General features: G+C 37.7%; 9 protein-coding genes across 26 annotated transcripts in view; 2 read left to right on the top strand and 7 right to left on the bottom strand.

Annotated features, from left to right (window-relative positions):
• LOC139973865 (uncharacterized) overlaps nucleotides 1-5,267 on the bottom strand; it is an 8,406-nt gene extending 3,139 nt beyond the window's left edge. The window contains exons 1-5 of the mRNA XM_071980747.1: nucleotides 5,098-5,267; nucleotides 2,294-2,569; nucleotides 1,712-2,017; nucleotides 1,453-1,509; nucleotides 1,045-1,138 (exon numbers count right to left, since the gene is read on the bottom strand). Of these exons, the coding sequence (XP_071836848.1) occupies nucleotides 1,045-1,138; nucleotides 1,453-1,509; nucleotides 1,712-2,017; nucleotides 2,294-2,569; nucleotides 5,098-5,161 (797 nt within the window). The 5' untranslated portion in view covers nucleotides 5,162-5,267. The remainder of the gene's footprint in view (nucleotides 1-1,044; nucleotides 1,139-1,452; nucleotides 1,510-1,711; nucleotides 2,018-2,293; nucleotides 2,570-5,097) is intronic.
• Nucleotides 5,268-6,373: 1,106 nt separating this feature from the next.
• Nucleotides 6,374-19,150, bottom strand: LOC139973105 (uncharacterized). Its single transcript, XM_071979525.1, has 6 exons — nucleotides 16,908-19,150; nucleotides 15,654-15,923; nucleotides 13,761-14,054; nucleotides 13,287-13,340; nucleotides 12,978-13,071; nucleotides 6,374-12,278 (listed from the first exon to the last, which is right to left on the bottom strand). The coding sequence occupies exons 1-6, from the start codon at nucleotides 16,966-16,968 to the stop codon at nucleotides 11,303-11,305; spliced, it is 1,749 nt and encodes a 582-aa protein (XP_071835626.1). The 5' UTR covers nucleotides 16,969-19,150; the 3' UTR covers nucleotides 6,374-11,302.
• A 132-nt stretch (nucleotides 19,151-19,282) lies between these two features.
• Nucleotides 19,283-24,267, bottom strand: LOC139973104 (uncharacterized). The gene is made up of 2 exons (XM_071979524.1): nucleotides 24,129-24,267; nucleotides 19,283-23,072 (listed from the first exon to the last, which is right to left on the bottom strand). The coding sequence occupies exons 1-2, from the start codon at nucleotides 24,171-24,173 to the stop codon at nucleotides 20,595-20,597; spliced, it is 2,523 nt and encodes an 840-aa protein (XP_071835625.1). The 5' UTR covers nucleotides 24,174-24,267; the 3' UTR covers nucleotides 19,283-20,594.
• Nucleotides 24,268-29,497: 5,230 nt separating this feature from the next.
• LOC139973107 (sialate:O-sulfotransferase 2-like) lies at nucleotides 29,498-40,404 on the bottom strand. Of its 6 annotated transcripts, none has more exons than XM_071979531.1 (9): nucleotides 40,282-40,404; nucleotides 38,562-38,831; nucleotides 37,630-37,923; nucleotides 37,148-37,201; nucleotides 36,618-36,621; nucleotides 36,447-36,500; nucleotides 34,551-35,712; nucleotides 33,078-33,252; nucleotides 29,498-32,404 (listed from the first exon to the last, which is right to left on the bottom strand). In XM_071979531.1, exons 1-6 carry the CDS (start codon nucleotides 40,340-40,342, stop codon nucleotides 36,449-36,451), a joined length of 735 nt encoding a protein of 244 aa, XP_071835632.1. In that variant the 5' UTR covers nucleotides 40,343-40,404; the 3' UTR covers nucleotides 29,498-32,404; nucleotides 33,078-33,252; nucleotides 34,551-35,712; nucleotides 36,447-36,448. The 6 variants fall into 6 exon arrangements, with proteins under 6 accessions (XP_071835632.1, XP_071835631.1, XP_071835633.1 ...); XM_071979530.1 differs by lacking the exon at nucleotides 36,618-36,621 and having other exon boundaries at nucleotides 34,551-34,688; nucleotides 35,073-35,712; XM_071979532.1 differs by having other exon boundaries at nucleotides 36,447-36,626; nucleotides 36,929-37,201.
• A 1,537-nt stretch (nucleotides 40,405-41,941) lies between these two features.
• On the bottom strand, nucleotides 41,942-55,676 carry LOC139973102 (uncharacterized). 9 transcript variants are annotated; one of them, XM_071979518.1, is made up of 7 exons: nucleotides 55,400-55,675; nucleotides 54,240-54,402; nucleotides 51,701-51,792; nucleotides 48,378-48,414; nucleotides 47,467-47,528; nucleotides 47,085-47,150; nucleotides 41,942-46,067 (listed from the first exon to the last, which is right to left on the bottom strand). In XM_071979518.1, exons 2-7 carry the CDS (start codon nucleotides 54,292-54,294, stop codon nucleotides 43,590-43,592), a joined length of 2,790 nt encoding a protein of 929 aa, XP_071835619.1. In that variant the 5' UTR covers nucleotides 54,295-54,402; nucleotides 55,400-55,675; the 3' UTR covers nucleotides 41,942-43,589. The 9 variants fall into 9 exon arrangements, with proteins under 9 accessions (XP_071835619.1, XP_071835620.1, XP_071835617.1 ...); XM_071979516.1 differs by having other exon boundaries at nucleotides 41,943-46,067; nucleotides 55,384-55,675; XM_071979519.1 differs by lacking the exon at nucleotides 54,240-54,402 and having other exon boundaries at nucleotides 48,378-48,478; nucleotides 55,384-55,675.
• A 2,516-nt stretch (nucleotides 55,677-58,192) lies between these two features.
• On the bottom strand, nucleotides 58,193-76,182 carry LOC139973106 (uncharacterized). 2 transcript variants are annotated; one of them, XM_071979526.1, is made up of 4 exons: nucleotides 75,103-76,182; nucleotides 67,224-71,938; nucleotides 60,060-65,711; nucleotides 58,193-58,778 (listed from the first exon to the last, which is right to left on the bottom strand). In XM_071979526.1, exons 1-2 carry the CDS (start codon nucleotides 75,824-75,826, stop codon nucleotides 71,622-71,624), a joined length of 1,041 nt encoding a protein of 346 aa, XP_071835627.1. In that variant the 5' UTR covers nucleotides 75,827-76,182; the 3' UTR covers nucleotides 58,193-58,778; nucleotides 60,060-65,711; nucleotides 67,224-71,621. The 2 variants fall into 2 exon arrangements, with proteins under 2 accessions (XP_071835627.1, XP_071835629.1); XM_071979528.1 differs by having other exon boundaries at nucleotides 71,364-71,938.
• Nucleotides 76,183-82,351: 6,169 nt separating this feature from the next.
• LOC139973466 (syntenin-1-like) lies at nucleotides 82,352-92,623 on the top strand. Its single transcript, XM_071980163.1, has 8 exons — nucleotides 82,352-82,510; nucleotides 84,691-84,761; nucleotides 86,404-86,571; nucleotides 87,349-87,513; nucleotides 88,489-88,664; nucleotides 88,974-89,145; nucleotides 89,500-89,591; nucleotides 90,737-92,623. The coding sequence occupies exons 2-8, from the start codon at nucleotides 84,711-84,713 to the stop codon at nucleotides 90,789-90,791; spliced, it is 879 nt and encodes a 292-aa protein (XP_071836264.1). The 5' UTR covers nucleotides 82,352-82,510; nucleotides 84,691-84,710; the 3' UTR covers nucleotides 90,792-92,623.
• LOC139973461 (uncharacterized) lies at nucleotides 91,355-122,119 on the bottom strand. 4 transcript variants are annotated; one of them, XM_071980158.1, is made up of 14 exons: nucleotides 122,007-122,119; nucleotides 111,145-111,217; nucleotides 109,021-109,134; nucleotides 107,302-107,447; nucleotides 106,718-106,826; nucleotides 104,199-104,579; nucleotides 103,526-103,642; nucleotides 102,615-102,824; nucleotides 100,449-100,739; nucleotides 100,158-100,265; nucleotides 98,984-99,202; nucleotides 95,990-96,112; nucleotides 94,266-94,809; nucleotides 91,355-93,276 (listed from the first exon to the last, which is right to left on the bottom strand). In XM_071980158.1, the coding sequence occupies exons 2-13, from the start codon at nucleotides 111,215-111,217 to the stop codon at nucleotides 94,613-94,615; spliced, it is 2,088 nt and encodes a 695-aa protein (XP_071836259.1). In that variant the 5' UTR covers nucleotides 122,007-122,119; the 3' UTR covers nucleotides 91,355-93,276; nucleotides 94,266-94,612. The 4 variants fall into 4 exon arrangements, with proteins under 4 accessions (XP_071836259.1, XP_071836255.1, XP_071836258.1 ...); XM_071980154.1 differs by lacking the exon at nucleotides 122,007-122,119 and adding an exon at nucleotides 115,802-115,930; XM_071980157.1 differs by lacking the exon at nucleotides 122,007-122,119 and adding an exon at nucleotides 115,606-115,924.
• A 5,343-nt stretch (nucleotides 122,120-127,462) lies between these two features.
• On the top strand, nucleotides 127,463-133,473 carry LOC139973464 (uncharacterized). The gene is made up of 3 exons (XM_071980161.1): nucleotides 127,463-127,619; nucleotides 127,910-128,111; nucleotides 130,143-133,473. Exons 2-3 carry the CDS (start codon nucleotides 127,911-127,913, stop codon nucleotides 131,718-131,720), a joined length of 1,779 nt encoding a protein of 592 aa, XP_071836262.1. The 5' UTR covers nucleotides 127,463-127,619; nucleotide 127,910; the 3' UTR covers nucleotides 131,721-133,473.
• The last annotated feature ends 4,172 nt before the right edge of the window (nucleotides 133,474-137,645 follow it).

Raw genomic sequence — 137,645 nt, 5'->3', positions numbered from 1 at the left:
ATTTGTCACATTTTGTTGGTGTAATTTGGCGATGACACCTTATTCTTCGTTTATCTGCAAATTAGCCAGGCCCTGAAAGGGTCATTTCCTGCGATCTAGGGAGTATCTTTACTCAAAAATTTTCTGTACGCTACGCGCCAACCAGTGGTGGCGCTCCGCTTAGATAGTGTCGAAAGCGCCCCTTCAGACCATTCTCGCCACTCCTGACCAATACCCCCAGCTCCGCCACTGCCGTCGCGCCTCCTACGCCTATGTTTGTAGTGTTCGGTTTCGGAAATATCTTCTATTTTTTCATTTCTTTCAATCAAGTTTTATAATAGCCGTTATAACAGGTTTTAATATTTGTACACCAATAAATTAACTATGTCTGAATTTTCGAAAATTTCTGACCAACATTCTACATCACACTCCCCTCTACTCGTGCAATTTTGACCGGTCTGTTAGGGGTTGAAGGAAGTTTTTTCTATATTGGTTGTCCATATATGAAATTTTGTACAAGATTATGGGTATGTTTTGAAGTGAGTTTATTCACGAGAAATGTGAATTTTCAAATTCTGAACAAATATGGGGCTTAAAACCTTGAAAAGTGGGGCTGACGGGTATAGTGGGCCGCGACGTAGAATCACCTACAAAAGCAAAGACCCACAGGAGGAGCGATCAGGTCGAACATGATGTTGCCGGGTTGACAATCTTCAAAAAGGTTATGGATGGAAAAAAAAAACTATTAGGAAATACTTGGTTCTCAGGCAAAAAGTGTACATCTGGTTGGTCATTTCACGCCCGAGAAGTGCCGTTTCCGGTGATCTGGGGGGTTTCAAAACAAGAAATTTTCTTGTACGTTGCGCGCCAACCGATGGTGGCGCTCCGCTTAGATAGTAATTCGCGCCCCCCGGGTTTGAAAATCCTGGATACGCGCCTGTATATATATATATATATATATATATATATATATATATATATATATATATATATATATATATATATATATATATTTATATATATATATATATATATATATATATATATATAGTATCTTATACTCACCTGTGAGCGAAGCAAATGGCGGCACAGACCGAAAGAATCCCACAAATAAATGTGATACACATTCTAAGAATGTTTGTTCCGATACTGTTAGGTTCTGCAGAAATCGAAAACACCACACACTATTACTTAGGCTTCTAATGTTAGTTACTAATGTTTTTTTTAAACATTTTTACACATTATCGACAAGAAAAGAACGCTTACATGTTTACACAGTATCGACAACAAAAGAACGCTTGTCATAATGGCTACGACTGGAAAAGACGATGGAAAAGAATGTTACACTAATGACTATGTCACGAACACTGCAGGCTGCAATATTTTATGTCGGCTGGACATTATAATTGTTTGTTCGTTAAGATTAGTAGTATCATCATAAAACATTGACCTTGGAAACAAAATATACCGCACCTTCACATTGGGTGACATCATCTGGCAGCTCATCATTATTTGGTATCAAATGCTCTTCTGAAAGATTATCGACAGAAAGCAACAATTTAGTCTTAAAGATTAGGTAAAGTAATTCTGAAATTTTGTAGTATGATTTAGTTATTCACAGTAATAATAACCGTCACGCAATACTTCTTAACGATGACCTGCATGCAGATGTATGAACATAAGGAAAAGATCCATCATGTTTCTGTGCTTCTTTAAATCTGGTTTTATTTACCCTGCTCCTCTACTGTTTCATCTGTTACTACTGTCTCTGTTTTGTAGTCCCAAATAGCAATGTACCCAGAGCCTCCGCATTTTTCTGCTCCTTCACATGGTATTCCGTTACCATAGCAATCAACATCTTCCCTCGATGTGTTTACTATATGAGAAATGCAGTAACATATACTGCCTTGTGTCAGACCATAAAACCGATAGGCACGACATTTATCCAAACAAATCTTTGGAATTAAGTTAAGAATTTTTCCGCCAAAGTAAGTTGTATCATCTGGAAAATAGTTGAAACATCCGACGTAAGTTGAAGCTGGAAAATAAAATTTGACGGTAAGCTCGAAAACAGTTGCAAGTAAGTACGCTGGTGTTTTCAGTATATGTATTACCAAACACCTTAATTAGTTCAGCATTGCCTCAAATAGGCATATGAAACCAAAACATCAAATATTTTCATTGTGCAATTGAACGTGCATCAGTGGCTCTATGTATAGATAATTTGGAGAGTTTAAACAATCTTCCAGAATGTCCTTTAAACCCCTTTAGTTTTTACCTGCTTAGCACGCACGACCTGTTACATACAACTTACCATTATATATGGTTATCACTTGATTTCCTCCGCACATCGGTTCTCCCTTACATGCGGTGTTACATTCTCCCCGTACGACTGATCGCTGTGCAAGCTGTTCTGTCTGGTTGCCACAGTAGCATCGGTCTCCATATTGCAGACCGTAAATGCCATGTCCATCTTTACCACAGATGTCAGAACACATAGTAACTGTCATGTTATTCTTGTGCGCCTTCTCGATCATCTTAGAAAGTACTACATTATCTGTAGGAAAACAACCGATGTAGTGACCTAATGCTGAAAGAGTAGAATAGAACAAATTATGTTTAAAGCGAGACTGAAAAGTAATTTAACGACAAACATCATTTCAATAAACGGTTACAAAATATTAACACATATAATTTCAACCTTTTTTGGCATAAAACACGGAACCAAACGAGCCATGCATCGCTCCGAGTAAGTGATAACCACGTAAGTATATATATGAGTCATAACTCTGCATCCCTTGAATACATAGAACCAGCGGAATTGTTCCCGGGACAAATCATCAGAACTGATTTCTAATGATTATGGAGGCATGCATAAGTTACATAAGGATAGTGCTTTTGACTCGAGTCAATGAATGACTTGTCTCCTTTTAGAATTGGACAATTGGAGCTACCTAATCCACGAGTTATACTGGCTCTACCATTCCCTCTTTTTGCAATAGTGCCAACTAAAGTGTTGCCAAATAGTGCTGCACAACGGGGTCTACATATTTTAGGATTTCACGTTTCGGCAGCTGGTGACCACAAATGATCTTTGACTGACATAACAAGCTTAACAGTTCATCTTAAATATACCATCTATAATACTGATACAAGCTTACCTTTTTAAGATATAGCCTTTACAAGGTTTTAACAATTTGATTTCCTGGTGACATCCAATAACCTTTCGCTTCCAAAAAATAATAGGCTTTTCTCCCTTAATATAATACATCAACATGTAAGAATGATATCGGTCAAAAATTACCTTCTTGAGATATTTCGTTTTCAAGCCAGGCGTCACAAACACACATAGACGCCATAATCATTGCATAGATAATGATTACTGACTTCACCAAGTTAATACGGGAAAAGTAAATGCATCATTAATATTTTAATATTACAAGATTCCTTTCTTCTTGAGCAGAACATGTGTTGATGGTTCATTGACTGGTTTCTGACATGCGTGTAATTTATATTAATTTACTTTTAGCATTAATGTCAATTTTTTTTTTAAATATGCAAAGTGTTAAGCTGTGGTATAACATGCAGTATAAATTTGTGATGCAATTAAACTTTATTCAATACTGGTTTCATTGTAACAAAGGGTGGTGTAGAAGTTAGGGCTGAATTACATTAAAGCAGCCGTAGTCAGTGAAGGTTTATTCAGGAATATTGTATTATGCATGTTCATGATTTCATAGTTTAATATGGCATTGTGTCCAAAAGAGATGTAACCATGTATACGTCTATGGAATGTATCGTCTTCTATCAAGAATAATACCAGTATAGGCTTAGAGTAAATAACTCTATAGCATGCATGTACATAATACAACATAAAACAGTCAAAAACTATTCGACAACCTTTCAAAATTTGCAAAATATAGCACCCTAGATATTACCAAAATTTTTCAAAGGGGAGCTGTGGCAATACTTTCCCTTCAGAAATCTCGCCAGGACGACATTATCGTATTAGATCTAAGGCTCTCATACTGCAATGGTGGTTGCATCATACATGTATTAAGAAAGGGGAGGATACGTGCCTGCTTAGCAATAAAGTTCAGCTGCCAAACACAATTGAAAGATTATTACTGTTTTTAGATTCACTCTCACCGAAGCAGTGCAGCAGGAGTTGATTGACGTATATACGCCATGCAAACCAACGACACCACACCACAAATCAACTGTTGGACCTTAGCGGCTTATGTGTTCTTTGGAGTATATCCATGAGTACGCCGTTACATGTTGCTGTCATATTTCATTTGCAATAAAATCCAATGACTAGCTACTTGTTTTGGCTATTTGATAAGAAGCATTTGGTATGTGACGTGACTTGATGATGATTGACTTGACTAAACATGGCTACATCACTTCCTCAAAGGGCTCGGTCTCTCGTTAATGATATAAAGCTAAATGACAATAAGACGGTAATTTATATTTCAGATCTTGCAGATCTATCACTTTGATCTCATCGGCTCAGATTGGGAACACCCAAATTGTAATATTCACAAGTGCTAGGAATCTTGAATTTTGATAATAATATATGCATGACTCAACATATTAATAAAGCCTGCAGATCAACTTCTTCCCATATCAGCTTTTCATAAATTGATATAAATCAATACAGAAGCTACTGTTCATGTCCTGTAATACATGTTACCGTCTTACGAAGACGTATTATAAATTACTGATGCACGGTTGTGGGACATGAACAGTATAGTTGCTACATCAGCTGTGAGTTTCGGGTGGACAGTAATCCAAAGAATTTTCGAGATGTATACAGTCTTTGCAGTACAGCAAGATTATGGTAAACATTCACCGTATCCAATGTTTGAAACAACCTCCAAATAAACTATTCTGGATTTAACATTCGAAATTCGCAGCGCAATGATAAGTAATTGCTGCCTAACTATGTACGAATCGGTCGTTAAATAGGCAAACATAGATACAGTATGTGAATTTTTTTAAACTGAACCAACGATATATGATATAACGTCATCATTTTCATGGCCAGTAACTATCTAATATCAAGTAAATCGAACTGTCCGGCAGTGAAAGAGATAACAGATTTAGCCTACTCACCAAAGGAGTCGAAGTAAGATGCCAACAGAAATATAGCTGTAGGAATAATTTGACACAGCAGCATGTTGTAGGATATATTTTATTTTCTATGTAGATGTTAATGTCTCAGTTTAATTGCATATTGACAATTACACTAGTTACTAGATTGATCCAATGCTGTACTTGCATGTTCAAAGGTGCTATGTGAAGCTGCAATCTCATATAAGTCAACCGCTTTCACTTTTCATATATTGTTATACATGTATTTGATTGATCCAATGCTGCGCTTGCATGATCAAAGGAGTCAGTCAGTCCCTATAGCCGTGCAAAAAGTGTTTTCTTCTCTTGTAGAATATGCACAAGGTTTCTTGACGTCACTTCTCATTAATATTTAATGAGGTAAACTTATCACTTTCATAAGTTAATTTCTCAGTCATTAACCAATTCATATGTCTGGTACTAACTGAACTTAATGAAGGAAAGGTGTTTAATCCCATCTTTATTAACAGAAGGCAAAAAAAAGGAGTGGAAAGAGAATTTCGGCCGTATTTTCTGAACGTAAATTAACCACTTGCGAACTGTTTAGAAAAATTGTTTTTTGGCATAAATATCACCAATTTTGAAAACTAGTGTATTCGCTGAAAAACTCCTTTACCACGAATAAGTTTCCATTTGAAATTACCTTTCTCTGTGGACAGGAGCATAACGCCTGGAGATCATGAAATACTCACTGCCAATACATCGATTTGGTACATCCACACATAACAATACATGCAAGCTATGCAATATCGTAACAATCGCTACTTTAAGTACTACTCGCTGAAATCAGTCACTCAACAGTGGTTTGAATTTATCAACAGCAATAATCTTATTTAGAGACTCTCATGAAGATGGTCCCATGCAGGTGTTCTTCCAAGTACAAGCCCTGCCACTGCTATGACTACAAGCCCTGCCACTGCCCCTTCAAATTCACCCTCCTGAAATTGTAAATGGGGTTGCTAGTAATCAGCCTATGGAGCCTTGATGGTATCAAGACAGGGGACTTTTTACTGGGTATATTTTCAAGCATAACAAGTTTTGTGAAAACATGCAGATTATACAACAAGCAACTAAATATGACACATGAGAGGGCATTTTGGCTTAAAAATGGCCACACAAAGCTCTAGTTTAACACTGAATAGACAGTGGTTGCCACTCTGACACCACGATGAGGTCAGCGTTGTGGGACGTTTGGTCAGAGAACTTCTTTTTTAAGAATGACAACACTTTTTTTGTTTTTTAGTCTCTTTATTCCTTGTTCATATTACATAAAACTTTGAGACGTCAAACTGTAAGAAAATGATAACAAGACAACAACACATAGCTTTTAAACACTATGAAAAGACTTGAAAAAAGAGGTAAAGCAGTATGACGGCAAGTCCAACTTAGATATAAGAAACAATTTATATATGTTCCCAGCAAAGAAAATGTACCCTAGTCTTACAGCGGTAAACTATGGTTAAATTGGGGTAAAACATGGTAAATTGCCACAGTAGCCCTATAGAATTAAATTAGGGTACATAATTATTTTACTCTACAAAAACTGTAGGCTACATACTATATTCTGTAAAACTGTTTGTCCTTTGTATTGTTGTCATGCTTGGTTTGACTGCAGCATATTATCCAAATATGGTGCATGTAAAATAGTATGCCACAATATACATACGACATCATGACATATAGTATTGTTGTATGTTTCAACTAGGCCAATTATGATACAATCCACCAATGAGTGAAATGTAAGGTAATTTGTGGTGTACTGATTAAATTAAGATAAGTAGAAAAAACTACTGTTGTTCAATTGGGATACAACTCTGGAAAATTGAGGGTAAAACTGTGGTACACTTATAGTAAAGCCATGGTACAATTAGGGTAAAACTAATTGGCACAGCTTTAGGGTAAAATTGTGGTTAATTAGGGTAGAACTATGGTAACGCCATAGTCCACAAAGAGTAAATTTGAGATAAAACAATTGTAAAGATGAAATAGAAAGTGATAAAAACCATTGTAAAATTGTGGTATGGTATTATGTAAAACTGTGGTACACCGCATCCATAGGACAAAAATACTAGCAAAATATTGGTATTGTACCACAAATTAACATGAAAAAATGGTGGAATTTTGCCGTGGTTAAAGTTATTGTTTTTCTAGGCTACACTTCATCTTCAGAGCTTGCATACTGTGTGGAAAGAAGATGAGCATTTTTTTTCTGCTCTTATATTTCAGGGCTATAGAAATATTATGACTATGAAGTACGAGGTGTGTACACTCTAGTTTGACATGGGCGTTTGTCAAGAACTAAAGCAATGTACATCATTACGTGTACACGCAGAGCCAATGCAAAGTCCTAACATCTGTATTACATAACGCCGTGTTTTGCCGAAAGTTTATACGTAGATTGACAAGACTAGGGCATTTCCAATTGCAAATTTGGTATCTATGAAAAGAACATAGTCTTATCTAGCCAATTTTTGCCATAAATGTGCATTTTTCTCCTGTTACGAGGTCAAGTTAATGGCAAGTTTCACGGCACTTTTTGGAGCCATGAAAAAAGGCGCCAGATTCAATGGAGATTTATCAGAAAGTACGACTTAAATAGATTGTTCAAGGTTGTGAGATTCAACTTACCGCGTCATGGTGGCTAGCGACGCGTTCTTTTTCATTATTCAAACACTTAAACCAGATTGGTATGGTCTCAAGCAGTTTCGCGAAATTTCATACGTCCGGCTAAATTTTGTGGGCGGGGCTACAAGAAAACTGCTCTCTTAGCTCATTAACTCCTGCGTTGGGGACTGACTGGTGCTAGGAAAAGCTGTAACCTCATTTAATCCAATCACTTTCACTTTTCATATCATGTTATACATGTGGATTATCCTTTGATTTTAACTTTGACTTTTCACTGCATGAGGTCACACGCATTTATAATGGCCGACCCGATTTAAATCTCCATAGAGGTGCTCTGCGCACTCGGGGTATTACTTGCATAGTCCAGATACAATCATTGCTATAATACTTCTTAGTACGGCTTCTAATTCTTTCAAAATCGAACCGTTTTTGTTGACAGCCATTGGACTTGCTTGCTGACAATAGATAAAGTAACTCTTACCAAGGGAAGATAATGCTCTCGAATCTAGGAAGTATTTCACGACGCTTTATTAACGATGCTTCCAAGGGTTGTGCTTAGCCGGTGATTAGATGTGAAAGTGAGCTGTAACTGCTCTCTGGAAATAACAACTCTTTCCAAGGAGCTGCTATATATGATCAACATTGTCTACAGAGACAATACTTCCTTAATGCATACTTTAACTGATATGTGTCTATGTAATCCAGGTTCCTATTATGCAAAATGATGGACATGACATTGAGCCGTGAAATTACAAATTTCAACGGTCATCTAGCGCTTTCCCAATAAAAGCGATGCCCATTTGTCACGCATAAGTCCTTATTAAGGCTACAACAGACAGTTGAAATACAAGGAACCGCACCAAACACCGGGTTGGCAAATGTCAAACACACGATACGATCTCTTAAATGTATCACAGGCAGGCATTAGATGATTTACAACTCAAGAAATCACATAGCACTCAGTGGAGAGAAGTATCAGCATTGACGACATCCTTATTGAAGAACAAAACCTGAACATGCATTGCTCATAGTGGCACCGCCTTCATCCGATCAACCATAGCACTAGTGTGATTGAATTTGTATGAACCGCCGTCAAGCACCTCACATTTAGGCTAACGGGTCGACGGTACGAAACTCACAGGCATAGTCTTACTAAAATGCAGGCATGTACAAGGAGGCTTTGACGGTGAAAACAACATGAACATTAAACGTGGACCAAAATTAAGTTAAAAAAAAATAGCTAATGGTCTAAGTTATCCACTTCAGTTAAACGTGAGAGAAACATTTACACACATCTTTTATTTACACCCTCGGATCAGGCAAGCTTCATGTTGATGTTGGTTGGCTGACAACGAGACACAAGAGAAAATTTACATAAAAGCAAATATTTATTAAAAGACAATGTACGTATCATTCGAAATGACGTTACGTGTTACGGCAACGGTGTCGTTAACAATATTAACCAGAATGAACAAATTATCGAAAACGTTGACACATGCACATTGCCCATGTTTACTTTGCACCAATGCATACATCTTAGTGAGAGAGGTGGAGAGAGAGAGAGAAGGACTTACAGACATAAACACAGACAGACAGAGAGGGAGTTATGCAAGGAATTACTAACATACATGTAACATTAAATGTTGAACCTCAATACATTTAACGATCGTTTCTACATAAAAATTAATTCCTCGTGATATTTGAGATTAAAACAATGGTATTCAAACTTTGATAACAACAACTAGGTTATATTTTGTAATTGTCTATAACAACTCACTTTGTTGCTCATTACTGACCTGAATGAAAGTGAAAGGTATGAAAGAAATAGTTCATAAAACAAAACGAAGACGCAAGATATCCGCATAACGTGAACATGAAGCTGTATTGACCTGAAGCCGCTTGTGTTTCTACGCATGCCAGTATTAAGGCAAGTTGTAAATGAATATACATTCAAAACACAACCAGAAACGTGTAGGAAGCAGAGATAGGAAATGGTGAGATCTATAAAAGGTAAAGAGCTTTCAGAAATCTAGGCAAGCCAATTTTTAGGAAGGCGGTAGAAAGTTGAGTATACACGTTTAAAACATACCTGAAATACTTGAGGAACAAAGGGCTTATACGACAAGCCTTCATATACTTTAATTAGCATAAACGTCAAAAGATGTAAAAGTCTCCGGAGAGCGATAAAAATAGCGTAGACGAAAACCATCAACAATTGTACAGCGAGAAGTATATATTAAGGGGTTCTTGTTCCATGAGCAGTCCAACCAACACTCCACGCCTTCTTTTGCTTCTGCTTGCCTATTTAAACTAAATTGAATGAACTAGAAAATTAATATTTCCTTTGAGGAGGCTTATATTTACAATTGAGATCTCATTAAATTCAACCATTTTGCTATTGTTTGTTTGCTGCAGTACAAAATTCTTACTTATTCTATATCTATCAACAGTCAATTTATTTTTGCGCCTGTTTTCCGTTTGTAACGTTATGTTTCAGTTTAACAGTTTTATTACGGATTGTTTACAATGTGTTAAGTCTACCGACAACACTTGAACCAGAGATTATATTACAATGATCATAAAGAACCCATCATTTGATTTTTTGAAAGAATATTGCCAAAGAACTTCATAGGAATGAATCCCTCAATTCCTGTATTTCTGTTACCATTTTACAAAGTTATTTCTTCATTTTACTACTGCAATGCTGTTGTATGTTGATTGACTATAAAAAAGGTGGAAATTCTGTGTAAACATTATCAGTTTCAAAGCACCAGGGGTGCACTCTGTATAAACATAGCGCTTGTGTAATACGTTGTCATTAACAGTAATACACAAAATAATTAATATGCAATATATATATATATATATATATATATATATCCCGGTGGAGGCTGGAAATTTGATCACTGTTCTGGATTTTCCAACTCACTACAATTTCAGTTACATTTATATATTTATAAATGAATAACTTCCAGCCTCCACAGGGATTCGAACCCGGACCTCCCGCTTGATATGCGGACATGCTAACCAACTCGGCTATGGACGTCGATTGTATGTCCAGAGGTTCGAAACCGGTAAGGGAGGTCGTTATTCCACTGTGGGCATTTTCACCTTTATCGAACATTAATAGTTCTGTTTTGGTGACATATTATATATTAATGACATTCATGCAAATCGAAAATCAAAAATTTTACTTTCATTATCACATACTCCGGGAAATTGATAATTACCGTATGAACTGCCAATAGCTCCTCCTACTCGAAGTAATGATTTACTATAGTGTGAGTTGTCATCACTAGCACACAGTCGAGCTATTTAACATATGACATAAATGTACGCGCTTTACTTTATAACATACTAAAGATAGTAACCTACATTGGTATGAGCATTTAATATTACATACCCAGGCCAAAGAAATACACTTTACGGCACATTACAAATTATCTTGGCATAATTAGCTGCCTATTCCACCATAGAGACAAAAGATGAGATCCACGAGACATCTATCTGCTGTAATCAGAACAGTTAGAGTTCAACAACACTTGTCTTTTTTCAACTTTGACTACTTGACGGAACTAGACAGAGATGCTTTGTATTCTGATGTCGTGTCTACAACATCCTCAGTACTAAACTTCCTTACCAACACTGATCTAGGTTTTTCTTTTACAGGTGGAAGTTTCCGATTGATTTCAGTGTATTCCATGGTATTTCCTTTTATACTCTGGACTTCTTCTGGTGTGACAGATTCACGACTTTCGCTGAGATTCTTCTCAAGTTTGTATTGAAACTCATCGGAATCTACATAGTCAAAATTACCAGTGGGAGCGTTACCCAGTAACGTTTTAGCATTTTCTTTGGTACTTGTAGGAGATGCTGACATCTGTACATGTGATACGGCATATTCTAAGTCCATTTCCGTGTCTTTTTCTAACGTAGAGTACTTGACTGTACCAGACAAATCCGCTTCGTATGTTGAAGACAAGACTGTTTCGGGACTTGTGATCATATTCTTCCCAGTCTTGCAATCGTATTCATCGGGATCTACATATTCAACTACATCTGTTGTAAAGTTATCGTCTTGCGATGAACAATTACCTGTTGGTGGATTTTTCCCTTTTTGATTATCTGATAAAGTTACTTCAGATACTGCGTAGGCTAATTCTGTTTTCCAGCTCCGAGCCTTCTTAATTCTGGCATTGGTTGCTTTATTGGTATGTTCTTCGCAACTGGAGTAAATATCCTCATCAGATACGAATGCATCCTTCGATGATCTGTCATCTTGGATTGGGAAGTACTCCTGTTCCACATCGTTAGTGTTTACAGCACTAACTGTACATGACCCGGCGAAATAAGAATGTCTAATTTCGGGTTTTCGATTAGTCAAATATTTTCTTTGGATAGTACTAGGACTCGTGTCGGTCATTCTCCTAGTTGGTCTGTCATTTAAACTGTTCGTAGTATGCTCATATCTGTCCTCCACTTTGAAGTGGCCTTTTGGTCGGTAGTCCATAATATGTTTTAGTACTTGCGGTTGGTATCTGTGGATATTTGAAAATTTGACAATTTTACAAATAAACGAACTGTGAAATGTCATTCGACCACAAAAGAAGAACTGCAATTGACTCTGTGACCTATGGTCTAAGATTAAATTACAACCTTCGCAAAAACAGAAGAAATCGGTCGTGAATTGGATATTATATGATATCTAGTCTAGGCATTCAATTTGCTATATCCCATAGAGGACACATATTTCATTAGAAGACTTGACTGACCAATAAATGTGACAAATTAGTGCAATTTTCAGACATGAAACACTCATCATCATATAAATTATTAAATTTAAATACACCACTACCACCACATGATATGATAGGGGTTCGGTACCCACCTTCGCCGTATGTGACGCGGCTGGTCGTGAGACGTAATATTCTAGTGTGTTGATATTTAATAATTCATCTATTTGCTATAACACATATGTCATTACATTGCTTAAAATCGGCTTGACTGGAATCAAATGCGGTAATTTCGTGAATATTGTCAGATTCAAGGGGTGCGTCCTGTTCATTCAAAACATATAGGTAGTCCAATTGACCTTCGGGTGAACTCTGTGAATCCATTTTGGATTATACTATATGACGTTTAGGACACTATACGTATAAACATACTAAACATAACTCTTTGATTTAATATGATGCCTTAAACACAGTGTCTGAGCTCTACAACAGAAATGTACATACCTATGAGTTAGATAGATTGAGACACAGGCTGAAATAATTCCAGAGATGAATGCAATAAACACGGAAAGGAAATTTCTCCCGGCCTTGTTAGTTTCTGCAAATAAAAGGTGTTAAATGCTGTTGGTATTTTGCGAAACACATGTCTTTGCTTTCTCGTGAAACGAATTTGATAACGGGTACAAAGAGCAGGAACACGCACAGAAGGAAGTCTCAAAATGATATCACGGATTAATGAATGGATTTGTAAAGCGACGGCAATGTTTGGTTTTCGGCTGAAAAAAAACGTATTTTTAAAGAGAAATAGCTCACCTTTACATTGGTTGGGGTCATCCGGTAACACTTCGTGTGGTATCGGTAGTTCGTCTGTAAAATTAATGACATAATAAACCAAATAAACCAAACATATGCAGCTTGTAGCGTCAAATTTTGTACGAGTACCATGTATATAGTTAATACGCGTTTGCACTTAAGTAAAATTTCGACAACTTATCCCCACTGTTCTGCCGAAAAAGCAGTAACATATCGCTTAAAACGACTTCAATTTATAATTTTTTTTAAGTGATATTACAAATACTAACCAAAAGCATTACAATTCTAGATCTCTTTCTATATCAATAAGAACTTGAAATATTCGAGAACTTTGACACATTCTCTGAAAAAGAAATATTTAGACTTCCAGATACTTTTACGAAATCTAGTATACCATTCGAAAATGCAACTATGTTGTTTCCATTGTATCGGGCTACCTCGTTCTTCCTTATTCGTTGGCAATATGTAGCTTACCGATGGTTTCTATAGCCTCTATATTGTTCCAAACGGCCACAAATCCGTATCCGCCACATTTTTCCCCTCCTGAGCAAACTTCTCCATGTTCTAAACATAGACTGTTTTCACGAGCCCTCAAGACTTTTTGTTGGTAAGAATGGTCACAGAAGCATTGGTCTCCTCGTGTAAGGCCAGCGAGTGGGAAATATTGACACAAATCCAAGCATAAGCTGAGAGTCATGTTTGCAAAGGCACCACCAAAAGAAAATGCATTACCTTCAGGGTACGAATAACACCCTCGGTACGTGAAGTCTGGTGAAACATAGAACGTTTGAGTCAATGGAGGAATACAGGTTATGAAGAATGAACGGTAACAATGATATGTCTTCCATGATCGTACTATGATAGCGTGATCTTACATGATCTTACTGCCACAATATTATCAAACTGTTATAATAGATCGATCGCACATTATCCTACTAAGATAATATGATATTACAGTGATAACATGATGTCACTATGATAAAAGAATCTTACTGTGATAACGTAAACTTATTGTGATAACGTGATCTTACTGTGATACAGAATCTAACTGTGTAAATATGATCCTACTGTGATAACGGAATCTTACTGTGATAACAGAATCTTACTGTGATAACATAATCTTACTTTGATGACAGAATCTTAATGTATATCAGAAATCAGAATCTTAATAAAGTAACGTAAACTTACTGTGATAACGTGATCTCACTGTGATGTAGAATCTTACTGTGATTACAGAATCTTACTTTGATGAAAGAACCTTAATGTGATATCAGAATCTTACTGTGATAACGTGAACTTACTGTGATAACGTGATATCACTGTGATAACAAAATCTTACTTTGATGACATATCTTAATGTGATATCAGAATCTTACTGTGCTTACGTGAATTTACTGTGATAAAGTGAACTTCCTGCGATAACAGAATCTTACTGTGATAACGTGATCTTATTGTGATAGCAGAATCTTATTGTGATAACGTGATCTTACTGCGATAACAGAATCTCACTGTGGCACAGAATCTTACTGTGTAAATATGATCATACTGTGATTATACGGTTTTAACCAAATGCTTCAACAACGCCAGGTTTGTGAATGGTAAAGTGAAACATTACATAAAATGTGTTGTCAATTCATATAAAGAGCAGTCAAATCGCTCAAACCGTTCTTCTCAGTACATGGGAGAGTGTTATGTATTTATGGATATGTTATACAGCCCTTTACGCAGCATCATATCAACATGGAATAGTGTAATGTGACGATGATGATCATTTAAAAGGAAACACGTTTAATAAATGTAATTATTTACCAATCTTAATATTACAAATATTGATATCAGTAGATGTGGCTTTCAGTTTCAACAATATTTAGTCGCAAGCAATGAATTTCCTTCTAAACGACCATTTATTACATAGAAAAAAATTCACGTTTGGTATGAACATTGTGGTGCACGAACCCCATGCGAGGCAGCACTCCAGGGGGTGCGAAGCAATAGGCATAAGCAACACATTGATTCAAGGTTTTGTTTTATCAATAGTTAGTATAGGGGATGCAGGGGGGTTTTAACTGCTAAAGGGTGGAAATAGAGGAGAAAGTTAAATAGCACTGATCTGCATGCACAAATGTATATAGATTATATATATTCAGAGTTGTCAGCACGTTCATGATACCACTGTAAATACATTGCATAAGCTGAACTAGTAACACAACGTCTGACAGTACTCATATAGCGTTGTGAGAATCGTATTCGGCCAATACACTCTTGCCCGTTGACGCAATACATCACATTGAAGTTATTTTTAAGAAATAGTATAACATGCGTAACTGTTTCAATTGTCACATGACGAATGCTTGTTGCCGTACTCACTTTCATAGATGGCAATGACGTCATTGCCACCACACTTAGGACCTCCGTGGCATGTGATATTACACTGTGAGTCCGTAACCCGTCCATCCTGCTTGTATTGAAGCCCTTCTCTGCCACAGTGGCAATATGTTCCATATTGCAGGCCAATCAGTGTAAAATTCTCTTTACTACAGAGATCCACACAGAGAGAGATTGTTAAATCAATTCGGACATGTCTTTTATCAAACACATTGGAATGATTACTTGAATAACAACCAAGGTATTTGGAATCTGTTGAAAAGAAGAAAATTATTTACAGTAAAGAAAATCACCCAGTTCCCTAACAACTAGGAAATTTATTAGATAGTTTTCACATCCCTTCTTGTGTTCTTATTTCCTCTTGTTTTTTTTTATGAATATATAAATATTGACGATTGTCACAGGTTGAATTTTACAATACATCGTAATTTCTCATGTAAGTCTAATTGGTTTCCTAGTCTTGTACCCTCTTAGAGCATACCGTGAGACAATATAGCAGTGGGTATAATATGTGACGCGTTCTCTCGTTTTTTCAACTAGAACTAACATGATTGAGTGCATGAATTGTCCTGAAGACTTGCAACATATCCATCTTTATTATAGTGAATACATATGTCCATTTAGATTAAGAAACTGGTGTTTACTGCTCAGCTGCTACCTCTTTGTTAAAGCTAATCAGTTGATTTTTACATCAAGTAGTAAATATTTTGTCTTGACAATGTAAATATCGGGCAAATGTGATGAAAATATACAGTAATAAACTAATATAACAGGTTGTCCATGTTGGCCTGCCATTACTCTCTGTTTTCCTTCTGTTTTTCTCTAAGCATAGCGTATCGCAAGTATGTGTCAATCAAGCGAGCTTGATGGCAAATTCGAACCATTATAATATTTCATAGAATTGATGTTTTTAAAGAGAATAAAATGTACAAAAGCTCGTGTAACCTAATAAACTTTTAATCGATTTAACTGCATATATTTCTATCACACCTATATCATTGCAAACCTTTTGCAGGATAAATTGTTTCGATTGCAAAATGCCGTCGTAATTATTGTAAAAAGCCCCCCTATAGATTAACTTAAAACATTTAATACATACTGTATAAAATCAAAACACACAAACAAAACAGACATACAAACGAGATAGTTCACCGTTGAGAGCTAAAGAAAACAACACAAATTCCATGCACACCTAAAGCTTATTTCAAAATCCTACTTTATTTTTAAACCACTAACCTGCACGATGGTAGCAATAACAAGACATCAGCATAAACATGCCAATACTTGACAACGCCATTCTTTATTATCCAAGATTTAAACTTGCTGTTATGTCCTCTCATGCGAGTACATTTCCTGTAGCTTCCAAATTTCAAACAGTGGCAATTGAACTTTCGATGGGCGTCCAATGCACTTGAGGTGCGAATGAATATAATGATTAACATTCTAGTAATGACATGTCGCTATGGCAACGATTGTTATCTCAAGATAACCACTATTATGACTTGTTTGTCTCTGTTACCGAAAGTGAATATACTGATAGAAAAGTTAATTTATCGACTGTCATATTCTAAGGTTAATAGTTACAGCCGAAACATCTCTCAATAACAGACAGCAGATTTCGTAAATGAGATTAATAGTTAGTTAGCTAATGATAGGCCAATCATAACAGCAGCGCTGTAATGTAATCTGATAGACATAGCTACAGTATTAACATGGTTGTAATGTTAATTGGGGTTTGGGTTCCGCGGGGAGGGAGCGGGAAGGAGGGGAGGGGGTCACGGTCTGTTGACACCGCCCGATATCCAGCACTGGCAGCCCCCTATATGTGAACCAGCGGGCGAAAACAGTTTTACTTGATCCTTAGTGGAATTATGTACAGGAATATGTACAATTGTAGAGAATGAAAATCAAACCAGAATACATACTTATAAAACATAACACCTTCCTTGATCAATTCTGTTTTATCCTTCTCTACGTAGTTTCCTTATCTTTATCAGAGCACTTTAAGCGAATACAACATCTCAAAAGTCACTGGCGGATGTGTTATGTTAGTGTTTACGTACGATCCTGATGTTATTATTATTACATGTTTGGAAGAGCCTGAAGGAGGGATAACACGCTCAGGTTGGAGTTTTGACATTGTTTTAACCGTTACAGTTGATCCACCATATATCAGTTGATTTCCATAACATCAAACTCATATCGTCTTATTTGTTCAATGCAACACATAACAGAATGTGCCAAAAGAAACAAGTTTGAGCATTTTCTTAACCGCTCAAGTTGAATAACAAAATAAAACCAACAACTATTATATGCCTTTATGTACAAGATAAATAAGGATGTAGGTCCGCATTAAAACGTGAAATTTTGCTAGTAATGTTTTCCCAAAATGGATATCTTTAGCAAAATCAAAGTCTTTGATGTAATATGTTATGTTTAATTTCACGAAAATGGCTCAACAGTACCATAACAATGGTACTTGGATTAAAACTTTGAAAACTTACCTAAAAGTCAGTACTCTAGCTAATAAATTGAAGTTGTTTTTATATGTTCTTGGAGAGCGCCAATATATATGTACACATCTACAACGCCTGCTCTGCATCTTCCAAACAATAATGAATCGTGCGAATGTAATCAAATAGATTTAAAGGCAGACTTCAGGCAAAATTTAAATCTTGATATGTTGTAGTCCAAAAAACACAGATAGAGTTGAGTGCCAGTAATGTTTCTATAGCTATTACGTTTTCGAGATATTTTTCGTTAGGATGAGCTTCATCTTTTGAATGCTCCTTGAAGTTTAATTTGATGATGACATTGGTTCCTCAGTGTAGGCCTAAAATGAATATTAGTCAGTTATTTTTCTTTTGTTTAAATTCTAATACCTCAACCAAAACATTTTCTTTTAACTCCATATAAACACCAGAGCACACTAATATAACGTTCATCACTATTTTGTTTTGAAAAAATTGTAATAGATTGTAATTATTTCAGATAAGTTGTCTTATGCTTTCTCATTGAATTTTGTGTTGCATCTGAGGAACTAACCTAACGGTCTGTGAATTAGGCTATAAAGTCCAGTCACTTTAGTTCATTAAGTGAAGTTAAACGAAGTTTAACCTGGATTGATACCAGTATTTGTTAATGGTCTACAACAACGCGAATGAATTTGTTGCCTAAAGTCATGCTTAAAGATGTGTGTGGCTAATTTGTATCAGTTTAGGACTTTTAATAATTAAAAGTTATTGTTACATATAAGATGCATAATATGAAATATATCTAACACAAATAAGTCGCAGTCGGTCATGGGTTCTGACCTGTAGCTTTACACACGGTAAAGTAACATAAACTTGAACACAGATAATAACATAACAGGATGGTTAAATATAGGCTACACGTAAGACAAACTTAGCGAACAGTGCTACGTACTAGTATCCGTGTCTTGTATCCTCTCAAATTAATTCCTTTGGAATGATCTAAATCCGGTAAACTTTGTATAGGTGTGGAAATTGCCATCTTATAGTTTTGAGCAGTACTTGATTCAATTGGCAGCATTCTCTTGCTCACAGTTGCTTTGGGCATTACGCATAAACATTGTTAATGACGAATTAAACTGACCGAATTCTTTTATTTTCTCTAAATTCTCAAAAAGACTATAAAATAAGCTAATAACATTTTGTTACAAACATAACCCATGTTACAATATACAAGACGGTTATTACACCTTAACATATCATTATAGCGTCGATTGAATTATAACAATGTTTTTGCAATACGTGATGCGTGGAAATGTGTTAACGTTTTTATTTCAACGTTAGCAAACTCATATAACTGTTTCATTTAACATATAACGGACAGGTGAGTAATCTCGTGAGAATACAATACCGTGAAATTCCACAATGTCAAATAAGAAAGAAAAAAAACAGTATGACATCTTAGGCCTAAATATAAGAAACTTGACGGTTATTGCTATGAGTTAAGTTTGGGCATTGTAAAGACGTTTGAATCAAATTAATATCATCATATTCTTCAGTAAACTTTTGAAATGAGTATTTGCGCATAAATGATGCTTATCATGTGTCATATAGTCGAGACGGTTACAGTGATGTAAATCAAATTAATGGTTCCCTCATATAACATGGTAAATAACGAGATATTACTAGAAGATAATTAACTGTCGAAGTTTTCACTATTTACAATAATTACTTATCCCAGAGTTATTAACTCAAATGAGTCTTCAGACAGATTTCAAGTAACAAAATACAAAAAAATACCATACTCCTGGTGGATATATGCATATCATGATAAAGATAACACAGTAATACACTTTAACATTCCAATGTACTATTGTAGCCTATATCTGTTTTCTTTGGTATATCGAAGCCACTTACTCACCCCCTCCCCTTACAATATAATTCAGTCGGCTAATGGCAACAATAAATATAGCTTAGTTCTCGTTATAGAATTAAAGTGTTCACTATTCATGCCTTGTATGAGTTTACGATACATTATAATACCGACCACATTGATTAACTCGAAGCAACGAAAGATTTGAGCCGAAATATGTATTTAGAAGTCTTTATGTCCTATTAATTGAAGCTACAATTATTTACGAACATGACAGCATGGAGACCAATTTGTCGGTTAGCTTTCCATCTCAGGAAAAATCATATGATATTACGGAACGCCACGTTTGTCTCATCAAATAACATAACCCTGGCAAGATATTACAAAACATTTGCGAAACAAGTTTGGCTTACACAAATAAATTTAATATTTATTCGTTTGCTGCGTTTTTATTGAGCCAAGACCGACAGCTAAAATCATTGAATTCATGATCTAATTGGCTGCTCTTTCAGCCAGACGCATAGTTGTAATTGCTGTTTATGGTATGTGATCCTTCTTTCTGTCCATATCCATTGCTATTTACACTACTTTCGGGAGGCTAACCGGGTGAACGATAACGGCATTAGAAGAAATAAGTTTGTCAAGACATTCTCCCCGACTTTGCCGAGCGCTAGCTGTCATTTTGTATCGAATGTCGCGCATCTCTTCAGTTATTTGTCCTGATTTCACCCTTTTGACTGTGAGGTCATCGTGACCTCTCAAGTCACTATGCCACAACATAGAAGCTTCATCTTTAGGCCATGTGAATAGTACGTATTGTGAGACGGTCCTGGTGAAGGGCATTGTGGCATAGGTCCACTGGTTACCGAATCCACACTGATGCAGGGAGTATGGATCAATATCAATTATCACGCTGTTTTCACATCCTATGTAAGTATACCTGTCATACACATTAAATATTGCCTTAACATTTTCATAAGCGGCATTTGGGGGTGGCAACTTCGCATTTGCTGCTGAGGTCAAGTTAAACATAAGTTCTTTCTTATTTAATCGAAATGCCTCTCTTAGATTCGTGCAGAGATCATGTTGGAAACTTGTCCCTACAAAACAACCCACAAGGATTGAGTACTCGCTACTTTCGATTGCTGCTCCCGTTGGGTCGAGGATTTGGAAAATCTTCTTGACCGTCTCCTTCATTCTATCAACTAAGCAGTTGCAAGCAAAAATTGATTCACATTTGATCTCATCGGGACAAATACATTCTGGCATAATAAATACCAAAGGCTTTGGTCCATCGACAACATGACCGCATCGTTGCTTTTTGGCAGAGGTCGGATCCTCGTTCCCTCTGATAATTTGGACCATCTGGTACACATTTGCAGGTACACGCATACTTGATGTCAAGGGCGTATAACTGTATCCTTCTGACATCATGGTTTTAAACCACTGACTATCCGACAATTGGAATTGCGTTGCCTTGTGTGAATGAGTCGCAAGCACAAACCACAAACAGCTATCTTTGTATTTCCGTGCGAGATCTATCAGTGTCTGATGACAACTTTGGAACATATAGCAAGGCACTTCATCAAACAGGAAATGGACGGAATTTTCCGAATGTTTTTTGGACATAAACTGGAATAGTTCTTCCAACAACCCCCCTGTAATGGCAGTCCAAGGTTCAGTATTGGTCCTCAGATATTCCGTGATTATTTCGGAGATTTCACATAACCTTATATTTGTTGGAATTTGACCCATCATCATTCGCAATTGCTGGACTGAAAAGCAATTTGTTTGATGGTAGCAGTTGACATCGGTTCCTACACCGGCGAATGTTATCAGGTATACGAAGCAGTCACCCACAGCCAGTTGCTTTGCTTTCGTGACTAATATTAAACTTTTACCAGTTCCGAACTCTCCCGTAATTAATTTGAGTGATTCCTGATCGTAAATTGCCTTAAGTTGTTCCGGTGTAAGGATTGCCCACAAGTTGTCTTTGTTACCATAATTAGTTGCACTAACGAAACCTTGGGTTTTCTTGATAACGGTCGCCCGACTTGGGAAATTTACTTTAGCGACTAGGGCTAAGTATCGAGAGCAAATAAGTCTGTAATCTTCGTTTGAGAAGGAATTTTGTCGGTCGTCATGATTTGATAGCCTACCCTTCATCCAAGAATCAAAGGTCGAAATGTCCTTCATATCACTACCGCATAGTATGTTGCGTCTATGATAGGGACATATACCAATGGTATCGAGATCATCCTTCGTTACGTTTGGCACAGCAACATAGGTGTGTACGGAAACATCTAACATAAAAGGAAGATCCCGATTGGATTCTCGTAGAAATGCAACATCCTTTAGGACTTGTTTCCAAGCATCTTGTACTTTGTCGATTACATTTTGAGTGTTGCTATTGTCTCTTGCCTCTACGCCCTTAACTTGGAAAAAGAGTATGCCGTATCGCTGGTTTATTATAAATACGTCGAAGTCACCATTGTAGTTTGTTAATTTACCTTTGGAATTATCATGAAACTTTAGCTCCGACATGATCATCATTTTTTCACCTTGCTCGACGCCCCACTTTTCTATAATGGACGTGACGTACGCATTGGCTCGTTTACCTTTGCGATCTGCTATAACAACTTCCCGAACCTTTTCGCCGAGTTCATCATCGGGTATGTGGTGGAGCTCTTGCTTTTTTACCGCCTCCTCCACGGTCATAACTTTGAGATGTGTCACTAAATTACTTTCGCTGGGTGCTTGGTCTGTGGTGGATTCACGTCCTTTCTTTTTTCTACCACGTTTCTTTTGTGGTTTCGTTTCGTTGCAGCTTTTGTTTGCCGCTTGTCCAGTAACTTTGAAGGAGTCGACAGTGGGAATAGTGAATGTTGTAAGTTGTGCGAAGTATGTATCGTAGTACATTAATGCTCCTTCTTCGAATGTTTTTGGTTTTTCTATACTACCCGGATTGAGGATAACCTTCAATGTCAACGACTTAAAATCAAGAAATGTTTTGTAAAATTCAGTAGGATGCCAGCTTGGGGCAAACAGTGGACAAATCTGTAAGAGATGAAGATTATGTGCATATTTTCTAAAAGAAGCGTAGTGAACTAAATAAATACATTTAACAATTAAAATGTACAATATTGTTTATGTTTATGCAGAAGATGTCTGTCCTTCAAAGATAAATATAGTCGGCTATGACACAGATCTTTTTACGTCAACCATTGACTCGCCACTCATGTAATATAGGCATGTACTGGTATAAATAAGCAAATAAGCATTCATGTTATAGCAGAAGACATCTAAAGAACATATTACAATTATTAGCGGAATATTTATTCAATAGCTTTTCACTCAATATAAAGTAAACTCGTGCGGTACTTAATAAGCCGTTGAAATGTGAACCAATGTGGGTGTCATTAGTCATTAGCGGGGTGACATTTCATAGTTTCCCTTTGTTTTTCTTTTAACGTCGTTATAGTGAAAACGAGTAACATTTTAATGTCACTGCTTCATGACAACGTTAGATACGTCATCATTGTAACAGCAACATTTGAACATACTAACTCCACCGAAAATAACTAACAATAAAATCATAATAAAGTAAACCATTAATCTTGTAGCACAATGGGTTTATGAGAACGGAAAACGAAACAATGTCAGTATTAGACTTGATCAAGTACTCCACCTTGTACATGAAGGAAGACATAAAATGCTATCTCCCACTCAGCAATTATTTATAGATGTTCCGGAGTGGTTTTAACATTATTATCTCTATCGTTAGCGTAGAAATAACGGCTAGGACCTGTTTCTCCTTTACTAGTCGAAAATCATTCTGGCATGAGATTGTTTGACTCTACCTATTTTTTGCAGAACTGATGAATATGATTATTTCCAAGTTACATGGAATAGGGGGGTTTCATGGGCAAGCAATCTTTGATGAATTATGGTCATCAACTAACTGTAGTGCATTATCAAAGTGATCAAAAGATTTTAAATAGTTAAATAATGTACAATGACATATCACCATTCTCTATTTGAATTTATACTACTCTGACGTCATATTTACATGTCTCCTTACTGCAAACAAAGAAGTAAGTAGGCAATACTCGCCTTAAGTCCGGGGAGGTTTTGGCTGGTTAAGGTTGAGTGCAACATCCGTAGCTTTTTATTTTTCACCTACAGGGATAACCAAAAATAAATTGTATTTGTGTCACTCTCTGAAGAAGAAAATCTTCAAAACGGGTATAATTTTAAAGTCCTATGAAATGCGAAAATATCCGGCTAAATTCATATTTGTTATACCAATTCACATAAATATATTGAAATACATTATTTTCGAAAGTAAATTTCGGTCGAACTTATATATGCGAGTAGAACCGAGAAAAGTTGGCATCATGAAATATACTTTACACTAAAATGTAATCAATTTTTAGTCTTCCAAAAGATACCAAAAAGTTTTCAAAAAAGTTACTGTGTTGAATAAACATTATCGTAAACTGAACGACCGAATGCCGAATAAACATTCAATTAGCATAACAATTATTTGAGATCTCATTCATTTCTATGTGGATGTGTTTACCGCACCGAGCATTCCATTAACCTTTAGTTACTTTATTATGCTTTCTGCAGAACATCAACTATATAAAAATTGACTATTTAAGTGAGTTTAAAGTTTTAACAGTGTTGAATTAGTTTTAACCCATGATTACTGATCAGGAACGCTGCCATGAGTTGATATCTGTGGTTTTATTTTTTATTTCGTCATGAATTTCATTTTCTATTTTTGTTTGTTTTTATTCAGTCACTTATTCAATTTTCATTTCTTGTTTCTTGTACATCATTTATAAAACACAGACTCCTGGACAGTATGCGGTATGTCAGTGAGTTTTACTGAAATGTCATCATTTCTTCTGATTTCATGAGTCAGTAGTGTACAACCTTAAAATTCTAGGTACGCATTGTATGAATGACGTACATAAAAGACACACGGTATACCTTTACCGTTCATTCAGCTACTTCTCATGGATTTATTAGTTAAACTGGTTAAGGTGAGTCACCGTTAATCAGGTAAACTGGTAATGGTGATTACCCGTTTATCAGTTAAAACTGATGTGTTATAATCTCTTAACATGTGTAACATTTATGACCAGTGGCTACTGAGGAGGACTAACTAACATGTGGGGAAAATAAAATGAAAAACAATAATTTGCCCTACTGATTGACTGGACTAACCGGACTACTCTAAAGGTTTCGTCAATACTTCGTCCACAGTTTAACAGAAAGTGGATGACAGTTAACCGCAAAACGCTTAAAACCTGCGATTTGAACCATCTTTACAATGTATATATACTAGTCAAACATAGGGACAGTCTGTTGTTTGTAACCAGTCATTAGTTGAAACAGACTTTGAGTAATCAATTCGCCTGTTAGTAATAATATACATAGTGGCATCTGCTGAGAGGTCTAACATGTGTTACGGTGTTATAACACACTTCAGTTTATATTGATTAACGGTTGTCTCTTATTCACAGTACAAACTGACCAAGCCATACATATATATTGGGTGGTAGTTAATCACTATGCACGATCGCGGATGCGATAACCGTTCGTTTGTTTTTGGTTTTAACGAGTTTTGTTGGAATAACAATAAACGTAGAGAGCTCCCAAGATTGAATTTGCATGAACAGTATGGCAGTCTAATGTGGAAGCACGGTTCGAAGGGAGATTTATTACGTTTTTTATGTTTTATATTGGCCTATCAGTATTATTGGTACCCACTATATCATTGCCCCAGAGTTTCGACTAAGAATACGTATATACCAGAGCATTTTTTAGCATACTCACTAGGGGCCGCGGCAGTGACTGACTGGCCACACGTTCCTTTGGGCAATGCCGGTGGGCCGGTAGGCTGGGGAGCCTGGTAAAATTTACAGCCCATTTTCAAAGTTTTTAATAGAATACAGACGAGCTGTGTAAAAATATATATTTTAATTGTGGGAACCAGTCATGTAAAGACTGTCCTCGATCTCTCCTGCACAAGGTGCTCCTCAAGTTGAACCTTTTCACCGATGCTTACAAGAGCATTGGCCTTGCTTACAAGCTGCTGGTAACGCTACCTGTGTCTCAAGTGGCGTGAACGTTCTGTCTCTGCCTTGAAGAGACTCAAAAACCCTTTGAAGAAGTAAAATGACACAAGAACATCTTGAGGCGTTCATGTTGATATCTGTGGAAAAAAAGGATCTTGGCCAAACTTGACACACAAAAAATATCATTGATGGTGTGGATGCCAGAAGCAGCAAACTGCGTAGGCTTATACTCTCGTAGATATGACATGTCTGTCAGTGAACATATATATGCTCGTGTTATTGAACATATATATTTTAGTGGATTTTGTTTAGGTTTTTTTTTTTAATTTCGTCAAGCATGTTGTCAAAAATGCTTGAAAAAATAATTAAAACCCAGTCTAAAACATATATTTTGCCTATTTTTGTATACGTTTTTAACTTTTCTTCAGTTTAATCAAATGTTGCTTCTGGAAATTATTTTTGGGTCTTTTGTAAGGATTTAACCTACGAAATTGAGAAATATAGCACCATTTTGCATCTAGGCATTCCTTAACTTATAAAAAATATCAATGGGGAGGGTCCACCCCCTCCTCTTAAACCCCTCCCCCGGGACAGCAATCACTGGTAAGTAACATATCAATGAACAACTAGCCGGTCTATGTGAAAAACGCCCAGGCCAGTATAAGACCCAGTCCACCCATGGGCCGCGGTCACAGGTTCCTTACACGGCCCAACCACTCAGCTCATTCCCTTCCCCCTCACCACTACCAGTAGGTACCTTTTTCGCACTTATAAAATAAACAATGATTACACAACCATAACAATTAATTCACACCTAAAATCCCAATATTGCTTCCCCTCAGCATATATAGCTAAGGCTACAATCAGAATGCCTAGCGTACTTTAGTATTTATATATATATATATATATAGAGAGAGAGAGAGAGAGAGAGAGAGAGAGAGAGGTGGAGGTGGAGAGAGAGGTGGAGAGAGGTGGAGAGAGATGGAATAGCATGTGCGAAACAATAAATACAAATACAATGAAGCAACGGTTATAAAGTATTGTAAAGTCCTATATATCCCCTACAAAGAGATTCTACTAAATAAATCTTTTCTAATTTACCTTACTTTTTGTGGGGATTGCGGGAGGAGTGTCAATTTCTAGGTATTTTATAAAGCTACGGCCCTGGATGATAATTTTATCATCAACTTAGCCCATTTATGTCCGATTGAAGTACTTATAAAATGGGAGAATAGGAAAATATGACAAAAGAGAGAAAGATTGATTTCACGAAACGTCTTGAATAATTTGCAGTTCGGGTTTCGAATACACTTAATTTGTTGCGATGTTTTTACTGGGTACCGAGTTCTTCAACAGACCAAAGCTGTGACTGCTAGTGTTTAGTTTACATTATCGATTTACAATGGATGTGTCATACTGATATCCATCTCTGCAAGAAAGGTATATATATATATATATATATATATATATATATATATATATATATATATATATATATATATATATACATATTTAGCAGTAAAGCACGTTTGCCATCGCAGTCGTACGTCATGGACCAAATTCTACAATTGTGATAAGCTCTTTCGATGATTGAAAATAAGTTTTTCCCGTTCTTCCTTTTGCCGCTGTTCGTCTTTATCTGCAAAAATTGAATTAAAGCAAAGTACATGAAGAGAAAACCACATAATGAGTCTTTCTCATTACCTGTAGGGACGTAGCTACCGGGGTGATTGGTGTCTTCCGCACCCCCCCCCCCCATAAATGGCTTGAACTTTAATAGTTGGAACATCAGTAGTCCAAAACAGTTGATTTCCGTCGGGCAAGTGCGCTTTGTCACAACAAGGAAAACTTTTCAGGAGAGTAGTTATCGGAGAAAGTTTCATCAGAGCGATGATCCATTCAGGCTGTCGCCTTCATTCATGTTGGCCCAGTTCGACGGGAAGGAATTGGTAGTGTCTGAGCGCATGAGTAAAGATGATATAATTACGAAAATAATTCGAAAATATATATCGAACAATGCTAATTCTGTTTTGGTGACATATTACATTCATGCAAAACGAAAATCAGAAATTTTACTTTCAATATCACATAATCCAGGGAATTGATAATTACTGTATGAACTGCCAATAGCTCGTACTCGAGCTAATGATTGACTATTGTATTAGTTGTCATAACTAGCAAAATCGAGCTATTTAACATATGACATAAGTGAACGAGCTTTACTATATTACAGATATTATAGAAATACTGTTATAGAAATATATTGTAGAAATACTGTTGGGGCACATTACAAAATAACTTGGCATAAATAGATGCTTATTCCGCTCAAAGAATAAAAAAGAGTTCAACAACACTTGTTTTTTTTTTAAATGCAACTACTTGACGGAACTAGACAGAGATGCTTTGTATTCTAATGTCGTGTCTACATGCATCCTCCTCAGTACTAAACTTTCTTACCAAAATTTATCTCGGTGTTTCTTTTACAGGTGGTTTCCGATTGCTTTCGGTGTATTCCATTGTATTAACATTTATACTCTGGACTTCTGATGTGACAGATTCACGACTTTCGCTGACATTCTTCTCAAGCTTGTATTGACACTCATCGGAAGCTACATAGTCAAAATTACCCGTGAGAACGTTACTCAGTGACGAGTTAGCATTTGCTTTGGGAATTGTAGGAGATGCTGACATCTGAACATGTGATACGGCATATGCTAAGTCCAGTTTTGTTTCTTTTTTTAACGTAGAGTACTTGGCTGTACCAGACAAATCCGCTTCGTATGTTAATGACAAGACTGTTTCAGGACTTGTGATCATATTCTTCCCAGTCTTGCATTCGTATCCACACTGCAAAAATTTGAGTATTAAATTTAACACCGATTGTGTTAAATTTGTATTCTCTTGGAGTGCATATTTGCCGACACCAGCAGGTGTTAAATTAACACCAAGTTGAGAATCCTTTTCTTCACACCACAAAGGATGTTAAATTCATTATATGTGGTGTTGGTATTGCTTCTCTGATTGGTGTACAACAAACACCAACTGACTTGATTTCAACACTGATGTTGACTTGCAGGCTTTTTGTTATCCAATCCAGATCGTGTTAATTCTGTATTTTGTATAGCATCTTTCCATGGTATTTCCCAATTCTGGGCTTGACATTACGCATGAGCAATAAACAACATGTAAAAACCGAAGATGTCATTTTCAATGTGTTACACGTTTTTGTATTCATCTTGGACGCATCAGTTGTACATAAACGCATTATCAAGTGCATAAACAAGAATAATGACAGTCAATAAGTTCACTGGTTTTCCTCACAACAGTTTGCTGAGGTAATGCCTCTTTCACAGCAAATCTATGAAACAATGGTTTGTAAAACAGTGGCATGTCACAGCAAAGCATAATGTGGTGATGCTTATATTCAGTCCCACCAAGCTTCAACCAGTTGACATCTAACACTTCAGTGAGAAGGGTAGCATCAGGCACCTTTGAGACAACTGGGTCAATACAATCCGATTATAAATTTGATACAGATGTTTCTGCACCAGGTCCCACATAAAAAGTCTCTACTGACTGTTTTGAATTAAAATGTATATTTGATTTATCTGGTGTCTTTTAGCCACAGTTCAACATATGTTCTTAAAGTTTCGACAATTATCAGCAATTTGACAGAAATAATCATGTGTAGCATCATACATCATGCACCAGACATGGATGAGAGGACCCACTTCTCTCAAACAAGTAGGATAATGTACCATGAACTAATGGTTTAGAATAAGAGAACGAGCTGGGAATACCTCACGGAATTTAGAATAATGTTCTTCAATAAGAATACTCAATTGAGCTATTAAACCATGAGTTACTTAAGGTGAAAACATATATCCATTTAACTTAATAACTTCAACAACAGCACAAAATAGGACATGTCCCTTTCCTGTAAACGGTGTCCAATAACAAGTGGCAAATGTCTTATCAAATACCAAGATTGCATAGCCTTTTGACCAATAGAATTGCCATTTGAATGTACTTTAATTGGGGGAGGGCTTGTTTGACTTTTTATGATCTGTAGTCATAACTTGCGACTTCTCTATTCAAAAGATCTAGTGTCATTAGAGGTGACTTTCTATCTGATATTAAATATGACAATACTAATTTTTTGGACCACACCCTCAAGAACATCATGGATCACATCTAGAGAATAGTTACGAAGAATATGGAAAGATGCACAACTATTTAAAACTGACCCTATTTATACATTGAAAATGAACAGTTTTAAGTTGTTCTGCCCGTTGAACATGCAAATTGTGAAAATCCCTCCACAAAACCATATAATAAGTTTTCACCAAGATTTTCTTCACTAACTAAGTACTAATACCTTTCTTGTAATGTCCAATTGGAAGTAGAATACCATGTTCAGCCAGGTAATTTATATCTTTCACTTTGTGTTTGAGAATTGGATCAAACCCGTATTTCTTTATATCTTCCGTGTGACAAAGGGCAGCACAGTGAATGTTATTCAAACAAGAGTTAAACCTTGGAGGTAGATTTTTTTAAACAAAATAACATGCACATATTCTGTGAATAGATGTTTTTATCCTAAAGGATTCACTGTCTCCAAATCATTATAGAAAAATAAACCACTAAAGAGCATTGCAATCTAGCTGAAAGATAGGGGTTTTGCTGAAATTGGTATGCATCACAGCAATCCCTGATAACACCGTCACGAGTTTTGTGGTCATGAGTAACAAAATGAAAAACATCAGTATGCTTGAGCAGCAGCTCCAGTGTGCTAATAATTGGTATAAATATAAAGGTATTATTCACAGGTACTTGTTCATGCAATCTTGTGACTTTGTAATGCGACTCTCCATACGTACTTTCAATGACATTTCATGAAGTTCTATAATTCCTTGCAGGCTAATGTATTTTCTTCGCTTGAAATCATAATTTAGTTCTTGGAACTAATGTATATGTGTTTCATAATGATGTCTATGTATTGTTTGACATCATGGTAAACATCATCATCTTTTCTCTAATCCATGCTCCTGGAAAGTTTTGTCAACAACAGTTTTAACACTACTTGTTATTTCACCAATAATATTATCCATTGAGTTAGCAATTTGGTTTAGAGTATTTTGAAAGATCTTTGAGGTTGTAGACATTTTACATATTAATCCCGTTGCCTGATTCGGAAGTTCCTGTGGGGAAAGGATTCCAGAGGTAGCAACTTCATCTCCCTCTACATTATCATCATATTCAATAGGTTCAACATTATCTTTCAAATGGTTTTCCATTTTCCAATTGAGCACGCTTAATGTCTGACAACAAACCACATTTCAGCAATAGATTTTGCCCATCATAAAATCCATGTTGTACTCTCATGTGCCTAAGTATCCTAGGTACACTACCAATATGAGCTTTGTATTTAAAACAACTCATTCTTCCAATTTCGATCGAAGTGCCCTCACTCGTTGTGTCTGATAAGTATTATTGATTACATAGACTGTAGTTTGAAGAAATGTCCAAAAGTTAAAGAGATGCTTACTGTAGTGGAGGCCAAATACATAATAAAAATATAATAAATCTTGAATAGTGCATCAGATGCCCCGAAGCATCATGTGCCGCACAGGGTAAGGCAAGAAGGTCTTCAATAGTGAAGCACTGTGCTATGCTGCTTTTGGTTTGTCCAAGTCCCAGGATATACGGCTGCATAGCTGAGGAGTTCTCCAAGAAAGCATCAATACTACATTCACTCTGTTAAGCAAGCAGGCAACACTACAGCACAGTAATACATTATAAGAAATGAAACCTACAAAATGAATCTTTAAGTTCAAGTTATGGTAAAACTGTTCTGCATTTAAGCTCATCAGCACTGGCTGGCTAAAAGAGCTAGGGTTGTGCAAAGGCACATGGGTACTTGGTTGATTAAGTTGTTTGGGACAATCGTTCGCAAACTATAGTAACTGCTCGTAAAACTGTAAGGCAGCGCAGGCAGATAGGTCAGTTTACACCTGTAGCAGGTTAATTGATTACATAATCATATCAAACTTTTACAATTACAGCATGCTATCCTTGTGGCAAATACTGTTGATCTTGAAGGACTTACTAGCAGTGCTATGTTCTTCAATATCCTCCCTGCACAATACACCTAACACAGAAATGATCAATTCTTTTCAAACTGAATGAGAAAGTCTACTGCTTTAATCACTGGCAATTTTGACACTCCAGCACGTCCATGGTTTGCAGGTGGTAACAGACAGAGCACCAGCAGCATGGTAGCGGTCTCTTTGTCCCAGCCTAAGAAATTAAAATTTAAAGGAATTAATTAAGGAGACATGGCACTAAGTGTTCAGTTAATTGTTTTGTTTTTTTTGTAGTTTGGAATTTATCAACCAAAAGCTACAAAAGTAGAAATATACATGGGGATGAAGATTAAGACTTTTTATGCATAACATAATAACCTGAGGTAGTAAGTCAATTATTGATAATTTGCTTTCTACTAAAATATTACTACTTAAGCCATTGGAAAGCTATAAATATTTTACATGCCTTTTGCATGCTTATTTCATAATTTGGCTGTAGCCGATAACCCCCATTGGTATTCTACATGAGAATTGAGCTGGTGTTGCTCTCTGTCAAGCTTTAAAACTATCTTAATTTTAATGGAGGAATATTATTTGTGAGCTTTAAATTTAACAGATGACCATGGAGATTCCCTCATGCATAAATAACCAGTCACATGATTTCAATTGAACAGACAATGGGCTTCACTCCACCTGACAGATATCAAGTGGCCCTCACCACGTCAGCGGGTACTGCATGAGTATTAATTCATAAACAATGGCATCTGATCAACATCCTCTGAGTAATGAGTATAATGCAACAAAGTCAATGTCACCAGCTCTGCATGTGTCAATGGTGATGTAGGAGATGGGTGAGGGTATAAAGTGAAGCATTTTTGTTTACTTACTTCCCAAATCCAAATCCTCACATGGTCCACGGTCCACTGTTGCAAGCATCTCAGCAGTGGCGCCTTTATCAGTGCTCTTTCTTGCAGGAGCAATAACGTTCTGATTAAGGAGAGGCCACTGGTACAGTAGCTCTGAGTATTCCTCTGGAAACAATAATCTGAAGTCTTGTTCAATCTGTTAGCAAGAATATTAATGGATTTACTGTACATATCAAGGACGGATCACGATGAAGTTTCTTTATCATTTTATTGTTACACAGGAGGAAGAATGCATTGGTTATGCTGGCAAACTGACAGCTTGTCTTTTTTTTTGTCTACACAAAAAGATGAAATAAATATTCGACTCAAATTGCTGTTGTAAAGTTTTACTGCACGAGGGATAAATGAATTGCGGGGATGGTTAGTCTTAAGTTGAGGAAGTCTCAGTCTACCAATTCCCCTATTTTTTAATCTATCATGGAGTTGAACATGATATGGGTGACTATAGTCGTCCCAAACGGAGTTGAGCTTGGACTGTAGGAGACATTGGTAGACAAATTCAACAGCAGAATGAGACTCCCTACTAATATTTCAGCTTTTTTGAATGATGTTGTCAACACGATCCCTTTCTGTCTTAATAACGTTACCACCCCAATAAATGAGGCAGTATATCCAAACTCCACAGATGGTAGCATTATAGAACATTATCTAACATTTCCGTACGCACATTGAAGAGTGACATTTTTCTCAGAAAATATCATCTCGAATTCAACTTTCTAACCAGGACGTCAACAAGATCCGTCCAAGTCAATTCATTGTTGAGAACCACACCCAGATATGTATAGGTAGACATACGTTCTACCTCATCTTCTTTAATAATTACAGGCGGTGGTGGAATAATATTATGTTTAAAGTCGATGACCATTTCATTTGTTTTAGAGACATATCATTGTAAAAAGTTAGAGTCACGGTGGTCAACGAATGATTGCTTTGGTGGAGGTATGCCCTTTTATCACCATTGCCATGAATGAGTCCAGCCATGGCGGTATCATCGGCAAACATGATGAGAGGGCACCTCTCAGACAGAGATCTGCAATCAGACGTGTATAATGAGAAAAGGAAAGTAGCCAGGACAGTCCCTTGAGGGTCCATGTATTGGACATACCAGTATCTAAACGGTAGGTGGGACTAAGTTTCACAAATTGTGTACGGTTGGTAAGATAATCCATTTACTTAAACCATCGCGGATGTCCATTTTTCAAAGTTTAGATACTAAATTATGGGGTTCAATAGTATTAAAGGCAGATGAAAAATCGACAAACAAGATCCGTGCAAAATTAAAAGAAATTTCTAAGTGAGAGTATACCCTGTCAAGGATTACAAGGATGGCATATTCACAGCCGCGACCAGAATTATATGCAAATGGTAAAGGGTCTAGAAAAGGAGCTACTAAAAAAAAAGTTAAACATGTTTTAAAAATAAACGCTCACATACCTTCATTGGCACGGACTTCCATCATGTTAGCAACTCCAATAACAATCTCTTGGACTTTTCGCTCTGACACTTTTAGGTTCTGCATTCAGCTAAAACAATGGCCCCACTTGCAATTTTTTGAAGAACTGCCCTTCTGAGCTTCAATAAAGTGTAGGAAAAAACAAGGATTCTTGAAAGTTGTTTTGAACTTTAGAGATTCATAATTAGAGCTTTCGTGACATAAAGTAGTTAAAGACCTTCATTCTTTTTATTTTAATATTAGTTTTACTGTTTTCTAATGTCCTTTGAAATCCTAAATTGGATACCCAAAGACCATTCCAAATCCAGAATTCACCTTTGCAGTAGATCTTCCCAGCATCAAAACGTCAGACCTACTTATTTTCCCACCAAATCCATTCAAAATTTACATTAGAGACACCTCGGTCCCCACCTCGACCCTTCGCCTACGATATCGATATGATAATTACTGCCAGTACTATGGACCAATTATGAGTCCCGGTTTCTATGACATAATGTATTTACGCGGAAAGGGATTCGCTGAAACTTCTGCCTGAACGAGGTTGAAGGTCAGATTGCATTCTCATTGTTGTCAAATCAACACCGAATCCAACACCGACAAGCGAAATCAAAATGTTAACACCGGAGTTTTTGCAGTGCATCGGTATTTACATAGTCAACTGCATCTGTTGAAAAGTTATCATCCTGCGATAAACAACTATCGGGTGGTGGTTTTGTCCTTATTTGAATATCTGATAAAGTTACTTCGGATACTGCGTAGGCTAATTCTGATTTCAAGATCCGAGCCTTCTTAATTCTTGCATTGGTTGCTTTTTTGGTATGTTCTTTGGAACTGGAGTAAGTATCCTCAACATATACGGATGCATCCTTCGATGAGCTGTCATCTTGGATTGGGAAGTACTCCAGTTCCACATCTTAAGTGTTTACATCACTAATTGTACATGGCCCGGCGTAATAAGAATGTCTAATTTCGGGTGCTCGATTAGTGAAATAGTTTCTTTGGATAGTACAAGGAATCGTGTCGGTCATTTTCCTAGTTGGTCTGTCATTTAAGCTGTCCGTAGTATGCTCATATCTGTCTTCCACTTTGTAGTGGCCATTTGGTCGGTAGTTCATTATATGTTTTAGTACTTGCGGTTGGTATCTGTGGATATTTTAAAATATTGATATATTGATAATTTTTCAATACACGAACTGTGAAAAGTCATTCGACCACAGAGTTGGAACTGCAACTGAATGACAAAGACAGACCTCTGTGACCCATGATGTAAGATTCAATTACAAACTTCGCCAAACAGTCATGATATTACTAAAAATCGGCTTGACTGGAATCAAATGCGGTAATTCCGTTAAAATTGTCAGATTCAAGGGTTGCGTCCTGATGATTCGAAACATATAGTTAGTTCAATTGACCTTCGGTGAATCCATTTTGGATTATACTATATGTCGTTTAGGACACTACGTATATACATACTATACATAACTCGAAGATTTAATATGCTGCCTTGCACACAGTGTCTGAGCTCTACAACAGTAATATACTTTGCTCTAAACGACTTCAAATATACCTATAAGTTAGATAGATTGCGACACAGGCTGAAATAATTCCCGAGAAGAATGCATTACACACGTAAAGGAAATTTCTCCCGACCTTGTTATTTCCCGCAAATAAGGAGTGTTTATTGCTAATGGTATTTTGAGAAACACATGTTTTTGCTTTCTCGTCAAACGAATGAGATAAAGATAACGAAAAACGGGAACTGGCACAGAAGGAAGTCTGAAAATTGTATCACGGATTAATGTATAGATCTGTAAAGCGACGGCAATGTTTGGTGATCAGTTGAAAAAAAACGTAGTTTCTAAAGAAAAATAGCGCACCTTTACATTGGATGGAGTAATCCGGTATCACTTCGTGTCGTATCGGTAGTTCGTCTGTAAGATTAATAACATAATAACCCAAACTGAAAACTATAGACATATGCAGCTGGAAGTGTCATATTCTGTACAATTATCATGCGTTGGCACTAAAGTAAAATTTCGACAACTTACCCCACTGTTCTGCCAAAAAAAGGAATAACATAAGGCTTTAAACGACTTCAATTAATGTTTTTTATTCATATTGATATTAGAAATACCAACCTCAAAGATTACAATTCTAGATCTCTTTCCATATCAATTAGAACTTGAAATATTCGAGAACTTGGACAGTTTCTTTGCAGAAAGAACTATTTAGACCTTCTGAAACTTTTACAAAATCTAGTATACCATTCGAAAAAGCAACTACATAGTTTACATTGTATCGGGCTACCTCGTCCTTCCTTATACGAAACGCTCACGTTCGTTGCTAATGTGTCACTTACCGGTGATTTTTATAGTCTCTATTTCGTTCCAAACGTCCACCAATGTGTATCCGCCACATTTCCCCCTCCTGAGCAAAATGTGATAACGGGTACGAAGAGCAGGATCTCGCACAGAAGGAAGTCTCAAAATGTTATCATGGATTAATGTATGGATTTGTAAAGTGACGGCAATGTTTGGTTTCGGCTAAGAAACGTACTTTTTGAAGAAAAATAGCTCACCTTTACATTGGATGGGGTCATCCGGTAACACTTCGTGTGGTATCGTTAGTTCGTCTGTAAGATTAATGACATAATAAACTAAACTGAAAATTATAGACATATGCAGCTGGTAGCGTCAAATTCTGTACGAGTGTCATGTATATAGTTAATACGCGTTTTGCAATAAAGTAAAATTTCCACAACTTAGCCCCACAGTTCTGCCGAAAAAAAGGGATAACATATCACTTCTAACGACTTCAGTTGATGGTTTTTCATATTGATAACATATTGATTAATAATCTCAGGGATTACAATTCTAGATCTCTTTCTATATCAAAAACTTGGACAGCTTCTCTGGAGATGAACTATTTTGACCTTCTGAAACTTATACAAAGTCTAGTACACCATTCGAAAAAGCAACTTCATTGTTTTTACATTGTATCGGGCTACCTCGTCCTTTCTAATACGAACACGCTCATGCTCGTTGCTAATGTGAAGCTTACCAGTGGTTTCTATAGCCTCTATTTCGTTCCAAACGGCCACCAATCCGTATCCGCCACATTTTTCCCCTCCTGAGCACACTTCTCCATGTTCTAAACATAGACTGTTTTCACGAGCCCTCAAGACTTTTAGTTGGTCAGAATAGTCACAGAAGCATTGGTCTCCTCGTGTAAGGCCAGCAAGTGGGAAATATTGACACAAATTAAAGCATAAGCTGAGAGTCATGTTTGCAAAGGCACCACCAAAAGAAAATGCATTGCCTTCAGGGTACGAATAACACCCAAGGTACGTGAAGTCTGGTGAAACAAAGAACGTTTGAGTCAATGGAGGAATACAGGTTATGAAGAATGAACGGTAACAATACTATGTCTTCCATGATTGTACTATGATAGCATGAGCTTACATGAACTTACTGCGACAATATGATCAAACTGTTATAACATGATCGATCGCACTAACATTATCCTACTATTATAATATGATCTTACTGTGATTATATGATCTTCCCGTGATAACAGAATCTTACAGTGAAAATATGATCTCCCAGTGATAACACAATCTTACTGTGATGACAGAATCTTACTCTGATAAACGTAATGTTACTGTGACAACAGAATCTTACTGTGATAATATATATTATTACTGTGCTAACGTGATCTTACTGTTATAACGTGATCTTACTGTTATAACGTGATCTTACTGTATGTATGTGCAGAATTGTCGGCACTTTCATGATACCGCTATAATTATATTGTAAAAGCTAAACTGGTAACACAACGTTCTGACAGTACTCATAAATCGTTGTGAGAATCGTGTTCGGGCAATATACTCTTGCCCGTTGACGCAACATCACACTGTAGTTTTATTTAAGAAATAGTATATTATGCGTCACTGTTTCAATAATCATATGACGAATGCTTGTTGCTGTACTCACTTTCATAGATAGCAATGACGTCATTGCCACCACACTTAGGACCTCCGTGGCATGTGATATTACACTGTGAGTGCGTAACCCGTCCATCCTGCTTGTATTGAAGCCCTTCTCTGCCACAGTGGCAATATGTTCCATATTGCAGGCCAATCAGTGTAAAATTCTCTTTACTACAGAGATCCACACAGAGAGAGATTGTTAAATCAATTCGGACATGTCTTTTATCAAACACATTGGAATGAATACTTGAATAACAACCAAGGTATTTGGTATCTGTTGAAAAAGAAAATTTTTTTTTTCCTCTTGTGTTTATATGAAAATATAAATATTGACAGATTGTCACAGGTTGAATTTTACAATACATCGTAATTTCTCATGTAAGTCTCATTCGATTCCTAGTCTTGTACCCTCTTAGAGCAAACCAGGAGGCAATAAAGCAGTGAGTATGATGTATGACGCATGTATGAGTGTATGAATTGTCCTTAAGACTTGCAACATGTCCGTCTTTAAAATAGTGAATATATATGTCCATTTCAATTAACAAACTTGTGTTTGCTGCTTAGTTCCCACCTCTTTGTTAAAGCTAATCAATTGATTTTTTATATCAAGCAGTAAATAGTTTGTCTTGACAAAGTCAGTATCGGGCAAATGTGATGAAAATATACAGTAGATAGACTAATATAACAGGTTGCCCATGTTGGGCTGCCATTACTATCTTTTTCCTTCTTTTTTTCTCTAAGAACAGCGTATGGCAAGCATGGGTCAATCATGCGAACTTGTTGGCAAACTCGATCTATTATAATATTTCATAGAATTGATGTTTTGAAGAGAATAAAATGTACAAATGCTCGTGTAACCAAATATCACCGATTTATACCGATTTAACTGCCTTTTTGTTTTCTATCAAACCAATATCATTGCTTTTACAGAATCCTGTTTCGATTGCAAAATGCCCGTCGTGATTATTGTAAAAAGCCTACCTAGATTAACTTTAAGGATTGGTTCAGGTGTTTGACATGTCTATTTTGTATGAAAGAACACAAAAAGACAAAAAGAACAGTGAAGAAACTACCACGATAGCATGCTCTGTTAAGAAGATTTGACACTTTGAATATATCAAAATTTCTTTGAAAACGACTGGTGTAGAAAGACTTACTGTGAGGGTGTGGCGTCACATCCTCACCTCCTTAAAATTTGTGAATAAATTATTTAAAAATTATTTACATTTTTTAACACATATGAAAATAATATAATCAAAAATTCTACAGATGTTTAATCTCAAATACCTCCTTTGACAATAATAAGATCCCCTGACATATCTTTTGGTTGAAAGTCATGAAATCTCACAAAATATTTAAAGCAAACACAAAGATTTTTTCAGGAATGTGAGGATGTGACATCACATCTAGTCAGATTTCAGCAGTTTCTACACAATCTGATGAAACTTTACACTTGAATATCTCTTTAAACCAATAAAGATATTTGAACATTGTTTGTCAGAATTGTGTTTCTTTTATTGTCCTCTTTCATATAACATGAACATGTATGACAACTGACCCAATCCTTTAAAAAACTTAATACATACAGTGTAAAATCAAAATACACAAACAAAACAGACATACAAACGAGATAGTTAACCGTTGAGAGCTAAAGAAAACAACAAATATTTCATGTACACTAAAAGCTTATTTAAAAATGCTTCTTTATTTTTTACACCACTAACCTGCACGATGGTAGCAATAACAAGACATCAGCATAAACATGCCAATACTTGTCAACGCCATTCTTTATTATCCAAGATTAACACTTGCTGTTATTTCCTCTCATGCGAGTACTTTTCCTGTAGTTTCACAATTTAAAACAGTGCAATTGAACTTTCGATGCGTCCAATGCAGTCCGTGAAAACAATACACTTGGGGTGCGAATAAATATAATGGTTAACATTACAGTAATTTATGACATGTCGCTATGGCAACGTTTGTTATCTCAAGATAACCACTAGTTATGACTTCTTTGTCTCTGTTACCGAAAGTGAATATACTGAAAGAATAGTTAATTTATCGACCGCCAAATTCTAAGGTTAATAGTCACAGCTAAAACGTCTATCAATTATACACACAGCAGATTTCATTAAATGAAATTAATAGTTAGTTAGCTAACGTTAGGTCAATTATGACAACAGAGCTGTATTGTAATCTGAAAGACATAGCTGCAGTGTTAACATGGTTGTAATGTTAATTGGGTTTTGGGTTCCGCGGGGAGAGAGCTGGAGAGAGGGGAGGGGGTCACGGTCTGTTGACACCGCCCTATATCCGGCACCGGCAGCCCCCTATATGTGAACCAGCGGCGAAATCACTTTTACTTGATCCTTAGTGGAATTATATACCGCAATATGAACAATTGTAAAGAATGACATTCAAACCAGAATGCATACTTTAACTGCGTGTCCATATCCTTAACTACTCTCATACCATCACAGACTAAAATGAAATCATAAACACCTTTCTTGATCAATTATGTTTCATCCTTCTCTAAGTTGTTACCTCAGCTTTATCAGAGCACTTAAAGCGAATAGCCCGGCAACATCTCAAAAGTCACCGGCTGATGGGTCAAAAAAGTTTAGTTTGAGCTTTATCTTAGTCGCTCAAGTTGAAAAACAAAATAAAACCAAATGATACCATAAGCTATTGGAAACATTGCATTATGTACAAGATTATTAATGATATAGGTCCGCTTTAAAAATTGGTTTGTTTTTCTAGTAATGCTTGTCACACAATGGATATCTTTAGCAATTTCAAAGTCGCCAATGCTATTTGTTATATTCAATTTTACGAAAATGGCTCAACAGTATACTAGTTCTAAGATTACAACTTTGAAAACTTGCCTAAAAGTCAGTACCCTAGCAAATAAATAGAAGCTGTTTTTATATGTTCTTGGACAGCGCCAATATATGTGCACGTCTACAACACATGTACTGCATCTTCCAAACAATAATGAATCGTGCGAATGTAATCAAATAGATTTTAAGGAACACTTCAGGCAGAATTTAAGTCTTGATATGTTGTAGTCCACGAAACACAGATAGAGTTGAGTGCCAGTAATGTTTCTATAGCTATTACGTTTTCGATATATTTTTCGTTAGGATATGCTTCATCTTTTGAATGCTCCTTTAAGTTTAGTTTGATGATGACATTGGTTCCTCAGTGTAGGCCCAAAATGAATATTGATAGTCAGTTATTTTTCTTTTGTTGAAATTCTAATACCTCAACCAAAGCATTTTCTTTTAACTAAACACCAGAGCACACCAATATAACGTTCATCACTATTTTGTTTTGACAAAATTGTAATAGATTGTAATCATTTCAGATCATTTGTCTTATGCTTTCTCATTGAATTTTGTGTTGCATCTGAGGATCGAACCTGACGGTCTGTGAATTAGGCTATAAAGTCAAGTCACTTTAGTTCATTAAGTGAAGTTAAACGAAGTTTAACCTAGATTGATACCAGTATTTGTTAATGGTCTACAACAACGCGAATGAATTTGTTGCCTAAAGTCATGCTTAAAGATTTGGGTGGCTAATTTGTATCAGTTTAGCACTTTTAATAATTAAAAGTTATTGTCACATATAAGTTACATAATACAATCTAAAATACGAAATATTTCTAACATAAATAAGTCGCAGTCGGCCATGGGTTCTGACCTTCACACACGGTAAAGTAATATAAACTTGAACACAGATAATAACATAACAAGATTGTTAAATATAGGCTACACGTAAGACAAACTTAGCGAACAGTGCTACGTACTTGTATCCGTGTCTTGTTTTCTCTCAATTTAATTCCTTTGGAATTATCTAAATCCGGTCAACTTTGTATAAGATGTGGAAATTGCCATATTATACTTTTGAGCAGTACTTGATTCAATTAGCAGCATTCTCTTGCTCACAGTTGCTTTGGGCATTACGCATAAACATTGTTAATGACGAATTAAACTGACCGAATTCTTTTATTTTCTCTAAATTCTCAAAAAGACTATAAAATAAGTTAACAACATTTTGTTACAATCATAACCCATTTTTACATATACAAGACGGTTATTACACCTTAACATTTCATTATAACGTCGGTTGCATTATTAAACTGTTTTTGCAATAACTGATGCGTGGAAATGTGTTAACGTTTTTATTTCAACGTTAGCAAATTCATATAACTGGCAGTGATGCAACTCAATTTAATGGTTCCATGATATAGCATCTTAAATTATAAGAAATTACTAGAAGATAATTTAACTGTCGAAGTTTTCACAATTTATAATAATTACCTATCCCAGAAATATTAAGTCAAATGAGACTTCAGACAGATTTCAAGTTCTAAAATATACCCTACTCCATGTGGATATATGCATACCATGATAAGGATAACACAATAATACACTTTAAAATTCCAGTGTTCTATTGTAGCCTATATGTTTCTTTGGTTTATCTCAGCCACCACTCACCCCCTCCCCTTACGATATAATTCAGTCGGCTAATGGCAACAATAAATATAGCTTATTTCTCGGTATAGAATTAAAGTGTTCACTGTTCATGCCTTGTATGAGTTTACGATACATTATAATACCGACCACATTGATTTAACTTGAAAGCAACGAAAGACTTTAGCCGAAATATGTATTTAGAAGTCTGTATGTCCTACTAATTGAAGCTACAATTATTTACGAACATAACAGCATTGAGACCAATTTGTCGTTTAGCTTTACATCTCAGGAAGAATCACATAATAGTACGGAACGCCACGTTTGTCTCATCAAATAGCATAACCCTGGCAAGATATTACAAAACATTTGCGAAACAAGTTTGGCTTACACAAATTAATTTTATATTTATTCGTTTGCTACGTTTTTATTGAGCCAAGACCGACAGCTAAAATCATTGAATTCATGTTCTGATTGACTGCTCTTTCAGCCAGACACATAGTTTTAATTTCTGTTTATGATATGTGATCCTTCTTTCTTTCCATATCCTTTGCTGTTTAGACTTCTTTCGGGAGGCTAACCGGATGAACTATAACGGCATTAGAAGAAATAAGTTTGTCAAGACATTCTCCCCGACTTTGCCGAGCGCTAGCTGTCATTTTGTATCGAATGTCGCGCATCTCTTCAGTTATTTGTCCTGATTCCACCCTTTTGACTGTAAGGTCATCGTGACCTCTCAGGTCACTATGCCACAACCTAGAAGCTTCATCTTTAGGCCATGTGAATAGTACGTATTGTGAGACGGTCCTGGTGAAGGGCATTGTGGCATAGGTCCACTGGTTACCGAATCCACACTGATGCAGGGAATATGGATCAATATCAATTATCACGCTGTTTTCACATCCTATGTAAGTATATCTGTCATACACATTAAATATTGCCTTAACATTTTCATAAGCGGCATTTGGGGGTGGCAACTTCGCATTTGCTGCTGAGGTCAAGTTAAACATAAGTTCTTTCTTATTTAATCGAAATGCCTGTCTCAGATTCGTGCAGAGATCATGTTGGAAACTTGTCCCTACAAAACAACCCACAAGGATTGAGTACTCGCTACTTTCGATTGCTGCTCCCGTTGGGTCGAGGATTTGGAAAATCTTCTTGACCGTCTCCTTCATTCTATCAACTAAGCAGTTGCAAGCAAAAATTGATTCACATTTGATCTCATCGGGACAAATACATTCTGGCATAATAAATACCAAAGGCTTTGGTCCATCGACAACATGACCGCATCGTTGCTTTTTGGCAGAGGTCGGATCCTCGTTCCCTCTGATAATTTGGACCATCTGGTACACATTTGCAGGTACACGCATACTTGATGTCAAGGGCGTATAACTGTATCCTTCTGACATCATGGTTTTAAACCACTGACTATCCGATAATTGGAATTGCGTTGCCTTGTGTGAATGAGTCGCAAGCACAAACCACAAACAGCTATCTTTGTATTTCCGTGCGAGATCTATCAGTGTCTGATGACAACTTTGGAACATATAACAAGGCACTTCGTCAAACAGGAAATGAACGGAATTTCCCGAATGTCTTTTAGACATAAACTGGAATAATTCCTCCAACAAGTCCCCTGTAATGGCAGTCCAAGGTTCAGTATTGGTCCTCAGATATTCCGTGATTATTTCGGAGATTTCACATAACCTTATATTTGTTGGAATTTCACCCATCATCATTCGCAATTGCTGGACTGAAAAGCAATTTGTTTGATGGTAGCAGTTGACATCGGTTCCTACACCGGCGAATGTTATCAGGTATACGAAGCATTCAGCCACAGCCAGTTGCTTTGCTTTCGTGACTAACATTAAACTTTTACCAGTTCCGAACTCTCCCGTAATTAATTTGAGTGATTCTTGATCGTAGATTGCCTGAAGTTGTTCCGGTGTAAGAATTGCCCACAATTTGTCTTTGTTACCATAATTAGTTGCACTTACGAGACCTCGGGTTTTCTTGATAACGGTCGCCCGACTTGGGAAATTTACTTTAGCGACTAGGGCTAAGTATCGAGAGCAAATAAGTCTGTAATCTTCGTTTGAGAAGCAATTTTGTCTGTCGTCATGATTTGATAGCCTATCCTTCATCCAAGAATCAAAGGTCAAAATGTCCTCCATATCACCACCGCATAGTATGGTACGTCTATGATGGGGACATATACCAATGGTATCGAGATCATCCTTCGTTATGTTTGGCACAGCAACATAGGTGTGTACGGAAACATTTAACATAAAAGGAAGATCCCGGTTGGATTCTCGTAGAAATGCAACATCCTTTAGGACTTGTTTCCAAGCATCTTGTACTTTGTCGATTACATTTTGAGTGTTGCTATTGTCTCTTGCCTCTACGCCCTTAACTTGGAAAAAGAGTATGCCGTACCGCTGGCTTATTATAAAAACGTCGAAATCACCATTGTAGTTTGTTAATTCACCTTTGGAATTATCATGAAATTTTAGCTCCGACATGATCATCATTTTTTCACCTTGCTCGACGCCCCACTTTTCTATAATGGACGTGACGTGCGCGTTGGCTCGTTTACCTTTGCGATCTGCTATAACAACTTCCCGAACCTTTTCGCCGAGTTCATCATCGGGTATGTGGTGGAGCTCTTGCTTTTTTACCGCCTCCTCCAAGGTCACAACTTTGAGATGTGTCACTAAATCACTTTCGCTTGGTGCTTGGTCTGTGGTGGATTCACGTCCTTCCTTTTTTCTACCACGTTTCTTTTGTGGTTTCATTTCGTTGCAACTTTCGTTTTCCGCTTGTCCAGTAATTTTGAAGGAGTCGACAGTGGGAATAGTGAATGTTGTAAGCTGTGCGAAGTATGTATCGTAGTACATTAATGCTCCTTCTTCAAATGTTTTTGGTTTTTCTCTACTTCCCGGATTGAGGATAACCTTCAATGTCAAGGAACTAAAATCAAGAATTTTTTTGTAAAATTCAGTAGGGTGCCAGCTTGGGGCAAACAGTGGGCAAATCTGTAAGAGATCAAGATTATGTGCAGATTTTGTATAAGACGTGTAGTGAATTAAATAAATACATTTAAACATTAAAAGGTACAATATTGTTTATGTTTATGCAGAAGATGTCTGTACTTCAAAGATAAATATCAAATGACACAGACCATTTTACGTCAACCATTGACTTGCCTGCACTCATGTAATATAGGCATGTACTGGTATAAATAGGCACGCTAAGCATTCGTGTAATAGCAAAATACATCTAAGGAAAGTATTACAACTATTAGCGAAACATTTATTCAATAACTTTTCACTCAATATAAATCAAAATCGGGCGGTACTTAATAAGCCGTTGCAATGTGAACCAATGTGGGTGTCATTAGTCATTAGCGGGGTGACATTTCATAGTCTCCCTTCGTTTTTCTTTTAACGTCGTTATAGTGAAAATATTCGAACACACTAGCTCCACCAAAAAATAGCTTTCAACAAAGTCATTAATGAAGTTAACCATTAATCTTGTAGCACAATGGGTTTATGAGAACGGGAAATAAGCAATGATAGCGTTATACTTGATCAAGTACTCCACCTTGTAGATGAAAGACTACATAAAATATAATATCTCCCACTCAGCAATTATTTATAGATGTTCGGAGTTGTTTTAACATTATTATGTTTATCGTTAGCGAAGAAATAACGGCTATGACTTCTTTTCGTTTCTCCTTTACTGGTCGAAAATCATTCTGCCATGATAATATTGGACTTTGCCTCTTTTTGCAGAACTGATGTATATGATTATATCCAAGTTAAACGGAATAGAGGGATTTCATGGGCAAGCAATCTTTGATGAATTATGGTCATCAACTAACTGTAGTGCATTGTTAAAGTGATGAAAAGATTTTTTTTTGTAATTAAATAATGTACAATGACATATCACAATCCTCTATTGGAATTTATACCACTCTAACGTCATATTTATTAATAACCTTAAATTTTATAGGCTTACTGCAAACAAAGAAATAAGTAGGTAATACTTGCTTTAAGTCCGGGAAGTTTTTGGCTGGATAAGTTTGAGTGCAACATCCGTAGCCTTTTATTTTTCACCTACAGGGATAAGAAAAAAATGTATTTGTGTCACTGTCTGAAGAAGAAAAAAATATTCCAAGCGGGTAACATTTTAAAGGCGATTTTGATTTTTGAAATGCGATAATATCCTGATAAATTCATATTTGTAATACCAATTCACATAATAATATTGAAAACATTTCGGTCAAAGTTATATATGCGAATAGAATCGAGAAATGTTGGCATCATGAAATATACTAATCACTAAAATTTAATCATTATTTATTTTTCCAAAAGATGCCAAAAATATTCAAAAAAAGATACCAAAAGATTGCAAAGAGATAGCAAAACTCACTTTTAATTCGCTGACAATGTCTTCCACGGTATCAGTGGCTACATCGATAGCTTCCTCGTATTCTAAGTGAATATAAAGTAGTATGAACTATACCGAGAGTAATAAAAACCATTTCAATATGCTCAATAATTTACGGATTTATGTTCAGCAGGTAACTGTCATCATCTTCTAAGTACGCTATAATTATTATGTTTCGATGCATTTTATTCTTCTGTAAGCTGATTTGGTGATGCTTGGAAGGTTTATGCATTTTAAGTAACATTTATTTAGTAAAGTAACCCATTAGTTTGCTTAGTCAAGTTTCAGTTCAAGCAGTAAAACAAAAATTTAAAAGAATTAACTTTTGAAATTACATTTACATAGTTATTATACTACTATCTGAAAAAGTGTCTGATCGGCGAAATGTTGGAGCAAATGATATAATTACTCACTCAATTACATTCAATTGGTGAAAACGTCGGGTGGAAAAGAAGGCCAAGTTTGGGTAATTGTGCAATTTTTATATATACACTTACGAAAACATTTTGATCAAACTAAAAATCTGCTTGCAGTTACATTCTATATTTTCAAAATAATACTATTTAACAGAAGAAAAGGTAGGAATGCGAAGACTATCTTGTCCACTGAATCGACAAGTCAGTTTGTGAAATCAATTAAACAGGGTTCTTATCAAAACACTTACTTGCATTACAAGAGATTGGTTTGAAAATTATAACTTATCACATAAACTTTAAGTCTTGATATATATCTAATAGTAATAGAAATGAGACAGATTTTGAATAGAAACCATAATTGTTAACAAAGTTGTCTCACATACATCTAGATACCCTGAAAGAGAAAATATAAAGCAAAAACAAAAAATCCTTCAAATAGTTTTTGGTTTCAATTCTGTGTTGATATAAGTTAATTACCGAGTGTGTCCGAATGATCCTTATTCAAGCTGTGTGCCTGTGACCAAACAAGAAATGAGATCAAAGATGAGAATATGTCTTCACAACTGGGTAATATGTACCTGAAACAATGCAATAAAGTATCATGCATGGTTTCCGTATAATCGGGTTTATCGAGATTATTGTGTGAAATATTATATTTAGTATTATTTATTGTACTGACAAGACGATATATAATTAATAATCGTTAGCAAATTATCTAAACAACGTACACGTTGTGCATATTTTTAACAGAATCATATTATTTGCAGCGATGGAATGTCTCGAGTGGAGTCTGTTATACTATAGGAGGGTATTACGATAATCACAAGGTCACATTTTTTGTATTATTCGAAAGGCCTTTATTCAGTGTGTTGAATAAACATTATCGAACAAAATGAACGACCAAATGCCGAATACACATTCAATTAGCATAACAAATATTTGAGATCTCATTCATTTCTATGTGGATGTGTTTACCGCACCGAGCATTCCATTAACTTTTAGCTACATTGACATATTTATACATTTATTATGCTTTCTACAGGACATCAGCTATATAAATTTGCCAATATTATATAGCATATCCCGATTGTAAAAAACATGTAAGTGAGTTTGCAGTGTACTTGTTCTCGCTTTCTAACTGGTACAAGCCATTTCCTTGATATAATCATGAAGCTATATCATAACATTGTTTTAAACCAAAATATTTGTCAAATAACAAAAAAGTTGATGACTCGTGCAAGATGCTGATTGAAAGTCGTACAAATTATTTTACAGCATTGTGAAACTGGATATTTAATTTCATGAAGAATACAAACAAAATTTTTTTTAAAGTTTCAACAGTGTTGAATTAGTTTTAACCAATGATTACTGATCAGGGACGCTGCCATGAGTTGATATCTGTGGTTTTATTTCGTCATGAATCATTTTATTTTTGTTTGTTTTAATTCAGTCATTTATTCTATTTGTATTTCTTGGTTGTACTTCATTTATTAAACACAGACCCATCAACTATAATGAACAAGTTTTATTTTATACCACGTCATGAGTATCCATATATTACAACCCATCTTTAGTTTACCTCTGAATTATAAACTAACGCATTCCGTCCCTCTTTTGATAAGATAAAATGCTGTTATTGTGTTGGTATTTGATTAGGTAAACTTGAGTAGTGTACGTTTAGCTAATTAGTATAGTGAAACAACGCAACATCATGTTTCGTTAATTTTCTTAGTTACTAACATCAGTCGCCTATAGTTGCTTTAGTTCATTTTCATTGGGTCTCTGACTGTGAGCTATTGTGCATGTTAATAAACACATCTTCCAACGCATTTAAGTTCAAGTTCATCTATATGTGAAGTACTGAAGAGACCGAAATAAAACATTCCAAAACCAGAGCAGTACAGCATGGCATTTAAATAGTTGCACAAATTATGCATAGTGCACCGAAATTTTCCTGTAACGAGATATATCGATCAGTTTGAAACTGATTAATTCCCGGCCGCAAGATTCTTAAACTTTGTAAAAATGAAGAATGGATTTTTTTCTGCAGGACCATGGACGAACAACGATTGTAAATACTCTCGAACTGAGGCAATGTTAATTCGATGACAGCTAGGGATGTACCCTCCTGGGTACAGGGGAAGCTTCCTCCCCCGTGATTTCCACTTCCTAAATGAAAGTATAGGCCTACGATAATGTAAACGACTGTACAGTATGCTGTATGTCAGTTAGTTTTAATGAAATGTCATCATTTCTTCTGATTTCATAAGACAGTAGTGTAAAACCTAATTCTAGGTACGCATTATATGAATGGCGTTCATAAAAGACACACGGTATATCTTTACCGCTCATTCAGCTACTTCTCCTAGATTTATTACATAAACTGGTAAAGGTGAGTACCCGTTAATCAGGTAAACTGGTAATAGTGATTACCCGTTTATCAATTAAAACTGATGTGTTATAATCTCTTAACATGTGTAACATTTATGACCAGTGCCTACTGAGGAGGACTAACTAACATGTGGGGAAAATAAAATAAAAAAACAATAATTTGCCATAATGATTGACTGGACTAACCGGATAACTCTAAAGGTTTCGTCAATTATTTCGTCCACAGTTTAACAGAAAGTGGATGACAGTTAACCTCAAAACGCTTAAAACCTGCAATTTGAACCATCTTTAAAATATATATTTACTAGTCAAACATAGGGACAGTCTGTTGTTTGTAACCAGTCATTAATTGAAACAGCCTTTGAGTAATCAATTCGTCAATGTTTTTCATAGTAGCATCTGCTGACAGGTCTAACATGTGTAACGGTGTTGTAACACACTTCAGTTTATATTGATTAACGGTTCTCTTTTTCACAGTACAAACTGATCAAGCCAGGTATATTGGGTGGTAGCTAATCACATCTATGCACGATCGCGGATGCGATAACCGTGCGTTTGTTTTGGTTTTCACGAGTTTTGTTGGAATAACAATAAACGTAAAGAGCTAAATCCTAAGATTTAATATACATGAACAGTTTGGCAGTCTATATTGAAATTACAGTTCGTATTTACGTCTATATGTTTTATGTAGGCCTATTAGTATTATTGGTAGCCCATATATCATTGCCCCAATGTTTCATCTAAGAATACGTATATACCAGGGCCTTTTGCAACAACATACTAACTAGGGGCCGCGGTCCCTAGTCCCGTACATGGCCCGCCCACTCAGCTCACTCCCCCACCCCCACCCCCAATCACCACCACAGTAGGTATATTTTCTGCATATAAAACAAACAATGATAACACATATCTAACAATTAATTTACACCTAAATTCCCCATATTGCTTCCCCTCAGCATATATAGGCTACGGCTACCATCATAATGCCCTAGCGTGCTTTAATATCTACAATTGCATGTGTAAAACAATGAATAAAGCAACGATTGTAAAGTGTTGTTAAGTCCTAGTTCCCCTACAAAGTGATTTTACTGAATGAATCTTTTCTAATTTACCTATTGGGGGGGGGGGGGCGGGGGGTGTCAACTTCTAAAACAGGAGATCCCAAAATAAAGAATGTTCAGTGCAACTTACAAGGCCCTTGAAGTGCCATATTTCCAGCCATCTGGGAGGCATTTCTAACAAAAAATTTCAAACTATGCTATGCGCCAACTGATAATGGCGCTATATATGATGGCGCTATATATATATATATATATATATATATATATATATATATATATACATATATGTATTTAGCAGTAAAGCATTATGTATTTAGCAGTAAAGCATGTATGCCATCGAAGTCGTACCTCATGGACCAAATTCCACAATTTTGATAAGCTCTTTCGATGATTGCAAATAAGTTCTTCCCGTTCTTTCCATTGCTGTTGTGCCTCTTTAACTGCAAAAAATGAATTGAAACAAAGTAAAATGAAGAGAAAACCACATAATGAGTCTTTGTCATTACCTGTATGGACGTAGCCACAGGGAGTGTTCGGTGTCCCCCCCCCCCCCCCAATGAATGGCTTGAATCTTCAATAGTTGGGAAATCGGTTGTCCAAAACAGTTGAATGCCGTCGGGCAAGTGCGGTTAGTCACAACAAGAATAACGTTTCCGGAGAGTAGTTATCGGGAAAAGGTTCATCAGAGCGATGATCCATCCAGGCTGTCGGCTTGATTCATATTGGCCCAGTTTGAAGGGAAGGAGTTGGTTGTGTCTGAGCTCATGTGCAAAGATGATATAATTATGAAAATACTTGACATTATATTTATTAACTAAGCTTGGGAAATATTGGGCCAATACATATCGTTCTTGCTGTCTGACACCATCACTTTGGGAAAGATGCAATCTTATAGTTCTAGCTATCGTTGAATAACCTTACTATGATTTCACCATGTAAGATATAGACTAAGTTGTACCTGCAGTAAAACTATATTTATCAGAACTAGTCGGGATCATCAGTTAATGAACTTATAGTTTCCTGTTTGCCGTAGTTCCGAAGCAGATGTGGTTACATTCGACCACACTATTCTGCTGGTCGTGACCACAGAAGTATTTGATAGTCGTATACCAGGTAGCTAATACTCTAGCAGCTTCCTGGTCGTACGGTACATGTTGAGGTGCTAAGGTCGTGAATATGTGGACATGTAGGGGATCCAAGAATTTAAAATTGACTTGAAATGGTACATTATACGGTATGTAGGTTATAAATTTATTTGCATGGTTAGGTTTACACACAAGATTGTGCTAATAACAACTTTCAATTATTCTGCGCGTGCCGAAAAAAAAAGAGGGCGAGGGTACTCTCCTAGTATGTGTATGTCCTTTAAGGATTTTAGGATGCAGTTCATTTCTGTTAACGCAATTGCTAAGCAATGATCAAAAGCAGTACGTTGTAAGAGGTAGCCTAACAGTGTATTGACCTAATAACGGAATGTTTGTTCATACAATATCATAGGCGTAGAACGGGGGCACAGCCTGGTCAACTGCCCATTTTTTGCAACGCGGATGGATGGCAAGAATATGACTTTGACCCTTCTGTTTTTACAATGCATGTACTCAGGCAATGAGTCATTTTTCGTTTACATATCTCATAACCCGTCGTTTATACCCTTCGAAATTCCGACGATGAGTCTCTTGTACATAGTCGAGAAAAGTTTGAATTAAAATAGTCTATGTTTACAGATGAAACAAAATTAGAAAATTTCAACATATTGACTTGTCCCCTGGAACTTTGACTTTAAGTTACGAGAAAAGATACAACATTTAAAGATTTGGAGACTCAAGTAGAAATTTCAAGGAAAATGTCACAATGTATAGTTAAAGTCGCTATAAAGCATAGGAAAATACAAAATGTCAACATAAACAGTCGAAATTGCGAGACATTTGACGATAAATTGTTCCCATTTTTAAAAAAAAAAAAATGTAAAAGATAGTCAGACAAACTTTGAGTTGAAAAGTTGAAAATTCCAATGTCTAATTTGGGCCACCGTATCGTCTTTCACACTCATTCTTTCAAACGAAAACCCACCCGTTTTCTACCCAACGCTTTTAAGTAAAGCTTCCTACGCCTGCACTGTTCTAGCATTTCAACCCGATTAGATCAAGGGAAAGACGACACCAAATTAAAACCTTTATTAAAAATATGAAGGTAGGAATTTAGCAGTGATGTCCCAAAAAGTTCTAACAAAACAAACATGTCACGAATTCTCTTTCAATCTATGTATCAGGTTTCATTATCCACACATTACTGCGATGCAAGAAACTCAGAATTGACGTAAACAGTGCAATGTACATGCATAGTTCATTTTGACCATTTCACCTTTAGCAGACGTTATTTATAGTTTATTAGGCAGAGCCCTGTACGCAGCTCTATATTAATATCAATGATGAAGACAAGACTTGGGTAAAACCACGAATTATTTTGAAATTTTTAACTTGTTTTAACTGTTTGGCTAATAAAGCTTCAGAAATGTTTCATTTTTGTAAACACATATTTATTACACACATTTATTATATGTATATACATATATACATACATATATATATATATATATATATATATATATATATATATATATACATATATATATATATATATATATATATATATATATATATATATATATATATATATATATATATATATACATATATATATATAAAGCCAGTCCGTGTTGATGAACTGAATGTGTCTCATGTGGTATATGTGACAGAAGGGCCTAATACATTATTAAAGCTCAACATATCAGAAAAATATTATATTGTCAATATTATATAAGGAAGGGTTCAGGTTTCATATAGCCCTACATTATAGCATATTCATATATATGAACTGTGCTACTTACCAAATTTGGTTGACCTTTCATTCACCTGGTTTACCACGGTGCATACACTGTCCATGTTGTTTTATGTTAGTGGATGAGCATGTATATATGCTGCCCTCGTATGACTATACAGTGAATGGTCATCGCTAAACCAGTAAGCATAAAATATCACTGAGAACAGGGTCTAGAATAGAATGGTTTAGAAGTAATACCTCTATTTATTCATGCCACCGTCATCATCCGTTCCCCCAGTTCATCCACCCCCCCCCCTCCCCCACTCTTCTTGACATCGTAAAATTTGACCAGACGGACCAAATGTATATTATAGTTGATATCCCATAGAGTTTAGGGACCCCATTTTTTTCGATGTTATTTGAAAACTTGATCAGTTTACAATCAAACATGCAAAGTGTTTTCCTTACTGGTATCATAAAAGCCTGTTATCTGGAAGATTGCAAATGAGCTCTGAGGCTGACAGTGTCGATCGAATACTGTAAGAATCGATTAAAACCTAATGGAACGTGACTCGGTAGTTCAAATATTAATTTTTTGAACTTAGTTTTCTCTTTATGGAACAATGTGTTCGCAGAATAAATTACTGCCGCATTAGTTCATTTTTTTACAGGTAAGGTTGCACATATTGCTTTGCGATATTTATTCCTTTTCATCACGGCAAATCTATCCGATCAAAAACCTGCCATGGCTTTGACCTCTCTGTTAGATAAAACAGCAGCTTCCTGTTTGATATTAAGTTCCACGACAATATATTTTTTATTATCGTTGTGTGTTTAAAGATCCTGAAAAGAGAAATAGGCCTACTGAAATACTAAATAGACAGTTCCCCTTTTGTCACGGACAGATTTGCGATTCTAAGTAAAATGTGACGCATGCAACTACAAACAACCTTTGGAACTCCACGTATATTGCGCAGCAAGGAAAAAGCAAAGAAAACGAACAATGGACTTACTAAGCACTACTTATGAAATATTATAATAGCAGATACACAAACTAAGTACCCATCGAGTCAGGTAAGGTACTGACCATTGGTTGACACGCACACTATGTAGGATACGCCTATATGCCTGTTTATGGAAGATCTGCTAACAATTACACTTGTATATAATCAGTGTGTTTATACAAATATATGTTGGTTGTAGTATCGTACCTCTTCAATATCGTACCTCTTCAATATAAGTATCCAAAGTCATTCATCCGAACAGACAATCGTGTGATATATCTCCCTTTGTGCAGTACTTCACTGGTTCCAATGTTTACAGGGAGGTCTACCATATTGTAATAAGAAATACCACCCAATAAAACCCGTGATTATTTGTGCGCAGGTGCATAGCAACGTGTACGGAGAACTGTTCCTATTCATAGTAACTGGAATGTCAAGAATATTAACAATGAATCCATGCTTTGCATACTACGGATCTATTGTGGAGCCATTTCTTTGGCTACATTTATTACTGGACGGGGGTACAAATGATTAAGATAGTTGTTTACAGGGACTCCAAGGCCCTGTAGAGTACTGGAGGGAGTCCATGTGGTCTTACGTAAAAAGTATGTGGGTGTTTGGTGGTGTTAGGTGGTATAAAGGGCGGGGGGGGGGGGGGAACTAGTTATCGCATTGATCTTTTGCAATTTGCTATTAAATGGTCAGTTCGCGACTAGTAGTCAGTGTAGAAAGTACTGCATAGAACAGCCAATATGAAGGTCAATTGCTCATTATATTTCGGGGTTTTGTTTTTGCCTTATGTAAATTTCATCACTATAAATTCTCATTATTGAATTACACGGATCATACAAATAGAATATGAAATGATATGACCAAAACCATGATCAAATACAAGATTGTCGGTTGAATATCTGTTGCATTTTTCGTAGGGGACATTTAAAGTGTATGTTGTTTTAATAACAATTGTGTGATGCTTCATCGAATCAGACAAGGAGAAAAGAGAAAGTGACATCCCGGACTGAGCGTCGCTAGTTATAACTCGTCTGTAGGAATCACGCTCATGGTCTCTCTCTCTCTCTCTCTTAATCGTATAAAGACTCCGAGGGCCAGCATTTTTTAGCTTAAATTTGATCGTACATATAAGTAAGAACGACGAAAACGTAAGGAATAACAAGAAATCAGTTGATGATACCATATATATCTTCTGTTTGGTTTCCACAACAGAAATGTGTCATTTTGTCCTGCGACAGAGCATGGTCGGAAGTTCATGTATTTTATGAATTCTTTGCAGTTTTTGGAAGAAGGAACATGCATCCTGAAATCACGATGTGGACATAAATAATGTCACAAACCTATTGTAATATCCTGCAAATACACAACAGTGTTCCGATAAGTTCCAAACAGGTTGACAAACTCGTTCAAAGTTGGGATATTGTTATGACCATTTGGGCTTCTGTCATAGGCTAGTCTCGGAACTTTGGTGTCAGCAGGTAGTCCCTTTAACAGTTCAATTGTAATAAAACAGAAGGAACAAAATATTTCGAGTTACTGTATGCTGGTAAAAATGTTTCCATTCAAAGGAAATCTGAACTATCCATCAACAAGTACATAATGTGGTGTGTAATGTGTGATTTGGGGGCGAGGGGGGGGGCAGTACTTGTATGGTAGTACCAACGCCATACTTGTTACCGTTACAGTCGTATACAAGGTACACTAGTTTAAACTTTCAATGGACAGAAAACCACCGCTTTATATTCCTGACAATTATTACGCATTTGCTTACATTTGTAACTTGTGCTTAGTATATTTATTAGTTGTGGTAAATGAGTATACCGTCAATGACTTGTGAGTGTGGAATTTGTGGTCGGGGGGTCGGAGGGAGATTGAAAAGAACTTCACATACACTCCGCCATTTCGCCACCCCACTATTTTCATGATTTTCAGTGCGTCATTTAAATTCTTTGCGTTTTCAGGGTTCGTATATTTTTATCCTCCATTTACATTACGTAAAGTGATAAGGCAGATCAGATCGGTGAATGAAAATATGTGAGCAGATAACAATGCGAAGAAATTGCAGTATTAAAAATGTTAGAAGATTGAATGTAATATTAATCAAATTTAAAACAAAGAAAATGACTTGTGAGTGTGGTGTTTGTGGTCGGGGGGTCGGAGGGAGATTGAAAAGATCTTCACGTACACTCCGCCATTTCGCCACCCCACTATCTTCATGATTTTCAGTGCGTCATTTAAATTCTTTGCGTTTTCAGGGTTCGTATATTTTATCCTCCATTTACATTACGTAAAGTGATAAGGCAGATCAGATCGGTGAATGAAAATATGTGAGCAGATAACAATGCGAAGAAATTGCAGTATTAAAATTGTTAGAAGATTGAATGTAATATTAATAAAAAGATAATGTTAAAAAACTAAACGAACATATGAAAGTTATTGGGTTTTGGGCTGTTTTTTTTTTCTTTTACAAAGAGGTGCAGTTAGATTATCTAGACAAAGTAGATAACTGAAGACTTCTCTTATTCTTTTTTTTTTTTTGGGGGGGGGGGCTTTTGATGAGTTTTCGACATTGTCGGTTACTAAAAATCCTTTACGTATATAGTCCATTACTTCTGTGCTCAGTTATCATTCCAAAGAAACTTTCAAATTCAGTTTTGAACTTTCAAATTCGTTTTCAGGGTTCGTATATTTTGAGTAGTAGGCCTATTAAATCCTCCATTTATATAACGTAAAGTGATAAGGCAGATCAGATCGGTGAATAAAAATATGTGATAAGATAACAATGAAGAATTGCAGCATTAAAAATGTCAGTAGATTGAATGTAATACGCTTATAAAAATTAATACAAAAAGTATAAGAATATTACGATAACTCAACGAACATATGAAAGTTATTGGGTTTTGTTTTTTTCTTCTTTCATTTACAAAGAGGTGCAGTTAGATCATCTCACAAAATACAAAAATAGATAACTGAACACTTCTCTTATTCCTTTTTTTTTTGGGGGGGGGGGGGGGACGTTTGGTGAATTTTCGACTTTCTTGTTACTAATACCCCTTACGTATATAGTCCATTACTTTCGTGTTCAGTTATCATTCCAAAGAAACTGACCATTAGGGCTCATGTCATAGGCTAGTCTGGCAACTTTAGTGTCAGCATGTAGTCCAATTAAAATTCCTGGATTCGGCAAATTAGTATAAGGCACGATTTTAAGTTGAAATCGACCCCTCCCCCCCCCCACCCACTCCCTACAAACACACCTCATTGTAGTCTTCTTCAGTATCTTCTGTTTGGTTTCCACAACAGCAATGTGTCATATTGTCCTGCGACAGAGCATGGACGGTAGTTCATGTATTTTATGAATTCTTTGCCACCTTTGGAAAATGAACATGGCATCCTGAAATCAGTGAGGTTGTTCTCATAAAGAACCTGGAAGCCAAGTAATAAGGCACTGTCCATTAAGATATTCCGATTGACATTCATTTGTGAGGTGCCTTTGTCAATGAACAAAACGATTGCCCCAGGTTGCATACACTGTAGTATACTATAGATTGAGTGCCAGTGCCCACGTGGTGGTTGCCCATAACGATGCTCTGAGAAAAAAAGAGAGAGACAGACCTGTGCTCTATTCATGCAAATTATATATATAATGTCCCAAATACAACAAGGTTCCCAGTAACAAAATACAAGGCTCCCAGTACGAGTACAAGGTCCCCAGTACTAGTACAATATACTCAGTACGAGTACAGGGTCCCCAGTACTATTACAAGGTCGCCAATACGCGTACAAGGTCCCCAGCCTACAAGTAGGTCCCAGTACGAGTACCCGGTCCCCAGTACTAGTATACTGTCACCAGTATGAATAAAGGGTCACCAGTACAAGTGAAAAGTCCCCATTAGGAGTACAAGGTTCCCAGTAAGAGTACTTGATTTTCATTTTTACGAGTATAATCGATGCTTACAGCTTTTGTAGTCTCGTTTGCTGATCAGTAATGTCAGTTATAGAACAGCTCCTTGATAATAAGTTACATAATATATGTGATGTAAAGACTTATTTTTCATTTTGCTGAAGGTGATCATTTCTGCAGTTCTCTTTCAATTTCTCTCCATTACTGTGTTACCGGACCCTTCCTCGCCCTGCACCCCACCCCGAGTCAACTCACAAAACGTCAGGAATAACTTACCTGTATAGCACTGAGTCCAATGCATGTGCATGCAAACATGACCAAAATACAAAAACAAAATATTCGAACATGTATGGTGGTTATTGTTAATAAGAGCATAATATTGTCAGTATGTTTACAACTTCGAGTAAACCAAGTATGCAACCACGACTTGCTATGAAAACTGTAAAACTTAATTAAAAGAAATTTATGAAACTCCGGTGTTAATGTCAGAGTATTAAGGCTATTTTCAAACGAACATGGTTCACATAACAGAAAATATAAATTTTCCCAATCAACATCATGCAAGTCACCCTCCCAGAGCAAGCAATGATCCTGGAGGTGAACTTAATCCATGTCAAATCAGAAGAGGCGGACCCAGAATTCGAAGATCGAGGATCCATGGTGTTACACTGCGGGTTCGTTGAAGCAGACTCCCATGTAGAGGGTTTTGGGTTCAGTTTCAACACCATCCCATCCCATCCCATCCCTCCCACATTAGAAACAAAAAGGTAGGCGTCTTAGGCATGATTTAGGCTATAATTAGGTCAGTCTGTACAGGTCTACGAATGAAGGATGTGCTATTTACAACTCAAAATCTTCCTGTGCAGGAGGTTGCAAAGAAGGGAGGGGATCAGCGCCTATAGAAATACAATAAGCCTGGTGCCTTATATGCAATTTTCTTCGACAATCATGGCGTGGGGGAACTTACGGTAATAAAATTGCTTTCCCCTGAGCCGGGCCGAGACAGAGTTTATCGATTTAACGAACGTCACGAAGGTGGCTTTATTGATAACTCGACGTAGTTTATCCGTCAGCTCATCATTAAAGAAATCGAAATGGTGGTAGTTACATTTTCCGAGGGCACCACTCATGTCTTTTGGTAACTTTTCGATCAACGATCTCCATGAATCGTTCCAAGCTACACAACGATCCAGAAGGTTTATTTTCGAAAATGGGAAACGGATCCCAGCTTCTCGAAAGAACATGAGCAATCCTAAAACGTCGCTGCCAGGTCCAGCTCCGATAGCACATATCGAAGTTTTCTTCTTGGAATGAACTGTAATGCGATTCTGGCGAAGAGCAGTTGACATAACATGGTATACGAGGTGAATATGGCGGCACATGTTGACATACATATATCCCCACTGAGTCACAACGTTGTTAAAATCTAACCTATCAATTTGCCTGCTAAAGTTGTATTTGTACACACGGCTGATGTTGAATATACCTGCCCTACAAAACTCTTTTAGGTCGCAGGATACCTGTTCCTTCGTTTTTTCTTTGCCCTCTTCTAGCTGTAATTGTACGTTCCTGTCTACGCATTTATTGAAAATCAATACAAAAGTATCCATAAATTGAGCTAGGTCTTCCTTCGCTGATTGAGAAAAGAACTGAGGTTGAGCGATCCTCCAAAACGGTTGACCGTAAGACATGATCACTGTCTCTCTTTCTTTCTCTATTGCTTTTTCACACTAACGTGATGAATTTTCGATCACTGACAGTTACACACACGCGAAAGTTGTAGTAAACTCTTTTCGCGGGGTTGAGATTGGTCAACGGAGCAGCTATAGTAAGAAAAGTACAGCGGTACGTAACACTTTGTATGCCTACAACATTGCCGTGTGTAAAGATTGCTACCGTCAATAGGCTGAGAGTACGGTATGTGACCAGATAAGATATCAATAGTTCATTTGTATCAGATAGGAACAACTATTTATCTTCTATGAAGCAACAGTTTGATGTTTCATTTATTGTTATTACCGGTTATTATAATTTGATACTTCGAATCAGTGCTATCTAATTGATTTATCGAACCATATGTACAATGGAATTATCATACAAACCAATATGTAAGGGAATTTCCAAAAGGAATTCCCCAATACTTTGTACGGATGCCTTTAATAACCAGGAGCGACGTATTTCATGATTGACATTTGGAAATTACATTGCATCGTTGCCTTTGGTAGGCGGAATGACTAGCGTGGGTTGGGTGAGAATTTTCAAAGTTTCTATATTTATACATACCTAACACATACCCTGTCAACCCCTATCCCATTTTGGTAACAAAAATCACATGTTCACCTAGATATAGTGCCACTTTTCCTAAATAAGAAGGTTTTTTTTAGTTGAACTTTACAGAATGTTCAGTCTCATATTTGAGTAGCATACCCTTGAGTTGGGGTGGGAAGGAGAGGCAAGGGCGCCTAGAAGATGTAAGAGGTCAACAAAACAGCACGAAATATCTTAAAATGATATCGGCCACAGTCGGCTACAATAAATGTTGTCGATCTATACCAGCTGGTTCAAGTTGCAAGTCTGGTTGCAAGTGGTGGCTTCATGATCAGAAAAATTTGCGGAAAATAGCGGCCCAAATCGACCAATTAGCCACAAATAGTAGGGTACATGATCTAAAATATGTAGAAAGACACCAGAAAGTGGCGTAACTAGGCCAATTCAGCCGGTATGGCCGCCTGGGATCCATAGACACGTATCAACAAATAACAAAAAAAAAGCACATATCTACTGAAGCCGGAATAAAAACATGATAGAATTATTTCCCTGTAACGAGCCCAACTGGGAATTCAAGCAAAATGTCCGCCCTCAACAGAGAAGCCGTGACAGTGTCATATTTGGCCGTCTATAGAAGTACTATGGAGACCCGTTATATTGCTGAACCACTCCTTGCTATCTTGCTATGCCACTATACCTCTCAGTTACAGACACCAGACACTGACAAAACGGTTCGATCTTGAAGGACTGGGTTAACTGGTTGATTCTTATATGATTGTAAACTTTTATTTTTTGGGAACTCTTAACTAGCTGTTATCGCTAAGCAGAAGTGTGCATGCCTCCGTTCTCCTTGTTTTCTTCTGCAGACGCTCATATCCAGAAGCGACTATAGTGTGCTTTGCAAACTATTTTGGTCAATAGTCGTACATTCACTATGTTACAAGTTGTAGATCGATTTCGAGGCCGACTGGCTTTGTTGAGACCGACTTGAGTCACTTCAAGATTAATGTATATATGTCGTCCAGTCACAGAGCTGTTGACAATTCATAATCATGGACGTTAAATATGAATCTAAAAGACTGACTTCGGTCAGCTTGCGGCTTTGATAAGCCAATGATGGATGATCTAAAATGCATACATACATACATACTTGAATGGTTGGCCGATCAACTTTCAGAAAAATAAACCAACGAAAGCAGCAATTTGTTCCGCAATTATAATTTATTGTACGTTGTTATTTTCTCCACGGGAGCTTAGAGGGGGTGGGCGATGTTCCTAGAATCTGCATGCATTATCAGACAAAAAATACAATGTGTAAAAGTAAGCGGGCCTGACGTTTCGATTTCAGCAGGATCTTCTTCAGCCTCTTAGAAGATCCTGCAAGGATCGAAACGTCAGGCCCACTTACTTTACACATTTTCTTACACAGGTTCTTTAGTGGATAAACAGTTTGCTAATAGTTTTGAACTATTTTGATAAAAAAGGCTGACACCTTCTTTTAAATTTGGGTTATTTTTTTTTATGACCATTGGGCCTCTATCATAGACTAGTCTGGCAACGTTGGTGTCAGCATGTAGTCCCTTTAACAGTTCAATGGTAAGAATACAGAAGGGCCGAGATATTTAGGATAACTGTATGCTGGTAAAAATATTTCCATTCAAACGAAATTTGAACTCTCCAACAAATTGTACATAATGTGGTGTATAATGTGTGATTTTTTTTTGGGGGGGGGGGCATAATACTTGCATGGTAGTACCAACGCCATACTTGTTACAGTCGTGCACAAAATACACTAGTTTCAACTTTCAATGGATAGAAAACCATCGCATTATTTTCCTGACAATTATTGCGCATTTGCTTACACGGTTGCAACATGTACTTAGTATATTTATTAGTTGTGGTAAATGAGTATACCGTAAATGACTTGTGAATGTGGTGTTGGGGGAGGGGGTCGGAGGGAGATTGAAAAAAACTTCACGTACACTCCGCCATTTCGCCACCCCACTATTTTCATGATTTTCAGTGCGTCATTTAAATTCTTTGCGATTTCAGGGTTCTTATATTTCAATCCTCCATTTACATTACATAGAGTGATAAAACAGATCAGATTGGTGAATGAAAATATGTGAGAAGATAACATTGCGAAGAAATTGCAGTATTACAAATGTCAGAAGATTGAATGTAATACTGTAATAAAAATTAAAACAAAGAAATATCAGAATGTTAAAATAACTTAAAGAACATGAAAGTTATTGGGTTTTGGGCTGTTTTTTTTTCTTTCACAATGAGGTGCATTTAGATAAGATTACCTCGACAAAGTAGATAACTGAACACTTCTCTTATTTTTTTTTTTGGGGGGGGGCGGGATGTTAATGAATTTTCGACATTGCCGGTTACTAAAAATCCCTTACGTATATATCCATTACTTCCGTGCTCAGTTATCATTCCAAAGAACTTTCAAATTCGTTTTCAGGGTTCGTATATTTTGAGTAGTAGGCATATTAAATCCTCCATTTATATTATATACGTAAAGTAAAAAGGCAGATCAGATCGGTGAATAAAAATATGTGATATATAACAATGAAGAATTGCAGTACTAAAAATGCCAATAGATTGAATATAATACGCTTATAAAAATTAAAACAAAAAGTATAAGAATGTTACGATAGCTTAACGAGCATATGAAAGTTATTGGGTTTTGTTTTTTTCTTCTTTCATTTACAAATAGGTGCAGTTAGATCATCTCGCAAAAATATGTAAGATGGTCAGCTCTTACATAAAGTTTTCTTTTGTACTATAGTTTTACTTGTTTATTAGTATTAGTGTACAGTGCTCATTGTACAGAGGGCTATGCATTTGTACAGTGTGTGTATTTATATGTTGCTTGTGGTGGTAAAAGGAGGGGGATTAAGATTTCTCCTTCTGGGTTGCTAAGCAACTATCTTTGTTCTTCCTGGAAATTAGCCCTCACAGGAAATGGGGTCTGTGTATACTGTATATATTATAGGAACAAAGGAGTTTTGTGAGGGTATAGGGAGTCAGGGAGTTGGCCATAAGCATTATATCAAGACAGTTGTAAAAGAGAAGATATATATAGTTTTAATGCTGGATAGTTTGTTTTAAATCTTAATTTACAAAATCAAGTTACTGTAGTCCTTATTATTTTATAGAAGGAGTCATATTCTACTGACAGTCTGGGACACTATTTACTATAAAGAATATTATTTACTTAGAGGATATAATTTTACCATAAAGGATAGGCCGGGACACCATTTGTTATAACTGACATTATTTTACCACAAAGGATATACACATTATTTTACTGGAGGATAGCCTGGGACTCTATCGCTTATTAATTAAAGGACACTATTTCGTTGGGATCAGACATTAAACCATTTATCTGTTCAACTCTATCTGATGTCGTGGAAGACCTGTACCTGATGTCACCAGCACGCAAACTCACCAGAACAGCTTTATAAATTAAGTGTATTTACTTTACTTTTGGGTGTGCACCTCACTACTGTAAGTTGTTTTATTTAATTCTTTGACTGGGCCCAGGTCATCTGTACTGTATATTGTTTGTTATTCATAATTATAATTTCTTTTGATCCAATCCAGTTGAGTTTTCTATTTTTTATGTGTCTTGCTCTGTGTTTGGTCCCCACACCAAACCCAGAGTTCTCTGATCAAGAAAAACATTTATTTTCAGTGGCAAACACCCTTACAAATAGATAACTAAACACTTCTCTTATTCGTTTTTTTTTTATTGGGGGGGGGGGCTTTTGGTGAATTTTCGACATTGCCGGTTACTAAAATCCCGTACTTGTATATGTCCATTACTTTGGGGCTCAGTTATCATTCCAATGAAACTGACCATTAGGGCTCTTGCCATAGGCTAGTCTGGCAACTTTGGTGTCAGCAGGTAGTCCAATTAAAATTCCTGGATTTGGCTAATAATTAGTATAAGGCACGATTTTAGAGTAGAAATCCCCCTCCCCCCCCCCCCCTCCACACACACCTCATTGAAGTCTTCTTCAGTATCTTCTGTTTGGTTTCCACAACAGCAATGTGTCATTTTGTCCTGCGACAGAGCATGGACGGTAGTTCATGTATTTTATGAATTTATTGCAACTTTTGGAAAATGAACATGGCATCCTGAAATTAGTGAGGTTGTCCTCATATAGAACCTGGAAGCCAAGTAATAAGGCACTGTCCATTAAGATCTTCCGATTGACAGTAACTTGTGAGGTGCCTTTGTCAATGTACAATACGATTGCCCCAGGTTGCATACACTGTAGTATACTATAGATTGAGTGCCAGTGCCCACGTGGTGGTTGCCCATTACGATGCTCTGGAAAACAAAAAGAGAGATAGACCTGTGCTCAATGCATGCAGAATATATAAATAATGTCCCAAATACTACAAGGTTGCCAGTAATAAAATGCAAGGCTCCCAGTACGATTACACTGTTTCCAGTACGAGTACAAGGTCCCCAGTACTAGAATAATCAGTACTTTTACAGGGTCCCCAGTACTAATACAAGTTCCACGGCACTAGTGCAAGGTACCCAGTATTATTACAGGGTCCCCTGCAGTACTATTACAAGGTCCCCAATACGATTACAAGGTCCCCAGTACTATAGTAGGTCCCCAGTACGAGTACAAGGTCCCCAGTACCAGTACAAGGTTCACAGCACTAGTTAGAGGTACCCAGTATTAGCACAGGGTCCCTAGAACTATTACAAGGTCCACAATACGCGTACAAGGTCCCCAGCCTACAAGTTGGTCTCAGTACGAGTCCAAGGTCCCCAGTACTAGTATACTGTCACCAGTATGAATAAAGGGTCACCAGTACAAGTGAAAAGTCCCCATTAGGAGTACAAGGTTCCCAGTAAAAGTACTTGATTTTCATTTTTTCGAGTATAATCGAAGCTTACAGCTTTTGTAGTCTCGTTTTGCTGATCAGTAATGTCAGTTATAGAACAGCTCCTTGATAATAAATAACATAATATACGTGATGTATAGACTTATTTTACATTTTGCTGGAGGTGATCATTTCTGCAGTTCTTTTTCAATGTCTCTCCCATTTTACTGTGTTACCGGGAACGTCCTCGCCCTGCAACCCCACCCCAAGTCAACTCACAAAACGTCAGGGAATAACTTACCTGTATAGCACATAGTCCAATGCATGCAAACATGACCAAAATACAAAAACAAAATATTCGAACATGTATGGTACTGTAGTTATTGTTAATAAAAGCATAATATTGTCAGTATGTTTACAACTTCGAGTTAATCAAGTATGCAACCGAAACTTGCTATGGAAACTGAAAAAAAATAATTAAAAGAAATTAATGAAACTCCGGTGTTAATTTCAAATTATTTAGGCTATTTTCAAACGAACATGGTTCACATAACAGAAAATATACATTACTCCAATCAACATCATGCAAGTCACCCTCTCAGAGCAAGCAATGATCCTGGAGGTGAACTTAATCCATGTCAAATCAGAAGAGGCGGATCCAGAATTCTAAAATCGAGGATTCATAGTGTGACACTGCGGGTTCGTTGGAGCAGACTCCCATGTAGAGGGTGTTATGTTCAGTTTCAACACCACACCAACCCCACACCTCCCACATAAGAAAGAAAGGTAGGCGTTTAATGGTGAATTCTGAGGAATGATTTAGGCTATAATTAGGTCAGTCTGTACAGGTCTACGAAAGAAGGATGTGCTATTTACAACTCATAATCTATATACTTGTGCAGGAGGTTGAAAAAGGGAGGGGATCAGCGCCTTTAGAAACACGATAAGCCTGGTGCCTTATAAGCAGTTTACTTCGACAATCATGGCGTGGGGAACTTACGGTAATGGAATTGCTTTCCCCTGAGCCAGGCCGAGACAGGTGATACCGATTTAACGAACGTCACGAAGGTGGCTTTATTGATAACTCGACGTAGTTTATCCGTCAGCTCATCATTAAAGAAATCGAAATGGTGGTAGTTACATTCTCCGAGGGCACCACTCATGTCTTTCGGTAACTTTTCGATCAACGATCTCCATGAATCGTTCCAAGCTACACAACGATCCAGAAGGTTTATTTCCGAAAATGGGAAATGGATCCCAGCTTCTCGAAAGAACATGAGCAATCCTAAAACGTCGCTGCCAGGTCCAGCTCCGATAGCACATATCGAAGTTTGCATTTTGGAATGCACTGTAATGCGATTCTGGCGAAGAGCAGTTGACATAACATGGTATACGAGGTGAATATGGCGGCACATGTTGACATACATATATCCCCACTGAGTCACACCGTTGTTAAAATCTAACCTCTCAATTTGCCTGCTAAGGTTGTATTTGTACACACGACTGATGTTGAATATACCTGCCATACAAAACTCTTTTAGGTCGCAGGATACCTGTTCCTTCGTTTTTTCTTTGCCCTCTTCTAGCTGTAACTGTACGTTCCTGTCCACGCATATATTGAAAATCAACACAATAGTATCCAGAAATTGCTAGGTCTTTCTTCGCTGATTGAGAAGAGAACTGAGGTTGAGCGATCCTCCAAAACGGTTGACCGTAAGACATGATCCCTGTCTCTCTTTCTTTCTCTATTGCTTTTTCACACTAACGTGATGAATTTTCGATCACTGACAGTTACACACACGCGACAGTTGTGTAAACTCTTTTCGCGGGTTTGAGATTGGTCAACGTAGCAACTATAGTAAGAAAAGTACAGCGATAACACTTTGTATGCCTACAACATTAATGCCGTGTGTATAGATTGCAACCACTGATCTCTACAACCGTCAATACGCGTATGCTGAGAGTACGGGTTGTGACCAGATAACATATCAATAGTTCATTTGTTTTAGCTATGAACCATCATTTATCTTCTACCAGCAACAGTTTGATGTTTAATTTATCGTTATTACTGGTTATTATAATTTGATACTTCGAATCAGTGCTATCTACTTGATTTATCGAACCATATGTACAATGGAATTATCATACAAACTAACATGTAAGGGATTTTCCAAAGGGAATTCCCTAATACTTTCTACGGAAGCCTTTATTAACCATTAGCGACGTAATTCATGATTGGCATTTGGAAATTACATTGCATCGTTGGCTCTGGACGGCGGAATTACTAGCGTGGGTTGGGTGAGATTTTCAAAGTTTCTGTATTTATACATACCTAACACAGAGTGATCAAACCCTCTGAACCCTTATTCATTTTGGTAACAAAACCTAGGTATAGTGCCACTTTTCCTAAATAAGAAGTTGTCTTTGTCCGTTATTGTTGAACTTTACAGAATGTTAAGTCTCGTAATTAAAAAGACGCATACCCTTGAGTTATGGTGGAGGTAGAGGCAAGAGGGCCTAGAAGATGTAAGAGGTGAACAAAATATAACGAAATATCTTAAAATGCTATCGGCCAGTCGGTTACAATAAATGTTGTCGATCCGTAACAGCTGGTTTAGGTTGCAAGTCAGGTTGTAAGTAGTGGCTTCATGATCAGACACATTTGCGGAAAATAGCGGCCCAAATCGACCAAATAGCCACATATGGTAGGGTACATGATCTAAAATCTGTAGAAAGATACCAAACAGTCGCGTTACTAGGCTAGTTCAGTCGGTATGGCAACCTGGGATCCGGTGACATGTACCAAGAAATAACAAAAAAAAGTACATATCTACTGAAGCCGGAATAAAAACATGATAGAATTATTTCACATGTAACGAGCCCAACTGGGAATTCAAGCAAATTGTCCGCCCTCGACAGAGAACGTGAAAGTGCCATACATATTTGGCCGTCTATAGAAGTACTATGGAGACCCGTTTATATTGCTGAATCACCCCTTGCTATCTAGCTATGCCACAATACCTCTAAGTTTCAGACACCTGACAAAAAGGTTCGAATTTTACGGACCGGGTTAACTGGTTGTTTCTTATATGATTGTAAACAATTATTTGTTTGGAACTCTTAACTAGCTGTTATCGCTAGGCAGAAGGGTGCGTGCCTCCGCTCTCCTTGTTTTCTTCTGCAGACGCTCATATCCAGAAGCGACTATAATGTGCTCTGCAAACTATTTTGGTCAATAGTCGTACATTCACTATGTTACAAGTTGTAGATCGACTTCGAGGCCGACTGGCTTTGTTGAGACCGACTTGAGTCACTTCAAGATTAATGTATATATGTCGTCCAGTCACAGAGCTGTTGACAATTCATAATCATGGACGTTAAATATGAATCTAAAGGACTGACTTCGGTCAGCTTGCGGATAAGCCAATGATGGCTTCTTCGTGAGTTCCTGCTTGCAGGAGGATCTAAAATACATACATACATACTTGAATGGTTTGCCAATCAACATTCAGACAAATAACCAACGAAAGCAGCAATTTGTTCCACAATTATAATTCACTGTACGTTGTTATTTTCTCCACGGGAGCTTAGAGGGGGTGGGCGATGTTCCTAGAGTCTGCATGCATTATCAGACAAAAATACAATTTGTAAAAGAAAGTGGGCCTGACGTTTCGATCCTTGTAGGATCTTCTTCAGCCTCTTAGGAGATCCTGCAAGGATCGAAACGTCAGGCCTACTTACATAACACCTTCTCTAACACAGGCTTATTATCGGATAAGCAGTTTGCTTATAGTTTTGTATTATTTTCATAAAAAAGGCTGACACCATCTTTTAAATTTGGGATTTTTTATGACCATTGGGCTTCTGTCATAGGCTAGTCTGGCAACGTTGGTGTCAGCAGTTCAATTGTTAGAATTCAGAGGGGCCGAAAAATTTAGAATTACTGTATACTGGTAAAAATATATCCATTCAAACGAAGTTTGAACTCTATACCAACATGATGATGATGATGATGATGATGATGATGATGATGATGATGATGATGATGATGATGATGATGATGATGATGATGATGATGATGATGATGATGACGATGACGATGACGATGACGATGACGATGACGATGACGATGACGATGACGATGACGATGACGATGACGATGACGATGACGATGACGATGACGATGACGATGACGATGACGATGATGACGATGACGATGACGATGATGATGATGACGATGACGATGACGATGACGATGACGACGACGATGATTATTAATATTATTACGCCGTTATTTCAATAGCGCGTAATCCACAAGTTGCGCTTTACATAATGTGGTGTGTAATGTGTGATTTTTTTTGGGGGGGGGGGTGGCATAATACTTGCATGGTAGTACCAACGCCATACTTGTTACAGTCGTGCACAAAATACACTAGTTGAGACTTTCAATGGAGAGAAAACCATCGCATTATTTTCCTGACAATTATTACGCATTTGCTTACACGGTTGAAACATGTGCTTAGTATATTTATGAGTTGTAGTAAATGAGTATACCGTAAATGACTTGTGAGTGTGGTGTTTGGGGGAGGGGAAGAGGGAGGGGCATTTAAAAGTTCTTTACGTACACTCTGCCATTTCGACACCAGACTATTTTATGATTTTCAGTGCGTCATTTAAATTCTTTGCGTTTTCAGGGTTCGTATACTTTGATTAGTAGGCCTATTAAATCCACCATTTAAAGTGATAAGGCAGATCAGATCGGTGAATGAAAGTATGTGATAAGATAACAATGCCAAGAAATTGCAGTATTAAAAATGTCAGTATATTGAATGTTATACGCTAATTAAAATTAAAACAAAAAAATATTACAATGTTACAATAACTTAACGAACATATGAAAGTTATTGGGTATTGGACTGTTTTTTTTTTACAGAGAGGTCCAGTTAGATTATCTTGCAAAAGTAGATAAATAAGCATTTCTCTTGTTCGTTTTTTTTTTTTTTTTTTTTTTGGGGGGGGGGGGGCTTTGGTGAATTTTCGACATTGCCGGTCACTAAAATCCCTTGCGTATATAGTCTATTAATTTCGTGCTCAGTTATCATTCCAAAGAAACTTTCAACATTCACGGTTTGACTCTTACCAGGCCCCTAGCCAGGGTGGGAACAGTGGGCGTCCTGACCTCCAATGAGATATGTGTCATCATCACGATGCATAAAGCTTCATAAGTTACAGGACATGACCATTGGGGATTCTGTCATAGGCTAGTCTGGTAACTTTGGTGTCAGCATGTAGTCCAATTAGAACTCCTGCATCTGGCTAATAAGTATAAGGCACGATTTTTATAGTTGAAATTGACCCCCCCCCCCCTCCCTCCACACACATCCCACTGTAGTTTTATTCAGTATGTTCTATTTGGTTTCCACAACAGCAATGTGTCATTTTGTCCTGCGACAGAGCATGGGCGGAAGTTCATGTATTTTATGAATTCTTTGCAGGTTTTGGAAAATAAACATGGCATCCTGAAATCAGTGAGGTTGTCCTCATATAGAACCTGGAAGCCAAGTAATAAGGCACTGTCCATTAAGATCTTCCGATGGACAGTATTTTGTGAGGAGCCGTTGTCAATGTACAACACGATTGCCCCAGGCTGCATACACTGTAGTATACTATAGATTGAGTGCCAGTGCCCACGTGGGGGTTGCCCGTTACGATGCTCTGAAAAACAAAAAGAGAGATAGACCTGTTCTCTATGCATACAGACTATATAAGTAATGTCCCAAATACTACAAGGTTCCTAGTAACAAAATACAAGGTTCCAAGCACGATTACACTGTTCCCAGTACGAGTACAAGGTCCCCAGTACTAGAATAATCAGTACTATTACAGGGTCCCCAGTACTAGTACAAGTTCCACAGCACTAGTGCAAGGTACCCAGTATTAATACAGGGTCCCCTGCAGTACTATTACAAGGTCCCCAATACGAGTACAAGGTCCCCAGTACTAGTAGGTCCCCAGTACGAATACAGGCTCCCAGTACTAGTACAAGGTCCACAGCACTAGAACAAGGTACCCAGTATTAGTACAGGGTCCCCAGTACTATTACAAGGTCCCCAAGACGAGTACAAGGTCCCCAGTGCTAGTAGGTCCCCAGTACGACTACAGGCTCCCAGTACTAGTACAAGGTACCCAGTATTAATACAGGGTCCCTGCAGTACTATTACAAGTTCCCCAATACGAGTACAAGGTCCCCAGTACTAGTTGATCCCCAGTACGACTACAGGCTCCCAGTACTAGTACGAGGTCCACAGCACTAGAACAAGGTACCCATTATTAGTACAGGGTTCCCAGTACGAGTAAAGGTCCCCAGTACTAGTAGGTCCCCAGTATGACTACAGGCTACCAGTACTAGTACGAGGTCCACAGCACTAAAACAAGGTACCCAGTATTAGTACAGGGTCACCAGTACTATTACAAGGTCCCCAATACGCGTACAAGGTCCCCAGTACTAGTAGGTCCCCAGTACGAGTACAGGGTCCCCAGTACTAGTACAAGGTACCCAGTATTAGTACAGGGTCACCAGTAACATTACAAGGTCCCCAAGACGAGTACAAGGTCCCCAGTACTAGTAGGTCCCCACGACGAGTACAGGGTCCCCAGTACTAGTACAAGGTACCCAGTATTAGTACAGGGTCACCAGTAATATTACAAGGTCCCCAAGACGAGTACAAGGTCCCCAGTACTAGTAGGTCCCCAGTACGAGTACAGGGTCCCCAGTACTAGTACAAGGTACCCATTATTAGTACAGGGTCACCAGTACTAGTACAAGGTCCCCAAGACGAGTACAAGGTCCCCAGTACTAGTAGGTCCCCAGTACGAGTACAGGGTCCCCAGTACTAGTACAAGGTACCCATTATTAGTACAGGGTCACCAGTACTATTACAAGGTCCCCAGTACTAGTAGGTCCCCAGTACGAGTACAGGGTCCCCAGTACTAGTACAGGGTACCCAGTATTAGTACAGGGTCACCAGTACTATTACAAGGTCCCCAAGACGAGTACAAGGTCCCCAGTACTAGTAGGTCCCCAGTACGAGTACAGGGTCCCCAGTACTAGTACAAGGTACCCAGTATTAGTACAGGGTCACCAGTACTAGTACAAGGTCCCCAAGACGAGTACAAGGTCCCCAGTACTAGTAGGTCCCCACGACGAGTACAGGGTCCCCAGTACTAGTACAAGGTCCCCAAGACGAGTACAAGGTCCCCAGTACTAGTAGGTCCCCAGTACGAGTACAGGGTCCCCAGTACTAGTACAAGGTACCCAGTATTAGTACAGGGTCACCAGTACTATTACAAGGTGTCCAATATGAGTACAAGGTCCCCAGTACTAGTAGGTCCCCAGTACGAGTACAGGGTCCCCAGTGCTAGTACAAGGTACCCATTATTAGTACAGGGTCACCAGTACTATTACAAGGTGCCCAATATGAGTACAAGGTCCCCAGTACTAGTATGTCCCCAGTATACGAGTACAGGCTCCCAGTACTAGTACAAGGTCCACAGCACTAGTACAAGATACCCAGTATTAGTACAGGGTCACCAGTACTATTACAAGGTCCCTAAGACGAGTACAAGGTCCCCAGTACTAGTATGTCCCCAAGACGAGTACAGGGTCCCCAGTACTAGTATAAGGTACCCATTATTAGTACAGTGTCACCAGTACTATAACAAGGTGCCCAATATGAGTACAAGGTCCCCAGCCTTATAGTAGGTCCCCAGTACGAGTACAAGGTCCACAGTACACGTATACTGTCACCAGTACGAATAAAGGGTCACCAGTACAAGTGAAAAGTCCCCATTAGGAGTACATGGTTCCCAGTAAGAGTACTTGATTTTCATTTTTACGAGTATAATCGATGCTTACAGCTTTTGTAGTCTCGTTTGCTGATCAGTTTTGTCAGTTATAGAATATCTCCTTGATAATAAGTTACATAATATGTGATATAGACTTATTTTACATTTTGCTGGAGGTGATCGTTTCAAAAAAGTTAGGCGTTAAATGGTGAATTCTGAGGAATGATTTAGGCTATAATTAGGCCAATCTGTTCAGGTCTACGAAGGAAGGATGTGCTTTTTCATAATTTTCTTGTTAGAGGTTGAAAAAAGGAAGGGATCCGCGCTTGTAGGGTTAACTGAAACACAATAAGGGACAAACTAAAACGAATGACAGCGAATGACCGAATGACAATTGACTTTGTACAGGGTTAATTATCATTCTCGAATGACAGCGAATGACAACGAATGACAACGAAGGACAGTGTAGAGTGGAGATAAAATGATTAACGGAGTGGAGTAAATGCTGTTATTGGTTTTCTGCGCAAAAATGATTTGAGGAAAATCGCATGTTACGTGGTTGCAGGGTTTTGGTGTAATTTACGGATAGAAACCACAGGGAAAGTTTTTGTGTGAAAATGCGCTTGAGTGCTTTGCTTTTTACCTCCGTAGATATATATAGAAAGATAACTGAAGCGTTTCAAGATTATAGTATTGTTAGTCTCTAACAATTAATATCGGAAAAAATGACGTTAAATTTACTTTTTAAAATCAGACTTACAATTTCGCTTACTATAAGGTGCGTTTTTATCTTGTCCGTACTTTACTAGATCTAGATACCCACGAAGTCTGAACTGTGATATCCGATTGAAGCAAATGTCTGTGCTGTCATTACTGTCATTCGTTTTAGTCAACGCAATTTTTTAGTGTGTACAACATATTGTCATTCGTTATGTGTAACGCAATTGCCATTCGTTTTAGTAACACCCCACAATAAGCCTGGTGCCTAATATACAGTTTTCTTCGACAATCATGCATGCCGTGGGGGAACTTACGGTAATGGAATTGCTTTCCCCTGAGCCAGGCCGAGACAGGCGATACTGATTTAACGAACGTCACGAAGGTGGCTTTATTGATAACTCGACGTAGATTATCCGTCAGCTCATCATTAAAGAAATCGAAATGGTGGTAGTTACATTCTCCGAGGGCACCACTTATGTCTTTTGGTAACTTTTCGATCAACGATCTCCATGAATCGTTCCAAGCTACACAACGATCCAGAAGGTTTATTTCCGAAAATGGGAAACGGATCCCAGCTTCTCGAAAGAACATGAGCAATCCTAAAACGTCGCTGCCAGGTCCAGCTCCGATAGCACATATCGAAGTTTGCATCTTGGAATGCACTGTAATGCGATTCTGGCGAAGAGCAGTTGACATAACATGGTATACGAGGTGAATATGGCGGCACATGTAGACATACATATATCCCCACTGAGTCACAACGTTGTTAAAATCTAACCTCTCAATTTGCCTGCTAAGGTTGTATTTGTACACACGGCTGTTGTTGAATATCTCTGCCATACAAAACTCTTTTAGGTCGCAGGATACCTGTTCTTTCGTTCTATCTTTGCCCTCTTCTAGCTGTAATTGTACGTTCCTGTCCACGCATATATTGAAAACCAACACAATAGTATCCAGAAATTGAGATAGGTCTTCCTTCGCTGATTGAGAAGAGAACTGAGGTTGAGCGATCCTCCAAAATGGTTGACCGTAAGACATGATCCCTGTCTCTCTTTCTTTCTCTATTGCTTTTCCACACTAACGTGTTGAATTTTCGATCACTGACAGTTACACACACGCGACAGTTGTAGTAAACTCTTTTCGCGGGGTTGAGATTGGTCAACGGAGCAGCTTATAGTAAGAAAAGTACAGCGGTACGTAACACTTTGTATACCTACAACATTAATGCCGTGTGTATAGATTGCAACCACTGATCTCTACAACCGTCAATACGCGTACGCTGAGAGTACGGGTTGTGACCAGATAACATATCAATAGTTCATTTGTTTAAGATATAAACAATCATTTAACTTCTATGATGCAACAGTTTGATGTGTAATCTATTTTTATAATTGACTATCATAATTTGATACTTCGAGTCAGTGCTATCTAATTGATTTATCAAACCATATGTACAATGAAATTATCATACAAACTAACATGTAAGGGAATTTCCAAAGGGAATTCCCCAATACTTTGTACGGATGCCTTTAATAACCATGAGCGACGTATTTCATGATAGACATTTGGAAATTGCATTGCATCGTTAGCTATGTTAGGCGGAATTACTAGCGTGGGTTGGGTGAGATTTTCAAAGTTTCTATATACATACATATCTAACACAGAGTGCTCCTACCCTGTCAACCCCGATTCCATTTTCGTAACAAAATTCACATGTACACCTAGGTATAGTGTCACTTTTCCTAAATAAGAAGTTTTCTTTGTCCGTTATTGTTAAACTTTACAGAATTTTCAGTCTCGTAATTAAAAAGTAATATTCCCTTGAGTTTGGGAGGGAGGAAGCGACAAGGGGGCCCTAGAAGATGTAGAAGGTGAACAAAACAGCATGAAATATCTTAAAATGCTATCGGCCAGTCGGTTACAATAAATGTTATCGATCTACCAGCTGGTTCAGGTTGTAAGTCAGGTTGCGAGTGCTGGCTTCATGATCAGACAAATTTGCGGAAAATAGCGGCGCAAATCGACCAAGTAGCCAAATATGGTAGGGTGCATGATCTAAAATCTGTAGAAAGACACCAGACAGTGGCGTACCTAGGCCAATTCAGCCGATATGGCCGCCTGGGATCCGGTGACATGTACCAAGAAATAACAACAAAAGCACATATCTACTAAAGCCGAAATAAAAACATGATAGAATTATTTCACATGTAACAAGCCGAACTGGGAATTCAAGCAAAATGTCCGCCCTCAACAGAGAACACGTGACAGTGTCATATTTGGCCGTCTGTAGTATTATGCATGGAGACCCGTTATATTTCTAAATCACTCCTTGCTATCTAGCTATGCCATATACCTCTCAGTTTCAGACACCTGACAAAACGATTCAATTTTACGGACCGGGTTAACTGGTTGATATTCTTATATGATTGTGAACCAGAACTCTTAAATAGCTGTTATTGCTAAGCAGAAGTGTGCGTGCCTCGGCTCTGCTTTATTTCTTCTGCAGACGCTCATATCCAGAAGCGGCTATAGTGTGCTCTGCAAACTATTTTGGTCAATAGCCGTACATTCACTCAAGGGCGGCGGAAGCACTTTTAATCTGGGGGGCACCGACGTCGAAGGGCACTTTGCAGAAATTCGATTGGACTCATGCAGCCTGATATGTAGTACCAAGGGCGTAGGAACCGGGGGGGCTGGGGCGCCAGCCCCCAGTGAAAAATATGGGGGCGGAAGTATCGTTCCGCCCCCCGCTCCGCAAGTCAGAAAACCCCTTTTTCATTTCCAAATCAGAAAAAAATCTCATTTGAAGCACCAAATTGCATCTAAGGCCAGGTGAAAATGCAAAATTCTTTACAAAATGGAGTAGGTGTTGAAGTGTGCTATATTGCACCAAAGTGCATCTGAGACCACCTGGAAATGCAAAAGATTCCAAAGGGGAGGGGGACACCCCCTCCCCTTAGACCCCTCCCCCAGGCCGGCCATCAGTCTTCAGCCCCCCCCCCCACTCAAAAGTACCTTCCTACGCCACTGTGTAGTACCCTTTATAACTCTTACAGTATTATCTTATTTGTGTATACACATCACCCCATCAACGCCCCCCCTTCAAGGAAAAAATACATACTAGCACTGCAATACCTAATGTGCAAATTGGGAAACAAGTTTTCTTTCGAGACAAAATGAGGTGAAATCATTATAAAGTCCAAGTCCCTGCACACGTGATCGATACATGCATGAAAGCAAATGAAATATGTCAAAATACGAAAGGATGGGGTAGGTTATGGGATATTAAAACTATACTCAGTCATTATTCATAATAGGCTATAAATGGCTTCTGCTTATTACAAAGTCACAATGTAATAGGCCTATAGCAATGCATTTTTGGAAATTATGATATTATTATTATCATTATTATTGTAACGACTTCCCCAATAATTATAAATATAAGGAAGGGTAATAACACGGCAAATGATTGTATGTTATTGGCATGCGGTGTAATAACCGATGCATGCCTATATGATATGTACATGAAGACGTTGAACGCGCGCGGAAAAATTTTGGTTATATTTTTCGGGCAAGTCGTTACAGCCACCCAAATCAAATTGGGCTCCTAAGCCTATGCTGACCTAATAAGGTGATCAAGAGTACAATTTTTATGTAGGAAAAGGGCACAATTTTTAACCTGAGGAAAAGTGGTGGGGCACGTGCCCCCTGTGCCCCCCCCCCCCCCCGGTTCCGCCGCCCTTGCATTCACTATGTTACAAGTTGTAGATCGATTTCGAGGCCGACTGGCTTTGTTGAGACCGACTTGAGTCACTCTAACTTGAAGATTAATGTATGTCGTCCAGTTACAGAGCTGTTGACAATTGGCATATATTTGTTCTCATATTTTTTGTTTTATTACTATACCATTCGTGAATGGGTGTATGTAAGACCACGCTAAATTTGAATTTAGCTCCAAGTTTGAGACACACTTGGTATCGTCTTGAGATGTTTTTTTTTTGTTTTCAATTGGATAATTAACTCCCCCCCCCCCCTCTCTCCTCCCGTATGAACGCCCCTGATCGTGAAGTTTACACTACAGTCATATTGGGCTAGGCTTATCAGTATTCTACAGTGGTGTATGCAGTAGTGCAGACTCGCACCATTGACTCTAGGAAGGCTTCCTCGTCATCTCTACCAATGTTATATTTTTGTAACTTTAGATCTATTTTCACGCCTTTTCTGTACCAAATTCTCGTCAAGACTTGCGTTGACTCAACGGCACAACACTTACCGCCCTCTATTTTTGAAGCTATTTCCCATGGCTACCCTTCAGCGCTGTAATGATGTCACTGTTCTTCTTCCTCTTCCCGGTGTCTTCGCGTTTTGCTTTTACTCCCTCTTTTTCTCCTTTTTCTCTCTTTCTTCTTTTTCTTTTCCCTTCCTTCCTCTCCTCTTCCTCTTTTTTCCCCTCTTTTCTCCCCTCTTTTTTCCTCTTTTCTTCTCTTTTTTTCTCTTCTCTTTTTCTTACCCGGGGGGCGCGCGCCCCCAACGCCCCCCCCTGGATACGCACCTGAGTAGTCACCTCATGTAAAACAGCATTTTCTTCCGACGAACATTAAGAGTGAAAAATTACGAATGAAGCAGTATCGTTTGGTCTTAAATTTTGGTACTTAAATTAATTCAAACACTAAAAAATGGTGGGAAATGACAATTAAAAAAGAACAAATGAACAAATTTCTAAAGATAACATTTTAAAACTTTTTTTGACCTACCAGGTCAAATTGCGCAATAAACAGATACTGAGTTGTGTGTGTTCTGGAAAGTCCATAAACGCTACAACAGTTAGGCTAGCAACGTTGCCTGTTGCTAACACTCTTTTGAGTAGAACTCGTCTCTCCCTGGTCGGTAGATGAACCGTTCAAATAAACGTTTACTGGGCATGAGAATGAGCAGTTTTTGAAGAGGTTCCGAGCCCCATTGTATGATTGTTCGACAGGTTTGGACTTGTAGTAACCGCAGTGTTATTGCGAGTCTGAAAGATCGCTAGGCCTAGTCCCTGGTCAGTCATGTTACTGCTAGAAGTAGTATAGTGACGGATCAATGATTTCGTAAAAGTGTGACTCACCCTACCCCTTACACCGACAACTCCAATTTTTGATGTTTCCATTTTCCTCTCTCACTGATGATCTATATATATATATACTATATATGGTCTATCATAACGCGTGTGTAGAATTGTGCTATGAAACCAACTGTGGCTGGTCTCGAACTCGACCGTGTCGTCGGGGAACATGACGCATTTTGGGATGGGGGCGCCCGCCCGCCCCCCCCCCCCCCATTCAGCATTTTTTTAAATGATATCGCTAAGTTATTTCAAAATAGAAATTGCTTAGAGGCAACTTACAAGGCCTGGGAAGTGTCATTTCCAGCGATCTGGGAGACATTTTCGGCCAAAATTTGCTTGTACGCTTCGCGCCAACCTATGGTGGCGCTACGCTTAGATAATTTGCCTACAGGCTTCGCCCCTCCCTTGGCAAATTCCTCGCTACGCGCCTGTTCGAATTTGTAACGCAAACAGCAGATATCACATCATATCAGTGAGCATGAAAATGGCGTTCCAGGATGAAAAGCTTCAAAACTGTCCGACTTGCCTGAAAAAATAACCAAGAATTTTCGCGCGCGAAGCGCGCTTTCAACGTGTTCATGTCAATATCATATAAGCAAGCATCGGTTATTACATCGCATGCCATCATGTACCGTACGGTCCGTTCAAATTGCGCAGTATACCGCGGGATGCTAATGTAAACAACGACATTTCTCATGTAGGTGTATAAAAAGCATGGAGGTCCAATTATGTCAAAACTCTCTTTTACATTAGTAATGGCGAATTACGGCCTGCACCCCCGCCGCGCAGTGGCGGAGCGTCCATATGGTCAGGGGGCGGATGCCCCCTGACGGACTCAAATGGACTGCTGGCGCCTTTTTCAGCTCTTTACCACTTTTTACTTATTCCAGATTATTGACATTTTTATTGCGCTCTCATCTACTTATTGACATTTGTCACATTTTGTTGGTGTAATTTGGCGATGACACCTTATTCTTCGTTTATCTGCAAATTAGCCAGGCCCGGAAAGGGTCATTTCCGGCGATCTAGGGAGTATCTTTACTCAAAAATTTTCTGTACGCTACGCGCCAACCAGTGGTGGCGCTCCGCTTAGATAGTGTCGAAAGCGCCCCTTCAGACCATTCTCGCCACTCCTGACCAATACCCCTAGCTCCGCCACTGCCGCCGCGCCTCCTACGCCTATGTGTGTAGTGTTCGCTTTCGGAAATATCTGCTATTATTTTCATTTTCTTCAACCAAGTTTTATAATAGCCGTTATAACAGGTTTTAATATTTGTACACCAATAAATTAACTGTGTCTGAATTTTAGAAATTTCTGACCAACATTCTACATCACACTTCCCTCTACTCGTGCAATTTTGACCGCTCTGTTAGGGGTTGAAGGAAGTTTTTTCTATATTGGTTGTCCATAGATGAAATTTTGTACAACATTATGGGTATGTTTTAAAGTGAGTTTATTCACGAGAAATGTGAATTTTCAAATTCTGAACAAATATGGGGCTTAAAACCTTGAAAAGTGGGGCTGACGGGTATTGTGGGCCGCGACGTAGAATCACCTACAAAAGCAAAGACCCACAGGAGATGCGATCAGGTCGAACATGATGTGTGCCGGGTTGACAATCTTCAAAAAGGTTATGGATGGAAAAAAAATATATTAGGAAATATTGGTTCTCAGGCAAAAAGTGTACATCTGGTTGGTCATTTCAAGCCCGAGAAGTGCCGTTTCCGGTGATCTGGGGGGTTTCAAAACAAGAAATTTTCTTGTACGCTGCGCGCCAACCGATGGTGGCGCTCCGCTTAGATAGTAATTCGCGCCCCCCGGGTTTGAAAATCCTGGATACGCGCCTGCTATTACATCATTCAGGAAAAAGATCAAGGGAGGCATAAGGAGAATTAAATACAGATCAGCAAAAATTAGCGAAAAAATGCCGTTTTCTAACATTTGTGAGGGTCATTTATGAATGGGGATAAAAACGAGGGTACCCGGTCTTAAATTTGATTTGAGACCTCTGATGACGTCATCGAGAAGGGCAGCGGACCTATCGCCTCGGTCCGCTCAGCCTCCTCGATGACGTCATCATCGGTCTCAAATCAAATTTAAGACCGGTCCCCTCGTATTTATCCCCTAAATCACAGGCCCGCCCGCCGGGTTTAGGAACAACCCATCCCTCACCCCATCCATCCACGTTCAAGTTCATTTTCGGTGAAAGAAATTAAAGTCGTGAGTCTTAACCTGATTTAGTGCAAACCTGTTCCAAATAATACACGACAGGCTTGGTTAATTTGCAGAAAAACTGTGACTAAGCACAAATGGTCCATTTGACTTATAATGAGTCTGTTTACTGTTATTGACGTTAGTTTGCATAGTAATAATCACAAGCAGTCGTAGGAGCTATTTTTGGAATGACGTAGTGGATTGGTATTATTATCATCATATGACTGAATACGTCATATACTGTAGCACTTCCGCTGCGTGCAAATTTATCAAAGCTAAGGCTTGTATACTGCAAACGGAGTCTCAGAAACTAAAACTGCGAACTAACATAAACAGAACAGAAGTTCAAAGAATCCGTTCTTCAAAACATATCGGTCTCTTCAACATAGTACTACACAAGGTATAACCAACACATTTGTTCTTTCGGCTACGGAAATTTACTTGATTGTAATGGTGTTATCTAATTCGTTATTCTCGTTAGCTAATTAACTCTTTCCACTGTACATGCATTAACTTTTGTTAAGTTAGTTCACGGTAGGCTACAGCAGGCTATACTAAAAGTTGTATCACCATGATAGGCGTAACTGTGCTAACGTTAGCGTTATGAACAGTACTGTACGTACGGTACAGTAAGTTAGGGCAAAGCCTATACCATGTCGATAGTACCATAGTTTAAGGCTAAGGTGACCAGACGGGCTCGATTTCCGAGAACAATTTCGTCAAATCTGAAAAAGGCTTAGAATAATTTCAATCTTTGAAGCTAGACTAGTAGTAGGATGGTGACTTCGAAGTTCGCCCACTTAAGACTTAAAACACCCCAAAACTAAATCTTCTGGTATAAATCATTTGAAAATATACTTCATATGGTGGGAGAATTTTGTTATAGTACGATACACGGCCAAACTTTCTTTCCTGCAAACTGTTTTCACGTTGTTTTCCAAGAAGATTCTTCGTGATTTTGGAACTGGTATTTCTTGCTAGAGTATTGCGAATTTCGGCCACGCAACCTACAGTGTGGCGCTGGTAAAAATTGGTGGCGCTGTTGCTCTTTCAGTAATTATAACAGACTTCATAGATCTTCTTAGGGTGCCCGAACTTCGCAGTATGGCGAACTTCGCAATACTGACTATAGTATAGTCAGTATTGCGAAGTTCGGCATACTGCGAAAGTTCGGACACCCTAAGAAATACACGATTTCACCATGAAAATCTACAGGAAGCGTCAAATTTCACCAAAAAGTACGAAGCTACAGTTATTTTCTCTCCAAAATGACCCGTGTGCAAGAAATTACTTACATATTTGTCAATAAATGAAGAAGATCTATGAAGTCTGTTATAATTACTGAAAGAGCAACTGCGCCACCAATTTTATCACCAGCGCCACACTGTGGGTTGCGTGTCCGAACTTCGCAATACTCTAGCAAAGAAATACCAGTTCCACAATCACGAAGAATCTTCTTGGAAAACAACGTGAAAACAGTTTGCAGGAAAGAAAGTTTGGCCGTGTATCGTACTATAACAAAATTCTCCCACCATATGAAGTATATTTTCAAATGATTTATACCAGAAGATTTAGTTTTGGGGTGTTTTAAGTCTTAAGTGTCCAAACTTCGAAGTCACCAACCTACTAGTAGTACCAAGCTTATCTCCATAGCAAGCAGCACTGGCACTTAATATGTCTAATTAAACAAAACAATAACTATCCTATCAGTATCTTAGCATTATGGTGTTCCACCATAGCCTGTGAGGAGACTTACATTATACATAGACCTAGGTAGAATATTTCAACAAATTCCTAGGTACAAAATGATTAAAGGCCTACTTTGCTGTAAACAATATCTTTAAAAAAATTCTAAACTTGTTATATTTAAAAGTATGTTCTTATATCAAATGTTAGAATGATCAAACAGGTGCCTGCAGCCTATTGCATAAGATTACACTGGTCAGTGTAGTTTGGGCCTAACTTTAGAATCCATACCATATGAATAGGAAAGCTTACTTCGAATCGGCAGAATAACAACTGTATAATCCGGCTGAATGTGTGTGCTCAATAGAATAACAGTCAGTGAATAGGTGTGTCGCGTGAATGATTCGCTGGAATGAATTAAAGGGTTAGGGAATAGGGTTAGTCGGGTAGTCGAATGGTACGGATTCTAAATTAGTACCGTAGTTTGCAAGCATGGAAAAGCAGAAATGCTTTCTTAGCAACGTCATTCTATACTCAATGTTTGATATTCAGATTTACTAATCTACATAATAAGTGGCTATTACCATTATGTCACCTGTTCACCCAGGTAATTAACTATTTCAAGCAGACTTGGCCATCAGTGTTTGAAATGGTAAATTTGGTCACCAACATTTAATAATTAACCGATGTAACTGAAGATTGCAGTTTCCTTACGAGCTACTTGCCTAATCTTTTAGGTACTCACGGATGTCAAAATTAGTTTAACACAGGCACTTTAATTTTAAAGCAGAGGCATGCACTTGACTACTAGATGATTATATTGTTACAACATCAGAGCATCAGCACAGGTGTCAAAACAAATCATTAAATGACATTTTTCCTTAAATATTTCAGAATAATAGACAGAAATCAAGATGTCTCTCTACCCATCACTTGAAGATATGAAAGTTGACCAGATGTCCCAAGTAAGTGTTATCAGTTTTGATAACTTTCTTTATTTTAAAATTATTAATTTTTATATCAGGATAGTGACAAATACACATATATTTAAGGTAAAAGCTGTTGTGGTTGTCTCCTCACAATTTATCTGAGTTTTCCATAACAAAGGAATTCAGCAACACATACTAATATGAGCATTCGTATTTAATGAAGTTGATTAAAGAAAGGTTCTGTACAGGTCATCAGAATTCTGAAACAAAAGTTGCACTGCACGTGAAGATTTACTGTGAGGGTAACTGCTTCTATTGGTTAGGGTTTAGTTGAAACCCAACATCAAGCAAACAACAAAAGAAGAAAACAAATGCACAAATTTACCAAACATAAAACAGGGATGTAAGTCTTCCGTATATTTACGGAAATCCGGTTTTTTTAAAATTCCAATAAAGTTCCACAAAATTGTTCGAATATCAAAGACACAACGCGGCAAAAATGCCTGGCCCGTTGCAGCAAGCTAACTTCAATTTTCACTCATCGATCACTCAAAATACCATTTCCAGTTTCGCATCATCGCATTGCACTGTACAACATTGTGCCATGTGAATATCGTTGTGTACGTGCGAACTTAAAATCGCTATAGCTCATTTCTGTCGTTGAAAAACCTTGCCTAATTCATGTTGATTGGACTGCTAATTAATATCTTCGTAACTGCTGGTGCTCGACATAAGTTTTGGAATTAACGCTTGTGATATTTTTGAGCGGCGGAAATCTACGGGATACGCATATGAAAGTCGATATTTGTGATCGCATTCGAATGTGAGACTGTTTTTTATTCCGTAGTTCGCTGCGACGTATTCGTAACTTTGAGCTAGCCTAACATAACGATAGTGTGTAAGTAGTAAGAACTAGGGGTAGGATGTGTTAGCGCTAATACTTCTAAGCTAGCCTAACATACAGTAACGATAGTGTGTAAGTAGTCAGAGCTAGGAGTAGGATGTGTTAGGACGGCATTCACCTGGGGTCTCCGAATATTTTTCCGGTTTTTTTTTTTTGGCTGCACTTACATCCCTGATAAAATTAAAATGCCATTGTGGCTCTATATTGCTGTAAATTGCAACAGCTTTGAAATTGTGAAAGATACAGGACCTTCTCGTAGGACTTAAAGTCCTGAAGTAGGAGACACTTGAAATTGTAACGCAGTAATCACTCTGCAACTGGGTTTCTTCTCCTGGTACATCTTTCAATTTATTGGAATATCTTCTACAGACTTAAAGTACGTTCAGTATCACACTGCAGGGCACCCAAGTTTTATTCTTAGGAAACTGTAACCATGAAAGTTTCACAAATTCACTGACACGCTGTAATTCCCTAAATAAAGAACACAAAAATTGTGATGGTGACCATAAAAGTCATGGTCAAAGTCTGTATTGCTGGTGATAAACATTTTTGTGCACAGTTCAAATAAGTCTTTGTAATGAACTTTGCTGAGAAGATGGAGTGGTTAATGTGTTAAAATATTTTATTTTGTTCATTATTAATTTGAATAGATTGCTTGCCAGTGTGAAATGACCAACTAACTGTTAATGTGTTACTCTACCTCAAACTGCAATATCATATACAACGATAGGCCTGCAGACCTACAGAATGATAACTATTGTTTTTCTTTTAAAGGCACAGACGACATTTAATCAGCAGGCACACCAAGCTATAACATCGTCGCAGTCACAACCAGCTAGCTATGCCTCCCTCTATCCTTCCCTCACGGATTGGATGGGACTTGACCTCAACTCTACGGATATCTCTACCCAGTTACAAACCCAACAGCCTCCTGCACAATCAGTAAGTTCTCATGCACACTGGTCAATAGACAGCTGAAAATATGGTCCTCACAGGAAAACCATACAAGTAGGAACAATGAACAATAGGCTTAAAAGTCCTGGAATTTTGAACTTTTGGGAAAAGGGGGGTGGTAAATCCTTATTTGAACACTTCATATGTACATGGCTAGTTGGTTATATAAACGATTTCTTTTTGGCAAAAGGAGCATTTTTGTCCGAAATGTTTGGATGTACGCACACCAGTAATTTGGAATTTCCCTTTAAATTCGCTCTGTAACAATAGGTGTCAGCATCTATTTCGCCAAGGTCATAACAGTCAGTAGGTTGTCAAACATTACGTCCTCATTAGTGTGTACATGCTACATAGTCTACCATAAAGCATGTTTGGTCTCGTAACAGTCTGGAGTTTCATTCGTGGAAAAGAACGGTAACCATGTGAATTTACCTTAGTTGTTGCATGAAGGCGACTTTCATATAGGCCAGTATTTTGAATGATGTGTATATGTACCTTCTCAGCATTCTTCCTCAGTGAGAAATGTTTTGGTCTCATAGGACATTTATCAGTACCCTGGAATAACTTAGCCAGTACCTTCCGGGAATTAGATTGTAAATCTACATTTTAAAGACTTTTGGAGGCCGTTCAAGTAATACTGATGTCCCAGTAAATGTAAATAGATGTCTAGTAATAGTTTTCAACCGCTATTAGTCACTCCCCTCATCTATTTCATTATGATCTACCGTCTTCAAGAAACCCCATTTATTCTTCCCGTCATTACAGCAAGCAGTAGCAACACGTTCCCCTGGCACTGTAGCCGTGACTGCACCCGTGACTGGAAATAACCTTGGCGTACAGAGAGCTGAGATCAAGCAAGGAGTACGACAAGTCACCTTGTGCAAAGGGGGTGATGGCAAAGTAGGAGTTAGGTTCCAAGCAATAAGCAAGGTATGTGGAAATCTTGAGTAGAGATAGTTCACCATCTGGAGTATGCAATCTAGATGATTACTGACTTATTGAGTCAGGTTCATTCCAGAACGCCAGGAACGTATGCACGCAACCTCCTGTATGTGCGTATGTGCATGTCACACATGTATGTGGGTGATGTAAGCATTGTTATTGCAAAGGGCACGTTGATAAAAACCTTTATAGTTGGATGGCTTATACTAAGTCCATTAGCATATTATTTCAGTGGAAGTCACAGCTAATTTCAGGTCAACACATAGTTCACAACCATGGTAAACAATATTCTACCTTGTAGAAATCTAGTAATATGTAGATAAATCGTCCTTAGAACAAAAGTGTGAAGTCTTGGGTGTGTAAATTTGATATCAGCATAGATCAATATATCCAGAGCATATTTACATATCAAGAAGGGTATCAACAGCAACCATACACTTAACATGTTGTGTAAAGAAGCCTCTTGTTCCTTATGGAGGTAGAAGTTTCTAAAACTCTAAAATATGAAAAAGTACACTAGATAGCTCCACGAGTATAAAATGCATTAATTCAATATCGTACTTTTGACTTAGTTTGCCAGACCCTAGTGGATGTAAATCCAGTTGTGGTTCTCTTCATGTTAAATGCCAGGTATTTCAAAAGTTGTAAACCACATCCTGTTCAATTGAGATGTCATCATATCTAAACTCATTTATACCAAGTTTCTTTTAATCAATCGATAAGGTATACTATACAAATACACTTTACAACAGAAACACTAATCTTTTATACATGGATACACAAGAAATATGTACCTTTGTGTTTGCAAGGACATAAGATCAATAGGGTCGTTTAAAGGTTGGATTTATGAAACAGGAAGTCTTCTATTCAAAACGTAGATTTCTATGCCATCTTTAGTTTCATAACAAGTAAGGAGTTGACATGAAATTCACAATCTTTCCACCTTTCTGTAAACTTCCACAGGGTATATTTATCAGTTTTGTTGGTACAAATACACCAGCCGCGATGGGCGGTTTGAGGTTCGGTGACCAAGTTCTACAGATTAATGGGTCAAATGTTGCTGGTTGGAGTAAGAGCAAAGCAATGGATGCCATCAAGAAATCAGACCCAAAGAGAATAGAGTTTGCAGTGAGAGACAGGCAAGTGGAAATAAAAAAAACTATACAATTAAAAAATTATGTAGATAGTTTGATTCATTTTTAACAACTTAATGAATTCTATACATGTATAATTGTTCTTAGGAACAGTGAGAAATGTAAAGCCTTGTCTTTAACCTTCTGTTAGAACAAGAGTAGTTCTGTTTTTCCTTAAACAAATATGAAATATGCCTGAAGGTAACTGCTAGGCTCATATTAAAGACAAGTGCTTCCCCATTTGATATTTGTTATGACTTACAGTTTATGGGGGGTTGTTTATGATGAAAGCCTTTCTTTTGTTTTACTCTCCAGACCTTTTGAAAGGACAATCACACTTCAGAGAGATAGTGTTGGATATGTTGGGTTTGTCTTCAACAAAGGCAAGATCACAGCAATTGGAAAGGATTCATCTGCTGCTAGGAATGGACTTCTTATTGACCACGCAATGCTGGAAGTCAACGGTCAGAATGTCGTTGGAATACCAGTAAGAAAATTTTACAAGTTTACTTGAAAAAAACTACACAACAGCTATGTATCTATAAACAACTAAGCTATACCAGATGGCATTTGGGTGTTTTGTTTATCAAAACATCGTTTTGCTTCTATCCTTATTTTTGTGAGACATTGACACATGCTAATTCAGTGCATACTGAAACCTATAATGATTCAATATTACAACTTGCTTACAGTATTCTTCCGTAATATCCCCTAGGGCTGATTTAACTTAAAGTATCTGTGTTGACTGTAATCTACCACATCCTGCTAGCATAGTGTTTGTTTGAATGGTCAACTCACACCTTGCCTTATACACAGTTTGTTTCCAAATTTCTTCTCGTAGGACAAGAAGATCGGAGAGATTCTGAAGAATGTCGGTCAAACAGTGACTGTGACCGTGATGCCAAACTTTGTGTTTGATCACATGATGAAGAAGTAAGTACACGCCAGGCTGGCTGATAAATTAGAGTAGGCAAGCAAACTAAGGTAGACACTAATTGAAAGTGGCGATTAAGAAATAACTCATAGGTTTCACTGTGTAATACTTGTCCCAAGAAGACAAGTACTTCCTAGTCTCTGCACACAGGAACCATAGTTATTAATAGGAGAGTACATAGCCTTTACAAACTGCCGCACAGAATTCCAATGCTAACTTATTCCCTGCAGTGTTTCCTGTATATAACAGGAAATATAAAACTTGTTGCATTAGTTTCAAAAGAAATGACTGACAATTCCAGCAAGTTGATTAACACACCATTACATTCCATTTCAAGACATATTTCAAGGCTTTTAACCTAGACCCTAGTGCCTAGCATATATGCGTAGGGTTCAGGTTGTAAGCTGATATTGTTATTGGCAGGTACAGTATGACCCTCTCTAATTGGTTTTTCCCTGTTTGGTAAGCAGTATTTCACATTGTTCAAAGGAAAACACATTGCACTCTAGAGTATCTGGAAGTGAAGCAATGAAGGGCTAACTAGTAAATAGGGCAGATATTTGAACAGTTCAAGGTCAACTTGCTGATGAGTCAAAGAACAATCAAACTGCCTGATTATTCATGTCACTATGTTGAACATGTATGTAGAATGTAAACGCAGACAGTATCCTGGAGGTAAATTGTGTAATGTAATTATTGTCTCTAAAGTCTATTAGCACATCTGTAATTAAAATAAATTGTCATATAAATTTATTAGTTTACATTAAAATTAAAGACTGGTGTGATTATGGTTTTGCCTCTGGTGTCATTTTCTAGACATTTGATTCCAGCATCGGGTCATGTGAGAGGTATAAACGGAGTTTTTTTGGGGGGGGGGGGAGTATGTTGATGTCTTTTAATGTTTCCTGTGGTTGTAACATTGATATCTGTTTTATCCATGTCAGAGAACTTTTCAGTTTTGCTCTCTAGTAGCAATCCGTTAAGACTGCCCAATCAGAAATAATAAATTGACAGATTGATTAATTTCACTGCCAATTAGTATGATCTTGAAGTACCTTTTCTTCATGTGATGGAATAATTCTCTTTTACTGAGGTGGTCCCATGTCTTTATTATCAATGGTGTTTTCATTCTCTTCATGTACAGCATTTCCTCCAGCCTGGTGAAGGGATCCATGGACCACTCCGTGCCTGAGATCTAAGCTATCTGATAATATCATTGTGGTAGACTATCTTGTACCTTCGGCTTTCAGTATGGGTTGTGTTAACTGCAAAATGTCTTACTTGCTTCAGTAATATTTTGGATACATATTTCATTGGTAAGACCAAAAGGAAAGAGGAACAAAAGAACTTGTTATTATTATAAAATAGTTTAATAACATGTCAAACTATCTAGTGGGACTTTATCTACAACATAGTTGTGTATTGTAAGTTACCATCTCTGCTAGAGATGTACGAGTTATTTGCCCAAAGTTACAGGTAAACAAGCACCGTTCTTTCTTTTTGGCCTCGATAGGAGTGCTTGTTGTTAATATTCAGGTATGCTAATACATACCTTGCCCTATTGCTGTTCATATCTTCTGAAATGCGCGGTTTTCTTTAATGTTCAATGTTGATGGGATATGTTGATAAAGCAGCTCTCTTCCAAACATGCGGAGGCCCTGGGGTTGGGGGGGGGGGGAGAATGCTTATGTAAAAATCTCAATAATCCTGTCATATTAACTTTAATGTTATGAATCATGTTTGAATGTTAGGGATATATCAATATTTTTGTAGACAGTAAAAGATGGAGGAGGCACCTTTGTTTGGTATATTGTTTATTTTGAAGTATACAAGGATGTTTCTCATGACAGAATTGTTACAGTGAGGCTGGTTTGCATTATCACAAGGACTTAAAAAAACAGCCCACTTAATGTCTTCTTTTGGTAACTATTGTCCAATGTAGTCGACTAGAGTCTACAGTATTTGATGTTTGGTCAGTTATTAGTCAGTCTTACAATACATTAAGGAATGTCAGTAAAAACAGGTTTAGACAGAGATGTTTTTTTTATTATAAAGAATGTGTAAATAGTCAAATAGGTAAAGTTTTATACAAAAATTGTTTCTAAATGGTATGTTGTGGGAAAATAAGTTTTCTTTCCTGAACGTTGTTAAATTTATTTGATTTCTTTCTTGCATGCAATGTCGTAGAATTACCATTTTAATTGTTTGATGTCAAATTTTGTTGCCAACATTTCCCTGAAATAGAAGATAATTTAAGCAAGTGATTAAAGCTAAGATAACTTGTTGAAATTGTCTGAAGACAGGCAACAGTGTGTCAACTGTGTTGATTATGTATCCTTGTTGTGGGATTTACAGCACCTGGAAGTATTATGAGACTGATGGAAAGATGACAAGTTTGTGCTTCTTCTATTAGCAGGGTCAATATGGAGTAGCACTAGAGTAGTTGATTGTGCAATTTATCTGAAAGCAGTTAAAAAGTGTAATGTGGAAAAGGCTCAGTGTAGAACTAATGGCCACTTTCAAACTTTTGCTTCATTTTAGTTGTACCGAGTACAAGTTTAGTTACAAGTTGTACCGAGTACAAGTTTAGTTACAAGTTGGCAATTAGAAGTAAGGAAAATGTGACAGGACATGGTATGTGGGGGGGGGGGGGAGCGGAGACTCTTACCAAAATCATCCTACCTGTAGCCACAAAATAACTTAAACTTGTTGCTTATACTTTTCACTGTAACCACCAGATTTGAAAATTGTAGAAAAATGGAGTTTTAGTGGACTTGTTGGTTCATGTCACTTCTTTTACTATGTAAAAACTATAACTGAACAATAGTCTCTATATATGAGGGTATCTCGAAGTACTAGACTAATAGTTGTAACGTGTGTGTCAGATTGTCTTAAAAGACGATCATTTCAATTGTAAGGATTTTATATGATCATTTAATTTGATTTACCTGTGATTTGTATTGTCAACATGTGATAAAATAAAACAGAATAACCAGATTTATAGTGAAAGAATAAAGCAGGATTAAAGCTATGATAACAGCTCTTCTACTTTTTTTGTGAATCTTCATCTTGTTTTTATATTCTTTTACTAATTAAAATATAGAAAGCGAAATGAAGAGGACTTGCAATCCAGTTCCCACTACTCTCTGGGTTGTATCCAAACTGGGGTGTGATCCTTGTTGACTGCTAGCCCTCCATGCCACAGTGAACAATAGTTAGATAGGGATAGCCACCTAGTCCTGGATTTATGGTCAGTTGGTACAGCAAAGGACTTGCAATGGTTATATAGGGATAGGCACCAAGTTATATAGGGATAGTCCTCAAATTATGCTCAGTTGGTACATTCACATTCCCTTTCGTTATGCCACTGAATACATTAATGTCATGTTGATCCATGTCAGAGTAAAATAATATAATTATTTTCCTTTTGCACACAACTTGTCTCTGAACATTATATCATAGTTCAAAATGGATATCACTCATATTTAATCAACAAACATGTGGAGGCAATTCTGATTTGAAAATAAAAATCAACTAAATGAATTTCTTCCTTTGTTTTTATTTACATTGAAAATTGACAAACCACTACAGATTACATTCAAAATAGCTGTTAAAGATATGTTTGGGTATACTGCTGCCATCTCATCTTCCAGTGAAGTCCTACATCGACCAGCTAAGTATCATCTGAAGAGAAAATACAAGAGAATCAGTTATGATGTAAACCTGACCATAGTCTAGATATGAAAGAAAACTGAATTTAATGTAAAGCTGAGTGTTACAGTATTCTAATCTGACAGTAATCAACTTTGTAAATCCAGAAAATATTAAAATTGGAGAGTATTTCTTAAAGAAAAGAGGATTCATATTTGAGAGAAAATAAGTGGCATAGCACCAGAGAGAAGTTACTAGTTAAAATTTGGCTTGCATCCAATCTTTCATAGCGTCAAACTACATTGCATCAAACATGAAATGTCCAATATTGTCAGGTAAAGTCCCTTCATCTTTATACTGGATGCCTTACTATGACTGTTCATAGCAACACAATATTACTTACACTATAAGGATTTGGTTTCCTCTTCTCCAGAGGGTGTGGCGGGGAGGGGGGGGGGAGGGCAAACAATATGACACTTATACGTAAGAGTAAGACATTGTACACTGTCACAGTTGAACATCCCTCCATGAGGTGGATCATGACACTTCATCAACATTTCAAATTGCTATAAGGATGTGGTTGTGAGCTCATTTTAATGCAGAAATATTCCATCAATTTTGGTGTACCTTGAACTTCACCTACTGGAATAACTTTGAATGTTAACTCCTAGATATACCAACACTAAAAAAAACACAAACTACATGGAGCATATGGTAACATTACACATCATCTAGTAACAAATCAAGTAATTTTATTGTTTTATGAAGTTCTTATCTATTGATATTGTCATGAAAAACAGATTGCTATGTCAACAGTTTTTAATTCATATCCGATTAATCTTGTTCAACTATCAGACAACTTCACTAGTTACTTCCTTGGTTTTGGTTTGGTCTATATAACCAGGAAGGACCGCACAGAATAATTGATGCATATGGTTGCAACTGAGAGCATAAAACATAACATCATCACATCCCATTGTTCTACAGTATCATGAACTAAACCATACTAATCAAAGGCTTACCCTCAACAGCATCTGAATTGACTGTTTGTCATCTAGCTAGCATGGCCTCCTTCCCAGTTCCTCTTCCATCAGTGGTTTCACCAATTTATGCAGCTGATATGGAGAGATAACTGCTAATCCAAATCTTGGAAGAATAAACTTCACGAGTTGTGGCTTTCAATCTCCAGTCATGTCACCATCACACTTTGAAGTTCTTCACCTACTAATACAAACAAACTAAAGAAAGAGTGACGCACTTGCAGCAGCAAATGCTCAATTTCTGCTTGGACGCACAGGCATCGCGCGTAACCATTTTGCTCTGTTCATGCTGCCATTCATCATTTACATAATCACTGACCCGATCAGGGTCACCATACTGTACCTGGACCTATGTAGCAATACAACTTTCCCAAGGTGAAGTAACCTTCCGATGACCCCTCAGTTCCTGTGTCACCGATTCTTAGCTGCATCACCGGCAGATATTCAGTGAACCAATCCATCAGGTCCCCTTCATCTTCCAGCCAAGAACTCTGCTGACTTGCACAGTTACAAGTGTCACCAGAAACTAAAATACAGTAAAGATGTACAATGTACGTTATGATACCGTACAACTTGTAAGCTGCAGTTTTAACAGGGTTCTGTCTACATAATTGGACTAGAGTCATGTGCAACTAAAACTGAAATAACTATTCATTACTTAAAATGGCATTCATCAATTTCAAACAGTTACAGACTGTTTAACAAACTCCACAATGGGTCACTACATCTGCATAATACGATATGGTAAATATTATTCTCACTTCCAAAATCCACAGTGGTCACTATATCTGCATACACCCTATGGTATATAATTCTCACTTCCAAAGTTCACAGTGGTCACTATATCTACATATACGCTCTGGTATGCAATTCTCATTTCCAACTCCACAATGGGTCACTATATCTGTATATACGCTATGGTATGTAATTCTCACTTCCAAACTACACAGTGGTCACTATATCTACATATACCCTATGGTATATAATTCTCACTTCCAAAGTCCACAGTGGTCACTATATCTGCATATTAGCTCTGGTATGTAATTCTCATTTCCAACTCCACAGTGGTCACTATATCTGCATATACGCTATGGTATGTAATTCTCATTTTTAAACTCCACAATGGGTCAATATATGCATATACGCTATGGTATATATTATTCTCACTTCCAAAGTCCACAGTGGTCAATATATCTGTGTATATGCTATGGTAAGTAATTCTCACTTGCTACTGAGAAGCTATTATGAGTAACAACATATGATTATGGCAGTTTTACAGCAAAATATGGCTGAGAAACCAAAGCATATCCTGAATAATTAAAGATGTGGCTTTCTTTAGGATTTATGAGGCTTGCTACTAGTATTTGGCTATAAATTTGCAAAGTTTACAAATCAAATATTTAAGATGAAACTATTTACATTTGGCTACCAATTTTAACTGTAGGTTAATTGACCATGGAAGACAAATGTATTACAAGCTACATTAAAAGTCATTTTTATCACATTCAATAAATACACAAATGCAATAGGTAAACAAACACACAAACTAAGATATTAAGAAGCACTTAACGATAACAAACAAATGACTAAGACAGGCACTATGAAATAAAATGTGAATGATAGAATCCTTTTGTTTTTCTCTCATCATTCATAACACAGTTAAGACATATGGCTATTCATTAGGTTCAGGACACTGAGCAGCTCACCGGCACATGTGTTGTTTTCTCCACAAGCGCAGTAACCATCTTGTTCAGTTCCTCCCCAAAACCTCTTGATCTCCCCAGTCCTGGAAACCCACCAGGCATAATTACCTTCTAAGAGTCTTGAATCTATTAAAGAGTGTGAAATAATAACACAAAACAAATTAACGTAACATTAATGTAATTAAATAATAACACAAAACACGTTAAAATTATGGCACTGTTCAAGTACATTAGAGAATACTTATGATGTCTCCATGACACTAAATCTTTTGAATGTACTAATGTCACTAGAGTCCTTAAGATTTAATTCCAAATTATTACCCAATATTGGTAACATCATCAAAATAGCCAATCAAATACCTCAGTATGAACACATTCAATGAAGGTAGACATATAAAGTAACAAATGTTTGAAACTAGGTGACAGTTGTCATGTTACCTAGAATGCTTACTGACAACACTGTGCTTAAAGCAGCATTTTGCGTTGGGTCGCTTTTTTCCACTTTTTTAACATGTGCATCGATTTTTTTACATGTATCAATCATAAAACAGCAATCTAAGATACCATCCAAGTTTCACCCTGCCAAGAGCATTAATTAGCGAGTAATTAACGATTTATGTCGATAAATGAGAAGAGTGTCCTCGACAAATTTCACAGTTAAAATTAATCGCATACAATTCCGCCAAACCCACTAGTTTGAATTCAACCAATCAGAGATGCAGGTTTAGTTATGAGCCGTTGCTAAAAATAGATTCAAGACTTCGCGTTGGTTGTACCAGGGAGTTGTTATGCAACTCCCTGGTACAACTGCCATATAGACTGTACACAAATCAAGCGTGGTGTTATATTACGTATCTGTCAATGACGTTCGTAGTGTTTAAATATTCATATTATGGGCGAGGTTTATTGGGTTCCCAACGGAAAATATCTTGGAGAACAACAATGTTGAAAGTTGCAATTTTTTCGACTTTTATGCCACCATTTGAAGTAAAATATAAATAGATTAGCTAGTTATGTATGTTGTTATGGCAAAGTGGAATCAGTGAGGTTGAGAAAAATCATAGAAAAGGACGCAAAATGCTGCTTTAAGTCATAAAGATAGCATAAAGTATATGGAATCCATTTTGGCTGCATAATTAATGTCTTTCTATTACAGATGCATATAAATGGATGCACAAGCTTTACATTGATTTAGTCAATCATAGAATACTGATTCAATCTCTGCCAAGTGACATCTCTGGATAAATGCAAAACATTAAAATAGTTTAAGATAACTGTGTGGGGAAATGAACCTGAAGTTATATCACAGCCCAATACAACCAACCAACAAGAAACATAAAAAGATTATTTGTGAATAGGAATACTATAATCCATTCAATTCTATTGACATGTATATGTCAATAACATGCAGCACTCAGTCTGGATAATTATAATGTATGTAACATTGATATGAAATTCCCATCTCAGTGTGGATAATTAAATTTAACATTAGTAGGAAATACAGCACTCAATGAGGAATATTATACGTAACATTAACATGAAATGCAGCACTCAGTGTGAATAAATATATTTAACTATAATATGAAATGCAGCACTCAGTGTGGATAATTATTTGTAACATTCATATAAAATGCAACACTGTGTGGATAATTACTTACTGTAACATTAATATGAAATGCAGCACTCAGTGTGAATAATTATATGAAATGCAGCCCTCGGTGTGGATAATTATATGTAACATTAATATGAAATGCAGCACTCAGTGTGAATAATTATATGTAACATTAATATGAAATGCAGCACTCAATGTGGATACTTATATGTAACATTCATATAAAATGCAGCACTGTGTGGATAATTACTTACTGTTACATTAATATGAAATGCAGCACTCAGTGTGGATAATTATATGTAAGATTCATATGAAATGCAGTACTCAGTGTGGATATTTATATATAACATTCATATTATATGTAACATTCATATTACTTACTGTAACATTAATATGAAATGCAGCACTCAGTGTGGATAATTACTTACTGTTACATTAATATGAAATGCAGCACTCAGTGTGGATAATTATATGTAAGATTCATATGAAATGCAGTACTCAGTGTGGATAATTATATATAACATTCATATTATGTGTAACATTCATATTACTTACTGTAACATTAATATGAAATGCAGCACTCAGTGTGGATAATTACTTACTGTAACATTAATATGAAATGCAGCACCCAGTGTGGATAATTATATGTAAGATTAATACAAAATGCAGCACTCAGTGTGGATAATTATATGTAACATTAATACGAAATGCAGCACTCAGTGTGAATAATTACTTACTGTAACATTAATATGAAATGCAGCACTCAGTGTGAATAATTATATGTAACATTAATATGAAACGCAGCACTCAGTGTGAATAATTATATGAAATGCAGCCCTCAGTGTAGATAATTACTTACTGTAACAATAATATGAAATGCAGCACCCAGTGTGGATAATTATATGTAAGATTAATATGAAATGCAGCACTCAGTGTGGATAATTATATGTAACATTAATACGAAATGCAGCACTCAGTGTGAATAATTACTTACTGTAACATTAATATGAAATGCAGCACTCAGTGTGGATAATTACTTACTGTAACATTAATATGAAATGCAGCACTCAGTGTGAATAATTATATGAAATGCAGCCCTCGGTGTGGATAATTACTTACTGTAACATTAATACGAAATGCAGCACTCAGTGTGAATAATTACTTACTGTAACATTAATATGAAATGCAGCACTCAGTGTGAATAATTACTTACTGTAACATTAATATGAAATGCAGCACTCAGTGTGGATAATTACTTACTGTAACATTAATATGAAATGCAGCACTCAGTGTGGATAATTACTTACTGTAACATTAATATGAAATGCAGCACTCAGTGTGAATAATTATATGAAATGCAGCCCTCGGTGTGGATAATTACTTACTGTAACATTCATATGAAATGCTCTGTCTGCACGCCATGGAGATTTCTGTTTGATTGATATCAAATAGCGTTAATAGTTGGTCGTACATCATTCCATCATAGGTGATCATTTTCAAGTATTCCCCCTCTGTGGTGTGCCCAGTCACATGAGTCTTGTTCTCTGTGTCATGACTTAGAACCATTTCAGCGTGAGTGGAGTTGTAATCTAAGTCACAGTACACTGATAATAGAAAGGTATTATGCCAATGATTAAGGTAAGCAATCAAACACAGGTTAATATTAAAAATGGCTTCAAATAGAAAGTTTTCCATTACTTCATGAATGTCAGTGTAAATTTAAAGGATGCCAGCTACTGTAGTAGAGCAAGCTTTAGAATATTGACCAGCAGAGACAACTTGTATGGGTGCTTTATATTACCACACTATAGAGTTTAAAGAAATGAGCTATATCCAAAGCACACAGACCATAAGTAACTTTCTCAACTGATTCAAATTACACAAAATAAACAAGAAAACAGATGACAAGTTTTTTTTGTGGTTTTACTTTAAATAATGTTTAATATGAATTACCAGTGTGTCAATGACCTATAGTCAGAGTTGGACTTGACCTTTGACTTGGGTGTCCTGTTGTTCATATCAAAATAAACTTCATGCATTTTATATATATATATTAGAAAGTATTGACTGAAGGATCAACTCGATTAAACGACTAGGCCTGACCTAAGGAGTCAACATGATGTATCAGAATTTGTTTGGGAATCCAGATCGATAAACATGAACAGAAATTAAACTTTTCTCTTTTTTTTGGGTAATTGTATATTAATTCTCAAGTTCTGCTTACAGTCACCCTTTAAAGTTAGCAGTTAAACTGAAAGAGACAGTAACTGGCTGAAACTCAACTAAAATATCTGTCAAAATTAAAGGACTGTTTTGTATCCTATCACTTGAAGCATTGTGCATCTTCATATTAAGTGCAAACACATTTACCCCTTCAGTTTATGCTATTTAAAGAGTTCATCCAGATACGGAAGCTCTAAAGCATTATTTCTACATTTAGCAGAGGACAACAGTCACATCCAGTTTGGTTCCAAATATTTCTGCTATTCTCAAATACCATAAATTAAATATTTAACAAGTCCGTCAAATTATTTTTTATCTGAATTCATTTTAAATTACCAGCAAATGGTTCATTTCCACCACTTCCATCTGGATCAACAAGGAAATAGCCACTTCCAGTATCTCCGTTGAGCTTCATTGCATAGCAGCTTGACAATACGGTAGATGCTAAGATAAAGCAAAACAGGATATAAGTGGTTTACACCAAGAGTGGCAGATTATTTGAATAAGGATCTTGCTTTAACATTTACTTGACAGTTTTATTGGGAAAGAAAACAAAGACAGAATTTCAGCAATTTCATTCAAAGTTTGATAGAAACAAAATACTAGTTGAAAATATTAGCTACTTACTTTCCTCTGCGCACCACAATTGGCCTAGCTCATATTGGACGTACTTGGATCCACCTGTGTCTCCCAGGAACAGCTGCATCACTGGCAAGTCAGCCTTTCGCGTGAGCCATCCTCCATCTTCCAGCATGACGTTTACACCCGCATCTGAGTTGCAGTCCTGCGAGGAGTCATAGCATTGTCCATAGAGGTAACAAGTGCATTTACCACTGTTTAAGTGATCACCAAGATACGAAGTCTTGGAGTAGTTTCTGTTTGACCACCAGCTGTTAGTAGCCAGTGAAATCCTGGCACCTGTTGAATAAACATGACTTGTTATACAAAAGAATGAGAAAAGTCAGAGGGGTTGGGAGATGGGGGCAGGAGATATAGGGTGAGATATTAAATTACGGAGGTATATCAGAATACTGTATAACATGCATAAACTTCAGTTGTATTTGCACAGCTATCTGCAAATTGTTAAAGAAATGATATCTAAGGGGATTAATTTACAGGTTCACAGAAATTGCTGTTTGACAAAGTTTTGGTAAATTTCTTGTTCTAGAGATGACCTTCCTTACTTCTTGCCTAAAATACCGGCGATATAAAGAGTGGCTTTTTACTATTCCAATGCTGTCTTCAGCAGTACACATTTGCAGGTGATACTCCTCCTCCTTAACATGCACATTTTGAGTTCATTTCAGTATCATGCTAATAAAGGCTACCGCTCGCTATATTGCAGTTACTGTACCAATTTTTTATTTTATAATGTTTCAGTAAAGAATACAACCACCCTAATAACATTGCCATCCAGTATTCCTGTTACCAACATATCTGTAGTTAAGATATCTTGTGACATATAAGATTAAGTGTTGCCATCCCGCCAATATGTTGACTGTCAGTGCATGTCATCAATGGAGGATGGTTACATGCCAAAGCACAATCATGAATATGTATAGAATAAATATGAATATGAATGAGATTATCACAACAAGCACACAATTATCCACATCCCTGCAAGGAAAAATCCACAGGCAATGTTCTTCCCTTTGAAGGAAACATGCAAAGGAAGTGCATCCCTTTGTTCACAAAAGTGCATCTTCTGTAGGATATATCCATAATATTAAGCCTCACTGTGATAATAAGGTGCAACAAGGATGATGCTGTGTGAACCATGTATTTACAACCAGCTATGCTGTCAGTCTACTGCTACTGTTTATATCTGACATGCTTGATGTAAAGGTCATAGGTAGTATCTTATCATGGTAGTTTACTGAACAGGTTGCCAGCTTTCCCTCTAGACCATACTATTTCTTCTCCTTTTTGTCAGTGTATTTTGTTGTTTCATTTACTACCCGAGACAGCTTCTGTGTTGTTATCATAGTCATTGATAAGTTGACTGTACATAGAAGTTGTATTTAAGTGAGGATTGCTTTGACCAATCACAATTCACCATTACCAAGTATGAATCATAATGATCATGGTAATTTTGTCAAAGCCTGTACATGTACACTCTAATTCAGATACATCTCTTTGTGTATGGATGTCTCAGGATAAAATGAGACAGCACAAGGACACCTGCACATAAGAAACAACTCAATCATGGATAGGGAGACGGTTCCTCACGTAGTACCTTGGTATAAACTAAAGACACCACATAAGAACCAACTCAATCATGGATAGGGAGACGGTTCCTCATGGAGTACCTTGGTATAAACTAAAGACACCACATAAGAACCAACTCAATCATGGATAGGGAGACGGTTCCTCATAAAGTACCTTGGTATAAAATAAAGACACCACATAAGAACCAACTCAAGCATGGATAGGGAGACAGTTCCTCACGTAGTACCTTGGTATAAACTAAAGACACCACATAAGAACCAACCCAATCATGGATAGGGAGATGGTTCCTCATGTAGTACCTTGGTATAACTAAATCCCTGGTCTAGATCATTCAAAAGCCAACCTTGCATTGCTAATTTCAAATAGACAAACATTTCATGAGAATTGTTTTCAACTTGCAGCTGTGTGTAATATTTTCAATAAACATAAGCTTGTCCAATTTGGAATGCTTAAGGATATGTTTGCAATCTCTCTGAACCTGAAATAACAGAAGAAATAAAAGATATGTTAACATCATACTTTAAATCTGAGGTTCCATCCATCTTGACTACACAATGAACTTACTTTCAAAGGACCGATAGTTGAAAAGTTGACGACAGGCAGTGGCAGCATCTGTCAGTGCAGTAAGTTGGCCTATGGTATCAACATGATCGTAGTGGATATCTCTAGCCCATCCACCACTCCTAGCATACCCAGAGACTTGGCGCCAGTCTTCTGTGTCATGCCCTACTGTGGTCACCACTGCATTCTCAAGAGCATCAAAATCACAGTACACTAGGGAAAACCAAAGGGATGTTTATCTTTAAATGAATGATTCTATTAAATGAGAATGATACCCTGATGAGCTATCTATGTAACAAAGCTCAGTGATAGTGTTTCAGAACAATGGCTCACGTTTCACCAGATTAAGTCAAACAATTACCTATTAAAGAGTGATTGTCTGTACAAAATCAAAGATATATTCCCTCTCATATGAAAAGGTGAAATTACCTGCTGCATGGTAGGAAATGTTCTAACATTTCATGACAACTAAAATGAGTTCAGAAATGACACTTACATACAAAGTAGAATTATAGTATGAAAGTGAAAAAGATCTACTTTAATTGGGTAATGTTTGTTTCTAAAAAATTACCACAATGTCCATATATATCACATATGTTATGTCGGAAATAATCATCTGCTTTTGTACACCATAATGGCTTTTGAAGTTTCCATGTCCCCAGAACCTGCACAGTTTATTCAGTACATACCTACAAATGCAAAATTTCATGTCACATGAGCTTGGCCTACAGTAAACACAAGACTATTTCCTGTTATGTTTTCACTTTGAGTGCCCTTCTAGGATCACTATTATCACTTATTAAATTGAATACCTAACACAAAACCTGTGCCATCTTCATGTGATGAAGACCATAAATACAAGATAATGTTAACAAATCAAATTATTATTTACTGTTATAATGTAACTAACTCACCAAGTAGGAGACCAAGAGGGCCAGAGAAATCATCATTGTCTATTACATAATAACCAGTGGTTGTGTAACCCATATCAGATGCATCTTTACATGATGTTGGAACAGGGAAAGAAACACCTAGTGTGGAAACAAAGTCAAACTGAGAGGTGAAGAATAAGGTATCACATGAGACAAGTTTCAGAAGACAAGAAGTGAAACCTATCATCCTATTGAGTGTGAGTGTACAAGTTTAATTAAAACTTATTAATTAGTTACTAATGAAGGGTAACAGCTGTATTAACATAATCTCATGTGTTACACCAGGCATGATAAATAATGCAAATGTCAAATGTTTGCAAATGAAAAACATATAAATGATATTTAATTAAATTTGTGAGGTACAATATGATATTTTAGTAGTAGGTTACATCAGGGGCTGTAATAAATTATGTTAGCAGCAGTGGTATGTTTATTAATAGTTTAGTTGTAGGTTACATCAGGGGCTGTAATAAATTATGTTAGCTGCAACTGGGACTGGTCCGGTTCAACTGTTGGTTAAACCTCATAGATTTTGCTTGAAAAGTTTGCCGGTCTCAAACTTAATAGTGTGGAGGGGGATCAAGGAAGGATCTATTGATCTATTGTGATCAAGCTCATGCAAATTGAATACAAAAGACAAGGCCTGATTACGAACCATCACCACCGTAGCATGTCAGAACACCCATTTCATAGTAAGCCTCCTCTCTACCAGAACCGTGATCACCGACAGCCAGTTTGTTGATCGGGAGGAAACTCTTGTCCAAGAGTAGACCACCATCCATTAGAAATCCATTGTACTCTTCATCACAGTGGCAGCGTAGTGATGACCCCCCACGGCATGTTCCATACTGACCACACAGGCAGCCGGTGTTCCCGGTGTCCACTGCGCCCCAATTGTCCATTTGAGAACCATCACTGGCCTCCCACCAGGTGTAGTGAGTGTCGTCTTTCGAATCCCAAATCTTTGTCATCTTACATTTGTACCGGATGTACTGAGTACACTTGTATTGTGTTCGCGCCATAACGTTTACTTCAGCTGTGAATAAACCATACCAAGGATATATGGATGCGATCAGCTGCTGACCCATGAATATCTTATAGAGAAACAAATTACAATGAAGAAAGGTATCACTGGAATAATAAAAGTTGTAACCTTAAGTTGGCCTGCTACGTAACAAAATCTCATTATATGAAAGTCTCCCAATAGAAACCTGGTCCAGTAACCCGCAAGATTGCCCAATTCTGCAGGTACAAATCAGTCTCCCTGTATACTACTATATACAATTACATAGCATATACACTACTAGTACAAAGTTGTATATACTATTACATACTGTAGCTGTATATACTACTAGTACATAGTTGTATACTACTAGTACATAGCTGTATGTACTACTAGTACATAGTCCAACTACTACATAGCTGTATATACTACAAGTACATAGCATGATAGCTGTATATACTACTACTTTAGTACATATAGCTGTATATACTACTAGTACATAGCATGATAGCTGTATATACTACTACTTTAGTACATATAGCTGTATATACTACAAGTACATAGCATGATAGCTGTATATACTACTACTTTAGTACATATAGCTGTATATACTACTAGTACATAGCATGATAGCTGTATATACTTTAGTACATATAGCTGTATATACTACAAGTACATAGCATGATAGCTGTATATACTACTACTGTAGTACATATAGCTGTATATACTACAAGTACATAGCATGATAGCTGTATATACTTTAGTACATATAGCTGTATATACTACAAGTACATAGCATGATAGCTGTATATACTACTACTGTAGTACATATAGCTGTATATACTACAAGTACATAGCATGATAGCTGTATATACTTTAGTACATATAGCTGTATATACTACAAGTACATAGCATGATAGCTGTATATACTACTACTTTAGTACATATAGCTGTATATACTACAAGTACATAGCATGATAGCTGTATATACTACTACTTTAGTACATATAGCTGTATATACTACTAGTACATAGCATGATAGCTGTATATACTTTAGTACATATAGCTGTATATACTACTAGTACATAGCATGATAGCTGTATATACTACTACTGTAGTACATATAGCTGTATATACTACTAGTACATAGCATGATAGCTGTATATACTACTACTTTAGTACATATAGCTGTATATACTACTAGTACATAGCATGATAGCTGTATATACTACTACTTTAGTACATATAGCTGTATATACTACAAGTACATAGCATGATAGCTGTATATACTTTAGTACATATAGCTGTATATACTACTAGTACATAGCATGATAGCTGTATATACTACTACTGTAGTACATATAGCTGTATATACTACTAGTACATAGCATGATAGCTGTATATACTACTACTGTAGTAAATATAGCTGTATGTACTACTAGTACATAGCTGTATATACTGTACTACTACAAAGCTGTATATACTACTACTACATATAGCTGTATATATACTACGTAGCTATATATACTACTACATAGCTGTATATACTACTTCATGTATACTACATAGCTGTATATTCTACTACATAGCTGTATATATACTACATATATGCTGTATTAACTAACAGCAAACATGTAGTGATTCAATTGTGCAGCGTTCCTGTCAGTTTTAAACTCAAGTGTACAACAAACTTTGTAGCCACTAACGTATATGACAACAGACAGTTATACCGTTTCTGAATCTTTCCAGATGATTACACAAATAAAACCATTCCTAAGACTAGATCAGTCAAATATGGCATTAACTATGGAAACAGCTACTGCTGACTTTTTCATGACAAAAATAAATATCCAGTCATTTCTGTTCTATGTAATCTTCCCCTCACATATATAACAAATGCACTCTGGTATTTTTCATCTCAACTGATTAAGGTTAAATGGACAGACTCTACTTAACATAACATAGGCTATAGGTCTGCCAACCTAACAGTGTGTCACAAAATGGTTTAGGTGGGTCTAGAGATTGCCCCAGACATTGACAATTTAGCTACCGTTTTGGAGCTTGCCAATTGGAGATGGAATAGGTTATTTTTATAACATCAAGTCTATTGTTCAAGCTAGCACAAATGCATTCTTTGATCCTCATGGGAGATCTTTTGTGATATCTTTTACCTGCTGAGGCATTCCCACCATACACAATATCAACTTCATATGTTCCAGGGCCTGAATAACGGGATGTCTTCAATTGAAGATGTGTCTGTCCCTGTTGGTCATGTTCAACCTTCATAGAAACAAAAGAACAAAAGAATATCACCCATTTTCCTCAAATGGTTTCACTGCTGACAACTTATCAACATCTTTAATATTTCCCTGATATCTCAAGGGTGATTATTCTGCAGAAGAACAATGCAAAAATCTTGTTTCTCCCTATAAAGGTAGCCAAAATAATGGTATTTACAAATTGTAAAATCACTTAAAATTATCAGCAAGCAAACATGTCTATGGAAAGAAACAGATGGCAATAATATTTAATACAAAAACAGAAAATGTAAACAGAAAGTGACTGTTGACAAATCAGCCAGTTGGTTAAAAAAATTGATGAAAGGATTCTGAACAATTCCAGGACATGTTTGTTGAATCTTGTGACAGAAATATTATTTCCAAGTTTAGGCTAAATCAAATTTCCGTTTAGCTTCTTGATAAAATTTATCAGTTTGCATAGTGCGTACATACCAAGACATTAAAGATAATCTCACCGTGGTAAGGACTGCTCCATTGAGAACAGTATCAAAGTCACAGAATATCTCAAAGGGATTACCAGCGGCACTCCCATCTGGATCAATCTGGTAATATCCTGTCATATTGAAACCAGCATCTATGAAGTCCTGACAAGTGGTATAGTCTGAATAGAAATGATAGATTAGGTGATTGGTTTTAATCTCCAAATATCTGTTGCATATACCTTTACATTATATAGTGAAAGTGTAGTGTAACACGTCATACACTCTTCCATGAAAACTATCATGTAACTTTAACTTTAATTGTTGCACCATTCACTCCTTTGTGTTGTAAGTTTGTATTTATTACTTCCTACTTTTTAAGTTTGTACACCCATCAACCATGTCAGATAGTGAACCACCTGCCCCCTATACTAAAAATTCCATGAATGCCTTCCATTTAACCAGATGAAAGAAGAAGTTAGTCTGTGTTATCCAATCTCCATCTCTTTAAGTCTAGGTAGCAGTACTACTAGTAGTAGTAGTAGTAGTTACAGTAGTAGTAGTAGTAGTAGTAGTTACAGTAGTAGTAGTAGTAGTAGTTAAAGTAGTATTAGTAGTAGTAGTAAGTAGTAGTAGCAGTACTAGTAGTAGTAGTTACAGTAGTAGTAGTAGTTACAGTAGTAGTAGTAGTAGTAGTAGTAGTTACAGTAGTAGTAGTAGTAGTAGTAGTAGTAGCAGTAGCAGTAGCAGTAGCAGTACTACTAGTAGTAGTAGTAGTTACAGCAGTAGTAGTAGTAGTAGTAGTAGTAGTAGTAGTAGCAGTAGCAGTAGCACTAGCAGTAGTAGTAGTAGTAGTTACAGTAGTAGTAGTAGTAGTTACAGTAGTAGTAGTAGTAGTAGTAGTAGTAGTAGCAGTAGCAGTAGCAGTACTACTAGTAGTAGTAGTAATTAATTCTAGCTGGTCAGCTAAAGGCTTGTACCCTCTGCATCAACACTTGAGTCACATATAGACTTCATCAACCCAAGCACAAGTATTTAAATAGTGGACTACTTAGGTGACCCTTATTGTCATTATTGAAGAAATTAGTAATATGATTGGGTAGAATATGAGTATGAACAGTACTGATGAATCATGTTACATCATAAGACTGTTTCTGTGTCTTAGAGTTACTTTTGTTTTGTCTGCTAAAATATGAAACTTCTACCCGTTAAAAACTTTAACATAAACATACATATGTCATGGTTCACTCATGTCATCAGTTAAACAACTGTGTCAAAGTTTTCAATAAATCCTAAGACGTACACTGAAGTATATAAATCAATCATTTGAACAGTTATTCAGTAGCCAGCTTGTAATGAGCTTTAATAGGGCTAATTCTCTGTTACAAATCATATCCACTTCTGTGATTTGAACTAACATAGAAGAGAGTGATATACTGACCTAGGTTGAAGGGATTTAAACACCAAAGACTGATTAAGGGGGTAGAGACAATGAAATGATTTCAGAGCTATTCCAGGTTTTTCAAGCGTGAACAGTCTTTACTTAAACTATCTAATATGCTATTGAGTTACAAGTTACACCAGTTGTATGAATTTCAATAGGAATGCATTCAGATCCTTAAAGCTCACTCACTATAAATGCCTAATAGCTTTATGGTATTTTATAGGTTTTAATTTTCTCTTGATTAAGCTCCTTGTCTACTAAAAACGCTGTTGAACTAACATATACCGAAAGATACCATTAAAACCACTTACTTTCAACATCGGCAAATGGGCAATATGCAGTAACATTATCACCATTCTTGATGATGAGGTAATAGCCAGGGTCTGTATACCCTGCACTGTACCAGGTAGAACAGTTATTTGCAACTGTGTGAAACAAACAAATATTTTAACAAGTCACACAAAGAACAATTCATAAAGGATTAAATGCTTATTTGCGAGGCATCATTCTGTGTGTTCCTTGCAATATGATACTCCCATTATAGCAGAACAATAGTAGACTATTAATGCTATTAAGCTAGGCATCAATCTGTGTGTGTTCCTTGCAATATGATATTCCCATTATAGCAGAGTAGGCTACTAATGCTATTAAGCTAGGCATCATTCTGTGTGTTCCTTGCAATATAATACTCCCATTATGCAGAGTAATAATGGGCTATTAATGCTATTAAGCTAGGCATCAATCTGTGTGTGTTCCTTGCAATATGATATTCCCATTATAGCAGAGTAGGCTACTAATGCTATTAAGCTAGGCATCATTCTGTGTGTTTCTTGCAATATGATACTCCCATTATAGCAGAGTAATAGTGGGCTATTAATGCTATTAAGCTAGGCATCAATCTGTGTGTGTTCCTTGCAATATGATATTCCCATTATAGCAGAGTAGGCTACTAATGCTATTAAGCTAGGCATCATTCTGTGTGTTTCTTGCAATATGATACTCCCATTATAGCAGAGTAATAATAGGCTATTAATGCTATTCAGCTACAGTAGGCATCAATCTGTGTGTGTTCCTTACAATATGATACTCCCGTTATAGCAGAGTAATAGTTGGCTATTCACGCTATTAAGCTAGGTATCAATCTGTGTGTGCTCCTTGCAATATGATACTCCCGTTATAGCAGAGTAGGCTACTAATGCTATTAAGCTAGGCATCATTCTGTGTGTTCCTTGCAATATGATATTCCCATTATAGCTGAGTTATAGTGGGCTATTAATGCTATTAAGCTAGGCATCAATCTGTGTGTGTTCCTTGCAATATAATACTCCCATTATAGCAGGGTAGGCTACTAATGCTATTAAGCTAGGCATCATTCTGTGTGTTCCTTGCAATATGATATTCCCATTATAGCTGAGTTATAGTGGGCTATTAATGCTATTAAGCTAGGCATCAATCTGTGTGTGTTCCTTGCAATATAATACTCCCATTATAGCAGGGTAGGCTACTAATGCTATTAAGCTAGGCATCATTCTGTGTGTTCCTTGCAATATGATATTCCCATTATAGCTGAGTTATAGTGGGCTATTAATGCTATTAAGCTAGGCATCAATCTGTGTGTGTTCCTTGCAATATAATACTCCCATTATAGCAGGGTAGGCTACTAATGCTATTAAGCTAGGCATCATTCTGTGTGTTCCTTGCAATATGATATTCCCATTATAGCTGAGTTATAGTGGGCTATTAATGCTATTAAGCTAGGCATCAATCTGTGTGTGTTCCTTGCAATATAATACTCCCATTATAGCAGAGTAATAGTGAGGTAATGACCCACAACTACATTGTCTGAATTCTAAGGTTTATTGTTACTATCCTATAGACATCTGTCTAGACAAAGGAAACACATCTATACATTTCTATACATTCCCGGACAGCTGTCGTGAAACTGACACACATACATTTCAATGTAGAAATTTTGTACTGGGTAAAAGGAAACCTAGTCTCAACTAATTTTTTTGATTCACTAAAGTTGAGGTTGCCCTTAGTGCAAGATATTAGAACCTAATAGATGATTAACATCACTGGTATATTTATTCTAAACTTTGAATTATATATAATGTGAAATATCATGCACACAACATCATTAAAAAAACAATATGCTTACTGCTCAATGTACAGTAGTAGAATAATGATCAGTGTAAATGGGTTGTTAAGCATTGATGTCCCTGCACTAATTGTGGTGATAATCTACACACTGTGACATAGTAGTGAGATATTAAGCTATTTATCACACTGGTCTGCATGTGTCATATTGTACGATGTATGGTGTATATTACTTTATTAATTAGGTACCATCATGCATGACTATATGCAAAACAGTATATGTATGAGCTTTTCTATGGAAAACACAATCAGTTTTGAAAGAGTGATAGACTTACCATCTAATGCATCTTTGCCAGTGATCAACAGCAACAGAGTTGCAGCAAGGACCAAGGATGACCAGTTCAACATCTGAAAAAACAAGCCATTAAATGAAAATGATTCATTAACTCAGATTGACTATCTGATAGATTTCAGGAAGTGTGATAAAAGATAATAGGAGAGGAGCAGAACATAATATGAATCAATCCCACCACTTTGAACCATAATTGAGAACAATGTTCAATGTACAACATATGGTTAGCTGGTTTCACTATTCAGCTATTGGTTGCAAACCTAGTCACACATACCACAAATTAAGAATCAAAGTAGACTTTTCATCAAAGTAAAGAAGAAAAGGAATACAAAGAAAAATTGAATGTAGTAAAGGCAACATTGACATGCTTAAAATTCTTGTGTAATGACAAAGCATTGAAAATGGCATTCATTTTAAAAACCAGAATGCCAAAATATATTGTTTTACTTCATTGATCTGACGTTATGTATAGTACAACATACTTGATCTAAGTAATACAGTGAAAAGCAGTGTCATGGGACAAACAATAAATTCTCAACGACACAGGCTGTCCTGACATGACCATTGACCTCAACAGCAGGCTTCTTGTACTAAATGTGATACATCAACATACTACATATGACATCTGTCCTTGTTGAAATATTGTATAAAACAGGGTTTTCACAAATTGACCCCTGGTGAACTCAAACGACCATTGACCTCCGCTCACAACATTAGGTTTCTTTACTCAATGTGGTAAAATAACATACAAATATGTGATCTGTCCAAGCTTCCCTTGCAATATTATGTTTAGGAAGGTGCATTAGTGTAGAGAGACAGGTAAGAGGGAAGCAAAGTAAATGTTTGGCATTCGCGGACTTCAAATGACCTTCACCAAAAGCAGAAATAGGCTCCTTAAATTTGATATGATCCATCTACAAACCATATATGAGATCTGTCCAAGGTTTCCTTCATGCAATATCATATTTACAGGTTTTCACAATTTGACCTTTGATGACCCCAAATAACCTCAGACCCCACCAAACACATTAGGCTTTTTATACTCGATAAGGCACTCCTACACACAAAACATGAGATCTGTCCAAGCTTCTCTTCTTGAGATATCATGTTCATAAGGGTTTAACAATTTGACCCGTAGTGACCCCAAATGACATTTGACCTCCACTGAAACAATAGGCTTCTTGTACTTAATAATGTACTCCCACAATAAACGGAACTGTTCTAATTGCTTCCCTTCTTGACTTGAAATATCGTGTTTACAATCTGGGCATCATAAACACACATGCACGCACACCCACTCATCCGCCTGCATGACTGCACATAGGTTACGATTATCATCAAAACCAAAAACTACAGTAGCATAGCCTCAAGATCTAGTGCATTGCCAATCTGTGTACTGTGAAACAGCATAAGTAGAACCAAACTATAGTCACTCATCAACGTTACAGCAAGGGCGTAGGAACCGGGGAGGCTGGGGGGTACCAGCCCCCCCAGTGAAAAATAAGGGTGGGCAGAAGTATCATTCCGCCCCCCCCCCCCACCAATATTGGAAGGTCTGAAGTTCCTCTGATAAGAGTAACCTATTATGAATTGTGTACAAAAATCCACCATTTATACAGCTTTGCAACTGTACAATCATTGCACAATCTGTGTAGAACTTTATTACGTGATACCACAAAATTATTCCCTGCACTTAATTATATATAAACAGGGACGTCACTAGAAGGGGGGTGTGGGGGTGTCTCACCCCCCCCCAAACTTGGTAAAACTGACGATAGTTGGAATTAGAGTGAGAGAGTCGGAATTTCCAACTGTCACACTCTAATTTACCTAGGCCTATTAATTAATTCCTGTGATTGTAAATGTCCTAAAAATTGTATCCTTATACTCCACCATACAAAACTTTCTATGATTTTGAATACTCTATAAAAAAATGCCTAATAGAACTACTGTACAATGTTCGCCAGCTTTAATTTGGTTTATTTATTTACTAATTTTGCTATTGGGTGGGTTGACCCTGTTCCCTAGCTTCAATTAAGTTCAGTATATTGTCTCTATGGTATACAATTCATAGAGCAGAATATAAGTTCTTATAATCTGCTCTATGTATACAATTAAAACACTTAATGCTAGTCAGTAGTAGTTGTAGCCTTTACAGTACGTTACTTGGAAAGTCTCACCGAACTCTTGAATATTTGCCAAAATTGGTTGGTATTCTACATTTCAGACAATTACATCTTAAACAAATGTAGAATATAGGTGTAAGACTAATTTGGCCAAATTTAGACTTTCTAGAATATATTTTATAGAAATAGTTCAGTAGTTTTGTAGGCGGAATCGGGCCCACATAATAATGTATAGCTTAGGAGTAGACAATTATCTTCCTCAGAAGTACTGACCATAAAAATATAAAAAAGGTATGAGGTTTACATCAAATAAACAAGGTTTGAGCAGTGAAAAAAGTGTTTGGGGATTGGCCCAAAATTTAACTTCTTGATGATTTCCTTCATTTGTTGTTGTACGGATTATATTCTTCAAAGTATCGGCTTTTCCAAATTCTATCGGGCCCTAGGCTAGGCTTAACTAGTTACAACTGATTATCTCAATTGTACAGTGGCCAAGAAATGCATGATGTTGAGAAACCTCTTGATTTTACCACCATCTATTTCAAAAATTCACTTCGAGAAAGTGTTAAAACCCCACTCAGATGTTGAAACCACAGGTTTTCAAACCACAGAGTTTCAACACCTGTGGTTTCAACACTTGAGGTTTTCAACACTGGAGGTTTCAACACTTGATGTTTTAACACTTTTCCCAAGTGAAGTGCTGAAATCTATGGTGTTAAAATTGAGAGGTTTCACAAGACCATGGACTTCTCGGCCACCGTACAATTTGCTTCGTCAATGGAGCTAGTATGCCATAGCAATGCGTCTATCTATCCATCATTCACTCTATGTGTCAACAATTTGAAATGCTAATAACTTAGAGACTGTTTGTCAGATGTTGGTCAAAGTTGGTCAGGTTATGGAGCCTGTTGGGAAATCTCATCAATGTATATAAAAAAGTAGGTCACCAGTGAGGTCACCAGTGATCAAAGGTCAAATCCTTTAAAATGCTTCTCCCAGGGATTTCATTTGATTTGCACCAAAGTTGGCTACAATACGAAACATGGTGCGGTACATAAAGGGTGTTCAAGGATAAGCAATTGGTCATTTGTGTTCAGTCAATTGCTATTTCTGTAAAGAACTTTAATGACTTTTGATGAAAGTTGGTGACATTGATCCTTTAGTGGTGAGGAACAAAATTTTTACAAGAAGTAGAGGTCAAAGGTCATCTGAGGTCAACTTACTGCAAACAGTCAACTTGTTTTCCCAGTCGAGTACTTCAACCCCTTTTACCAAAGTTGGCCACATTCATCATTTAGTATTGTGGAACAAACCTTGTACAGGAAGCATACAGTATGTCATGTTAGGTTACAAGAGGTCAACGTATTATAAATAGACAACTTGCTCCCTCAAACTAGGGCTTCAACAGATTTAGCCAATGTTGCTGACGGTCATCAGTTGGTGGTGAGGAACAGAAGTTGTACAGGAAATAGAGGTCACTATAGTTCCACTTACTGAAATTGTCAACTTGCTCCTCTAGTCAGGGGCTTCAACCGATTTATTCCGCCAGTTAGTGTTGTGCAACAAAAGGTGTACGTAGATGGGGTAGTCTGATTGACATTGATCATATCGTTGATGAGTAGGCCGGGAGGGGGGGGGGGGGGTACAAGGCAGCAGTCAGAATTTTCTGGCTTCAAAACCCATCCAGTTGGAATTCCAGCCACTGCACCCCGCCTCTCCCCCCCCCCCCCGCCCCAACCATCAGGCCTTGGCTACTTTCCTGTACATAGATAGTTGCACGAGCACACAAAGGCAAACGGTCAATCGTCACAGTACAGTACTTTGACATGTTCTTACTGTATGCATTCCACTGTTTTGAGTAGACGAGACACAGCACCATAAGTGACAAAGTTACTTCTACAAAACTTGCACACATTTTCATTAATGTTTGTAAAATATTCATTTATGGTTGCAAGGGCCAGGAGCTTAAGATTAGAGGCTTATACTTGAATGTGGGTTAAAATTTCCAGGTTTAAATTCTTACATGTATTAGTTAATATGCTATATTACAAAGGGTGTTGTGGTTTGTATAGGCCTAAGCCGGGCTGAAGAAATAGGCTAGGAAAAAGATTTTCAAGACATGTAATAACATTAGCCTAGAAATATTCTAAATGTCAAATAAATTTCATGTTTGTTGCATTCAGTTTCAGGGATGTGGTTACAGAAAAATGTGGAACATCTAAAAGGTTTTTCTTAGCCTGCAGAGACAAACATGTTCAACTTGTATGCTCAACTTGTATATGCTACCTAGGCTAGGCATTGCTAGCTAGCCTACTTACGATTATTTCAGCTGGCACGTAGGCCTAAGTAGGCCCAGCCTTGACAATCTAACATATTAGGCCTAGCCACTTAACGATAACAACCGACATAACGCTAGCCTTTGATTACGGTGACCAAAATATTGGTGATGAGGATTTAGCCTCAGTTGAAACTGTTCCTTTCTTTGAACCGTTATAGCGGGGTTAGACAGAGCACCTGATTCTCAAAACATATATTTTGATCGAGAGCCATGGCTGAAATTGATTGAGCGGATAACTGAAAACTGCAGCAAATGGATCTTTGCTCTATACGTTGTACTACGCCACACGTAGACAACATGCTACTGTACAAAGTTTATGGATGGAGATGGTTGTAACCATAGAAATTGAAACCCTTATATAGTTGCCCTTAGTTCTCTAGTTATGAAATATCAAGGTTCGGCACCAGAAATTCCAGTGAGGAAATGGGAGGGTATGGAGGGGAAGAGAGGTGCAGGTTCGGGAGAAAATCTTTTGGAAGTGCAAATACGCACCTGCATACAGGGGCGTAGCGAGCGGGGGGGGGGGGTGTGGGGGTGTCACACCTCCCAATAATTTGGTCGCTGTCGGCAAATTTTGGGTCTGTCGGCAAAAGGAAAAAAGGTGAAGAGAGCGGAAGGGGAAGAAAGAAGGAAAGCTGAATAGAAAAAGGAGAACGGGAGCTTTTTCCGTGCCAAATTTGACTTAAAATATGCACCAGATTGCATCTAAGGACGTTCAAACTAATTTTTCCAAAGGGGAGGGGTAGACCCCCTACCCTTAGACCCCTCCCCCATTTCAGTAACCACTTCCAGATCCGTCGGCAAATCAAATTTGACTTAAAATATGCACCAGATTGCATCTAAGGACGTTTCAAAACTAAAAATTTTCCAAAGGGAAGGGGGACACCCCCTCCCCTTAGACCCCTCCCCCATTTCAGTCACCACTTCCAGATCCGTCGGCATATCAAATTTGACTTAAAATATACATCAGATTGCATCTAAGGACGTTTCAAAACTAAAAATTAGACCCCTCCCCCGGCCATTTCAGTCACCACTTCCAGATCCGTCGGCAAATCAAATTTGACTTAAAATATGCACCAGATTGCATCTAAGGACGTTCCAAAACTAAAAAATTGCCAAAGGGGAGGGGGACGCCCCCTCCCCCATTTCAGTCACCACTTCCAGATCCGTCGGCAAATCAAATTTGACTTAAAATATACACCAGATTGCATCTAAGGACGTTTCAAAACTAAACATTTTCTAGAGGGGGGGAGGACACCACCTCCCCTTAGACCCCTCCCCCATTTCAGTCACCACTTCCAGATCCGTCGGCAAATCAAATTCTCCACACCCCCCCAACAAAAACCCCTTCGCTACGCCCCTGCCTGCATAAAGTGCACAACACGGTAAAATTTCGGGGGCTATAGGCTACTGAGGGGTAACACGCATAGGCGTAGGAGGCGGGGCAGTGGCGGAGCTAGGGGTATTGGTCAGAGCAAGGTCGGCGGAAGTACTTTTAATCTGGGGGGGGGCACCAACGTCGAAGGGCACTTTGCAGAAATTCGATTGGACTGATGCAGCCTGATATTTAGTACCCTTTATAGCTCTTATTGTATTATCTTATTTGCGTATACACGTCACTCCATCAACGCCCCCCTCCCCCCTCAAGGAAACAATGCATACTAGCACTGCAATATCCAATGTGCAAATTGGGAAACAAGGAATAAGTTTTCTTTCGAGACAAAATGAGGTGAAATCATTATAAAGTCCTGCACACGCGATCGATACATGCATGAAAGCAAATGAAATATGTCAAAATGCGAAAGGATGGGGTATGTAATTACTATACTCATAGTAGGCTATAAATGGCTTCTGCTTATTACAAAGTCACAATGTAATAAAGCAATGCTTTTTGGAAATGCATTATGATTTTTTTGGCAAATTGAATATGCATAATGGCACTCACCAGAATGTTAGAAGCCTTGTGGTAGTAAACATAGGCGTAGGAGGCGGTGGGGGGAGGGGGCTGCAGCCCCTGACCAAAAGTTTTTGTGAAAATTCGGGGAATATGCTGAGAATTTTTTGGGCACCTACTGAAAGAAAAATAATTTGCTACATGTTTTTCAATTGTTAAACTGATATTATTATAATCATTACTATTGTAACGACTTTCCCAATAATTATAACCAATATGGAAGGGTAATAATACGGCGAATGATTGTATGTTATTGGCATGCGATGTAATAACAGACGCATGCTTATATGATATGCACATTAACATGTTGAACGCGCGCGGAGAGCGCGAAAAATTTTGGTGATATTTTCCGGGCAAGTCGTCACAGCCCCCTAAATCAAATTGGGCTCCTACGCCTATGGTAGTAAACATATAAAACTTCCCGAAATATTTCAATCGACGTGGGTTTCGCTTTGTAAACTCTTGTTTATTTAGAAATTTTTATGTAGAAAAAGGGCACATTTTTAACCAGAGGAAAAAAGTGGGGGCACGTGCCCCCTGTGCCCCCCCCCCCCCCCGGTTCCGCCGCCCTTGAGTCAGAGGGGGCGAGAATGGTCTGTAGGGGCGCTTTCGACACTATCTAAGCGGAGCGCCACCACAGGTTGGCGCGGAGCGTACAGACATTTTTTGAGTCAAGATACTCCTTAGATCGCCGGTAATGACCCTTTCCCGGCCTTGCTAATTTGCAGATAAACGAAGAATAAATAGGTGCCATCGCCATTTGTGACAACTCTGAAGTTTATATGGGTGTTGAAAGTGCATGCGCTTCATCACAAGACCGCCGTTAGAGCATTTTGTCAGAAAATTACACCAACAAAATGTGACAAATGTCAATAAGTAGATGAGAGCGCAATAATAAAGTCAATAATCGCGAATAAGTAAAAAGTGGTAAAAAGCTGAAAAGGGCGCCAGCAGTCCATTTGAGTCCGTCAGGGGGGCATCCGCCCCCCCTGACGGACGGGGGGTGGGGGATCTGCAGCCCCAACCAAATATTTTTGTGGAAGTTCATATATTTTCTTAATCCACATATGGCCCTGTACTTTTCCACCAGGGAAGTTGCTCCGAAATGAACATCTATTTCTCCCATCCTCTCATCGGTATAGCATCATACAATATTAGCAGCTAGGCCTATAGCTGCCTACTGTTTACCTTACGATATTGTCTGTTGAGCTAGGGCTCAGACATAAACAGATACACAACTGCATGTAATTACTATAAGATGTATGGTGCATTCTGAGGCATATAAATTGTATATAATGTGGTTGGTTTACTTCAAACAAGATTGTGCGAATAATTAGTTTTGCTTTGGTTGTGTGAAAAGAGGGTGGGGAGGTGGGGGTGAGAGTTAAAACCACTGGATCCGCACCTGCACTATGAAATAAATTCACGTTATTTTCAGCAAAAATCGATTTGCAGTTGGTTGCTTTGATTCAAGCTGCAGAGTGTCTTTTGGAGAGCTAACGTTTATCTTGCTTTTGGATACGTAGTTCATAAGGTAAAGGTATAGGCCTATGCCTTCGGTAAAAATGAATATAAAATTTGGAGTACTTTAGACTGTTATCTGCTACACAATGTCAGCGTCTATGGCCCTCTCAAGCAGTTCACAGCAGATGAACTTGGGCAGGAGCTGAGGGCAGGGACGTAGCTAAGGCCTGATGATTGGGGGGGGGGGGTGTAGTGGCTGAAATTCCAACTGGATGGGTTTTGGAGTCAGAAAATTCCGACTGCTGCCTTGTACCCCCCCCCCCGCACTCATCGTCAACGATACGGTCAGTGTCAGTCAGACACCCCATCTTTCGCGACTGCACTTTTGTTCCGAACTTTTTTCAATACATTTGTACCTTATGGGGCAAGTTTTTGCTTATGTTGATGGCACTTTTAAACTTCCGTAGATTAGCATTAAGTGTTTTAATTGTATACCATAGAGACAATGTATATCCCAACGTCGTAGCCAGGAATTTGAAAAGGGAAGCACTTTTTGCGATTGATATGGGGGAGGGGTCTACGGGGAGGGGGTGTCCCCCTCCCCCTTTGAGATTTTTTTGAACAATTGAAGGTCCTTAGATGCGATCTGGTCCAATTTGTTGCCAGTTTCATCATTATCATATGATATCATATTATCAGCAGATTTTGTTTCCTGTTTGAATTCTTTTACATGTTCTTTTACATAATATATCAGAAAGACAAACATAGTGCTCTTTTACAATTTTTCCAGAAGGATGATTCTCGTTTATTGTCCAATGTCTGGACTTAAATATATACATTTGACGAACTTAATTGATGGACAATATAAACTTTCATATTTTGTAAGACAGCCAGATTTGCAGTGGCTTAAAAAATATCGTTATCTCCGTGTCTTAACAGTGTAATAATTATTTATAGGAAGTGCGTATCACGTACGATTGTTAGCTTAGCTTCATAACATGCTGTTCGTGCAACAACTAAGGACGAATCATAGAACGGATGAGAACGAACTTGTCGTCGTTGTGCATACGGTTCGTGACATTCCATCGAGTGAGGTTAGGTAGGCAATATGTATTTTATTACGCAGTGGCCAACTGTAGGTTTGAAATAGGCTAAATTTATCTAATTGCATCTGCCAAACTAAGTAAGTAGTTGAATCAGTAGGCCTGCATGTTACGATTATAATCGAGTTAACGGAGCTGACGAGTATTCAGGATCAAAAGAGCATTGACAAAATACCATGCTAAAAAAACTACAACAGTTTTTAAACATTTTTTTCGACACTCAAAGGGGGGAGCAGTCGCTCCCCTGCTCCCCCTGGCTACGTCCCTGGTATATTCTGAACTTGCAACAGGGTCGACCCACCCAATAGCAAAATTAATATATAAATTTTCCGAATTGAAGCTGGCGAACGTTGTATTTTTTTTTTTAGAGTATTCAAAATCATACGAAGTTTTGTATGGTGGAGCATAAGGATCGCGAAATACAATTTCTCAATGTGACGAGGAAAACGTGGTAAATATGACTGATTAAAGGTCAATTTTGATCGAAAATTTTATGTCACTCACAATTTACAAGAAAATATGAAAATAAGAGTGCGACAGTCAGAAAAATTAGAGCGCGACAGTCGGAAATTCCGAATTGAAGCTGGCGACAGTCGGAAATTCCGACAGTCGGAAATTCCGACTGTCGCACTCAAATTTTCCAACTATCGTCATTTTTACCAAGATTGGGGGGTGAGACACCCCCCCACACCCCCCCTTTAGCGACGTCCCTGGCTGAGGGTCGGGATGACGATATCATGCAACCATCTTATGGACGGATATGCTAACGCATAATGAAAATCAAAGGTTATTTCCCTATAAAAGAAGCTTTATAGATCTGACGGAAAGGTTTTCCATGCCTTGAGGGTATTAAATGGCCATAAACGACAATACAGTGTATGCAGTGGTGTAGCCAGAGTGAGGGGCGTGGGTTCAAATTGCGGACTGTATCATTGCTGGGGGGGGGGGGTATAATCCATGATACAATAGCACGATGTGATTTGCTTCTCGGGAGGTTTCCTGCATAAGCCATGCTAAGCCTATGCGCTTTCCATGGGTTAACTTTGATACAGTAATTGAAACTGTAGGCTAAGTCAAGCTCCGTGAATTGTCTGGCTGTTTGTTGAACTTGTCGTATTTAAGTATAAAACATAACATATCTCAGCAATTTGAGTCAATATGCGATAGAGACGGTAAGATACATGTGCAGTACTCCTAGCCAGTGCTATTATGTATTTGTAAATATTCGATATTGTTAATCTATGCGGGCCGTCGTCACTAGGGTGAATGATGGATTGTGCCTCTCCCTTCAATCCTTTAAGCTTGGTAACACACGCACGCAAAGTCGTATGGGACGTAACACTTGAAAGTTGTACTATACAAAAGTCAGTTATTATGGAAAAGAGAATTTGCATTTTTTTAGAAACAAAATCCCCAGAGAAAATCATCCAGAGCAAAATTCAGACAATATAATCTTGCCCCCTCCCCTCCCTAAAATTCGTAATTTTGTTAAATATTGTGTCATAGAAAGACAATCAACGCAAGCATATCAGAATTCGCTCACTCTTAACTGAATGGGGGCAAAATTTGACTTTCGACCCCTTCTCACCACAAAGGCTGGCTTCACGCCTGAGTTTCTGTGAAAGAAACGATTTATCGCAATGATTGAGTAAAAATAATTATCACATGCCAATGACCAACGAAAGCTACTAATTACCTGTTTGTGAAGGCCTAGTCAACACGCATATGATATACGTTAATGGCAACAAAGACATTAAGATTAAACAACAGTACTGGTGAAGTAATATATTCTTGACCGTCCCAACTATCAAAGAGGCAGAAAGAGTTAACAGTTTAAAAGACAAGCTACATTAAACTAACCTTTCTTGGTCACATCTTACAGTCTTAGAAAGGCGAATTGCAAAACTGTATTTATAACGTCAGCTATCCCACTGTATCCAACGACTTTATGTTACAGTAGGCATCGCCTGTTAGGTTTAATAAAGACGTAAATAACTATAAAAGACCTGTATCGACTTCCTTTGTCATATATTTCTACAGTCAATTCTCCGCTTTATCGATTATGACCATTTGCGTAACCACAGCAAACGTTACGTTACTGTACCTTGGGCTAATCCATTGCTGTTTGTTTTTGAAAGCTAGGTACTGACGTACGCCAGGGTTTGGCGCCCTTATATAGCTGCAATGTTGTTCGTGAACTGCATGTTTTACTATATGGGTCCTGACGAGCTGTTAGTAAAAACTGTTTAATTTATAAACCATTCGTAATAATCTGATTATATGCAAACATGAATGCCTTTGTATAAACTAAGTGGGCTGTTGGAACCGATGTATCATACTTGGTGTGTCAATCGAACTTTCAGCATTGGGGATAAATTGAATGGAGTCTGTTCCGAATTAGCAACAATCGATAACACCTTTGGAATTGAAAAATTCATGATGACCACGGAAAGAGTTCACAAACATGATGAAGAGATGTAGAGAATGAAATCATTTTTACTGGGGTCCCATCATTCATGTCAACCAAAGTCTACGTATGTGGCCATCTACTTGACTAAGTCTCGTCAGCAATTCTGTGTGAGGGAAGGCAGTGGTGGGGAAAACAGTTTTAGGAGGGGCGTATTGAACGCCATGTTAACATTTATTCAGGTTCAATTAATTTCAGATATCTCGAGTTAAATTGATGATAACTCTAATTATTTCAGATATCTTCAATTCAGCTTGAGATATCAGAAATTGCATTATCGATATTTATTTACGATATCGCAAATTGATTTTAAGATTTCAAGAAATAAATTAAAGATGTCAAAAAGGGAAGCATTATTTCAGATATCTCGAACTAAATTCAAGATATCCAAAATTGAATTCAAAATATCAAGAAAAGGATTCGAGATATCTAAAATTGAATTAGAGATATCAAGAATTCGAATTAAAGATATCCAAAAATGACGGAAAAGACGAAGTCAGCTAGATTTAATCCTCTTTATTCTATATATGTCTCAACTCTCATCAATGATAATAGAGAAGAAAAACAGCCTCCGACCGTCAATTAAGTAACCTTGCTACTCTGTAGCATCTGAACCATCTGCACATTTAACCGTCAGTACATAATATCAATACAATTTGTATTTCTTGTAATTCACAATTAATTTCTCCTCTGAGTGAAAACAACATCTCATCCATGCAGTGTCTGGGAGAAAGTGACTCGACAAAATGACAGCCGGATATGTAGTTCATATGCGTATATATGGTAACTCGTTTTGCCATACAATATTAGTTCAAATATACAGTAGCATGGTGGGCTCATAATTGACGCACTTAAGGATTTGATCAACGATGTCTATCAAGGAAAAATCCAAATCACTCAACTGTATGTGTTTTTCATATGTGTAGTTCCTCAGAAATGTTATGATCTCAAAATATTTAAGGTTCTATGCTTATGCACCGTACAATTGAGCAGAATTTGACCACAAAATGTCTGCCGTGTCAAGCTCTTTCATACCCCTAAATTGACACATTAGTCGATAAGCTAACTGTAGTGTAAGCCTTAGTATACATCCATTGACTTAAGATGCTGTTTGCTATGCTCTGAGCCTCTAAGCTCCGACAGATCAGGTCCCAGAGAGTAGTGTTATCATATTGAGGTAATGTTGGTTATTTTTAGGATGTGATTTCCAAATGGCCAAAAAACGTGCAAAACTGGGGGGAGGGTGTTAAAAACGTAAAAATACCACAATTTGGTCAGCAAATAGCTGAAATGGATTCAAACTCATGAAATATGTAATTCTGCTTGACTACAAAAAGTTTAGGTGGCCTGCTGTATCGTTGCTAGTAATAATTGAAGGTGCGTCAATTACGGGGGTGCGTCAATTACGGGGGTGCGTCAATTATGAAGCCTTTACTATACTGAAGAATATATATCAGCTATGAAATTCGTGGGGATGTTAATATTCATATTTCAGCCACCGTATAGAACCGTCAGTACAAAACAAGCACTCCACACAGCAGGATCGCATGAAGGTCTCGCCTGTCTTTAGTGCATGCGTATAATTTATAGTGATTGTCGATTATACTTGCCGATTTATCTGCGCCTTACTTCAACTTATTTTGCATAGGCCTAGCAGTAAAACCCTCTCTATTAACTAATGTATATTATACTGGCCGGGTCGTACAGAAAGTTGCAATAATCAGGTGCGTATCCAGGGGGGGGCGTTGGGGGCGCGCGCCCCCCGGGTAAGAAAAAGAGGAGAGAAAAAAAAAGAGAAGAAAAAAGGAAAAAAGAGGGGAAAAAAGAGGAGGAGGAGAGGAAGGAAGGGAAAAGAAAAAGAAGAAAGAGAGAAAAAGGAGAAAAGGAGGGAGTAAAAGAAAAACGCGAAGACACCGGGGAGAGAAAGAGGAACAGTGACATCATTACAGCGCTGAAGGGTAGCCAGTGACGGATCAATGATTTCGTAAAAGTGTGACTCACCCTACCCCTTACACCGACAACTCCATTTTTTGACGTTTCCATTTTCCTCTCTCACTAATGATCTATATATGTACTATATATGGTCTATCATAACGCGTGTGTAGAATTGTGCTATGAAACCAACTGTGGCTGGTCTCGAACTCGACCGTGTCGTCGGGGAACATGACGCATTTTGGGATGGGGGCGACCGCCAGCCCCCCCCCACCCCATTCAGCATTTTTTAAATGATATCGCTAAGTAATTTCAAAATAGAAAGTGCTTAGAGGCAACTTACAAGGCCTGGGAAGTGTCATTTCCAGCGATCTGGGAGACATTTTCCGCCAAAATTTGCTTGTACGCTTCGCGCTAACAAATGGTCCTGGGTAGTGCCATTTCCAGCGATCTGGGAGGCATTTTCGGCCAAAATTTTCTTGTACGCTTCGCGCCGACCTATGGTGGCGCTACGCTTAGATAATTTGCCTACAGGCTTCGCCCCTCCCTTGGCAAATTCCTCGCTACGCGCCTGTTCAAATTTGTAACGCAAATAGCAGATATCACATCATATCAGTGAGCATGAAAATGGCGTTCCAGGATGAAAAGCCTCAAAACTGTCCGACTTGCCTGAAAAAATAACCAAAAATTTTCGCGCGCGAAGCGCGCGTTCAACGTTTTCATGTCAATATCATATAAGCAAGCATCGGTTATTACATCGCATGCCATCATGTACCGTACGGTCCGTTCAAATTGCGCAGTATTTCGCGGGATGCTAATGTAAACAACGACATGTCTCATGTAGATGTATAAAAAGCATGGAGGTCCAATTATGTCAAAACTCTCTTTTACATTAGTAATGGCGAATTAGGGGCTGCACCCCCGCCGCGCAGTGGCGGAGCGTCCATACGGTCGGGGGTGGATCCCCCCCCCCCCTGACGGACTCAAATGGACTGCTGGCGCCTTTTTCAGCTCTTTACCACTTTTTACTTATTCTAGATTATTGACTTTTTTTATTGCGCTATCATCTACTTATTGACATTTGTCACATTTTGTTCGTGTAATTTGGCGATGACACCTTATTCTTCGTTTATCTGCAAATTAGCCAGGCCCGGAAAGGGTCATTTCCGGCGATCTAGGGAGTATCTTTGTTCAAAAATTTTCTGTACGCTACGCGCCAACCAGTGGTGGCGCTCCGCTTAGATAGTGTCGAAAGCGGTCCTACAGACCATTCTCGCCACTCCTGACCAACACCCCTAGCTCCGCCACTGCCGCCGCGCCTCCTACGCCTATGTGTGTAGTGTTCGCTTTCGGAAATATCTGCTATTTTTTCATTTCCTTCAACCAAGTTTTATAATAGCCGTTATAAGAGGTTTTAATGTTTGTACACCAATAAATTAACTGTGTCTGAATTTTAGAAAATTTCTGACCAACATTCTGCATCACACCTTCCTCTACTCGTGCAATTTTGACCGGTCTGTTAGGGGTTCAAGGAAGTTTTTCTATATTGGTTGTCCATAGATGAAATTTTGTACAACATTATGGGTATGTTTTCAAGTGAGTTTATTCACGAGAAATGTGAATTTTCAAATTCTGAACAAATATGGGGCTTAAAACCTTGAAAAGTGGGGCTGACGGGTATTGTGGGCCGCGACGTAGAATCACCTACAAAAGCAAAGACCAACAGGAGATGCGATCAGGTCGAACATGACGTGTGCCGGGTTGACAATCTTCAAAAAGGTTATGGATGGAAAAAAAACTATTGGGAAATACTTGGTTCTCAGGCAAAAAGTGTACATCTGGTTGCTCATTTCAAGCCCGAGAAGTGCCGTTTCCGGTGATCTGGGGGGTATCAAAACCAGAAATTTTCTTGTACGCTGCGCGCCAACTGATGGTGGCGCTCCGCTTAGATAGTAATTCGCGCCCCCCGGGTTAGAAAATCCTGGATACGCGTCTGATGTATATATATGTTTCAGCTCTTTGTCTGGGTCTGTTCTTATCCAACTTTGCTCAAGAAAAATATATAATGATTCCTGCACTAGGCTTTGTGAGTCCACTTCAAATGGAAATGTCGTCCATTGGCTATAGGTCCACATGAATTTCGATTGAGCTGTACGAGTAGCTACGCCATACACCTGCTCACATAGGTCGAACATGATGTGTGCCGGGTTGACAAACTTCAAAAAGGTTATGGATGGGGAAAAAAAACTATTAGGAAATACCTGGTTCTCAGGCAAAAAATGTACATCTGGTTGGTCATTTCAAGCCCGAGAAGTGCCGTTTCCGGTGATCTGGGGGGGGGGGGGGTTTCAAAACAAGAAATTTTCTTGTACGCTGCGCGCCAACCGATGGTGGCGCTCTGCTTAGATAGTAATTCGCGCCCCCCGGGTTTGAAAATCCTGGATACGCGCCTGATAATGGTCAGTGACGTGAGCAGCATGTCTCAGGTGTGTGTGTACAGTGGGGAGGTTGGGGGCGGGTTGGGCGCAAATTCGACATTGATCCACTGATTAAGGAAGTAGCATGGATCTTTATGGAAAGACCAGAGGCGGATCAAGAAATGTCATAACATATTATAACGTTTAAACGCAAGTACAATATGTTGTTTAGTGTGAAGGCATCCTGGGGCACGGCGAAATAGTCTTACTCTTCCCCGACTGCAGGTAAAACAAAAATCGCAATTGACAATTTTGCCCTCCTGACCATGGAGTTGGAGAACCATGTACCCCTTCCCCCTTGCACACGCCACTCATTATGATGCATAGTCATGCAAAATGAAACCTACTAATGCACTATTCAACTATTGCGCAAGTCGGGAAAATTCCACGTCTATTTATAGATCGTTGATAAACGTTGTTTAATGTTCCCACTGTAACACCTCTGTCACGCGCATTTAAGTGTACGATATATACGGTATTGGTTTCAATCTTGTAGTGTATACGTGCTGCAGTACCAAAGAGATATTCAAGGGAAGCTTTCAGATTGTTAGTATCTTTTCCAGCTTACTGGGATTGCAGGCTTAGGAAGGTTTACAGGTACGTGTTGAATTTATCTGTTATTGCTGTAGCCATTCATCAATAACATATGTGCATGCATATCCCCAAAAAAAGCTTAGTGGAAAAGAATGATAATATCGATATATTGATTCTAGTCTACAAAAACAATGGTGTGTGATATATATATGTGTAATGCTCTTTATCACTAGTCGCCGTTAAAGAGAGCTATTTACAGAAAAAGAAAGATCGCAGATTAAGGGAACTCAGCCAACTATTTTGAGTTGGGGATATTTATGAAGTTGAAGTTATTCTTACTGCTTGTATTCCAGAATGGACGTCAAAGAAGGCTGCTGCTGGCGATGTTATACAGCTTTAAGTAAGACTACAGTGAACTGCGGTTCGTGTGGCATTGCAGAATACTGTAGTAACAAGTGCAAAGAAAATGATCAAACTCGCCACAAAAGTGTTGAATGTCCTACGTGGTCTGCAAAACCATGTGCAGCTTGTAAGAAAGTTGGAGCTAAGAATGAGGTAAGACCGTTAATTTCCCCTTCAGCTATTATATATATATATATATATATATATATATATATATATATATATATATATATATATATATATATATATATATATATATTTAGTAAGGCAAAATATGTCACCAAAAACAGAACTAGTATTGTTCGATACAGGTGACAAACACTGGCGGATCCAAGGGGGGGGGCCAAGGGGGCAATGCCCCCCCCAAAGGTGAGCCAAAAAGTGTTTCCGAACATCCGCTAAATCATATAATTGAAAATTTTGGGTGACAAAAGCCTTTCTAAGTGCCACCATTTTACATGTAGGCATCACCAGGATTAAAAAAAAATCCAAAAGGGGACACCCCCTCCCCTTATACCCCTCCCCCAGGACGGCGATTCGTGGCATGGACCAGCATTTGCCTTCTCAAGAGTTGGGAGCTATGTAAATGTATGAGCATGAGGAATTACAGTTTAACACCATTTTGCAGTTACAGGCTGGTTGTAAGAAATTTATAACCTATGAGAAATAAAATTTCTTGAGAAAGATGATCCCAACTTTGTTTTATAAATATTTTAGAAAATTACACCTGGGAAACATTTTTTGTAGAAGTAAATTTACATCACCATTGTACACTTTTGTCGCACCAAATTGCATCTGAGGGCATTCAGCAATAGAAAATTTTCCAAAGGGGAGGGGGGCACCCCCTCCCCTTAGACCCCTCCCCCATATCACTCTAATGCCACTTTGGCCCCTCCCAAACAAAGGCCCTGGATCCGCCAGTGGTGACAAACGCCTGCAGTGGAATTACAACCTTCCTTACCGGTTTTGAACCTCTAGACATACAATCAGCGTCCATAGCCTAGTTGGTTAGGGTGTCCGCGTACAAAGAGGGAGGCCCAGGTTCGAATCCTGATAAAGGCTGGAAGTTTTTTCACTGTTCTTGATTTTCCAACTCATTGCGATTTCAATTATTTATCATTTGCCTTTGTCGTTTACCTCCATTCATTAATGTAAAGTCTGTTCAAAGTAGGCTATCTGTTTCAAGAACCGGCTTGAGGAATCACAAATGATTTTCGAGTTGGTTAGCATCATGTTTGATATCTAGAGTAAGGCAAAATATGTCACCAAAAACAGAACTAGTATTGCTCGAGACAGGTGACAAACGCCTACAGTGGAATTACGACCTTCCTTACCGGTTTCGAACCATATATATATATATATATATATATATATATATATATATATATATATATATATATATATATATGTGTGTATATATATATATATATATATATATATATATATATATATATATATATATATATATATATATATATATATAACTATCATGAGTATATATATAACTATGGATCCAACCTCATGAGTATATATATATATATATATATATATATATATATATATATATATATATATATATATATATAGAAAAGACAATTGGGTCATTACAATTCATGGAGATAAATAAAAAGTTGGTGAAGTTGTTCCTACTCAGCTCAGTACTCCATATGACTAGTCACCTGATTGCGCTTGATGGAAGTCTCGCGAACGAGAGTTGTTAGAGAAAACCAAGACATAATTTGAAGTGTCAGTACCTTACATGTTTGTGTGTTTACAAAAGAGACTAGAAAACAGTGAATTTGCCTTTACCATGATAAATGTTCCGACAAATTACTCCTTACTCACGAATGTTACTCACGAATGTTACTCACGAATGTTACTCACGAATGTTACCCGGTTCGAGTCACTCCCAGATTAATATATGTCGTCCAGTTACAGAGTTGTTGACAATTAACAATTCATATTCATGGACGTTAAATATGAATGTAAGAGACTGACTTCGGTCAGCTTGCGGCCTTGGTAAGCCAATGAGGCTTCTTCGCGAGTTCCTGCTTGCAGGAGGATGTAATATACATACATATATACATACACACATACATGTTTATTATAATAGGTAACCAGCGATCATGGTGATATTTGAACAACCATATACATGTTAATTTCTGATTGTCTTTCATCCTACAGTGTTCTGGCTGTTACTCTGTTTGGTATTGCAATAAAGATTGTCAACTTAGTGACTGGGCGAAACATAAACCAGTGTGTCGAAAATGGCAGAAGATTGTTGAACAAGTAGGATCGAGGCCGTTTACCTTCATGGGTGATTACCCATTCTATTTCAGCAACTCATTTCCAAATGATCTCTTAAACATACATAATAACGAAATGAAAGGCAAACAGGGTATCCAGGCAACTTTTAACATTTTGCTGCCAGCTTGTGGTGACTTGCTCCATATGATGAAAACAGTTGAATCACAACCAAAAGCATTTACCAGTAGTCTTAAATTTGTCTTGAACGACATCGATCCTTTTACAATGGCACGAAATGTCCTTCTGCTCTTCCTGATGTTTACTTGTGAAGCAAAACAGGTCTCAACTGTTTCTACAATATGGTTGTCTCTTCAACTGCCGCTCAACGATTACTTACTATTACGTGAGAAGCTCTCAAATTTGATTGAGATGGATTCTTCACGCTTGAAAAAGATTACTGGAGGTATGATTGACGTCAATGAACAATCATATAAAGTAATGCGTGAGGTTTGGAGTGGATGGGTAAAGTACCCATGTGAAATTAAGAATGGGAAGAGTGATGACATTATGAAAGAAAGAAAGGCCATCTTCGATTCTGATCCGGGAGCTAGATTAGGCCTCGTAGGTCACTTACATGACGTTCCACAGCAGCATGTAAATTCCATCAAGAAGTGGTTTGATGACGGTAAAATACTCCCAGGATACATGGTAGATGGTGTAATGACGAATTATAACCCAACCTTTACCGGCAGAGGTAGAGAACCGTATTTTCTTGCTACAGTCAAATCCCCATCGAGTTACAACTTTTCTTACTGCATTAGATCCGATTGCATTCCGTACCAAATCTGGGATTATTTGGATTTGGCTCAATTCAAAAGGTGTGACTCAGTCATTACTATGTGCCACGAGTTTACTACTCACGTAGTTGCTAAGACCCGGGATATGATGCGTGATCGGCGCCTCTCGATATATATCTGTACGGAAGACTTCCTCGAACTTGGATCTGTGATACCGGGGCAAGTTTTTGACAGGATATTTGCTTCAAACTTAATCGATTATTACAGAATCAGTCAGACCATCGAAATACTTGAACCGTTCCTTAGTAAGACAAATCCTCATGCTGCCCTTTTCATGGAAACCTTTAATTGGTTTCTAGGTATTGACGGTGCGGTTTGGCCAACAGCAAAATCCAGACAGATGGAACTTAATGCACGGGGACTGAAAGATTGCAACTTAAAGATTAGGGATTTGGTAGGTAGGAAAGTAAGTTGTTTTCATGAGTACTATGACAATACCGCCTACTTTATCAATTATCTGAGAGGTGAAAGGCATACTGGGACGAAACCTATTCCCAAACTCTCTGATGTCATGAATTGCCATGGGCTGACTATGCGCGACTTCCGCAAGGGGAGGAATCGCGTTATCCCTTTCAACCAACGAGTGGCGGTTCGCACAGTAAATATGCTGAACGGGGACGTTAGAACGCTAGAATGGTACCGCAGTAATGCGGAATAATGATAATAGCAGCCACAGGGAAGATAACTGACTCTTACGGGTGACATTGGTAACCTTTTAATCATAGGCCACAGTTCAAGAAATAGAGAAAAGAAAAAGTGAGAGGCTATATAATGTTTGTTAAGCTATTCCAGCGTTGCAGATATTTAGCTGTAGAATATGTTGCATCACTGTAATGCTCCCTGTAGGCGAAATAGATGATGACGTATATGCTACGCAGTACATGCCTAAATATTAAGAAAAACATGTTCTTGTATACCTTGATATGAACCGACAGATTACTTGTATATACCTTGATATGAACCGACTGATTACATGCATGTTGGTTGTAAAATCATCACATTTTTGTCGGGGGGGGGGGGGTGGGGGGATGGAGCAATAAGGTATATTTGAGCAGAAGGTATCACTCTATTCTTTGATCCCTGATCCATATTTAATATGGTATGATATCATAGTAACTTATTTCTGCGTGGAAATATTTGAAAGCAAAAATGGAAAGTAGGACTGTGATCACTTTTGTTACAGTAAATCCTTTAGCGAGATAGTTTTACTTTAGCTAACCGTTTTACCAGCGAAACAAATGAAGAAGAGCAAAACATGGAAGAACGCTGGATTCTTACAAAAAGACTAAGAGTTTAACATAAATTTTTATTGTTCAGTGAGTTCCTAGGTTAGATAACTATCAGTAGCTCATTTGAAACCTATCCATTTGACGATCGTGGATGAACACCGACTTACATCAAGCCCTTTCTTTTCGAATAACGTCTGCGGGAGGCGTGTTCTTGTCTCACACATTCCTGTTCCCAAGAGCACCATCTAACTTACCCTTCAGACGGACGAGAGTGTTCCTCGGGATCTTAAAACTTTCTCAAGAAATACTGAGGAAAGTGAAGGCACCTCATCTATCATAACTGCATCATAGCTATGGTGAACCAGGGAGTGCTTTTATATCCTATTTCGCAAACAAGTAGCACCGAAATGATGGAAGACTCCGCTCAAGAACAGTACACATAAGCAGTTTAAGCTTTTAGTTTATTAAGCTTTCAAAGTTTTAGCAGTTTAAGCTCCTATTATTGGTACTATTCAGACTGCTATTTAACCCACTCCATAACGTAGGATTCGCGGATGGCTAATAAAGAATTAAAAAGTGACCAGAAAATCTGCTGTTCCCCATGAACCATATAATACGATTTAGCCAAAATGACCACACAAAAAAACTATCATTCTTAATTTGTTATCGAAGAACTTGCTCTGGAACACGTGATAATCAAAACCATTGGCCATTGGATCTTTCGTGTATGACTGTTGTCAATTTAATTCATTAAGGCGATAACAGCTTTGTGGTCTGCTGTCAATATCTCGCACTATAACTTTTTCGAGTTATCATTTACATAAATTGATATCATATTCTCTGTTATGAATATCGAGGTTTTCCTTCTATCACTTTTCATGTGTTCATTTTGGCTATTGATGTACAAAACCATTACCAGATATACTAGCCACATCTCATTACTAAGAGTCACGTGTTCCCACCTGAGGGATCCACTTGTCTTTCATCCCTTAATTATCTCTTCCCATTTATTTACCAATTAATAAAGTTGAAAGATTATATATAATTGATATGTTTTCGTTGTATAACTGGTAACAACTGAGTGTGTACATTTTATAAAGTGATTATAGTCTAGGTTTCAGAAGAGGTGTCATAAAATTGTAATTAAACTGGCGTGAAATTAAACGAAATACTGCGTCCTTGATTTCTACCATTTCCTTGCAACTCTAAGAAATCAGAATAAAAACTTTGATTTATTTAATATAAAAGCAACTGATACGTTGCCATCTATGAGGATATATATTAATAAAATGATGCGTTATTAATGTCCAAACGCATTGAGAAAGAATGCCTCACCAGAGTATAACCTTCCTTGAAAATATGGTCCGCTATGATACCAAAGGAAGACCACGTAAGATTTTGGTGGCCTTAGGCTCCCCCTATCACGACACACAAATATGAAAAGGCCCCCCCCCCCCTACACCAGCAGACAGAATATTACAAAACCCACCGTGTGCAATTCATAAACGTAGACGATGTACATGTATGTGTAACAACCTCAAGAGTTGAAAATTCTTCTAGATTGTTCAAAAATGTCAAAATATAACAGTATTTATTTTGCTTCAAGCGCCCTCCCTTTCACCAACATTTCTCAAAGGAGATGGATATTCTCCCGTGGACAATACAACATCTTAGTCCTCCCGAATCGTTGTGCGCATGATCAAAAGATTTATGGTCCCCAATTCGGAAATGGCTCGAGACGAAAAATATGTTATGGAAAGAAAGCTTGAGATTAGATGATAGTAATTAACTGGAAAGTGATGCATATCCAATTACTACTTAAAGGTTGATTGCTAACATTAATAACCTTTATGTTCAGCTGCTTTCATTTTTATCATAGCTCCCTCGCTATAGGATTACATGGGAAGAGAATGACCCGTTGTGAACTTTCTATTCATCCATGAAGTGTCAGGTGTAGAACAGGTTGTAATATTCGTAACAATTTTTAAGGAAAAAGTACCATTATAAGGAAAAATTACCATTATAAGTTACATTTACACACAAATAAGATAAAACAAACTCTAATTAACCTCAAAATTCAAACCCAGTAAGTTAATTAAGCCTTCTATATTAGATGTGGTAACACTTTGGTGGTGGGGGAGTATGAGGGGGTCTCTAAAGGACCCCCTATTTAACCCTTACTGCACTGTGGAGAGCATTATGACATTTTTTGCTACGGACTTTGAGCCGTTTGAGATATGAACTAGATCCGTTCATGACTTTTTCACGACGTCTTGCGCACATTATGACATCACTTGTGTCTATATAGGACGAGGGCCTATTTACTGGGTTATTTTCAAGCATAACTGAAGTTTTGTGCAACACACAGGTTATACTGTTGACAATAAATAATAACCAAACTGGTAACTGACAGAACTCGGATCAAATATGTGCAGATAGTGACTGCATATCATTCTGACAAATTTCAATCAATTTTTATTACTTTACTCCAAAAGATATTTACAACTGGTTTGCATGGTTGGTCTGAGCTTTCCAGTCAATCTGAGAGAATAATTTTGCTGTCATATACAGTTGTCATGGCCACAAAGATCCACTAGGCACTTTCATCCTCCATACCAATTCAATTTGAGTACGAAAATGCTCCCACACGAAATATGGGTCACGAAGTAAACATATAAGTTCATGATCAATGGGTGAGTCATGTATATACAGTGACAAGCTACTGCAGGTGGGCAGAGTAACATTTAAATCAAGAGTACATGGTGTCGGGAAAAAACATGCACAACTGGGTCATTATACGTACCAAATGGCTGGCAATATCAGTTGTGGCATAAAGGCACAGCGAACATACGCAGGATCTTCTGTATAGAGGTGGGGTGAAATGGTTGAAAGCTGACCTTAGCCGGTCAGCACCAAACAACAGGCAATTAAATATGACACCTGAGAGTGCACGTTGGCATATATGGGTGCCCAGACAAAGCTCTAGTTCGCCCACTGAAAAGACAGCGGTTGTCAATCTGACACCACAATGAGGTCAGCTTTGAGGGACTCCGGACTTTTGGTCTGAGAACTTTCTTTTGGAAGAATGACAACACATTTTTTTTGGTCTCGTTATTTATTTCTTGTTCGTAATACATAAAACTTCGAGAATTAAAACTGTCAGAAAATATTAACAAGACAACAAAACATAGTGGCAAGTGATGGCACAACCACTTCATAAACGAGCTTTTAAACACTATGAAGAGACTTGAGGTAAATTAGTAGGACGGAATGTTAAAATGAAGGCAAGTCCAGGAATGGCAAGAAAGTTCGGTCGAACAGATATAAAGTACATGAATACAATAATATATTACCCTACATAAGAAATATATGTTTCCAGCAAAAACATTTATACTCATTTTACAGCGGTAAACTATGTTGAATTAGGGTAAATATGGTAATACCATAGTACAAAAAGAGAAAATTTGAGATTAAACCATGGTGAAGATAAAATATAAAGTGATAAAACCCATGGTAAAATTGTGGTATGCAGGTGCGTATCCAGGGGGGGCGTTGGGGGCGCGCGCCCCCCGGGTAAGAAAAAGAGGAGAGGAAGAAAAGAGAAGAAAAAAAGGAAAAAAGAGGGGGAAAAGAGGAGGAGGAAGGAAGGGAAAAGAAAAAGAAGAAGGAGAGAAAATAGAGGAGGGAGTAGAAGAAATACGCCAAGACACCGGGAAGAGAAAGACGAACAGTGACATCATTACAGCACTGATCCATAGTATATACACAGGGTAGCCAGTGACGGATCGAGGATGTCGGAAGGGGCGGGCGCATCACCCTACCCCTTTCACCGACAACTCCATTTTTGACGTTTCCATTTTTCCTCTCTCACTAATGTATCTATATATATATACTATATATGGTCTACCATAACGCGCACGTGTGTGTGTGTATGGACGCCTTAAACCATTGTGCTATGAAACCAACTGTGGCTGGTCGGAGTCGTCGGAGAACATGACGCATTTCGGGAAGGGGGCGACCGCCCCCCGAGCATATTTTTTTTATGATATCGCTAGTAAATTCAAAATAGAAAATGCTTAGATGCAACTTACAAGGCAGTGGAAGTGTCATATCCAGCGATCTGGGAGGCATTTTCGGCCAAAATTTTCTTGTACGCTTCGCGCCAACTCGTGGTGGCGCTACGCTTAGATAGTTTGCCTACAGGCTTCGCCCCTCCCTTGGCAAAGTATTCGCTACGCGCCTGTTCGAATTTGTAAACCACACAGCAGATATCACATCATATATCAGTGAGCATGAAAATCGAGGTTCCAGGATGAACAGCCTCAAAACTGTCGATGTGTGTAGTCATTGTAACCCATTTGATTTTGGGGACTGTAACGACTTTACCCGAAAAATATAACCTAAATTTTTCGCGCGCTCCGCGCGCGTTTAACACGTTAATATCAATATCATATAAGTAAGCATCGGTTATTACCTCGCATGTCATTGTGTACCGTACGGTTCGTGGAAATTGCGCAGTATACCGCGGGATGCTGTAAACAACGAAATGTCTTATGTAGATGGAGAAAAAGCATACCGGTCCAATTATGTCAAATTCTCTTTTACATTAGTAATGTCGAATTAGTCGGCCAAGCTTACAACTTTATTTTAATTATCAAGGAGATATTTTTTAAACTATTAATTTCCTTTAGCTACATCATTGCAATTGATTTTTCTTTCAGTAGGAGCCCCTGCCTCCTACGCCTATGTGTGTATTGTTCGGTTGAAGGAAATATCTGCTATTTTTTCATTTCCTTCAACCAAGTTTTATAATAGCCGTTATAAGAGGTTGCAATATTTCTACACCAATAAATTAGTGTGTCTGAATTTTCGAAAATTTCCTCACCAACATTCTTCATCATACTTCCCTCTACTAGTGTAATTTTCACCGGTCTGTTAGGGGTTCAAGGAGGTTTTTCTATATTGGTTGTCCATAGATGACATTTTTTTGCAACATTATGGGTATGTTTTCAAGTGAGTTTATTCACGAGAAATGTGAATTTTCAAATTCTGAACAAATAATGGGCTGAAAACCTTGAAAAGTGGGGCTGTCGGGTATTGTGGACCGCGACGTAGAATCACCTACAAAAGCAATGATCCACAGGAGATGCCATCAGGTCGAACATGATGTGTGACTGGTGAAAATCTTCAAAAAGGTTATGGATGGAAAGAAAACTATTGGGAAATACTTGGTTCTCAGGTAAAAGTGTACATCTGGTTGCTCATTTTCAAGCCCGAGAAGTGCCATTTCCGAGGATCTGGGGGATATCAAAACCAGAAATTTTCTTGTACGCTGCGCGCCAACCGATGGTGGC

The sequence above is a fragment of the Apostichopus japonicus genome, chromosome 9 (assembly GCF_037975245.1).
Source record: "Apostichopus japonicus isolate 1M-3 chromosome 9, ASM3797524v1, whole genome shotgun sequence".
NCBI classification, from domain to species: domain Eukaryota; kingdom Metazoa; phylum Echinodermata; class Holothuroidea; order Aspidochirotida; family Stichopodidae; genus Apostichopus; species Apostichopus japonicus.
Note: the sequence above shows the minus strand (reverse complement) of the source record. Positions and strands in the feature narration are given on the sequence as shown.

Bases quoted from the DNA above. Each gene is read 5' to 3' on its own strand.
- LOC139973105 (XM_071979525.1), bottom strand. From the start codon at position 16,968: ATGGCGTTGTCAAGTATTGGCATGTTTATGCTGATGTCTTGTTATTGC. The intron at 13,341-13,760 runs GTAAGCTACATA...TTAATTTTACAG, and splicing joins AGAGGCTATAGAAACCATCG to ACGAACTACCGATACCACAC. The intron at 12,279-12,977 runs GTATGTACATTT...AAATATCCACAG, and splicing joins TCAATCTATCTAACTCATAG to ATACCAACCGCAAGTACTAA.
- LOC139973104 (XM_071979524.1), bottom strand. From the start codon at position 24,173: ATGTTGCACTCAACCTTAACCAGCCAAAACCTCCCCGGACTTAAG. The intron at 23,073-24,128 runs GCGAGTATTGCC...CATCTCTTACAG, and splicing joins AAAACCTCCCCGGACTTAAG to ATTTGTCCACTGTTTGCCCC.
- LOC139973107 (XM_071979529.1), bottom strand. From the start codon at position 40,342: ATGGCGTTGACAAGTATTGGCATGTTTATGCTGATGTCTTGTTATTGC. The intron at 37,924-38,561 runs GTGAGTACAGCA...TTGTTTCACCAG, and splicing joins CGTCATTGCTATCTATGAAA to ACTTCACGTACCTTGGGTGT. The intron at 37,202-37,629 runs GTAAGCTTCACA...TTAATCTTACAG, and splicing joins AGAGGCTATAGAAACCACTG to ACGAACTAACGATACCACAC.
- LOC139973464 (XM_071980161.1), top strand. From the start codon at position 127,911: ATGGACGTCAAAGAAGGCTGCTGCTGGCGATGTTATACAGCTTTAAGT. The intron at 128,112-130,142 runs GTAAGACCGTTA...TTCATCCTACAG, and splicing joins AAGTTGGAGCTAAGAATGAG to TGTTCTGGCTGTTACTCTGT.
- LOC139973461 (XM_071980154.1), bottom strand. From the start codon at position 115,924: ATGTTGTCTACGTGTGGCGTAGTACAACGTATAGAGCAAAGATCCATT. The intron at 104,580-106,717 runs GTAAAAGATATC...GTTTATTCACAG, and splicing joins TGGTGGGAATGCCTCAGCAG to CTGAAGTAAACGTTATGGCG. The intron at 102,825-103,525 runs GTGAGTTAGTTA...GGTTTTCCCTAG, and splicing joins CCCTCTTGGTCTCCTACTTG to TGTACTGTGATTTTGATGCT.
- LOC139973102 (XM_071979514.1), bottom strand. From the start codon at position 55,426: ATGACTTTGGATACTTATATTGAAGAG. The intron at 48,479-51,700 runs GTACGACTTCGA...GCATTGTTTCAG, and splicing joins TGTGGAATTTGGTCCATGAG to GTACATATTACCCAGTTGTG. The intron at 47,529-48,377 runs GTAATTAACTTA...ATATTCACTTAG, and splicing joins GGATCATTCGGACACACTCG to AATACGAGGAAGCTATCGAT.
- LOC139973106 (XM_071979526.1), bottom strand. From the start codon at position 75,826: ATGTCTTACGGTCAACCATTTTGGAGGATCGCTCAACCTCAGTTCTCT. The intron at 71,939-75,102 runs GTAAGTTCCCCC...TTTGTTTTTCAG, and splicing joins GGGAAAGCAATTCCATTACC to AGCATCGTAACGGGCAACCC.
- LOC139973466 (XM_071980163.1), top strand. From the start codon at position 84,711: ATGTCTCTCTACCCATCACTTGAAGATATGAAAGTTGACCAGATGTCC. The intron at 86,572-87,348 runs GTAAGTTCTCAT...CCGTCATTACAG, and splicing joins AACAGCCTCCTGCACAATCA to CAAGCAGTAGCAACACGTTC. The intron at 89,146-89,499 runs GTAAGAAAATTT...TTCTTCTCGTAG, and splicing joins AGAATGTCGTTGGAATACCA to GACAAGAAGATCGGAGAGAT.